The sequence below is a fragment of the Chlorocebus sabaeus genome, chromosome 23, assembly GCF_047675955.1.
Source record: "Chlorocebus sabaeus isolate Y175 chromosome 23, mChlSab1.0.hap1, whole genome shotgun sequence".
In the NCBI taxonomy this organism is placed as follows: domain Eukaryota; kingdom Metazoa; phylum Chordata; class Mammalia; order Primates; family Cercopithecidae; genus Chlorocebus; species Chlorocebus sabaeus.
The window spans coordinates 79738603-79882781 of record NC_132926.1 but is presented as its reverse complement, the minus strand read 5'-3'; the positions used below and the strand labels follow the sequence as shown (position 1 = coordinate 79882781).

At 36.1% G+C, this 144179-nt stretch overlaps 1 protein-coding gene across 1 annotated transcript; it reads right to left on the bottom strand.

Moving 5' to 3' along the window:
* Positions 1-73460: 73460 nt before the first annotated feature.
* On the bottom strand, positions 73461-137709 carry SLCO4C1 (solute carrier organic anion transporter family member 4C1). The gene is made up of 13 exons (XM_008014048.3): positions 136940-137709; positions 132495-132758; positions 110474-110656; positions 103123-103219; positions 101364-101485; positions 99728-99834; positions 97319-97463; positions 96536-96731; positions 89041-89191; positions 86662-86852; positions 80117-80181; positions 78643-78780; positions 73461-76436 (listed from the first exon to the last, which is right to left on the bottom strand). Exons 1-13 carry the CDS (start codon positions 137292-137294, stop codon positions 76276-76278), a joined length of 2175 nt encoding a protein of 724 aa, XP_008012239.3. The 5' UTR covers positions 137295-137709; the 3' UTR covers positions 73461-76275.
* Between the last annotated feature and the right edge of the window lie 6470 nt (positions 137710-144179).

Genomic DNA, 144179 nt, shown 5'->3' with positions numbered 1-144179 from the left:
ACACAAACAAATGGAAAAACCTTCCATGCTCATGGATAGGAAGAATTGATAACATTAAAACGACCACACTGCCCAAACAGTTTATCGATTTGATGCTGTTCCCATTAAACTACATTAGCATTCTTCACAATAGACAAAACTATTTGAAAATTCGTATGGAACCAAAAAAGACCTCAAATAGCCAAGGCAATCCTAAGCAAAAAGAACAAAACTGAAGACATCACACTACCCAACTTCAAACTATACTACAGAGCTACAGTAACCAAAACAGCATGATATTAGTACAAAAACAGACACATAGACCAATGGTACATAATAAAGAACCCTGAAATAAGACCGCACACCTACAACTATCTGATCTTTAACAAATCTGACCAAAACAAGCAATGGGGAAAGGATTCCCTGTTCAATAAATGGTGCTGGGATAACTAACCATCTGCAGAAGATTAAAACTGTACTTCTTCTTTGCACCATATACAAAAATTAACTCAAGATGGATTAAAGACTTAAATGCAAAACCCAAAACTATGAAAACCCTGGAAGAAAACCTAGGTAATACCATTCAGGACATAGGCATGGGCAAAGAGTTCCATGACGAAGATGCCAAAAGTAATTGCAACAAAAGCAAAAACTGACAAATGGGATCTAAACTAAAGAGCTTCTACACTGCAAAAGAAGCTATCGGTAGAGTATGAAAAAATAGTCAACATCACTAATTAGAGAAAATAAATCAAAACCACGATGAGATACCAGCTCACACTAGTTAGAACTGGATTTTTAAAAAGTCAAAAAACAACAAATGCGGCAAGATTGTGGAAAAAAATGAATGCTTATATACTGTTGGTGGGAGTGTATATTAGTTCCATCATTGTGGAAGACAGTGTGGCAATTCCTCAAAGACTCAAAGACAGAAATACCATTCAACCCAGCAATCCCATTACTAAGTATATACCCAAAGGAATATGCATCATTCTATTATAAAGACATATGTACACATATGTTCATTGCAGCACTATTAACAATAGCAAAGACATGGTATCAACCTAAATGCCCATCAAAGATAGACTGGATTTTTAAAATGTGGTACATATACACCATGAAATACTATGCAGCCATAAAAAAGAATGAGATCACATCCTGTGCAGGAACATGGATGGAACTGGAGGCCATTATCCTTAGCAACTAACACAGGAACAGAAAACCAAATACCCCATGTTCTCACTAATAAATGGGAGCTAAATGATGAGAACCTATGGACACACAGACAGAAACAACACACACTGGGGACTTTGGAGGATGGAGGGTGGAAGGAGTAGGAGGATCAGGAAAAATAACTAAAGAATATTAGCCTTCATGCCTGGGTGATGAAATAATCTGTACAACAAACCCTCAAGTCATAAATTTACCTGTATAATAAACCTGCACATGTGCCCCTGAACTTAAAATGAAACTTAAAAAATAAAGAAGTAAAAACAAAAATAAAAATCTGAGATTCCTTAACAATTAATTTAAAAAATTTAGACCACATACTGTCATTGCTATAATAATTATATTGTTTGATTTCAGTTTTCCAATTTAATATTTTCTACTTCCATTTTCCTTTGACACTTAAAAACATTTGTCCTCAGTGTATGCACTACAACATGTTTATGCTTGTTTTTAATCATTATTTTAAAAACAAACATCTTGGATATTTTTACTATTAACTATTCTAAAACTTAATTTTTAAATAGCCTTAATAAATATCCTAGAATTCTATCTTAAAACACATAATTAACAAATATCCTTTCTCCGATTCAGAAAAAAAATGACTTTTAATTTGCTTTTATTAAAGGTTACTATGAAAAATTAAACTTTATTGTCACATATTAAAACAGGGAGATATCTTAAAAATTCTATGTTGAATTCAGGGAACTGAATTTGAGACTGCATGATTTGTCTTATTATTGATCTTTATCCTTAGAAAATAATTCCATTGCAATAACAATAAAACATGAGCATTATTATTGTAAAGAACTCCACCTTGCCTTTTTTCTTGTGTTTATCATAGTTCTTGACACATAAGTTCATTTATTTTGTCATAATATTAAACATAGATCCACTGCTTCATGTTGATTCTCCATTTATATTCTATTTCTCTTTCACAATGATTGCCATGTTCCTTTTACTGTTCTATTTCTATCTTGATTAGACAGCTGTTGCTAAATTATCTTAATTCTCATATTCATCATATGTGAAGGAAATCAAAAGTGCTTTGAACTCTATTTTAAGCTGTTTATACCATTTTTAGTCTTATGGTTTAGATGCCTACCTTTTCCAGAAGTACAAATAATCTTCATCTCCCTCAGAATCTCATTCTAAAAAATATCATTGTAGGACTTCCCCTTCAGCTATGGAGAATTAAATTGTGTGACACATACTTTCCCAATGAGAAGAAAACAGAAAATATTGATAAAATATTTTCTAAATCTCTTTGGTACCATTAAGGGCTTACAAAGACAGGTTAAAGTTTTCAGATCCTTGTAGTAAACCAATTTCAAAAATGGCCTCAGGTCCCTACACTTTTTTTCAACCCACTGCCTTTGCAGTATGACTTTGTAGATCATATGATCAAAAGATAGACTCTCTTCCGATATCTCTTGTATATAGGCTGTATTTGTGACTTGGAAAGTTTTTAAGTTTTCTGATTTCTCTCTTGGTTCCTTCTACTGCTATGTGTACGTGTTCTGTAAATGAGACATACATGTAAGATGACTTACTAATAGCTAAAGTGCTCAGGCTTACAGCCAGCCAACTTTTAGAAGTGGAACTTTCTCGTTGATTGGTAGCTGATTTAAGACAATTGAGAAAATCTAGTTGAAACAAAAGTTTTCAGCAGAGCCTGCCTAAATTGCAAAACTACACAATCATAGTTCAATAAATGTTTGTTATTGTAAGTTGTTAATTTGTGAAGAGGTTTATTACATAGCATTTGCTGACAGGTATAATCCTGGAAGAAAGAAAAGTATAAAAAGTGAGTTCTAGTGAAACTATCCTTCAAGAACAGAGGATATAAAGACATTCTCAGACAAAGAAAAATTTTAAAAATCTGTCACTAGAAGACCTAATATTAAAGAATGGCTATAAGAAGTTTTACAAACAGAAAGTAAATGATAAAAGAATCTTAGAACACAAAGAGATAAATAGCAATAGAAAAAGCAGAAATATAGGTACGTACAATAGCCTTTTCTTCTCCCCACCAGTTTTCCAAACTACATGCAAAATCTGAAACAAAAATGTTTAACACTAACTGATACTCAAGACAATAGCATGGAGAGTAAAGTTCCTAAATGAAAGTAAGTTTTCCATACTTCACTTGAAATGTTAAAACATTGATGTCAGAGGACTGATGAGTCGCATATGTATATTGTAATACTTAGAGAAATCACTATAAAAACTATTCAAACAGGCCAGGCACAGTGGCTCATGCCCATAATCCCAGCACTTTGGGAGGCTGAGACAGGCGGATCAGCAGCAGTCAGGAGTTCGAGACCAGCCTGGTCAACATGGTGAAACCATATCTCTACTAAAAATACAAAAACTAGCCAGGCGTGGTGGTGGATGCCTGCAGTCCCAGCTATCTGGGAGACTGAAACAGGAGAATCTCTTGAACCTGGGAGGCAAGTGAGCCAAGATCATGCCATTGCACTCCATCCTGGCAGCCTGGGTGACAGAGTGAGACTCTGTCCCTCAAAAAATAAAAAAAATAAAAAACTATACAAACTATATACTCAAAAAAGTATTAAATTAAGATCTAATCTTTAAAAATGTTCAATTAACCAACAAGAAGTTATAAAAAGAGTAACAAAGAGTGAGAAACAGAGGGAACGAAAAGATATCGTATAATAAAATGACAAACTTAAACCCTAAGATATCAATACTTACCTTAACTAAAATAATCTAAATACACTAATTAAAAGACAGAGATTGGCAGACTGAATTTAAAAATAAAAAGAACACTGACAAATAACATTAAGGGAACGTCACAGTAATAAGACGCCTTTATCTTATACACCTTTAATATAACATGATAAAAATGACACTTCCTTTGTCATATTCCTCCCCAAAATCCACGACCATAGTCTTATCATGAGAAAAACAACAGACAAAAGTCAGCTGAGAGACATTCTTCAAAACTTCTGACCAATAATCCTCCAAACTGTCAAGGCCATCAAAAATGAAATTCTGAGACACTATCAAAATCCAGAGGATCCTGCAGAAACATAGCTAATTGATAGGACCCTGGAACAGAAAAAGGACATTATAGAAAAACTAATGATGTTGAATAAAAGGTGGATTTAAGTGAATAATAGTGTATCAGTTTTGACAAACATATAATAATATAGTTAACATAAATGCTAATAAGGAAAACTGGGTTCAGGGTATCTAAGAAAACTTATCTTGCAAAAACTTGCATGCAAAAATTCTGTAAATCAAAAACTTCTCTAATTCAAAAATTGTTTTTTAAAGATTAAATAATAAAATTATTATCCTAATCTAGTTGAAATACCTGTCTTATACCCTTCTTTCTTAAAATCCTGAATCTGGTCTCAAAAAAACAATCCTGAATCTGATTATTTTACATCAGCTCTAAACCAAGGAGTGACAATAAAACAATCCAATTTGTGCATTTGGAAAAAAAAAAAAAAAGAGGTACTACTTAATCCATCAAAATTATCAAAAATAGGCAGGGTGCAGTGGCTTACGCCTGTAGTCTCAGCACTTTGGGAGGCCAAGGTGGTTGGATCACTTGAAGTCAGGAGTTCAAGACCAGCCTGGCCAACATAGTAAAACCCCGTCTCTATGAAAAACATAAAAAGTAGCTGGGCATGATGGCATGAACCTGTAATCCCCACTACTCAGGAGGCTGAGGCAGGAGAATCTCTTGAACCTGGGAGGCGAAGGCTGCAGTGAGCCGAGATTGTCATACTGCACTCTAGCCTGGGTTACAGAGCAAGACTCCACATCAAAAACAGAAATAAATCTATTGAAACAAGAGGAACACAATATTACGCATAATAGAGTTGGCAAAGCATACATTTTAGTCCAAAATGGACGGCATATACAAAGGTAATTCCCTAAGATTATAACGGATCTGAAAAATTCCTAGTGCCTAGAGACATCTTGATAATCCTGACCCTGTGTAGGCCTAGGGTAATATGTGACTTTGTGTCTTAGTTTTAACAAAAATGTTTAAAGAGTAAAAATAAAAAATCTCTTTTAAATAGACATAAACTTATATAATAAAGATTAAAGAAAATATTTTTGTACAGATGTATAATGTGTTTGTGTTTGAAGCAAGTTTTATTACAAAAGAGTCAAAAAATTTTAAAAATCACTTGAGCTCAGGAGTTCAAGAGCAGTCTAGGCAAAAAAGTGAGATTCCCATCTCTACAAAAAATTATCTGGGTGTGGTGGCACACACTTGTAGTCCTAGCTACTCAGGAGACTGAGCTGGGATGATCCCTTGAGCCCAGGAGGTCGAGGTTTGCAGTGATCTGTGATTATACTACTGCACTCCAGCTTGGGCAACAGAGCCAGATGCTGTCTCAAAATAAATAATAAATAAATAAATATATAAGTTGAAAAATAAAAAAAATTGTAAAGTAAAAATGTTACATTAAGCTAAGGTTAATTTATTATTCAAGAAAGAAAAATTAATTTATAAATGTACTGTACACTAAATGTACAGCATTTCTAAATTCTATAGTTGCATCCCAGGGCTTTACAGTCACTCATTACTCACTTTCTGGCTCACCCAGAGCAACTTCCAGTCTTGCAAGCTTCATTCTTTGTAAGTGTCCAATATAGGTGTACCAATTTTTATCTTGTATACCATATGTTAATTGTATCTTTTCTATGTTTCTATGTTATATGTTTAGACACACAAATACTTATTAGTGTGTTACAATTGCCTCCAGCATTCAGCATAGTAACATGCTGTACAAGATTGTAGCCTAGGAGCAATACCACAAATGGTATTGCCCACTACACACCTATGCTATATGATATATCCTAAACTATATAATATATGTGGTTTGTGTAGGTATACTCTGTGGTGTTCAGACAATCAGGAGATCACCTGATTGATCTGATCTGATCTGATTGATTTCTCAGAATGCATCCCCATCATTAAGCAAAACATGACTATAATAATATGTATGTTAACATACTATGTATTATATACATAATATATATTATTGTATATTAATTGATATACACTATTATGTAGTGTATATTGCTAATAATAAGAGTATACGATATTTCTGAAAGAAATGAAGGAAGGTCTAGATAAGAATAAGTGGAGGTATATACCATATTCATGGATTAGAAGGCTCAATATTACAAAAGTATCTTCTTAATTCAGCAAACCCAATCAAAATCCCAATAGGATTTTTATAAAATTTGACAAATTGACTTCAAAACTTATAGAGATAAAAAAATTATTGAAGATGGATGAAATAAGTGAAGAACTTAATTTCTCAGACGCAGGTATTTAGTTTTAAGATTAATAATTAAAACGTGATATTGGTGCAAGAATGAACAAATAGATGAACGAACAGAATTGGCATGTTGATTTATTATTTAATTACAAAGACCATAATGTAGAACATTAAATGTTTTTCAAAATAAATATTATTGAGTTAATCATTTACCCAAAGAGAGGAAAAATGAATCTTAACTCATACCTCACATCATACACAAAATTTAATGCCAAGAAGATTGTTGACTTACATGTAAAAAATAAAAGGAATAAAGTTTCTGAAATATGAGGGTAACATTGTCACAATTTGACATAAAAAAATATTTCTCAAGTGGAGCATAAAAAGCATAAAACGAAAAAGATTATATATTGAGATTGTATTGAAAATGAATTTATGTTGTATATTTAAAACCTATTGAAACAATAAGTGAGCAATCTATATATTTAGATAATATTTGTAATACAATTGCTTAAAATGTAAATACAAAAACAATCTCTACAATTCAGCAAAATGTCAATCTAACAGAAAAATAAAAACCAGACTTAAAAAGGTATTCTACAATATAGCATATGCATTGGTATATTCTAAAGGATATACCAATGATCAGTAAGCATTTTAAAAGGTGTACAAATTCATTATTTATCAGGACAATGCAAATTAAAACAAAAGATACCATTATACTCCCACAAGTTTTGCTAAAATTTTTAAGACATTTTCAAATGTTGGCACAAATGAAATGCAACCATATTTGCACTCTCATCCACCACTGAAGGAGAGTAAATCGATAAAATTATTTTAGAAAACTGCCAATTTCTCATATTTATGAACATACTCATATTACATTCTAAGAAATTATTACCCAAAGTGTGTACTGAACAGAAATGGATAACTATATGCCTAAAAAATATGTATATGAATAATTATAGCAGCATTTTCTGTGATTTCCCCAACTTAACAAGTACAATGTCAATTTAAAAATTGTGTGATATTTATATGACAGAATATTGTATGAGCTGCAACTATATGAAATCATTGGATAAATGTGACAACTATATTGTGAAGAAATAAGATACAAAAGAATGTCATGTTTTAATTCTTGAATATTCAAAACCTTGCAAAACTAACTCAGAGTGTTCAAAGATGAGATAGGTATTATCTTTGCAGTAACTTGACATGGACGGTGATTACATGAGTATATTTATTTTGTATACTTTCTTCCTAGTATACATGCTATTTCTTAATAATAAAAAATATTACATTTAAAATAACATTTCTAACTATATGATGTTTTTCCCAGAGAATGAAAACACCAGAAAAATGTAAATATGAATGTTCATAGCAGCTTTATTTATTATGGCCCAAACTAAAAACAACCTAGATGTTCTATAATGAGGGGATATTAAACAAAGTGTTGTACATTTATACCATGAAATGCTATTTAGTAATAAATTGAATAATTCCTGACATACACAACAACTTGGATAAATGTTAAGGCAATTACACCAAATGAAAAAAGCCAATCCCAAAAGGTTACGTACCGTATGAGTCCATTTATATAAGATTCTTGAAATGACAGAAAGTATAGAGATGAAGAAAAGATTACTGATTGCAATTGCTATTGACTGGGGTGAGAATCAGGCTGTTAGAGGGAGGCGAGAAGTCAAGAACTGAGGTTTTGGAACCTCTGCCGAGACATCAAAATATGTATGGAAATGCCTGGATGTCCAGACAGAAGTTTGCTTCAGGGAGGGGAGCACTCATAGAGAACCTCTGCTAGGGCAGTGCAGAAGGGAAATGTAGAGTTGGAGCCCCCACACAGACGCCCTACTGGGGAACCACCTAGGGGAACTGTGAGTAGGGGGCCACCATCCTCCAGACCCTAGAATGGTAGATCCACCAACAGCTTGCCCCATTCACCTGGAAAAGCTACAGACACTCAATGCCAGACCATGAAAGCAGCTGGAGTGGGGAGGTTGTACCCTGCAAAGTCACAGGGGTGGAGCTGCCCAATAGCAAGGGAACCCACCTCTTGCATCAACATGACCTGAATCTGAGACCTGGAGTCAACATAGTTCATTTTGGAGGTGTAAATTTGACTCCCCCGCTGGATTTCAGACTTGGGTGGAGCCTGTAGCCCCTTTGTTTTGGCTAATTTCTCCCATTTGGAATGGTTGTATTTACCTAATGCCTGTACCCCCGTTGTATGTAGGAAGTAACTAACTTGCTTTTGATTTTATAGGCTCATAGGTGGAAGGGACTTGTCTCAGATGAAATGTTGGACTGTGGACTTTTGAGTTAATGCAGAAATGAGTTAAGTCTTTGGGGGCTGTTGGGAGGCATGATTGGTTTTGAAATGTGAGGACAGGAAATTTGGGAGAAGCTTAGAGGGAATGATGTGGTTTTGTGTGCCCCCACCCAAATCTCAACTTGAATTGTATCTTCCAGTATTCCTACATGATGTGGAAGGGACCCAGGGGAAGGTCATTGAAACATGGGGGCCAGTCTTTCCTGTGCTATTCTCATGATAGCGCATAAGTCTCACCAGATGGGTTTATCAGGGGTTTTTGTTTTCACTTCCTCCTCATTTTCTTTTGCTGCCACTACGTAGGAAGCGCCTTTTGCTTCCTGCCATGATTCTGAGGCCTCCCCAGCCGAGTGGATTTGTAAATCCAATTAAACCTCTTTTTGTTCCCAGTTTCAGGTGTGTCTTTATCAGCAGTGTGAAAATGGACTAATAAAGGTGATGGTGGATACTTAAATTTGTGCATGTGATAAACTTGCATATAATTAAATACATGCACAAATACATACTCAAATGAGGAAATTAACAAAATTGGGGAAATCTTAGTAAGATCGGTAGAGAGTATCAAGGTTAATATCCTGATTGTGATGTTATAGTATAGTTTTACTAGATGTTAGCATCTGGAAAATCAGACAAAAGATATAAAGGATCACCAAATACCTTTATATATCTTTTTACAATACCACATGAATCTACATTTACCATAAAATAAAAAATTAATTAAAATAATGCATTAGCATCTGTTAGAATTCAATGCACAATAAATATGTTTTTAGATAGAAAGAAACTGAAGGAATATTTCTCCTAAAATAAATACTGAATACTAGTCTCATTTGATCCAGCAATATCACTACTGTGTTATCTACGTCCCCCCAAAATATTATTATACCAAAAAGCTACCAGCATGCATGTTTCTTGCAGCCTATTCATAATAACAAAGATATGGAATAAACGGATGGTTGGATAAGGAAGATATGGTGTGTGTTTGTGTGTGCGTATGTTTGTGTGTGTGTAGAGAAGAGTGTGTGCGTGTGTGTGTGTGGAGAGAGAAAGAAAATTATGTGTTCGTGTGTGTTTGTATGTGTATGCACACTATGGTTACCACTCAGTCAGAAAAAAAGAATAAAATCACATCTTTTGCGGCAACATGGATAGAACTAGAGGCCATTATCTTAAGTGAAATAACTCAGAATGTCAAAATATCACATTTCACTCATAAGTGAGAGCTAAATAACGTGCACACATGGACACAAATGGTGAAGATGCAGAAATGTAGGTGGGTGGGAGATGAGGAATTACTTAATGTGTACAATGTATGCTGTTTGGAAGATGGCTACACTAAAAGCCCTGAGTAGAATTAAATAAAAACATAAAAACATAAAACATTGATGAATCATAAAACTCAATATTGTAAAGATATCATTTTTTTTCTTAATTGATTTGTAGATTTAATGTCATTCCAATCAAAACCTAAGCAGGTCTTTTTATGTACATGCTGATTCTAAAATGTCTATGAAAAGGCAAAAAAGCAGATATGCCTCAGGCTATCTTAAATAAGAACAGTAAATTTGTAGGACTACAGCAATTAAGAGAATATGGTACTGGTATAAATAGCACAATAGAACAGAATATGCTGTGAGAACCACACATCAAACCTGATTTATAGCAAAGTTGGCATGCAGTAGGAAACAGCTATATTTCTAATCACTTTTTTATGATTTATTGGCTATCTATTTAAATATGAATTCATTGCTATCTCAAAACACATACACAGGAATCAGTGTTGTATATTTTAATCTTGATAGTGATTACATGGGTGTGTTAACTTTGGGCAAAAGTCATACTTCACACTCATTTGTGCACTTTTCTTTGTGTATTATATGTCAGATTATGTTATGTAAATATGTACAATTTTACATATTTATGTAGTAAATAGTATGTATTTATGTAACTAGTTAGCATTAAATATTAGAATACACTAAGAAGTGTACTATAAAAAATATCCTTACAGATTTATTTTATACATTGATGGCACTAATGTCCTGTCTATAATATAACCATTCCTTTTCTTCTGAAATTTTATACAACCCACCTACATTCGTCTGTTAGGGCTACTATAAGAAATACTACATATTGGGTGGCTTAAGCAACAGGAATTAATTTTTCATAGTTCTGCAGATCGGAAGTTCAAGACCAAGGTGCCACCAAGTTTGATTTCTTTTGAGGTCTCTCTCATTGGCTTGCAAATGGCTATCTCATTACAGTGTTCTCATCAGGACTTTTCTCCATCTCTTACATCCCTGGTGTCTCTCTTTCTTCTGATGAGGACACCAGTCATATTGAATTAGAGCTCCATCCTTATGACATTATTTAACCTAATTTATCTTTTAAAAGACTCTACCACCAAATATAGTCACATTGGTGATTAGGGCTTCTACATGTGAATTTTAGTTTGGGAAGATGGAGGGGGTGGGCATAGTTCAGTCCTTAGCTGTACCAATTCTGATTTTAGGACCAGCCGTGTGACTTGCTTTGCCAAATTGGATATGAGAAAACATAATGCAGAGCCATGAGCCTTGAGGAAATAGCAAGCCATTAATCTATCTAAAAATATAATGAGAAGTTTCAGTAATAAAAGCAGGGGAAAAAAAGTCGCATAATATGGCCCTGTAGACTGAAAAAAAAATTAGATATAAAGAGAAAGAACATAAGGTGATTCACATATCCTTATGCCCTCCTTTGGCTTTCACCAAGATTAGGATCAAGGATAGTATATTGGATAGCTTGAAAGGAATGTCAAGGACAGAGGGGTTAGGCAATCGTATTATCTGGAAAGAAGTTACTTTGTAGGCTGACCCACACCATATTGCAGACAGTTATGTTAAGGTAAGGCCGGGCGCGGTGGCTCACGCCTGTAATCCCAGCACTTTCGGAGGCCGAGGCGGGCAGATCACGAGATCAGGAGATCGAGACCATCCTGGCTAACACGGTGAAACCCCGTCTCTAACAAAAATACAAAAAATTAGCCGGGTGTGGTGGCGGGAGCCTGTAGTCCCAGCTACTCCGGAGGCTGAGGCAGGAGAATGGCGTGAACCCGGGAGGCAGAGCTTGCAGTGAGTCAAGATCGCGCCATTGCACTCCACACTGGGCAACAGAGCCAGACTACGTCTCAAAAAAAAAAAAAAAAAAAAAAGATAAGGTAAACCACATCAAGTCAATGAAGTTGGATTAAGTATACACCACATGCTTAGATCTACACTAGACGTTTTTAAGAGCATATGCAAGATAACGTTTTCTCCCTGCATTCAATGAATGCACCATTATTTTTGAAGAAAGAAGACTACACTCATCAGACAACAGTACTGCAACAGTGGATACAGATGGTCAGATTTAAGAGTCATCTAATTAGTCATAGAGAAACAGTAACTGTTTTGCTGCAAAGTGTTGTGATGAAAACTTTAAGATTAAGTTTGATATTCAAAAAAGAATTCCTTGCCAAAAATCTCATTGCAATATGTTTTAAAGTATATTTGTACACAAATATTTCATGTCACTTTAGATCAATAAAGCCAAATGCCACCAAGATTTCCAGCCTCCCTCCTATGAGACAACATGTTTATATTTATGGAAACTGAGTTCACATTAACTACCAAATAAATGTGTGTCTACTAGCTCAAGAAAATTATTCACAAATAGAAAGGAGGCCAATTACGTGATATACTTGGGTTTTTTATTTTATTTTTATTTTATTTTATCATTGATTTGAGAGGAATAACTGGTTTAGATCTTATCATGTTTCTCCATGGCCTTAGTCAAAGAATTCAGATACGCAGACCAATTCTCCCTCTTTATGCGTGGTTTCAAAACAGAGTATAAAATGTACTCGGTGCTTTGCTCTTCATGGCTAAGAGATGTATGGAGTGTGCTGAAGGGGTTGAGTTCAGGGCACATTTTACTCACATTATAAAACACTTATAAGATAATAACAATTTTCAATTATATCCAATCAGGCAGCAACACTCAAAAGAGATTTTAGCAAAATATCCTTCCTAGTCTTCCAAATAAGCAGTGCTTTTTCATCTAGAGGCATGTTTTTCAAAGTGTAGTTGCAATTTTCCATGGACATGTAAGTTTTTCTTAAAGCACAGAGCTCTGAAGCAGGACTGTATACTCAATTTGTTGATAATTCATGTTCTTTCTTTCCCCATCTTTTTTTCTTTTCTTTTTTTCTTTTTTCTTTTTTCTTTTTTTTTTTTTTTAATGACAGAGTTGCCCTGTCATCCAGGCTAGAGTGCAATGGTGCAATCTTCTCGGCTCACTGCAACCTCTGCCTCCCGAGTTCAAGGGATTCTCCTGTCTCAGCCCAGCCTCCCGAGTAGCTGGAATTACAGGCACAGGCTACCATGTCTGGTTAATTTTTGTATTTTTAATAGAGACGGGGTTTCACCATGTTGGCCAGGCTGGTTTCAAACTCCTGACCTCAGATGATCCTCCCACTTCAGTCTCCCAAAGTGCTAGGATTATAGGCGTGAGCCACCACGCCTGACCCACTTTTTTCTTTACTACCATAATCCTTGTTCAATCATCCTCCATCCTCCACCATTGTTTTGCTTTCTCTAGTTTCTCCATCTCTCCTTCATTTACTGGTGTTGCTTTACTGTCTTTTCTCTCTCCTCCCCTTCTCGTTGTCCTTTTCTCTTCTTCCTGCTCTTCTTCACACACAGCCACAAGAACTTTTGTCTTCTGCTCTCTCTAGAGCCAGATGTTAAGAAGTGTGATCCCCCCATACAGTGTGATCTGAGAGACAAATGGAAGTAACTCATGAGCAAATAATGACACCCCTGCAGTGGCAGCAGTTCTTATTGTCCAGATGATCTGTGGACAGATGATCAAGACTGGACCAATAATAGCACTCTACTCATATTTGCTAAGTTTGAGGCAAGAGACATGAATCAGGCAAAATAGAATCTTACCCTGGTGAATTTTCTGCTGATGCTGATGAAAAAGAACTTCCCACTGGATAGAAACTAAAAGAACATGACTTCAGGGATGCTCAGGGCCAGGCTCTTTATCAAGGAAAGAAGTCTGAAGGAATGAAGGTGGCACCCTGAGAGAAAAAGTGAGGAGTTTCAAAGGAGGATCCATGTTGCATAATTTCCTAATTTTAATCTATAAACACAACAAGCTTTTTTGTTTTTAATGTCCATTTGTTCAAGTCTTCATATTTTTCGAATAAATATTTTATTTACTTTTAATTATTTTGCTAGGTTTATTAGAGTTCAAACTGTTTCAGTTATTTGCAATTGAATAAGTTCTAATTAATATAACTATTTTATACAATCCTATTGCTTGCCAAGACTTTCTGACATTACAAATTCCACTTTTAAGTTGTAAGGAAATTATAAGGAAATGTTCACACACATTCTGGTACAGATGTAATAAGACACTACATCTATGGAGAATGATTTGTTGATATTGACCAGAATATAAAATAAACCAAATCACTGGCCTCACAATTCCACTTTTAATAATTCAATCTAAAAATATACTCACTCTGTGATAGAATTTATATATGTGAGTATATATACTTCAGTATTTCTTTTTGTTTGTTTGCTTTTCTTTTTTTATTATACTTTAAGTTCTGGGGTACATGTACAGAATGGGGAGTTTTGTTACATAGGTATACATGTGCTATGGTGATTTGCTGCACCCATCAATCTGTCACCTACATTAGGTATTTCTCCTAACGTTTTCCCTCCCCTAGACCCCCACCCCCGGCAGGCCCTAGTGTGTGGTGTTTCCCACACTGTGTCCATGTGTTCTCATTGTTCGACTTCCAATTGTGAGTGAGAACTTGTCGTGTTTCGTTTCTGTTCTTGTGATAGTTTGCTGAGAATGATGGTTTCCAGCTTCATCCATGTCCCTGCAAAGGACATGAACTCATTCTTTATTATGGCTGCATAGTATTCCATGGTGTATATGTGCCACATTTTCTTTATCCAGTCTATCTTTGATGGACATTTGGGTTGGTTCCAAGTCTTTGCTATTGTAAATAGTGCTGCAATAACATACAGGTGCATGGGTCTTTATAGTAGAATGATGTATAATCCTTTGAGTATATATTCAGTAATGGGATTGATAGGTCAAATGATATTTCTAGTTCTAGATTCTTGAGGAATTGCAACACTGTCTTCCACAGTGGTTGAACTAATTTACACTCTCACCAACAGTGTAAAAGTGTTTCTATTTCTCCACACCCTCTCCAGCATCTGTTGTTTCCTGACTTTTTAATGATTGCTGTTCTAACTGGTGTGAGATGGTATCTCATTGTGGTTTTCATTTGCATTTCTCTAATGACCAGGGATGAAGAGCATTTTTTCATATATCTGTTGGCTGCATAAATGTCTTCTTTTGAGAAGTGTCTGTTCATATACTTTGCCCATTTTTTGATGGGGTTGTTTGTCTTATTCTTGTAAATTTGTTTAAGTTCTTTGTAGATTCTGGATATTAGCCCTTTGTCAGATGAACAGATCGCAAAAATTTTCTCCCATTTTGTAGGCTGCCTGTTTACTCTGATGGTAGTTTATTTTGCTGTGCAGAAACTCTTTAGTTTAATTAGATCCCATTTGTCAATTTTGGCGTTTGTTGCCATTGCTTTTGGGGTTTCAGTCATGAAGTCCTTGCCCATGCCTATGTCCTGAGTGGTACTGCCCAGGTTTTCTTCTATGATTTTTATGGTCCTAGGTCTTATATTTAAGTCTTCAATCCATCTTGAGTTGATTTTTGTATACGGTGTAAGGAAGTGGTTCAGTTTCAGATTTCTGCACATGGCTAGCCAGTTTTTCCAACACCATTTATTAAATAGGGAATCTTTTCCCCATTGCTTGTTTATGTCAGGTTTGTCAAAGGTCAGATAGTTGTAGATGTGTGGTGCTAATTCTGAGTCCTCTGTTCTATTCCATTGGTCTATATATGTTTTGGGACCAGTACCATGCTGTTTTTGTCACTGTAGCCTTGTAGTGTAGTTTGAAGTCAGGTAGCATGATGCCTCCAGATTTGTTCTTCTTGCCTGGGATTGTCTTGGCTATGTAGGCTTTTTTCTGGTTCCACATGAAGTTTAAAGTAGTTTTTCCAATTCTGTGAAGAAAGTTGGTGGTAGCTTGATGGGGATAGCACTGAATCTATAAATTACTTTGGGCAGTATGGCCATTTTCACAATTGATTCTTCCTATCTATGAGCATGGAATATTTTTCCATTTGTTTGTGTCCTCACTTATTTCCTTGAACAGTGGTTTGTAGTTCTCCTTGAAGAGGTCCTTCACATTCGTTGTAAGTTGTATCCTAGGTATTTTATTCTCTTAGTAGTAATTGTCAATGGGAATTCACTCATGATTTGGCTCTCTGTTTGTCTGTTATTAATGTATAGGAATGCTTGTGATTTTTGCACATTGATTTTTTTATCTTGAGACTTTGCTGAAGTTGCTTATGAGCTTAAGGAAATTTGGCACTTAGATGATAGGGTTTTCTAAATATACAATCATGTCATCTGCAAACAAAGAAAATTTGACTTCTTCTCTTCCTATTTGAATACATTTATTTCTTTCTCTTGCCTCATTGCCCTGGCCAGAACTTCCAATACTATGTTGAGTAGGAGTGGTGAGAGGGCATCCTTGTCTTGTGCCAGTTTTCAAAGGGAATGCTTCCAGTGTTTACCATTCAGTATAATATTGGCTGTGGATTTGTCATAAATAGTGCTTATTATTTTGAGGTACTTTCCATACATACCTAGTTTATTGAGAATTTTTAGCATGAAAGGCTATTGAATTTTGTCGAAGGCCTTTTCTGCATCTATTGAGATAATCCTGTGGTTTTTGTCATGGGTTCTGTTTACGTGATGGATTACATTTATTGATTTGTGTATGCTGAACCAGCTTTGCATCCCAGGGATGAAGCCGACTTGATCGTCATGGATAAACTTTTTGATGTGCTGTTGGATTCAGTTTGCCAGTACTTTGCTGAGGATTTTTAATTGATGTTCATCAGGGATATTGGCCTGAAATTTTTTGTTTTTTTGCTGTGTCTCTGCCAGGTTTTGGTATCAGGATGATGCTGGCCTCATAAAATGAGTGAGGGAGGATTCCCTGTTTTTCTATTGTTTACAACAGTTTCAGAAGGAATGGTGTGTCCCGAACTGGTGGGTTCTCTGTCTTGTTGACTTCAAGAATGAAGCCGCAGACCCTCGCGGTGAGTGTTGCAGTTTTTAAAGATGGTGTGGAGTTTGTTCCTTCTGCTGTTTGGACGTGTCCAGAGTTTCTTCCTACTGGTGGTTTCGTGGTCTCTCTGGCTTCAGGAGTGAAGCTGCAGACCTTCGCAGTAAGTGTTACAGCTCTTAAAGGTGGCACATCTGGAGTTGTTCATTCCTTCTGGTGGATTCCTAGTCTTACTGGCCTCAGGACTGAAGCTGCAGACCTTTGCAGTGAGTGTTACAGCTCATAACGGTGGCATGGTCCCAAACAATGAGCAGCAGCAAGATTTACTGCAAAGAGCAAAAGAACAAATTTTCCACAGTGTGGAAGGGGACCCAAGCAGGTCGGGGCTGCTGGCTTGGGTGGCCTGCTTTTATTCCTTTATCTGGCCCCTCCCACATCCTGCTGATTGGTCCATTTCACAGAGAGCTGACTGGTCCATTTTACAGAGAGCTGATTGGTTCGCTTTGACAGAGTGCTGATTGGTGCATTTACAAACCTTTAGCTAGACACAGAGTGCTGATTGGCGCATTTACAATCCTTGAGCTAGACACAAAAGTTCTCCAAGTCCCCACCAGATTAGCTAGACACAGAGTGCTGATTATTGTGTTTACAAACCTTTAGCTAGACACAGAGTGCTGACTGGTGCATTTACAAACCTTTAGCTAGACACAGAGGGCTGATTGGTGTGTTTATAATCCTTCAGCTAGACAGAAAATTTCTCCAGGTCCCCACCCAACCCAGAAGCCAAACTGGCCTCACCTCTCAATGGCACTCACCTTAGGACTTTGCGACACCTAGCCCGGTCACTCTGGCAGCCCAGAGGGAGCTCGTCCCTGGATCCAGCCCACCAGGTGCCGGCCTGCTGCACCAAGTGTGGGGCCACCAAGCCCACGCCCACCCGGAACCCAGTGCTGCAGGCAGCCCCAGCTCCCACCCGCGCCTCTCTCTCCACACTTCCCCAGAAGAAGAGGGAGCCAGCTCTGGCCACGGTCAGCCCCAGAGTGGGGCTCCCACAGAGCAGCGGTGGGCTGAAGGACTCCTCAAGCGAGCATGGCCAGAGCAGATGCCAAGGCTGAGGAGGTGCTGAGAGTGAGCAAGGGCTGCTAGCACATCATCACCTCTTGATGATACTAGCTCCTCTTTGTACCTCTGGTAGAATTCAGCTGTGAATCCATCTGGTCCTGGACTTTTTTTGGTTGGTAGGCTATTAATTACTGCCTCAAGGTAAGAACTTGTTAGTTTATTCAGGGATTCAAGTTCTTGCTGGTTTAGACTTGGGATGGTGTATGTGTCCAGGAATTTATCCATTTCTTCTTAATTTTCTAGTTGATTTGCGTAGAACTGTTTATAGTATCCTCTGATGGTAGTTTGTATTTCTGTAGGATCAGTGGTGATATCCCCTATATCATTTTTTCTTGCATCTATTTGTTTCTTCTCTCTTTTCTTCTTTATTAATCTGTCTAGCAGTCTATCAATTTTGTTGGTCTTTTCAAAATCCAGCTCCTGGACTCCTTGAGTTTTTGAAGGGATTTTTGTGTCTTTATCTCCTTCAGTTCTGCTCTGATCTTAGTTATTTCTTGTCTTCTGCTAGCTTTTGAATTTGTTTCCTGTTGCTTCTCTAGTTCTTCTAATTTTGATGTTAGGGTGTCCATTTTAGATATTTCCTGCTTTCTCTTGTGGGCATTTACTGTTATAAATTTCCATCTACCCACTGCTTTAAATGTGTCCCAGGGATTCTGGTATGTTGTGTCTTTGTTCTCATTGGTTTGAAAGAACAGCTTTATTTCTGCCTTCATTTCATTACTTACCCAGTAGTCATTCAGGAGCAGGTTGTTCAGTTTCCAAGTAGTTATGTGTTTTTGAGTGAGTTTCTTAACCCTGAGTTTTAATTTGATTGCACTGTGGTCTCAGAGATTGTTTGTTATGATTTTCCTTCTTCTGCATTTGCTGAGGAGTGTTTTACTTCCAATTATGTGGTCAATTTTAGAATAAGTGTGATGTGGTGCTGAGAAGAATGTATATTCTGTTGATTTTGGGTGAAGAGTTTTGTAGATGTCTGTCAGATCTGCTTGGTCCAGAGTTGAGTTCAAGTCCAGAATATTCATGTTAATTTTCTGTCTCATTGACCTGTCTAATACTGACAGTGGGGTAGTAAAGTCTCCCACTATTATTGTGTGTGAGTCTAAGTCTCTTTTTAGGTCTCTAAGGACTTGCTATATGAATCTGGGTGCTCCTGTATTTGGTGCATATATATTTAGGATAGTTAGCTCTTCTTGCTGCATTGATCACTTTACCATTATGTAATGCCCTTCTTTGTCTCTTTTGATCTTTGTTGATTTAAAGTCTGTTTTATCAGAGATTGGGATTGCAACCCCTGTTTTTTTGTTTTTTGTTTTTTTTGCTTTCCATTTGCTTGGTAGATCTTCCTCCATCCCTTTATTTTGGCCTATGTGTGTCTTTGCATGTGAGATGGGGTCTCCTGAATACAGCACACTGATGGGTCTTGACTCTTTATCCAATTTGCCAGTCTGTAGCCTTTAATTGGGGCATTTGATCCATTTACATTTAAAGTTAATATTGTTATGTGTGAATTTGATCCTGTCATTATGATGCTAGCTGGTTGTTTTGCCTGTTAGTTGATGCAGTTTCTTCAAAGTGTCAATGCTCTTTACAATTTGGTATGTTTCTGCAGTGGCTGATACCGGTTGTTCCTTTTCATGTTTAGTGCTTCCTTAAGGAGCTCTTGTAAGGCAGGCCTGGTGGTGACAAAATCTCTCAGCATTTACTTGTCTGTAAAGGATTTTATTTCTTTTTCTCTTATGAAGCTTAGTTTGGCTGCATATGAGATTCTGGGTTGAAAATTCTTTTATTTATGAATGTTGAATATTGGCTTCCACTCTCTTCTGGCTTGTAGGGTTTCTGCTGACAGATCCGTTGCTAGTCAGATGGGTTTCCCTTTGTGGGTAACTCAACCTTTCTCTCTGGCTGCCCTTAACATTTTTTCCTTCATTTCAACCTTGGTGAATCTGACAATTATGTGTCTTGGGGTTGCTCTTCTTGAGGAGTATTTTTGTGGTGTTCTCTGTATTTCCTGAATTTGAATGTCAGCCTGTCTTGCTAGGTTGGGGAAGTTCTCCTGGATAATATCCTGAAGAGTGTTTTCCTACTTGATTTCACACTCCTCGTCACTTTCAGGTACACCAATCAAACGTAGATTTCATTGTTTCACATAGGTCAACATTTCATGGAGGCTTTGTTTGTTCTTTTTTATTCTTTTTTCTCTAATCTTGTCTTCTTTCTTTATTTCATTAAGTTGATATTCAATCACTGATATCCTTTCTCCCACTTGATTGATTTGGCTATTGATACTTGTGTATGCTTCATGAAGTTCTCATGCTGTTTTTCTGCTCCATCCAGTCATTTATGTTCTTCTCTACACAGAAGAACATACATATTTATGTTTTACACATTTATATTCTACACATTTATGTTCTTCTCTGTTCCATCCAGTCATTTATGTTGTTCTACACATTTATGTTCTTCTCTCTAACTTATTCTAGTTAGCCATTCATCTAACATTTTTCAAGGAAGCTAACTTCCTTGTGATGGGTTAGAACATGGTCCTTTAGCTCAGAGGGGTTTGCTATTACCCACCTTCTGAAGCCTACTTCTGTCAATTCATCAAACTCATTCTCCATCCAGTTTTGTTCCCTTGCTGGTGAGGAGTTGTGATCCTTTGGAGGAGAAGAGGCTTTCTGGATTTTGGAATTTTCAGCCTTTTTACTCTGGTTTCTCCCCATCTTTGTGATATATCTACCTTTGGTCTTTGATGTTGGTGACCTTTGGATGGGGTCTTTGAGTGGACATGCTATTCCTTTCTGGTCATTAGTTTTCCTTTTAACAGTCAGGCCCCTCTGCTGTTGGTCTGCGGGAGTTTGCTGTAGGTCCACTCCTGACCCTGTTTGCCTGGGTATCACCAGCAGAGGCTGCAGAACAGCAAAGATTGCTGTCTGTTCTTTCCTCTGGAAGCTTTGTCCCAGAGGGGCACCTTCCAGATGCCAGCCAGAGCTCTCCTGTGTGAGGTATCTGTCAGCCCCTACTGGGAGATGTCTCCCAATCAGGATACACGGCGGACAGGGAACCACTTGAGGAGGCAGTCTGACCCTTAGCAGAGTTCGAACGCTGTGCTGGGAGGTCCACTTCTCTCTAGAGCTATCAGGCAGGGATGTTTAAGTCAGCTATAAGTCCCTGACTGGCGCTGCTGCCTTTTTTTCAGAGACGCCCTGGCCAGAGAGGAAAAATCTGGCAGTCTGGCCACAGCAGCCTTGCTGAGCTGCAGTGGGCTCCACCCAGTTCAAATTTCCCAGAGGCTTTGTTTACACTGTGAGCATAAAACCGCCTACTCTAGCTTTGGATATTATGGACACTCCTACCCCCACCAAACTGTTGTCCCAGGTCGATCTCAGATTGCTTCTGTGCTGTCAGTGAGAATTTCAAGCCAGTGGATTTTAGTTTCCTTGGCTCCATGGGAGTGGGACCTGCCAAGCCAGATGACTTGGCTCTCTGGCTTCAGCATCTCTTTCCAGGGGAGTGAACAGTCTGTGTTGCTGGCCTTCCAGGTGCCACTAGGGTATGGAAAAAAAAAAAAAAAGGACCCCTGCAGCCAGTTCAGTGTCTGCCCAAATGGCTACCCAGTTTTGTGCTTGAAACCCATGGCCCTGGTTGGGTAGGCACCAGAGGGAATCTCCTGGTTTGCAGGTTGCAAAGACCATGGGACCAGAGCAGTATCTGTGCTGGAGCTCCTTAGGCTCAGTCCCTCATGGCTTCCCTTGGGTAGGGGAGGAAATTCTCCAACCCCTTGTGTATCCTGGGTGAGGCAATGGCTCACCCTGCTCCAGCTCACCTTCTGTGGGCTGCACCCACTGTCCAACCAGTCCCAATGAGATGAACCAGGTACCTCAATTGGAAATGCAGAAATCACCCACCTTCTGCATCAGTCTCACTGGGAGCTGCAGACTGGTGCTGTTACTATTCAGCCATCTTGCCAGCTAGCAAAATATTAAAAATAGCTTAATCAAACTGAAATAGTGGTAAAGAGTAAACTGGTAAACTATAGTATGTCATTAGTGAAAATATAACACAATATTTAAAAAATGAAACAAACACATGTGAAGTTATGTGGAATAATATCCAATATAATAGGAATAAATCTAAGTGAGGCAGCAAATGATCTGTTCATTAAAAACCATAAAATATTAAAGAAATAAACTTAAAAAGACACAAATAAATGGAGCGATAGCTCATGTTAATTGAATGGAAGAATTAGTATTGTAAAAATGTCTATATTACTCAAAAGTGACCTACAGATTTAATGCAACACCTATCAAAATCCGATGGCAATTTTAATAGAAATAAAATAAAAATTTAAAATTCATATGAAACTATAGAAGACCGTGAATAGTTAAATCAATCTTAAATAAGAAGAAAAGAGCAAGAGGTATTACACTACCTAATTGGAAAATGTATTACAAAACTACAGTAATAAAAACAGTATAGCACTTAATTAAGAATAAGCATATTGAAAGATGAACTACAGTAGAAAGCCCAGAAATAAGCCTACACATATATGGCCCAATGATCTTTAAAATAATGCCAAGAACACAAAAGAAGAAAGGACGCAGTCTTCAATAAATGATGTTTGAAAAATTAGATATTCACATGCAAAAGAATGAAACTGAACTTTTATATCACACCATACATAAAAATCAACTCAATGTCATTAAAGACTTAAATGTTTTACCTGAAACCCAAGAAGAAAACAAAGGAAAATGCTCCTTTGACATTGTTCTTGGTATTATAAATAAAGTTTCGGTGCCACAAAAGAAATAGCACTTGTATATAAAATTTTATTTTTAATTCTCAGCAAGGCAATGCACTTCTATAGAAGGGTATGCCCTTACAGATGAAGCAATGGTGAGCACACCCCTGGACAAGAGAGGTGAAGTGGTTCTTATTCCTGATGCACGTGGCCCCTGCTGGCTAGGGTTAGACCACACAGGCTAAACTAATTCTAATGGACTAATTTAAAGAGAGTGATGGGGTGAGTGTTTTGGCAGAAAAAATTGTTATGGCAGAGCAGGAAATTGGAATGAGTCAGGATGGAGAATGAGTCAGGACAGAGCAGGTAACTGGAATGAGTCAGGGTGGAGCAGGTAATCGAAAAAGGTTGCTTTACTAGGAAGTTAAGTTTAAAAGTAGAAGGCAAAGAATTGAACATACTGACATATTGATTCTTTGAAGAAAAATTTATAACTCATATTTAACAACCTCTCCTCTTGCATTTCCTTACAGTTGTTTCTCTTCAAACTTCTTTAACATGTCTTGGCTTAGTTGTTCTGCTTGATTTTCCAAAAGAAGAAGGTTTTCTGGATAAGGTGGGGGATAGTTATGGGAACTTTTAGCAAGTGCCATTTTTATGAGCCTCTGCACCAACCCATAGATGCATGGTGTGACACAGCACCTGACAAGAATAAGTACACCCATTACAGCTGTGAGGGAATTGAGGCTATTCTTCTTTTCCATTTACCAAACCACTTTTCGAGCCATCCTGTAAAGGGGTCATTTACCCCTGAATTGTTGGCTAATTCATTGGACAAAGCAATCAGACCTTACAATGCCTTTGTTATACTTCCATCAGGGGCAATGTTGTTTGGGATGAAGGTACAACATTGAGTTTTAATTATGATGCATATTCCTCCTTTTCCTGCTAATATCATATCTAAGGCTATCTTATTTTTCCCAAGCTATCTGGCTAGTAGCCCCTAATTGCTCAGCTATTCCTTTAACAGCATCTCTAGTGTAGTTAATAGATCACTGCTGATTGTAATAGATGTAGTTTAACCGATTTACATTTTATTAATTGTCACCCACCAAAATATCGACTCAAATCCTGCAGCTATTTGATTTCCGACTTTAAATTGATCTGGTATTCCCCATGGGATGGTAATTGTGTCTAAATAGACTTGAGAGTTGAAAGACCCATAAGAAGCTTCTTTTTTCACAATGTCTCATTTTTCCTTTCTCTGGTTTCTGAAATGCAAAGGTGAAAGGGATTTCCACTTCAGTTACTCCAGTTACTCAGCAGAGTGTCCAGTAAAGGTCTACCATAATACCACTATGCATCTGCTCAGGGATGAAAAAGGGCTGACTGATTGGTAAGCTTTTGAAAATGTTTAAGCTCACTGCATCCCTTCAGGTCTCCAAGGAATGCTAAGTTTCTCTCCCTGTCATGAGAGACATGAAGCGAACTTAGTGTTGGGAGATGGAAGTTGGATGGTCCTTGAGGGCTGACACACAGGGTGTTGATCTTTGGGATATAGCAGAGAGAGAGCTTGGCATGACTTGTTACCCCAGGCTGTAGAATCCTGGAAAAGAGCTACCATAGGGCCCAGGCAGAGTCGACTGGAGGACGACGCTAGTGGAAAAGGGATAATTTGGGCCTCTGTCCTGCCGTGTGCATAAGCATAACAATTACCTTTGTTTAACATGTGGACAGAATGTTTAATCCATTTTAACCAGGCATTTACATCTTTATACCCTGTTTCAATGGCTATGGCTTGCCTTAGGTCTCCTATTTCTGCTATTGAGACCTTGCTTTGTCATTTGGCATGAGGCACATCATAGTTTGATTTCGTAGGTTTGGGAAAAAGGCAGCCATAGGAGGTGGAGGAGGGAGAATAAAGGGCACCTTAAAGAAGTCTATAGGATCCTTTCCAGTGACCTCTGCTCCTAAACCATAGAAGTGCTCCAAAGTGGGGTTAGAGTTGCTAGTGGTAGGACTAGTGGTAGGACTAGTAATGGATATAAGCACTGGGTAAACAACCAACTTTAAACAACCAAATTTATTTTAGGAAAAGAATTTATCATATAACATTCCTTTTTACATAAATTCTCCCCCCCGCCACCGCTTTTTTTTTTTTTTCCTCAAATATGATAACCATTCTTTTCAGAAGTGAACTTCCTTCATGTCTGCAGACTAGACTGTCTAAGGCCACAAGATTAGAAGTTAGGATAATACATGTTACACTGTTAACTTTTAGCAAACTTTACTTTTGTTGAAAACCTTGTTAAGTTTGGGATTTCAATTATTCTTGGCTATTAATAAGACCTCATTCAGTCCATATTAACTTAGAATTGATATAGATGGCTCCTTCCTGATTCTGTAAGTACTTTAAGGCTTGACTGAGTGCAAACAGGTCCCACATTTGAGCAGACCAATTATTATGCAATTTTCCAATCTCTGCTTCTGTAGGAGTGTCCTTATCACTTACTGAATACCCATTGTGTCTTTCTCCCTCAATCACCTGGGAGGAAACATCTATCATCCTGTCTGAAGGGAGTTCCTCCTAGGTCTGGTCAGACTTTTGTATGGTAATTAAGCTTTAGATCCCCTGTTAGGAAACCTGCTGGGTTAAGGGAATTTTCAGTGGTTAATGTTAAAGCATCTTTTTCCAACAGAATAGTCACATACTTTAAGGTTCTTGAGTCAGTAAACTACCTTTTCACTTTTTTTTGTTTTTTGAATTAGGATAGTTCTGACCTGATGAGGTGTGCTCAATGAGGTTTCCTCTAAAAGGCATTTTTCTACTTTCTTCTGTTAGCAAAGCAGTTGCCGTTACACATTCGATGCATTTAGGCCATCTCCGGGTTACTGGGTTAAGGTCTTTTTATTAGGAAGGCTATGGATTGTCAGTGACCTCAGTGCTTTCAGGCTACTCCCTTGTTTACACTGACAACAAGGTGGTATTGGAGTGTTACAGGGTCAGAGAGAAGACTTTCAATTATTAATTATAGGTTTTTAATTTACCCTGACTTTTAAAGGAATAGGGTACAATGTTTTCTCTACTACTTCTCTCTCTTTCTCTCTCTGTCTTTGACTCTCTTTCACTCTTTTTCTCTCTGACTTCCTCTCCCAGTTTCAGTTTCTCTTTCCTCTCTGCTGCTTTCCCTGCCTCTGCCACCTGCATATGCTGCTGTTCTCCCCTCTCCTTCCCCTTCCCCTAGGGGACGGACCAACAGGAGTGGAGCTGCTCTTTCTTCCCCCGAGAAGAAAGGAAAGGGGAGTTCTGAATATTTTTCTTACTACTGGAGGTTTGTGTGAGGTTCAACCCCCTGAAATTTGCAGAAGGTTCAAACCCTCAAACCAGGGACATCTCACCTTGCCTGTCCCAGAAGTCTCAACCCCTCAAACCAGGGATGTCATGCCTTGCCTGTCCTGGAGGGCTCAACCCCTCAAACCAGGGGGTATCTTGTCTTGCTGCTCTGGAAGGTTGACCTGTTTCCTCCCTTTCCCCCTCTGAAGGTCCCTTGCACATTTCCCACTTGTGTTGTCCTCTCTGGCTGCTCCCCCAAGGAAGAATTAGGCCCCTCTTAGTGTTGGTGTGCCAGTTTAAATTCCAAGGCAGGATCAACCCTAAGCCATAATGAAGTAGCTACGGAACCATGGAGAGGACCCACTCACACCGTCCAGCAGTAGGGCTTGTCCACATCAACACGAACAACACCGCAAGCAGGGTTGTTTGTGATCATTCACACACACACACACACACTTAACCTTCCAGAATTTGACCACCGAGGAAGTACTTTACTGGCTCCCATGGCTTCTCCTTCCTTGGTCTGTGCACAGAGTCGTCACTGCAGTATGTGAGGATCCTTTAAGCTAGGTTGTTTGGCAGTTTATTTTTGTGTTGCTGAGAGCTCCAGTTATTCTTCACACTGGGTGGGTCCTGATTTCTCACCCCTGAGGCCACCACAGGGGGTGGGGTGTGCCTCCTCACAAGAGAGAACCAGAGACCAGCCCCAGAGGGGAATGTAATCCCAGATGAGGCCCCAAATTGGTATAAATAAAGTTTTGGTGCTATGAAAGAAATAGCACTCAAATATAAAATTTTATGTTTAATCTCAGCAAGGCAATGTACTTCTACAGAAAGGTGTGCCCTTACAGATGGAGCAATGGTGAGCACACACCTGGACAAGGGAGGGGAAGGGGTTCTTATTCCTGATGAACGTGGCCCTGGCTGCTGTGTCATTCCTCTAGTGGCTAGGGTTAGACTGCACAGGCTAACCTAATCCCGATTGGTAAATTTAAAGAGAGTAATGGGATGAGTGGTTTGGCAGGAAAAATGCTTATGGCAGAGCAGGTAATTGGAATGAGTCAGGGTGGAGCAGATAATCAAAATGAGTCATGGTGAAGCAGGTAATTGGAATAAGTCAGGGTGGAGCAGGTAATCAAAAAAGGTTGCTTTACAAGGAATTAGGATTAAAAGCAGAAGGCAAAGAATTGAACATACTAACATATTGATTCATTGAAGAGAAATGTAGAACTTATATCTAACATTGGAAATAGTTGTTTGGGTATGACACCAAAAGCAAGGAAAAAGTAGACAAATGAGATTGCATCAAACTAAAAAGTTTCTCTACAGCAAAGGAAAGAGTCAAAAAAAAAAAAAAAAAAAAAAAAAAAAGGCAACCTAAAGAATGGAAGAAAATATTTGCAAGCCATACATCTGATAAAGGGTTAACATCCAAAACATACAAGGAACACATACAACTCAACAGCAAAAAACAACAATAACCTGATTTTAACATATACAAAGGAGTTATGAAAACACAGACATTTCTCCAAAGAAGACAGACAAAAGAATGGCCAACAGGAATATGAAAAGGCTTTTCTCAACAACACTAATCATTGTGGAAATGTACATCAAATCTTCAATGAGGTGATTACCTCATGCCTATTAGAATGGATATTATCTCTGGGATTTTCCTTCAAGGGGCTAACACTCATTCTGCAGATTTTAATAGTAGTGTTCCCTTGGTCTCCCAGAATGTATCAACAAATTTATTTTCCAAATAATCAAAATCATTCATATTCCTGTAAGTAGTTTTTATTGTTTTTGTTGCTGTTGTTGTTTGTTTGTTTTTGTGGTGCAATCTGGACTCACTGCAGCCTCTGCCTCTCAGGTTCAAACAATTACCCTGCCTCAGCCTCTGGAGTAGCTGGGATTGCAGGCATGTGTCACCATGCCTAGCTAATTTTTGTACTTTAGTAAAGATGGGGATTTCACCATGTTGGCCAGGCTGGTCTTGAACTCCTGGCCTCGAGTGATCCACCCACCTCAGCCTTCCAAAGTGCTGGGATTACATGTGTAAGCCACTGCACCCAACCTGTAAATAACCCTTAAGACTGAATTGTGAAAATATATTTCAGTTACGTTGTCCAGTTATGCCACATAAAAACAAAATCAAGCAGAAATGATAAGCATAATCATTAAAGGCAGGAAAAGTCTCCCTGATTTCAGAAATGTTAAATGTCTGGAAGTATGTATGTTTGTGTAACTATGTACACACATGTTTGATTATATATACAGAATATTCCTGGAGATATGGGAGAGAGTGGTAATAAGGGTTTTCCCTAAGGAAGGAACCAGACGTTTTGGAGACAGAAAAGTGGAAGGGAGTTTTTTGTTTTTTTTTAACTTTATATCTTATATATCAATTGAATTTTATTCTGTGAACAAGTATTATATTTTCAAACATAACTTTTAAATACTAATTAAAATTCTACTCCTATTGATTTATTCTCTTGTGTTAAGGCAATGTTTTTTAAGAGATGCTGTATTAGAGCTTTTCAAAGAAATATAACCAATAGTATATACATCAAGAAAGATTTATTTTAAGGAATTGGCTCATGTGTTTGTGATGGACTGGCAAATCTGAAATCTGTAGGCCATGCCAGCAGGCAAGAAATTCTAGCAGGGTTTCTTTGTGGCAGTCTTGAAGCTAAATTTCTTCTTCTGCAGGAAACTTCACTCTTTGTTCTTATAGCATTCAGCTGATTGGATGAAGCAGGCTATGGAGGGTAATCAGCTCAAAGTCTACTGATCATAAATGTTAACCACATATGAAAAATACCTCCACAGCAACAACCAGACTACTGTTTGACCACACATATGGGCACCGTAGCTAAGCCATGGTGACACATTATATTATCACAGATAGTATATGGACAACTAATTGTGTACAACTGGTTGGAAATGAGATATTAATAAACTTTTTGAAACAGTTATATATGATACTTCTTTCTACATGTACCTGAAAAAACATAACTAAAGTATTAAATCTAAGATATCAAGCAGATTACTGCAAATAATAATTCCAAATCTATTTAAGATAAAATAAAGGTGTTAAGTAATAGTACAAATGGTATGTGGCAAAAAGTTGGAAATGGTGCCAAAATGACTGAATTTTGAAAAACCTTGGCCTAACACCTGCACCCTTACAAATGAAACCTTTAATAATGAAACTAACAGATACTTTCCCGGGAGTGGATTTTGATGAATGAAAGCTGTATGCTAAGGATAGCATAGCAGAGTATCTTAGTTCATTCTAGCTGCTATAACAAAATGCCATAAATTGTGTGACTTATCAAGAGAAATGTGTTTGTTATAATTCTGGAGGCTGAAAACTTCAAGAGTAAGACACTAGAAGATTCAGTGTATTATGAGTGCACATTTTCTGGTTCATGGTTGGCAACTTTTCATTGTGCTCTCACACAGTGGAAGCTAGGTCTCTGAATTCTCTTTTTATAAGAGCATTAATGTAATTCATCAAGGCCCCACACTCATGATCTAATCACTCACAGTATCTCCTATACTGATACCATCAATTTTTATCACATACTTTGTTTTTAGTTTTGTTTCTTTCATAGCTGTTTCTTTTCTTTCTAATTTTAGGTCAAGGAGAAAAACATGAGAAAAAAATAGTTTTAAATAAGACATATCATTTAAGATTATAGGAGGAAATAAATGCTGATATGGTTTGGCTGTGTCCTCACCCAAATCTCATCTTGAATTCCCATGTGCTGTGGGAAGGACCTGGTGGGAGGTGATTAAATCATAGAAGTGGGTCTTTCTCATGCTATTCTCATGATAGTGAATGAGTCTCACAAGATCCACTATGGTTTTAAAAAGGGGAATTGCCCCACACAAACTCTCTCTTTGCCTGCTGCCATCCATGTAAGATGTGACTTACTCCTCCTTGCCTTCTACCATGATAGTGAGGCCTCTCCAGCCATGTGAAACTGTAAACCCATTAAATCTCTTTTTCTTCCCAGTCTCAGGTGTGTCTTTATCAGCAGTGTGAAAACGGACTAATATAGATGCTGAGAAGCAGTGGGCTAATTGCAGGAGGTTCATGATGTTCAAGTGAATGTTATCGACTGGTCACATAATGAGCAATACTTGGGTGGAAGCACAGACTATTCAACCACAGTTATAGAAGAGAAGACAGAGTAAAAACATGATGATGCAAGTCAGTGTGCAGAGTTGGAGGTGCAAAGATAACATAGTTTCTTAGGATTCCTCAGATTTTCTTTGTAAAAGTAGAGATAAAATCAGCAAAGGGTTAAGATGAGGGAGAGTTAGTCTAGATGTTTGAGGTGAGATGAAATGGGCAAATAGTTTTCTTGGAAGTAGAAGAATGAGTGGACACTCTGTCTTTACTTCTATCACTATGGTTACATAGTTCATGTTCTTACTCAAATCTTGCCCATCCTGTGACCAGTGATACCATACACTCTAACATCAAGAATTTCCTGCAGCTAGACCATTGCTCCTCAGCATGTTCAATGTCTTCTTCTCTACTGGGTAATGGTTTTGCTAGACAATCCTGAGGACCACTTAAGATTTATGATCATAAATTTAAAATGAGAGCAATAATTGCGTGTTTTTCTCTAACCACATTCAGCTAGTTGGGGGCAAGTAGCTACTGGATACAAATTTGGGTTTAAAGAAATCAATCTTTTGTTGAATGAGTACAAGTGATGGAGAGAAAAGTAAGGGAGTTAGATGGTCCTGTACTTCAGATTCTCTTAGCTAATCATCAGCAATGCCTCCTGCTTCCCTGGCAACCCACTGCTTGTATGCACGCACAGATACACACACACACACACACACACACACACACACCCATACACATCAAATAAATAAGCATTTACATAAATGAATATTCATAAGTTTGCTACATACTCAAGCGTACTATGTATAAGCTTCTTGAAGTTTTTTAACCATGTTAAGATGAACTCTCACAAAGGAGACGATACAGCGTATGCTGAAAAATCAAAATAGCTTTTGATCAGCTCAAGGAAACCTTAGACACCAGGTAACAGATACGAATTCAAGCATCCAAATATCACACCTTATGAATAATTTCTGATGCAAAAATTGTAACAAAACCCTACTACTATTAAGAATCGAAGCATTAGTTAATCCAATTTGATGTGAGGTTAAGAAATATATAAATAAGTATGTTTTGATGGAAGAATATAAACTATAAATTTTAGAAGCTGATACACCATGTGTGTTGTAAACACAATTTGAGCACTGCATATAGTTGCTAATGCTACAATATTATTCCTAAACTATCTTTCTGATTAGTTTTTCACTTACTTAAATCATTCATGATCATTATGTTTTACTTAATTTATTTGAGAAAAAAGAAAGATGTGATGTGAATATTTTAGCATTACTAAGAAAAACGAAGTAACAATTCAGTCTTTCAAGTGCCTATTTATTGGTATAAACTTACACAAGTAGGAAAATCAAAGAAAAACATACGTTGAAATATCTCCCAATTTATATTATCCTCTTTTTGAAGTTGTTTCCCTCCTCCATACTCCCTGCCTGTGATTTGGATATCAAGAAAAAGAGAGAATACAATTAAGAAAGGATATATTGACTTAAGGGAATTGCTGACACACAAGAGAATAGAGAGGTACCCCTTGAGGTCCCAAGAAAAGATGATGGTGAAAGAGGTCGACCCACAACCCCATTTTTCCTTTTTGGAAAAGTCTTAATGGGCATGGTAAGTCTTAAGAACAGGAGACAGGGAGAGAGGATAGTGACACATTTTATCCAGGATACCCTGGGAAGGCTGTAAGTCTCTAGAGCAGGAATCAGTCAATGCCTATGAAGGGTCAGATAGTAATTTTAGGCTTTCTGGCCCAGGTGGTCTCTGCCACAACTACTCAAACTTCGTCCTCCTAGCACAAAGGCAGCCATAGATAACATATAAATGAATGTGTGGCTGCGTTCAAAAGCAATACTTTTTCACATCAGGTGGCAGGCGGATTTGGCCTATAGGCTGTAGTTTGCACACCCGTGTTCTAACAGAAGACTTTTATGTGGCCGCGTTCAACATGACATGTCGGAAATCATACAGGGTTGGCAGCAGGAAATGGTTAGAGAGATAGCCTAAGGTTGCCCTCTCCTCTGGCTCCCCTCCAATTGTGGGGACCCTAAAGAGGTTTAAATAGTTTTCTTAAACCCTCCTAAAGAGTTACAGTGGACCTTCAGAAGAATATAGGATTGGCATAAAGAGAATGCTCTGAGTACCTATTTTATTATCGATGGCAAAAGGTGGTATCCATGTATTTCAATACTACATGTCAGCACAATGCCCAAGCATCCATTGCCCCACCACAGCAATCACTAGTTCAAAGAATCTAAATAACTAGTCACACCAACAGCAGAGGTCAAAGAAAATGACTGGATTCCACAGACCTTGTATCCTCACACCACTATGGGGGCACATAAACCCCATATCATATTATCAGAAGGCATGTTGGCAAACAGCTGAGGATGACAGAAAAAACATTTGAGAAATTAAGCCATCCCAAAAAGAATAAGTTTCCAAGTTAATTGGAATAAAAAGACTTACATTGCTGGATGTGAAGACTTTACTGTATTGCAAATGAACATAGTGAGGTGTGGATGGGAGGACATGGGGACTCTGTTTCACCCTACAGTGTTAAGACATTGAAAAGATCATATAATTACAGGATGTAAAGGCACCCTTTTATTTGAATAGATAAGTATCAAAAATAAATACTTAACCCTACTACACATGATTTCACATAGAATATATCTTGTTCCTAGAAAACTAATTTTGTGAACAAAAGATGTTAGTTCAATGGCTATACTGATAATTGTGTACCCTTCCTATATATCAAGAGAGAAAAAAATTCCCAATGCAATTTTCACCTTTAAGTCAAAGATTGTTACATGGCTTGAATTCTAATGGGAAGAGAAAAATCCAAGAAATAGTATGGTCCCACAGAAAAATGTTTTTGTTTTTTGTTTTTTGTTTTTGTTTTTGTTTTTTTAATTGTACTTTAAATTCTAGGGTACATGTGCACAACATGCAGATTTGCTACATAAGTATACATGTGCCAGGTTGGTTTGCTGCACCCCTCAATTCATCATTTACATTAGGTATTTCTCCGAATGCTATCCCTCCACCAGCCCTTCACCCCCGAACCAGCCCTGATGTGTGATGTTCCCTGCCTTGTGTCCATGTATTCTTATCGCTCAACTCCCATCTATGAGTGAGAGCATCCATTGTTTGGTTTTCTGTCCTAGTGATAGTTTGCTTAGAATGATGGTTTCCAGCTTCATCTATGTCCCTGCAAAGGACACGAACTCAACCTTTTTTATGGCTGCATAATATTTCATGGTGTATAAGTGCCATATTGTCTTAATCCAGTGTATCACTAGTGGACATTTGGGTTGGTTCCAAGTCTTTGCTATTGTGAACAGTGCTGCAATAAACATAGGTGTGCATGTGTCTTTATCACAGAATGCTTTCTAATCCTTTGGGTATATGCCCAGTAATGGGATTGCTGGGTCAAATGGTATTTCTAGTTCTAGATCCTTGAGGAATTGCCACATTGTCTTCCACAATGGTTGAACTAATTTACACTCCCACCAACAGTGTAAAAGTGTTCCTATTTCTCTACATCCTCTCCAGCACCTGTTGTTTCCTGACTTTTTAATGATCACCATTCCAACTGGCATGAGATGATATCTCACTGTGGTTTTGACTTGCATTTATCTGATGACAGTGATGATGGGCATTTTTGCACGTCTGTTACCTGCATAAATATCTTCCTTTGAAATGTGTCTGTTCATATTCTTTGTCCACTTTTTGATGGGGTTGTTTTTTTCTTGTAAATTTGTTAAATTCTTTGTAGATTCTGGATATATTAGCCTTTTGTCGGACTGGTAGATTGCAAAAATTTTCTCCCATTCTGTAAGTTGCCTGTTCACTCTAATGATAGTTTCTTTTGCTGTGCAGAAGCTCTTTAGTTTAATTAGATCCCATTTGTCAATGTTGGCTTTTGTTGCCATTGCGTTTGGTGTTTTACTCAGAAGTCTTTGCCCATGCCTGTGTCCTGAATGGTATTGCTTAGCTTTTCTTCTAGGGTTTTTACAGTGTTAGGTCTTACATTTAAGTCTTTAATCCATCTTGAGTTAATTTTTGCATATTGTGTAGGAAGGGATCTGGTTTCAGCTTTCTACATATGGCTAGCCAGTTCTCCCAGCACCATTTATTAAAGAGGGAATCCTTTCCCCATTTCTTGTTTTTGCCAGGTTTGTCAAAGATTAGATGGTTGTAGATATGTGGTGTTATTTCTGAGGCCTCTCTTCCATTCCATTGGTCTATATATCCTTTTTGGTACCAGTATGATGGTGTTTAAGTTACTGTAGCCTTGTAGTATAGTTGGAAGTCAGGTAGCATAATGCCTCCAGCTTTGTTCTTTTTGCTTAGGATGCTCTTGGCTATGCAGATTTTTTTTTTTCTCCATATGAACTTTAAAGTAGTTTTTTCCAATTCTGTAAAGAAATTCAGTGGTAGCTTGATGGGGATAGCATTGAATCTATAAATTACTTTGGGCAGTATGGCCATTTTCATGACAATGTTTCTTCCTATCCATGAGCATGGAAAGTTCTTCCATTTGTTTGTATCCTCTTTTATTTCATTGAGCAAGGGTTTGTAGTTCTCCTTGAAGAGGTCCTTCACATCCCTTGTAAGTTGGATACCTAGGTATTTTATTCTGTTTGCAGTAATTGTGAATGGGAGTTCACTCATGATTTGGCTCTCTGTTTGTCTCCTATTGGTGTATAGGAATGCTTGTGATTTTTGCACACTGATTTTGTATCCTGAGACTTTGCTGAAGTTGCTTATCTGCTTAAGGAGATTTTGGGCTGGGATGATGGGGTTTCTAAATATACAATCATGTCATCTGCAGAGACAATTTCATTTCCTCTCTTCCTACCTGAATACACTTTCTTTCTCTTGGCTGACTGCTGTGGCCAGAACTTCCAACACTATGTTGAATAGGAGGGGTGACAGAGGGCATCTTTGTCTTGTGCTGGTTTTCAAAGGGAATCCTTCCAGTTTTTGCCCATTCAATATGCTACTGGCTGTGGGTTTGTCATAAATAGCTCTTACTATTCTGAAATACATTCCTTCGGTACATAGTTTATTCAGAGTTTTTAGCATGAAGGGCTGTTGAATTTTGTCAAAGGCCTTTTCTACATCTATTGAGATAGTCATGTGGTTTTTTGTCATTGGTTCTATTTATGTGATGGATTATGTTTATTGATTTGCAAATGTCAAACTAGCCTTGCATCCCAGGGATGAAACCAACTTAACCGTGGTGGATAAACTTTTTGATGTGCTGCTGGATTCAGTTTGCCAGTGTTTCATTGAGGATTTTTGCATCAATGTTCATCAGGGATATTGGTCTAAAATTCTCTTTTTTTGTTGTGTCTCTACCAGGCTTTGGTATCAGGATGATGCTAACTCATAAAATGAGTTAGGGAGGATTCCCTCTTTTTCTATTGACTGAAATAGTTTCAGAAAGAATGGTACCAGCTCCTCTTTGTGCCTCTGGTAGAATTTGACTGTGAATCCGTCTTGTCCTGGACTTTTTTTGGTTGGTAGGCTATTAATTACTGTCTCAATGTAAGAACCTGTTATTGATCTACTCAGAGATTCAACTTATTCCTTGTTTAGTCTTTGGAAGGTGTATGTGTCCAGGAATTTATCCATTTCTTCTGAATTTTCAGATTGATTTGCATAGAGGTGTTTATAGTATTCTCTGATGGTAGCTTGTATTTCTGTGGGATCAATGGTGATAACCCCTTTATCATTTTTTATTGTGTCTATTTGATTCTTCTCTCTTTTCTTCTTTATTAGTCTATTAACAGTCTATTTTGTTGATCTTTTCAAAAAACCATTTCCTGGATTCACTGATTTTTTGAAGGGTTTTTTTGTGTCTCTATTTCGGTTCTGCTCTGATCTCAGTTATTTCTTCCCTTCTGCTACCTTTTGAATTTGTTTGCTCTTGCTTCCCTAGTCCTTTTAATTGTGTGATGTTAGGGTGTCAATTTTAGATCTTTCCTGCATTCTTTTGTGGGCATTTAGTGCTCTAAATTTCCCTCTACACACTGCTTTAAATGTGTCCTAGATATTCCAGTACGTTGTGTCTTTGTTCTCATTGGTTTCAAATAACATCTTTGTTTCTTATTTCATTTCATTATTTACTCTGTAGTCATTCGGGAGCAGGCTGTTCAGTTTTCATGTAGCTGTGTGGTTCTGAGAGAATTTATTAATCCTGAGTTCTAATTTGATTGCATTGTTGTCTTACAGACAATTTGTTTTGATTTCTGTTCTTTTACATTTGCAGAGGAGTGTTTTACTTCCAATTATGTGGTCAATTTTAGAATAAGTGTGACGTGGTGCTGATAAAAATGTATATTCTGTTGATTTCCAGTGGAGAGTTCTCTAGATATCTATTATGTCCACTTGGTCCAGAGCTGAGTTCAAGTCCTGGATCCCTTTACCGTTATGTAGTGGCCCTCTTTGTCTCTTTTAATCTTTGTTGGTTTAAAGTCTGTTATATCAGACTAGGATTGCAACCCCTGCTTTTTTTTTTTTTTTTTTTTCCTTCCATTTGCTCAGTAGATCTTCCTCCATCCCGTTATTTTAAGCCTATGTGTGACTTTGCACGTGACATGGGTCTCCTGAATACAGCACACTGATGGGTCTTGACTCTTTATACAATTTCCCAGTCTATGTCTTTTAATTGGGGCATTTAGCCCATTTACATTTAAGGTTAATGTTGTTATATGTGAATTTGATGCTGACATTATGATGCTAGCTGATTATTTTGCCCATTTATTGATGCAGTTTCTTCATAATGTCAATGATCTTTATGTTTTGGTAAGTTTTTGCAGTGGCTGGTACCAGTTGTTCCTTTCCATGTTTAGTGCTTCCTTCAGGAGCTCTTGTAAGGAAGGCCTGGTGGTGACAAAATCTCTCAGTATTTGCTTATCTGTAAAGGATTTTATTTCTCCTTCACTTATGAAGCTTAGTTTGGCTGGATATGAAATTCTGGGTTGAAAATTCTTTTCTTTAAGAATGTTGAATATTGGCCCCCACTCTCTTCTGGCTTGTAGGGTTTCTGCTGAGAGAGCTGCTGTTAGTCTGATGGGCTTCTCTTTGTGGATAACTCAACCTTTCTCTCCAGCTGCCCTTAACATTTTTTCCTTTATTTTAACCTTTGTGTATCTGACAATTATGTGTCTTGGGGTTGCTCTTCTTGAGGAGTATCTTTGTGGTGTTCTCTGTATTTCCTGAATTTGAATGTTGGCCTGACTTGCTAGGTTAGGGAAGTTCTCCTGGATAATATCCTGAAGGGTGTCTTCCAACTTGGTTCAATTATCCGTGTCACTTTGCGGTACACCAATCAAATGTAGATTTGGTATTTTCAGACAATTCCATATTTCTCAGAGCCTTTGTTTATTTCTTTTCACTCTTTTTTCTCTAATCTTATCTTCTGTCTTTATTTTATTAATTTGATCTTCAATCATTGATATCTTTTCTTCTACTTGATTGAATCGGCTATTGAAGCTTGTGCATGCATCTCGAAGTTCTTGTGCCATGGTTTTCAGCTCCATCAGGTGATTTAAGGTCTTCTCTACACTGTTTATTCTAGTTAGCCATTCATCTAACCTTTTTTCAAGGTTTTTGGCTTCCTTGTGATGGGTTAGAACATGCTCATTTAGCTCGGAGAAGTTTGTTATTACTGACCTTCTGAAGCCTACTTTTGTTAACTTGTCAATCTCATTCTCCATCCAGTTTTGTTCTCTTGCTGGTGAGGAGCTGCAATCCTTTGGAGGAGAAGAGGTGCTCTGTTTTTTGGAATTTTCAGCTTTTCTGCTCTGGTTTCTCCCCATCTTTGTGGTTTTATCTACCTTTGGTCTTTGATGTTGGTGACCTACAGATGGGGTTTAGGTGTGGATATCCTTTTTGTTGATGTTGATGTGATTCCTTTCTGTTTGTTAGTTTTCCTTCTAACAGACAGACCCCTCAGCTACAGGTCTGTTGGAGTTCGTTGTAGGTCCACTCCAGACCCTGTTTGCCTGGGTGTATCACCAGAGGAGTCTGCAGTACAGCAAATATTGTTTCCCAATCCTTCCTCTGGAAGCTTCATCCCAGAGGGGCACCCACCTGTTTGAGATGTCTGTCAGCCCCTACTGGGAGGTATTTCCCAGTCAGGCTACACAAGGGTCAGGCTTCCACTTGAGAAGGCAGTCTATCCATTTTTGGAGCTCAAATGCCATGCTGAGAGAACCACTGCTCTCTTCAGCACTGTCAGACAGGGACGTTTAAGTCTGCAGAAGCTATTGCTGCCTTTTGTTCTACTTGCCCTGCCCCCAGAGGTGGAATCTATAGAGGCAGTAGGCCTTGCTGAGCTGCGGTGGACTCCACTCAGTTCGTGCTTCCAGGCCTTTTTGTTTATACTGTGAGCTACTCAAGCCTCAGCAGTGGCAGATACCAATCCCCCTATCCAGCTACAGTGTCACAGGTGGATCTCAGACTGCTGCACTAGCAGTGAGCAAGTCTCTGTGAGTGTGGGACCCACCAAGCCAAGCATGAGAGGGGATCTCCTGGTCTGCTGGTTGCTAATACTGTGGAAATAGTGCAGTATTTGGTCAGGAGTGTACCATTTCTCCAGATACAGTCTGTCATCACTTCCCTTGGCTAGGAAAGGGAAAGCCCCCAACCCCTTACACTTCCTGAGTGAGGTGACAACCCGTCCTGCTTCAGCTCACCCTCTGTAGGCTGCACCCACTGTTCAATCAGTACCAATGAGATGAATCAGGTACCTCAGTTGGAAATGCAGAAATCACCCAACTTTTGCATTGATCAAGGTGGGAGCTGCAGACCGGAGCTGTTCCTATTCAGCCATCTTGGAAGTGACTAGAAAAACGTTCTAAAAATTCAAATAGTTAGTTTTACTTGTAAGGTTAGAAATTTCCTTTACCTTACCTTAATATTAGTTTGTCTACTTCCAAATTGCAAATGATGAAATGCCAACTTGTGAATACTACAAATGACTAAACAGTTTTTAAGTATATGACTTTAATCCAAACTGAGTGATAAACAGAGAGATATGTTGACTTGGTAACAGTAGCTTTTCCATCCTAGGTAGATTTATTCTTCCTTTAAATTAAGAACCCCTGAAGACTATCCTGTATCATCTTTGTATCACAGTGGTGGTAGTTGGGAACAAAACACAAAGAGTTGATCCATATTATTCTAAAGGCAACTTTCCTCTAGCTGTTTATTGAAGTCACAATATTATAACCAAAGACAGAAATTAAGTTCTATTTTGCCAGATGACTCTTCCAAAATATCAGTGACAGATAAGTACAAGAGTTTGGCATTATGGCAGGAGTTTAGAGTTAATTTTTTTTTAAATTAGTTCTAAAGCATTTCTATTAGGATACTTCTTTAAAGCCTCAGTCAATGAGGTGAAAAGCCTTTCCAGAAAACCCATGCCTATTATTTTGTTACTACAATAAAGCTTTTGCAAAGGTCTCTGCATTTTTTTTTTTACATTAATAGAAGCCTCATTCTTGAAAACAGAAATTCTCGTCCAGTTTCTCTATGCTGTTAGAATATTGTGAAAAATGGAAAGAACAGGTCCTTAAAGTTACATGTAACTAACAGTATGTGAAAAAGCAGGGTTGAATGTTCAAAACAAAGTAGTAAATCAGATATTGAGAAGTAATACCATATTTAATTATAAAAATCTATATTTTTCCTGATAATTTCTCTCTAATTGAAGGGTAAGTAAGAGGTGTACAAGCATCCGGATTCTGATCTATGGATACTTTCAACATATTCATTAAATCTTACCACTGAATGAAGAATAATGACTGTATGTAAGATTTCCTTTTAATTAAGGATATAGTTAATTAAAAATAAAAGAGCACTCTTAAGACCTCTATTTCCTAATATTTATTCCTTTTAACTATTTAATTCCACAGAGTAAAATGTATCTAATCATGAGGAAAAAGATCAATCATCAAACCTTTCTTTTTAAGGTTTGAATTTGGAATTTTCAAGCAATATTTTTTTGTGAGATAAATAAAAACAAGTCAATGTACTTATACTTGTTATAGTTTATCCTTTTCTGCTATCAAGGAGATAAGTAGATCTGTAATATTTCCCTCCTAAGAGAGTTTTTCAAGGAAGGAAAACAAAATCTTCTTGAAGTTAAGACTTTTTTTGTGATTTTTGAGAAATATTAGTATAATGAAGAGATTATTTTAAGTGTGATTAGTGGGGAGAGAAAGAACCAAATTTTTTAGAGGATTATGACCCTTGATACTGGGAAATAGGCTATTGGGAAGTAAATCGGAAGAAAAGGAGAAAAAACTAATGCAATCATTTTTTGTTTGTTTGTTTTCTGAGACAGCAATCTTGCAGAGTTTCTCTAGGGACTTTTCACAATTTCTCACCTCTTCATATTTGCCAGTGGCAATAAAAGCCAAAAGAATGGATTGAGAAGGTGAGGAAGGAGTCAATCGTAGATTAGAGGAAGGTGAAGAGATGTCTAGTAGAGAAAGTAGCATTCACATTTCTACTATGATTTCCCTGCAGGGGCAATGCTGGCCTAGATGTGTTTGATACCAATATAACCTAAGTTCTAAGTTATTTTATGAAGAAAAGTAAAAGTTACAAAATGTATTAAAGTATGAAATATTCCTATATATCCTTGCCTGCTTCATATTGTGTGAATCAATAAAGATTAGGTATATTAGGAAACTGTTTTGTGCCTGAAACCAGTTCAAGTGTCAATTGGTGTATTTCATTTTGGTGTTTCTTTTTATTTAGTTACCAGAAAAAGAAAACCAAAAATATTTTTTTAAAAATCTAGATTATTTCTATTGTTTTCTACTTATTCAGGGTTTCCATTAGTATACAGTAAATTTTATGATGTATGCTATTAACGATAAGTATTGAAAGTCACTTCCTGGACTATTTTTATTCTTTGGTCTCAGATTGACTGCAGGAGTAATGTTGTCTGTAGATGTTTTTGGGTAGTTGTCTGTGAGATGGTCACGATCCTGTTGGTTAAAAATCTTTGAAAAAGGTTAATTAGGCAGGGTGAAAACATTAGTGCTAGGCATATTATTAGGAGATGGCTCAGTAAAAGTTAAATATTTTTTGTAAAATATATTTTGTAAAAGTTACAAAATATAAAATATAGTGACTGCAATTGATGTATTTCATTTTGTTGTTTCTTTATTATTTAGTTACCAGAAAAAGAAAATCAAAAATATTTTTTAAAAAATCCAGATTATTTCTATTGTTTTCTACTTATTCAGAGTTTCCATTAGTATACAGTAAATTTTGTGACATACGCTATTAATTATAAGTATTGAAGCTCACTTCCTGGACTATCCTTAGTTATAATTGTTAAGAACAATTATTTACTAGACCCAAAATCACTCAAAGATATCTTTTCTGTGTGTTTTGTGGAAGGAAAAGGGAGTGAAATCTTGATGTTATTGTACCTATTGAGCCTTAAAGTATATTCTTTCATTCATTTTATAGTAGTAAGTTTAGATAACAAATAGCAATTTAACTTTCTCAAATTTCTATTTCTTCATCTGTTAAGACCACCCGGAATGGTTATGCAGACTAAAGAAGTTAGTATACGTGAAGACACTTGAACAACCGGTTTCAGGCACAAAACAGGTTCCTAATATACCTAATCTTTACTGATTCATTAAGTGCCCACTATGAAGTAGGCAAGGATACATAGGAATATATCATACTCCTAATTTCTGAGGCACATTCATGACTAGGTCAGTAGCAGAACCTGAAACATGACCCAGTAACCTTGTTACATACTAATATTCTGTCCCTAATGATGGTTTGTGAGAAGTCCTTTATGTACTTCCTACCTAGGCTATCAGGAGCCTTTCTACCAGAAACTCAGAACTATTACAGCACTAACTAGTCAGTGATACCAGCATCATCTGCAGCACATGAAGATTCTCGCTGGGCTAGAGGTCTGCATAAGGCACCCTGGCTCTAGTTCCACCATGTTTCTCTTCCCTGACCCATGGTGCTTTGCTATCATTCCAGTTATCACGTTGCTTTACTGCTTAGGGCAAAATTTCTAACAGGTCATAGGTAAGCCGCATAGGGAATAAGAGTCTCATAATTCATATGCCATAGAACAAAATGACTGACTGATAATATCCTGCTATAAGAACTAGGGGAATAGGTAACCCATTTGCTAGATTTGTGTGACAAGGAGTGTAATTTTTGTGATGTATTTAAGGCAAAAATGTCCATATCTTCTTTAAAAGATTAGGCAGCACAATAAAATAAATGTGTGTGTTATGTTAACATCATAAGGACATCTTGACATTTCTTTTCATTTTATGACAAGTGTTTTACAAGTTTCTCTCTAATGTTTTCATAAATCAGTAGCTAAGTATATAAAATAATGATTCTATATCTCTGGAAAAAATCACAGAAACCTTTCTTTAGGTGATTAACTTCAATATTTTCCAAGTTCATATATCTTAAATGTTAGCTTAAATGTTAAGCCATCAACCTCCTGACACTTCCAGCTTGCCCTATACATGACACAAGCATACTCCCACAATCAGAGACTTTCCTCATGGAATGAACTGAAGGGATATGGTTGGTCATTGACAGTATCTTGGTAGAGTAAAGAATGCTTGTAAGAGTTAAAGAAAGAGAAAAGAAACATGAAAAGCAGCTTAACAGTCAAAGACAGGTTTATTTTGAAGAATAAATTTGAGAGGGGCTTCTGGTTGATTTTGATCAGGAGCAATCTCTCTTACAAACTAAAGGTATTTAAGGGTTTAGAGGGTGGGGACGTATTGCAGGCTCGGAATGTTTCTGTGTGAAGGAGAGTTTGATTGAGGGGTTGGAATGTCTCTGGTCAGAGGGCAGGTTATCTCAGGATTGGCATGTTTCTGGTCAGAAGGGGGTTTATCTCAGGGTTGGAATGTTTCTGGTCATGCTGACATTAGCCATTAGGCTGTTTTGGGACTGGATTTAGGTGGTTTTTAATCAAGGGGGAACTTAAAATGGTGGTGTTTGTCCATAATGGTGATGCTCCTGCTCTATCAATCCAGATCTTATAGTTATAAAAGGACAAGGGGCAGTGTGTTCTTTCTGGCAACTTCCTGCTCAGGTGGGGACGGAGAATTCTTTGATCTCAGATTGACTGTAGGAGTAACGTTGTCTGTAGATGTTTTGGGGTAGTTGTCTGTGAGATGGTCATGATCCTGTTGGTTAAAAATCTTTGAAAAAGGTTAATTAGGCAGGGTGAAAACATTAGTGTTAGGCATATTATTAGGAGAGGGCCCAGGAATGGGATGACCCATGGTATGATTTTGTTCCAAAACCAAGAATCTATTTGGTTGTTTTGGTATGCTTTTGGCATTTTAGCCCTTTCTTTAAGTTTTTCAGCAGCGTTTCTTAATTGGCCCAACTGGATGACATAGAAGCAACATTCATGGCAATGTTCCTGCTCTGTCAATGCTAACGAGTCAAAAACATTTAAGATTGTTTGAATCTGTGTGACTGAGACGCGAGTAATGGAATAAGTACAGTCAAAAAGAACAGCAGTGTTTGGACTCTAAATCTAGTCTTGGCAGCACTGGGCAAGTGAGGCTACTGGAACAATCAGAAACATGTGTCTGAAACCTGAGAACTGATGTGGGTAATACTTACACAGCATGAACAAGACTGAGATTGGTAACAGTAGAAAAATTGACATCTAGGAAGCAAGAAGAAAAAGGACCCCCTAAAAAGTAAGCATAAGGATTGAAAGAGAGCCAGACTTTAGTGGCATTGAACTAATAGCATTATGCTAATTTTATAACATAGAATTTTTATTCAAATTAATTTTCCTTGAATATTATTAGATTGGGGCAAAGTACTTGTGACTTTTGCCATTGAAAGTAATAGCAAAAGCCATAATTACATTTGGACCAATAATAATTCAGAGATGTACCAGACTTTATGGAATATTAAGTTTTAGGATATTAAGTTGCATCTATTGCTGATTTAAGAATGGCAATAAGATAAAACATACAGATTAATATTTACAAAAGTAGACATTGTTTCCGGAGATTCAGTTTTCTAGTACTGCTCAATATTCTTCCACTTTCAGAAACATTATCCTCAGGAGAGCCATAGAACAAATGTCAAAAACTTACAACTAGATTTTAACTTGATTTTATTTTACTTAAACAAGGTTTTAACCACTTGGAATTAACTAAAATCAAACCTAATTTTAAATACCACCTTAAATGCATTATTTTAGATCACTTGAAATTAACTAAAAAGAGAGAAATTTGTAGAAATGCCTACATAAAAAAAGAAAGCCTCAAATAATCTAAATGTATAACTTAAGGCACCAGAAGAACAAACTAAGCCCAAAGTTAGCAGAGGGAAAGAAATAATAAATGTTAGAGCACAAATTAATCAAATAGAGAATTTAAAAAAAGAAAACTCAATAAAACTGAATACTTTTTTAAAAGATAAATAAAATCACCATAACTTTAGTTAGACTAAGAAAGAGGACTCAAATTCATAGAATCAGATATAAAAGAGGCAACATTACAACAGATGCCTGAGAAATACGAAGAATCATAAGAGACCATTATTAACAAACACATACCAACAAATTAGATAAACTGGAAGAAACAGGTAAATTCGTAGAAACACACAACCTACCAAAACTGAATCAAAAAGAAAAATAAAGTTGAACAGACCAATGACAAAGAAGGAGATTGAATTAGTAATTAAAAATTTTCCAAAAAAGAAAACCATAGGACCAGATGGCTTCACAGCTGAATTCTATCAAACATTCAAAGAAAAATTAGTATTAACCCTTCTTAAATTCTTTCAAAAAATAAAAAAAGGAACACTTCAAAACTTATTTATGAGCGTATCCACCACAACTAAGTCAGCTTAATCCCTGAGATACAAAGCTGATTCAGCATATACAAATCAATAAATGTAATTCATCACATAAGCAGAACTAATGACAAAAACCACACGATTGTCTCAATAAATGAAGAAAAGGCCTTTGATAAAATTAAACATCACTTCATGTTAAAAACTCTCAATAAACTAGGTATTGATGGAGCATATCTCAAAATAATAAGAGCCATTTATGACCAACCCACAGTCAATATCATACTGAATGGGCAAAAGCTGGAAGCATTCCCTTTGGAAACTGGCATAAGACAAGGATGCCCTCTCTCACCACTCCTATTCAACATAGTATTGGAAGTTCTGGCCAGGGCAGAAAGAAATAAAGGTATTCGAATAGGAAGAGAGGAAGTCAAATTGTCTCTGTTTGCAGACAACATGATCCTATATTTAGAAAATCACATCATCTGAGCCCCAAATCTCCTTAAACTGATAAGCAACTTCAGCAAAGTTTCAGGATACAAAATCAATGTGTAAAAATCAAAAACATTCCTATACACCAACAACAGAAAAGCAGAGAGCCAAATCATGAATAAACTCCCATTCACAATCGCTACAAAGAGAATAAAATACCTAGGAATACAGCTAGCAAGGGATGTAAAGGACCTCTTCAAGGAGAACTACAAACCACTGCTCAAGGAAATAAGACAGGGTATAAACATGGAAATATGCTCCATGCTTATGGATAGGAGGAGTCAATATTGTGAAAATGGCCATACTGCCCAAAGTAATTTACAGATTCAATGCTATTCCCATTAAACCACCATTGATGTTCTTCATAGAATTAGAAGTAGCTACTTTAAAATATGGAACCCAAAAGGAGCCTGAATAGCCAAGACAATCCTAAGCAAAAAGAACAAAGCTGGAGACATCATGCTACTCAACTTCAAACTATACTACATGGCTACAGTAACCAAAATAGCATGATACTGGTACCAAACAGACACATAGACCAATGAAACAGAATAGAGATCTCAGAAATAAGACCACACATCTACAACTATCTGATCTTCAACAAACCTGACCAAAACAATGAATGAGGAAAAGATTCCCTATTTAATAAATTATGCTGGAAAAATTGGCTAGCCATATGCAGAAAATTGAAACTGGACCCCTTCATTACACCTTATACAAAAATTAACTCAAGATGGATTAAAGACTTAAATGTAAAACCCTAAGCTATAAAAGCCCTAGAAGAAAATCTAGGCAATACCATTTAGGATATAGGCATGGGCAAAGATTTCATGATGAAAAAATCAAAAGCAATTGCAACAAAAGCAAAAATTGACAAATAGGACTTAACTAAAAAGCTTCTGCACAGCAAAAGAAACTATTATTAGAGTGAACAGAAAACCTATAAATGGGAGAACATTTTTATAATCTATCCATCTGAGAAAGATCTAACATCTAGAATCTGTAGAAAACGTAAAGAAATTTACAACAAAAAAAACATCAAAAAGTGGGCAAAAGGGCATGAACAGACACTTCTCAAAAGAAGACATTTATGTGGCCAATGAATATACGAAAAAAAGCTCAACATCACTGATCATTAGAAAAATGCAAATCAAAACCACAGTTAGATACCATCTCACACCAGTCAGAATGGCGATTATTAAAAAGTCAAGAAACAACAGATGCTGGCAAGGCTGTGGAGAAATAGGAACACTTTTAGACTGTTGGTAGGAATGTAAATTAGTTCATCCCTTGTGGAAGACAGTGTGGTAATTCCTCAAGGACCTAGAACCAGAAATACCATTCAAGCCAGCAATCCCATTACTGGGTATATACCCAAAGGAATATACATCATTCTATTATAAGGATGAATGGACGAGTATGTTCATTAAAGCACTATTCACAATAGCAAAGACATGGAATCAGCCCAAATGCCCATCAATGATAGACTGGATAAGAAAATGTGGTACATATACACCATGGAATACTATGCAGCCATAAAAAGGAAAAAGATTATGCCTTTTAGAGGGACATGGATACAGCTGGAAGTCATAATCCTCAGCAAACTAACACAGGAAAAGAAAACCAAACACTGCACATTCTCACTCATAAGTGGGAGCTGTACAATGAGAACACGTGGACACAGGGAAGGGAACAACACACACTGGGGCCTGAACAGAGGGTGGGAGAAGGGAGACCATCAGGATAAATAGCTAATGCATGTGGGGCTTAATAGCTAGGTGATGAGTTGATAGGTGCAGCAAACCACCATGGCACATATTTACCTATGTAACAAACCTGCCCATCCTGCACATGTATCCTGGAACTTAAAATAAAATAAATTTTTTAAAAAAACTTTTTTATGAAGCTAGCATCACCTTTATACCAAAACTAGAAAAAGACAGCACAAGTAAATAAAGCTAAAGGCCAATATCCCTGATAAACATAGATGCAAAAATTCTCAATAAAATACTCACAAATCAAATTCAACAGCACATTAAAAGGATCATACATCATGACCAAGTGGTACCTATTCCTGGGATACAAGTATGGTTCAACTACACAAATCCATCAAGTGATACATTACACTAACAAAACAAAAGGGGGAAAAACACCTCAGTAAATGAAGAAAAGGCATGTGAAAAGTTCAGTACTCATTCATGATTAAAACCCTTAACAAAATTGACATAGGAAGAACTTAACCTTAACACAACCAAGGCCTGCTAGTATAATCAATGGAGAAAAACTGAAAGCTTCTATCTAAGATTCGATACAAGACAAGTATGCCCACTCTCACCACTTCTGTTCAACATAGTACTGGAAGTCCCAAGCAGAGCAATTAGACAGAAAAAAAAAAGAAACAAAAGTTATCTAAATCAGAAAAGAACAAGTAAAATTATCTTTGTTTGCAGTTGACATAATAATATATGCAGAAAACCTTAAAAACTCAACAGAAATTTTATTAGAACTAAGAGAAATTCAGTAGAGTTCCAGGGTACAAAATCAGGATACAAAAATCAGTAGCATTTCTTTCTTTTTCTTTTTGAAACAGTCTCACTCTATCACTCAAGCTGGAGTATAGTAGTTCCATGGAACGATCACGGCTCACTGCAACCTCTGCCTCCCGGATTCAAACAATTCTCTTCCCTCAGCCTCCCAAGTAGCTAGGATTCCAAGCATGTGCCAACATGCCCAGGTAATTTTTGTAATTTTGGTAGAGATGGAGTTTCACCATGTTGGCCAGGCTGGTCTCGAACTCCTGGGTTCAAGTGATCCACCCACCTTGGCCTCCCAAAGAGCTGGGATTATAGGTGTGAGCTGCCATGCCCAGCCAATCAATGGCATTTCTATACAATAATAACAAACTACAGATATTAAGAAAATAATTCACTATAGCAACACAAATAATAAAATACTTAGGAATAAACTTAACAAAAGAAGTGAAATACTCGTACAATGAAAATTATAAATTTTATTAATGAAGGAAATTAAAGAAGACACAGATGAATAGAAAGGCATCCATTGTTCATGGATTAGAATTAGTATTGTCAAAATTTCCACACCACCCAAAATGGTCTACAGATTCAATGCACTCCCCATCAATATCGCAATACCATTTTCTATAGAAATAGAAAAAATATATATAAAATTCAGAGGAAATCTATAGAGACCTGAATAATCAAAGCAGTCCTGAGTAAAGAAAACAAACCTGGAGGCATCAAACTTTTTGACTTCAAAATATGTTACAAAGCTACAGTAAAGTAATCAAAATACTATGGTGATGGCATAAAAACAGACATATAGAATAAGAGAACAGAATAGAAAGCTTAGAAATAAATCCACTTAGTTACAATCAACTGATCTTTGACAAGGATGCCAAGAACACACAAGGAGAAAAGAATAGTCTCTTTTATAAATGGTGTTTGGAAAATTAGACAGCCACATGCAAAATAATGAAATTAGACCCTTATCCCAGAAAATATACAAAAATGTATTCAAAATGTATTAAAGGCTTAAAAGGAAGACAGGAAGCCATAAAACTATTAGAAGAAATGAGAGGAGAAAAAATTCCTGACATTGGTTTGGGCAATGATTTTTAAATTGTAACACCAAAAGTATGAGCATCTAAAGCAAAAATAGACAAATGGGATTGCATCAAACTAAAAAGCTTCTGTAGAGCAAAGGAAACAATTAACAAAATTAAAGGTAGCCTATGAATGGGAGAATATATTTGCAAGCCATACCTCTGATAAGAGTTTAATATCCAAAATACATAAAGAGGGCTATGCACAGTGGCTCATGCTTATAAACCCAGTACTTTAAGAGGCCGAGGTGGTGGATCACTTGAGGCCAGGAGACCAAGACCAGCCTGGCCAACATGGTGAAATTCCAAGTCTATTAAAAATACAAAAATTAGCTGAGTGTGCTGGTACACACCTGTAATCCCAGCTACTCGGGAGAGTGAGGCACGAGAATTGCTTGAACTCGGGAATCCGAGGTTGCAATGAGACAAGATTGCACCACTGTACTCCAGCCTGGGTAACAGAGCAAGACTCTGTCTCAAAAATACATATATGTGTGTTTTTTATTAAAATATACATATATGCACATATTTTTATTAAATATATACATATTTTTATTAAAATATATACATATTTTTATTGAACTATATACGTGTGTGTATATATATGTGTGTATATATACACATAAATAAAAGGCGTTCACACAGCTCAGTAGCAAGAAAACAAATATCTAATCTTAAAATGGGCAAAGAACTAGAACAGACATTTCTCCAAAGATATACCAATGGCCAACAGATAATGAGAAGGGGCTCATCATCACCAATCATCAGGGAAATGCACATCAAATGGAAGTGAGATACCATCTTACACCTGTTAAAGTGATTATTATCAAAAAGAAAAGAAAAGATGTGTTCCAAGGATGTAGAGAATAGGGAACCCTTGTACACTGTTGGTGGAAATGTAAATTGGTACAACCATTATTAAAAAAACAGCACAAATGTTCCACACAAAATTAAAAAGTACAACTACCTTATGACCCAGGAATCCTACTTCTGGGTATAAATATAAGGAAAATGAAATCAGCATCTTTAAGAGAGATCTCTACTCCATGTTCATTGCAGCATTATTCACAATAACCAAGATATGGAATCAACCTAAGTGTCCATCTGTGAATGAATGGATAAAGAAAGTGTAGTATATATACACAATGGAATCTTACACAGTCTTTAAAAAGGAAAAAATCTTGACATTTGTGACAATATGGATGAATCCAGAAGCCACTGTGCTAACTGAAATAAACAAGCCAGAAAAAGACAAATATTGCATGATCTCACTTATATATCGATTCTGAAACAATCAAACTCACAGAAATAGAAAGTAGAATGGTGATTTCCAGGGACTGGTAGTGGAAGGGGAAAATGAGGAAATGTGAGTGATAGGTCTGAAATTTCAGTTATGTAGGTCTCAGTTATGCAGGTTCTGGAGACCTTCCATATAGCAATGTGAATATTGTTAACAGCACTGTATTGTACACTTAAAATTTGCTAAGAGAGTAGACCTTAAATGTTCTCATTACACACACATGCGCGCACACACACACAAATCAATGATTAGGAAATTATTTAAATTAAAGACAGCATATTTTGTGAAAAGCTAGTTTATAATCCTAGCTATTGTATTCATTATTACATACCCCTAACATAGTCATTTGGTCCAAACAACTGTTGCCTTTGTTTAATAAGAAACAATTATTTTGTTTCTTTTCCATTTTTGTTTCCATTTTTTCCTAATTCAGAAAGAAATTAAAATGGCACTGCCACTGCAAAGTTAGCTATTGTTGGGATTGCAAATGTTGTTCTCCTAATTAATATCATACTTTAGGTCCAGGTGCCTAGCAGTTTTGTGACTAGAAAAAATGTAAGGTAATAAAAGCATGCCAGAAATGTGCTAGCAGGAAGAAAGAGGGAAAAGACAATGAAGTCCTTTTTGAGAGATTCTTCAGGCTTATTATCTCTCATTGTAGTATCTCAGCAGCATAAATAACTGGTTTTCTTTTTTTGTTTAATGTTAAAGCTTCTAATATCCAGATATTAAATGAACTCAGTGATAATTTTAGTAGATTAGTTCTCATTTTTTCAGCCTTTTAGTTTAAGCCTGCTTATCAGTAATGGAAAAATAATGATTACTTTTTTCAGAGTGTTTTATGGTAACTTATCCACAGATATTAGATTAACAAAGCCATGTGAAGCACATGGTTCTTAAAGGCCATATTGAGCCAAAATTTATCTCACATGTTAAAAATCACAGAACTTGCCTTTCTGACCAATTCCTGATTATTTTCATGCCACAAGCTGACAATATTTAGTTTTCAATCAAATAAATTTAAGGTCATGCTTCTGACCACAAACATAAGTATTCTGTCACCACATATTTTTATTACTTTGTTTAAAAATGTTTACTCCTATAGGGTTTTGTGTGTATGTACAAAAGCTAGAAATTACAAAATTTAGTCAATTACAAAGCAGATTTACTTTCAAAAACTTCCCTAGATGCTAGAAATGACTAAATGCATGTCTGCGAAAGACTGAAAAAAAAAATGGCAGTGAGACAAAAGACTTTTTGCATTCCCTTGATTGCCTAAATTCTTCACTTTGGAGCTGATTATCCTGGCATCATGTATACTGTAGACAGAATATTAGTATTCTGTCTATTCTAAATTTCCTGACAAATCACAGATCTCACAAATTGGCACTTGGACAATGTCTTTAAACTCCATGTTTCACTTTGAGATCCATCAATTTTGGGGCAACCTTTTCTTAAGTACACGGGAAAAGTAGAGTGAAAGAGGATATCCTACGAAAGGTATCTCAAAGTTTCAGCAATCATAACTGAAGGAACATTCTAGATATTGCACTAAAAAATTCACTAAACTCTCCTAAGTCATTTTTCCCTTTAAAATAATCACTTCTGCTCTAAGAATCAAGAGGTTATTTAACTTTAATTTAGTCTTTATCAAAAATATTCAAAGAGTTTGAAATGTCAAATAGTTCTGAAAGCTTAACAAAAACAAGTTTTCACATATCCTTACCTCTTCACCTCTCCCATACACAAACATCATCCTACTGACCATAGGCAACTATTTTCATGTTTATTGCCATTTCTTGTTATTTATTTACTTTTCCATTACTAAATAATATATTTGTTGTCAGATCTTTGTTCATCAAATCTAGCAATTATCCTTTTGCTTCCCATTATAGTAAGTGAAAATATCAGGTCCATTACAATCTATCTTGCCCTCCACTCATCTATCCACCATAATATAATTTTTGCCTAATCTCTATTTATTCATGTATTGTGTGTATTACCACATATTTCTTCACCAAATAAGCATATTACAATTATGTGTCTTTTCCTGTCAACCCTTGTGGTAGTGTTTGCCTGGCAATTTTTTTTTTCATGGTACTTATTTTTGAACAATGGGCAGTTTTTCCTGAAACAGGACCATTTTTCCATAATAAGCTAAAAGCACTTCTTGGAAAAATGTAATTAAAATAAAATCTCGTCCTCGTCCTGAAAACTTCTTCACAAAGGTAAAAGAGAAATAAAGCAATTTTATTATCTAACAAGCAATCAAACCAGAATGTGATGTACATCATAGCATGATCCACTAAAGAGATTCCAAGAGCAGAAAGGGTTATCACACTGTTATACAGCCAAATAGATATAACTCACATGCATATTCTCAGAGTAAACAATAACTAATTCCTCAGTAAACGGACCTATCAGCACCATCTGCCATACGTAGAATTAAGATTTGTAAATTTACTTAGTAACTGAATTGGTTTATCCAAAGGAAAAATAAACTTCTCCTATCTTTGTAACAGGAGGTAGCTTGAGACCAAAGACCTGACTACCTTAAGTTCCTTCCCTCCCATACAACCTGGGAGATAGGGGCTCTATCTTCCTTGATGATTACATTTCAAAGAGATGGTTCCCAGGTTTTGAAGAAAAAAAATATTCCTGGGTCATTAAGTGGGCAAGAGGCTCTTTTAGCTTTTGAAAAGATTTACATACATTTCAAAGATACAGAAATAAGTTACAATTACAGGTTTTGTAAAATAAATGCTCTAAGCAAAGGGAGGGGAGAGAAGTCTCTTTCCTTATTTTCAACAGGGAGAATTAAACCTTTTATTTTTAGTTTGCATTTGCCTTTACACACCCCATCGTGTGGTAGCAAACTCACAAAAGCCCTGCGGAATATTTTTAAAATTTTTAGAAAAGTAAAGGAATACTTCATATCTGTTGAACTTGGTACAAACTGCTAGATTGAGGAATTCAGAGTCTTAACATTTAATTGTACTGTATTCCTTAGGCGACGTCGTATCTTTGCAAAGCTGGGTCTTCAACAATCGCTATGATAAAAAGAAATTACTTGTGAAAATCAATGTGAGATATAAAAGGTGGAAGTCGCCTGTAATCCCAGCACTTTGGGAGACCGAGACCGGCGGATCACGAGGTCAGGAGATCAAGACCATCCTGGTTAACACTGTGAAAACCCGTCTCTACCAAAAATACAAAAAAATTAGCCAGGTGCGGGGGCGGGCGCCTGTAGTCCCAGCTACTTGGGAGGCTGAGGCAGGAGAATGGTGTGAACCCGGGAGGCGGAGCTTGCAGTGAGCCGAGATCGCGCCACTGCACTCCAGCCTGGGCGGCAGAGCGAGACTCCGTCTCAAAAAAAAAAAAAAAAAAAAAAAAAAGGAGGAAGTCGATATCCAAACCAATTATGAGGTTTAAGTTATGCAGTCTCCGGCAGGTACACACATTAGTAATTGTGACTATTTAATAATGAAATAAAAATATATTAATACATATACTTTATGAGTATTGTTTTCCTATAACGATCAAATTTTAGGAAATAAATATTTACTAATTTTTGGACCTATTTAGTTAATTAAAAAAAAATGTTAGCCATTTCTTAGGGTCTAGGTATTCCAGGAAAAAAAAAAAAAAAAAGATTTACGGAAACATTAAGTTTGCTGTGAACAGAGAAAATGTGGGAACCCCTGGACTAGTATCTAATGTCTGAAACACTGCTGTACTAATTTATAGGGTTACAGTAAACTCACCTCAGTGTGTACGCCTTTTCTTCATTTTTTTTTTTTTTCTTTCAGATGGAATCTCCTCTGTCACCCACGCTGGAATGCAATGGCGTGATGTCGGCTCACTGCAACCTCCGCTTCCAGGTTCAGGCAAGTCTCCTGCCTCAGCCTCCTGAGCAGCTGGGATTACAGGCACCTGCCATCATGCCCGGCTAATTTTTGTATTTTTGTAGAGATGGGGTTTCACCATGTTGGCCAGGTTGGTCTTGAACTCCTGACTTCGGCCTCCCAAAGTGCTGGGATTACAGGCGTGAACTGCCGCGCCTGGCCCTTTTCTTCATATTAATGGCAGAAAGATATTTGCTCCCTCCCATCCTCTGAGAGTTAAGGTTATATTCATTAGAATGGGAATAATTTGAAGACGATCTTTTTACCTAGCAGGAAAAAGACACAAATCCAAGATGGCGCCTAACTAATGCTTTGTTTACCCCACCCACTCCCAGCAGGGGTCCGCTGCTCTATTGTCATGGGAATAACAAGGCTTATTATTCACATTTATATGTGCATGAGAGTGAATTTATGAAAAAAATAACTTTCCACCAAAATAGAAACATCCATCCAACAGAGCGCCAGACTACCTGGGCCTAGTAACTCACTGAAAATTGGGAAAATGCTCTCAAAACACATCCCTTCATAAACCAAATAGTTATTAACGTCTAAGTACAACAGTTTTGTGACTGGTGAAGAGGGTGTGACATTGGAAAAGTCCAATCTTCAGTCCAATCTTCTAAGTATAGCCCATTGCATCTCCATTCTTGGTGATTTTATGTGTATACATTGTGTATCTGCAATGCAGCAAATTATCCAACCCATAAAGGGAAAATGATAAGGAAAGAAACAAGGAAAAGCAAAAAGGAATTAACCTGTATGCCATCAACTATTGAATGACTCTGTGCTCTTTTATAAATACTAGATTCATGAACCATTTCCAGAGAAGGTCATTCACTTTAACTGGAATAAAACACAATAGCGAAGTAATTTTCTTAATCTCCTGTATGAGTTTCCTTTCGTGCATCACATTTCCATCCCTCATTTCTTTTGTCTCATTTCATGTCTTCTATTACAGTGGTTTTAATATGCTTACTCCCCAGTCTTTTATTGGCCCACATTCAAACCATTTACTGTAGGTAATTAGCTTGAGTCTGTCTGAGCCTGTGTTATCTCAGCCTGCTCTGTTCACAGCAGTCTTTTATGAGTACCCTTCCTATATCAGAATTGAAAGCAGAAAAATAGGATCAATGTCTGTCGAGGACACTGTGGCTTAGTTTTTCAGTTTCTAGCAACTAATTGCTCTGTTATACTTATTTGATTAAAACCACAAATCCATTGACAGATATGCTGTTTAATGAAAAAACAATAGGCTAAGCCTGACTGAAATTTAAGAAGGGTTTCTATGTTAGTGAGTACCTGAATCCAAAATCAAATACCTAGCAACCACAGGATAAGCTACATAAAACTTACTTAGAGAAACTGTAAACAAATTGAAACCAAGTCAAAGAATTTGCATCCCCCTTAACTCTGACAGCTTTCACATTTCCCTCAGTTTGACTAAACTTTAGACTTGCTTTTTCCTGATTCTAGGCACCTGACATCTCTTTTCGTAGAGCACTTACTCTGAAAAACTTGTAATTCATACCTTCCCTGCCCCTCTGAGACGTAAATAATGGGAATGTCTTTCTCAAATAGCTAGGGGCCATCCCATGAAAATTCAATCATCAAGGAAGGTAGTGCCCCTATTTCCCAGTTTTTGCAGAATAGGAGCCTAACTTCAGTGGGCCCCTCACTCTAAGTTGTAAAACTACCTCCTGTCTTGAACAAAAAAAAAAAAATTTACTTTTTCTTGGACTAAAGCCAGCTGGTAAACACAGATGGCTTATGATCTTTCTCTTAACCTACCTCCTAAACACCTTACCTGCTTTTGTTTGAGCAGAGTTGAGTTCTGGTCTTCCTCTTCTATTGCGAATAACCTTGAATAAAGGCTTTCTTGTCTGTTTAACTTTGCCTGATACAGTTTTTGCTTTGACACCCCAAGGCTGGACAAAATTATAAAAATTTTTAAAACTACCAATTTTACTTTGTAGCTTTTTCTGGGACTGCTTCTGGGCTATCAGCCAGGTATTATTAAGCTGGAAAATAAGAATTCAAAAAGAACAAGCATTTCCATTTCCAATTTACATCAGAAAGTGATTCATATTGAAGATTATTAAATTGTCATGTATATTCATGAGAGAAATAATGCTTGAAAATAAAAATTAAGCCAAGAAATTAAATTAAATATTTTGTCACTCTTGATTTTTCTCTAATTATTTCTTGAGAATATATATAGGTAATATAGGAAAATGTTTAGTCTATATCTACATATGGCATTCCATTATTCTGCTTTTACATGGTGTAATTCAATATCTATTCAATGAAGAAATTTTAAATGATGTTTGTACATTATCCTTTCTGTGAAATTATAGTCACTACATGCAATATTTGATGCTAGTTTATAGTTCACTGTTGACATAGGGACTGCTGATGGGTTTAGAATGCAAAGGCAACAGGTAAGGTACTGCCATTACTCAAAAAGAAGAAAGCAAGAAAGGTAGACTCGTGGGAAGGGAAGTTAGATGTTGAGTTCAGTTGCTGACAAATTGAGTTTATGATGCTTATGATTTACCCCAAAAGAAATGTCTGCTATGAGCAAAGATATGAGAAGACAGACTAGGCTTGGAATTGGGCATTTGATAAGCATGAGGGGAGGGGGAGAATATTCTACAGAAGAGAGAACTTGGTCTTCAGATGGGAAAAAGATGAAAGAGAGAAGCAATTAGTATACTCTAGAGAGTAGAGAGAAATTAATTGAGCAAGGCCCCAAAGAAGATGATCGGAAGATTCATAATAGAATGAAAGGACTAGGTTAGTAGGTGACCCTGAAAAAGAAGGGACCTCTTTGCCATTGAGATGAGATGAAATAATAGATATATGTTAATTTGTAAATGGGAGGTAAAGTGGTGTAAATGAAAGATGAGAATGATCCTATTTAATAGTCTGTCTTTTCTCTCTGAAGTAAGAAGTAATACCATCCATGGCAAATAATATTAGGATGCAAAGCACGATAGAAGTTTCTGGATGTCTCCTCCATTATGGAGATAGCTCTAACTAAACCATTTTCAGCATAGAGCTGTGCAAGTCATTTGTGATCAGGCATTGTTTTGTAACATTATGTCAATTCATCACTTTCTAAATCACTAACACAGCTGTCATTGTCCTGCCTAACAATCTCAGAGTTGGTGAGTCACTTTCATTGTGTGTTGTGGTGACAATTTGAACACGCTATATTGTATGTCTTCGCTGCTTTATTGACTGTATGTAAGCACTGGTGGCAGGGGTGGAGTATATCTCTATAAAACTGGTGTTAAACTTGACTCTCTAAACACCTCCTCAATAAAGTACCTTGTGAAAAATTGAATTGTTTTAATAAAATTGATTAATTCCATGTCTACAGACATATCTTTTTTACTGTGCTTCACTTTATCATGCTTTGCAAGTTTTGCAGTTTTTACAGATTGAAGGTTTGTGACAAATCTGTGTTGCACACCTCTGTCAGTGCCATTTTTCCAACAGCATAGGTTCCCTTTGTGTCTCTGTGTCACATTTTGGTAATTCTCACAATATTTCAAAATTCTTAATTATTATCTGTTCTGGTGATCTGTAGTCAGTGCTCTTTGACATGACTATTAAAATTGTTTTGATGTGCCATGAACCATACAACTTTAAGATGGCTAACAATAAACAAATACTGTGTGTGTTCTGACTGCTCCATGACAGGGCGTTCCCCCATCTCTCTCCCTCTCCTTAGGTCTCTCTATTCTCTGAGACACAACAATATTGAAAATAGGCCAATTAATAACCCTACAATGGCCTCTATGTGTTTAGGTGAAAAGAAGTCACACATCTCTCACTTTAAGTCAAGAGCTAGAAATGTTTGAGCTTAATGAAAAATGCATGTCAACAAGTGAGATAAGCTAAAAGCTAAGCCTCCTGCACCTAACAGCCAAGTAATCAGTGCAAAAAGAAATAACTTTTGAAAGAAATTAAAAGTGCTACTCCAGTGAACACACAAATGATAAGAAAGCAAAACAGACTTATTAATGATATGGAGAAAGTTTGAGTGTTCTAGATAGAAGATCAAACTAGCCACAACAGTCCCTTAAGCCAAACCCTAATCCAGGGCAAGGCTCAAACCCTCTTTAATTCTGTGAAGGTTAAGAGACGTGAGGAAACTACAGAAGAAATGTTTGAAGGTAACAGATATTGTTTAATGAGGTTTAAAGAAATAAGCCATCTTCCTACATAAAAATGCAATATGAAGCAGCAAGTGTGTAGAAGCTGCAGCAAGCTACTCACATTTAGCTAAGATCATTGATGAAGGTGGCTAAACTAAACAACAGATTTTCTTTTTCTTTGTTTAACATCTAATAATTCACTTTTTATTCCAATAGGTTTTTTGGAATCAGATGGTGTTTGGTTACATGAATAACTTCCTTAGTGGTGATTTTGGCGATTTTGTACATCCATCACCCGAACAAACTACACTGTACCCAATGTGTAGTCTTTTATCCCTCACCCCTCTCCTACTCTTTCCCCCAGGTCTGCAAAGTCCGTTGTATCATTCTTATGCCTTTGCGTTCTTATGGCTTAGCTCCCACTTATGAGTAAGAACATATAATGTTTGGTTTTTCCATTCCTGAGTTACTTCAGTTAGAACAATGGTCTCCAATTCCATTCACGTTGCTGCAAATGCCATTATTTTATTCCTCGTTATGGCTAAGTATATTCCATGGTATGTATATACCACAATTTCCTTAACCACTCATTGATTTATGGGCATTTGGGCTGGTTTCTTGATTTTGCAACTGAGAACTGTGCTGCTATAAACATGTATCTACAACTATCTTTTTTGTATAATGACTTTTTTTCTTCCGGGTAGATATCCAGAAATGGGATCGCCGGATCAAGCAGTAGTTCTAATTTTAGTTCTTTAAGAAATATCTACACTGTTTTCCATAGTGGTTGTACTAGTTTACCTTCCCACCAGCCGTGTAAAAATGATCCCTTTTCACCATATCTATGCCATCATCTATTATTTTTTATTTTTTGATTATGGCCACTCTCGCCAGAGTAAGGTGAATGTTATTTGCATTTCCCTGATTATGAATGATGTCGAGCATTTTTTTCATATGCTTATTGGCCTTTTCTATATCTTCTTTTGAGAATTGTCTGTTCATGTCTTTAGCCCATTTTTTAATGGAATTGTTTATCTTGCTGATTTGTTTGAGTTCTTTGCAGATTCTGGATATTATTCATTTGTCAAAGGTATAGATCGCAAAAATTTTTCCCACTCTGTGGGTTGTCTGTTTACTCTGCTGATTGTTTCTTTTGGTGTGCAGAAGATTTTTAGTTTACTTAAATCCTATTTATTTATCTTTGTTATTGTTGCATTTTGATTTTGGGTTCTTGGTCATAAGGTCTTTGCCTAAGTCAATGTCTGGAAGGGTTTTTCCAATGTTATCTTCTAGAATTTTTATAGTTTCAGGTCTTCGATGTAAGTCCCTGATCCATTTGAGTTGATTTTTTTTAGAGAGATGAGGATCCAGTTCAGTCTTCTACATCTGGCTTGCCAATTATCTCAACACCATTTGTTGAATAGCTTGTCCTTTCCCCACTTTATGTTCCTGTTTGCTTTGTTGAAGATCAGTTGACTGTTATTTGACTTTATGGGTTCTCTATTCTGTTTCATTGGTCTATGTGTCTATTTTTATAACAGTACCATGTAGTTTTGGTGACTATGGCCTTATAGTATAATTTGAAGTCAGGTAATGGGATGCCTCCAGATTTGTTATTTTTGCTTAGTCTTGCTTTGTCTATGCAGGATCTTTTTTGGTTCCATATGAATTTTAAGATTGTGTTTTCTAGTTATGTGAAGAATAATGGTGGTATTTTAATGGAAATTGCTTTGGATTTGTAGATTGCTTTTGGCAGTGTGGTCATTTTCACAATATTGATTCTACCCATCCATGAGCATAGGATGTGTCTCCATTTGTTAGTAGCATCTGTGACTTCTTTCAGCAATGTTTTGTAGTTTTCCTTGGAGAGGTCTTTCACCTCCTTTGTTAGTTACACTCCTAAGTATTTTGGAGTTTTTTTGCAGCCATTGTAAAAGGAGTTGAGTTCTTGATTTGATTCTTAGCTTGATTGCTGTTGATATATAGCTGAGCTACGGATTTGTGAACATTTATTTTGTATCCTGAAACTTTGCTGAATTAATTTATCAGTTCCAGGAGCTTTATGGAGGAGTCTTTAGGATTTTCTATGTATACAATTCTATCATCAGCAAACAGTAACAGTTTGACCTCCTCTTTACCAATTTTTGTACCCTTTATTTCTTTCTCTTGTCTGATTGCTCTGGCTGGGATTTCCAGTACCATATTGAATAGAAGTGGTGAGAGTGGGCATCCTCATCTTGTTCCAGTTCTCAGGAGGAATGCTTTCAACTTTTCCCTATTCAAGGTAATGTTGGCTGTAGGTTTGTCATAGCTGGTTTTTATTACATTAAGATAAACAACAGATTTTCAATGTAGACAAAACAGCCTTCTATTGAAAAAGATGTCATCTAAGACTGTGCTAGCTATAAAGTAGTCAATGCCTAGCTTCAAAATTTCAAAGGGAAGGCTGACCCTCTTCTTAGAGATAGCCGGCATCTTTAAATTGAAGCCTATGCTCATTTACCTTTCTGAACATCTTAGGTTCCTAAAGAATTATGCTAAATCTACTCTGCTTGTGCTCTACAAATGGCACAACAAAGCCTGGATGACAACACATAAACAGAAAAAGTTCTTGGTTTACTGAATATTTTAAGTCCATTGTTGAAACCTACTGTTCAGAAAAAATAAATAAATAAATAAATAAAATTTCCTTTCAAAATATTACTGCTCATTGACAATGCACCAAGTTACCCAAGGGCTCTAATGGAGTCACCCCCATGAATGATGTTGAAAGCTTCAAGATTTCAGTGAAGGAAGCAACTACAGATGTGGTAGAAAGAGGAAAAGAATTAGAATTAGAAATGGAACCTGAAGATGTGACTGAATTTCTATAATCTCATGATTAAACTTGAAGGAATAGGAGTTGCTTCTTATGGACAAGCAAAGAAAGTGATTTCTTGAGATGGATCTACTCCTAGTGAAGATACCTTCAACACTTGTTGAGATGATAGCAAAGGATTTAGAATATTTCATAAATGTAGTTGGTAAAATAGCAGCAGCAGGGAGTCAGAGGATTGACTTTAATTTTGAAAGTAGTCCTACCATGTGTGAAATGCTTATCAAACAGCATCACATGCTGCAGAGAAATATTTCCTGAAACAGTCAATCAATGTAGCAAACTTGATTGTTGTCTTGTTTTATGAAAGTATCACAGCAACCCCCGCCTTTAGCAACTAACCACCACCTTAATTATTCAGCAGCCATCAACACTGAGGCAAGAACTTATCAAAAAGACTGCAACTTGCTGAGGGCTCAGATGGTTCTTACTATTATTTTAACAATAAACTATTTTTAATTAAGTTTACCAACTTTTAGAAATAATACTGCACTTTTAGTAGACTACGGTGTAGTGTAAACATTAACTTTTATAGGCACTGGGAAACCAAAAACACTTGTGTGCCTTGCTTTATCACAGTATTTGCTTTGTTGCAGTGATCTGGAACCAGACCCACAGTATCTCTGAGGTATGCCTGTATTTACAGAAATCCATGGGCCTCTGAGAATAAATATTGACAGAGTACCTCTCTTTATCTATCTCCCTTTTCTCATTTTTGGAGCTCACAATAGTTCTTTGCATTAAGTAAAGGGTCAATAAATGTTTCTGGAAGATGACTTTATTGTCTTTGACTTTTTGTTTATATCTTGTATTGCTTTACTTTTAAACTTTTCACATATTTATGCTTTATTTCCCCAATTAGATTTTAAGTTTTTGAAGAGAGTAACTCTAGTTACAACATCCCATATTAAATAAAGCCTGAATTGACTTAAAAAGAAAACTTTGGGAGAGGCATTTTGTAAGAAAGTCACATTACATAATTCATCCCATGGCTAGCCAAAAATGGTTTGAGACTTATAAGCACGATTGAAATATTTTAATAGAAATTGTATAATAAGTATAAGAACATATCAATTTTTTCAGATTTGATTTTTAAATTTTATTTTGAAGCAGTTTTACTGATATTCATGGGAGAAAATGTTAGTAGTAATAGTAGAACATGTTAATATTTTTAGTATATACAGAATTCATGCTCATCAAAGACAATCTTGTAAAAATTTTGAAGTTTTTTATTTTTTAGTATATTTTTCCAAATGTACTATGGATGACAATATAAATAGCTATTCGGTATCTTAAAATAAACTACAGAATAGTACAAAAATTTGCTTTTGGTCAATATCTGCAGTGAAACTTGTGAAATGAGAAATGTGCTATTCTACTTCCAACCTAGAAAGGAACTGAAAATAGTGAAAGCGGCATCCACAAAATAATTCTTAATCGTTACTAGTTTTTCTTTTAACTGGAAATCTTTCTAATGATCTGCAATGAGAAAAGAATTATTGCAAAATTAGTAGGAGTATGGGAACAAAGAAAATGAACAAATGCAAATGCAAATGCAGTTTTTACTCCAAGAACAGGAAAAAAGTTCAGCAAACAAAGCACCTCACGGTCTTAGTATTATAAAAAGCAACACCGCCACCTTCTGGTAAAAATAGAAATTGCAATCCCAGAAAGACTATGAAAGGACATTTAACACATTTTTTTTCTTTTTTCTTTTTTCTTTTTTTAAATTTGTTGAAGGTCCAAAACTTAGTGAAGATTTTCTTTTCTTGAAAATATCACATTTTTATGTCTAGGGCCTCAAATTTGTTCAATTGCTTAATTAAATGTGATTTTTAGGATTAAAAGAGATACTGCATGATATCCATGACTAAAAGTTGCGGGTTATGTTCCTTTTAACCTACAAAGTGAACTTCAGCATATACTAGTGAAAAGAGAAAGCCTGAACTTTGGAACCGTAGATACCTGGATTCAGGTTCTACCTCTGATTCTACCTTTGTGGCCTTGACAAATTAATTTCCCCGGGTTTCAGTTGTTTCACATGCAAAACAATAGTGGTGTCATGAGCATAAAATGTGTGATACAACTAGTACATTTTGTCATACCGAGTAGATAAGCAATAACTGATAACTACCTCATTTTCATTAGAATTACCTGATTTCTGCTATGCTTTTTTTGAAAGTGTTTTCATGGATAATGTTATTCAACATGGTTTTGCTGCTTATAATTAATTTTCAGATCTTCAAATCATCTGTCAAAGATACCTGGTAGCTGGGTGTGGTGGAGCATACCTGTAGTCCTAGCTATTGGTGAGGCATAGGCAGGTGGATTGCTTGAGCCCAGGAGTTCTAGTCTGCAGTGAACTATGAGGGTGCCACTGCACTCCAGATTGGGTGTCAAAGTGAGACCATGTCTCAATAAATAAAGACATATGGTAATTATCAATATGTTATTTACTTATATAAAAGGAAAGCCAATAATAGATTCATTTAATCTTACTAGGCCACAAACAGGATGTATATAGGACAAGGAAAAGAGAGGGAAGAAGGAAAAAATTTGAACATACCTGATATGTGATTTATGTTCCACTTCCTTGGGTAAGCTTTGCTGACAACAGTCAGAGACCAATCAAAATATTGTGTCATTGTGCAGCCAGACGGATCAGTTGTTTCCATATTATTAGAAAGATTTCAAGAATATAGCTGCAGAGCGTGTCCTAGGATGTCCTTTTTTATGTCTGAGTGTCTTTAGCACCTGTACCTCAGTTATGCCAAATCTGCCCCATTTTCCTTATCAGAATTTCTCATATTACTATCACCATATGTTGCCTGTACTCTGCCAAATTACTTCTGGATCTATTCATGAAATATCCAGTAGTGTTGTGTTCATACTATTACTGAAGTAGCTCACGAATGCAGAGAAAGAGGGAATTTACCAAGCGATATTCTCTCATTTGTTGTTGTGGTTATTTCTGAAAGGAAGAACCCTGGGCAAAATTTAAAAACAGAAATTTCTCTTCCCTGCTTCCCAATTTTCTGACACCCTTTCTTCCCCAATTAACCTCATCCATCCCAAAGAACACATGCTTCCATATTTTCAGATGAAGCCTGAGTAATGTCTCGACCTCAAATTACCCCATTATTTTTCATGTCTCTTTTACTTTCAAAACTAAATGTTTATTCTCTGAGACTAAAGTCAGAAATAAATCTTGATTAAATCACTGACAACAAAGAGTGAGTCATGTCTTCCCTCCCGTACTGCATCTTCTTCAATGCGATAGCTTATATTCAGCAGTTTCCAACCCTAACTTAACTTTAGAATCATCTGGGAAATTTTTAACAAGTTAATTTAATTTGTTCTGGATGGAGCTTGAACATTGTTAATTTTAAAAATTCCACGAGTGACTTCAATTGTAGCCATTGTTGCCAACCCTCGAACTAAACCCTAGTTAATAAATTTCACGAGGTAAGGAATAGGTTTTTTCATAGGTTTGGAAGGGAGAATTGTACTAAAATTATGTTTGTTTTCTCTGTATAAGTAAAGCAAGAATACAAAGATAGTAAAGTAACTGAAAGAGGTGGGACTGATAGGATTCAATCTATAAAGGGCCTTATTTTTATCCCATTGCTATCTTCAAGTATATTTTGTAGGATCTACCTTCCCCACTTTCTTGACAACAGTCTAAAATTTCATAGCCATATGGCTATTTTAGGCAATAGAAAAGACTCATTTCTCTTATATGCCCAAATTAGAACTCACTCGTGCAAAAGGTACCAATAAGGGAAGAGAGGGTATTTCTTCATTAGCCCATTTTGTTTTCTGTGCTCTTTGCATCAGGGAAGGGATGAAAGAAATACAGGAAGAGGGACAAAATCCTTACATGACCAGGGCCTACGCCATCTTCTCTTGGCTGGCACTGGCTGACTTCCATGCCTTCCATTACGGCATGGCTTCAAAGACTGCTTCATTTATGAAGTGCAATGTTAGGTCCATGTTTACCTCTGAACTGATCAATTCCCAGACAGATTGACGCTCCCTTGAGCTGACTTCTTACAGAACTATCCTCCTTTGTTCCTTACTTTAGTAGGAAGGACCTCACAGCAAGGAGCCCCTGAGGCAGAGTTCCATTAAGTATAGTAATGCCTCATGGCATCTTATTGCATGGGAAATTCTCATCCTCAGATGTTAGGAATGCAGCTATTCCTGTAAGACTCCCTCTCTTTGCATTGGGGGCCCTAGGCTTAAAACAGTAACCCATTTCCAAGTTCCTTTACACCTCAACATATTGAGGTTCATACTCCATTCTGGTTGGACTGCAATTCAACAAGCATCCAACTACAAATATTTTATCAGTCTCCTCTCTTACACCTTCATCACTAGGACTCTCTCATTCAACTTGGTGGAACCGATCAACAGCTGTTTGTTTTATAAATAGCTTAGTTTTTAAAAATCATTGTTTCTAATATTATGTTCTAAAATGTTCAAATCAGTGTTATTAGGGGAAAAATACATATCACAAAATGCACCATTTTTAAGTACACAGTTCAATGACTTAAAAAAAGACACTAACATTGCCATCACTGCTGTGCCCTTCTCCAATCAAGCGTTAGCCATATCGCCAGAGAGCTCTAGTTTTTTTGTTTGTTTGTTTGTTTTTATAAAAAATAGTTTTTGGAAAGCAACATCTGTCTGCTTACATGTGCTCATTACTGCTGGATTACCAGTATCTCCAAACTTTTTGACAAACAGAATCTATTCCATCTCTTCATGTGCTTATTTGCCATGTGTGTCTCTTCTTTGGATAAATGTCTATTCAGATGCTTTGCCCGTGTATTCATTGGCCCATTTATCGTTTTATTGTTGAGTTGTAACAGTTTTTTATATATTCTGGATGCAAATGAGTCCCTTATCAGATATATTATTTGAAAATATTTTCTCCCATTTTTGGGTTACCTTTTTATTTTTTATGAAATTGTTTACAGTATAAAGTGTTTAATGTTAAGTCAAATGTTTCCATTTTTAATTTTGTCACTGTGCTTTTGGTGTCATATCTAAGAAACCATTGTCTAACCCAAGATCACCAAGATTTACCTTTTTTTCCTTCTAAATATTTTAGAAGAAATATTTACAAACTTTAGCTCTTACATGTAAACTTATGTTCTATTTTGAATTTAGTTTCATATAGATATGAGGTAGGGGTCTAACTTCATTTGTGCATATGGATAAATTATCATTTAAATCAGTTAAGATAAATATGAGAAAAAATATATATATAATCTTTCATATTCACCCATGTACTTACCTTTTCTAGTGCTTTTTATTTGTTAATGTGAATTAGTTACAATCTAGCGTCATTTCTTTTCAGCCTTTTCAGCACGTCATTCTATTTCTTTCAGAACTTACTTGAGTGTTTCTTGTAAGGCAGGTTTGATAAGAGGAAATTCTTTCATTCTTAGTTTATCTAGGAATGTCATTTCACCCTCACTTTTGAAGCATATAGTTGCTAAATATATATTTTATAATGATTTTTTTTCTTTCAATACTTTGATTCTGTCATTCCCCCCTACCTTCTAGCCTCGATTATTTTTGGAGAGAAGTCAGCCATTAGTTGCATTGTTTTCCTCCTGCGCATGTTGACTGGGTTTCCATTTGCTGTTTTCAAAATGTTCTCTTTCAATAGTTTGAATAAGATATGTGTAGCTATGAATCTCTCTGTGTTCACCCTACATTGGACTTTGATGATCTTCTTGGCTATGTAATTTAAAATTTTCAGCAAATTGGGAAGCTTTTAGCCATTACTTCTTAAAATATTTTTTGTCGCTTTATTTCCCTCTATGATTCCTATTACCTTGTATATTGGTATGTGTGATGGTTTCCCATAGTTGCTGAGGCTCTTATTTTTACTTATTCTTTTTATTTTCTAGTCCTCAGATAGAATAATTGGGAGATCTTCAAGCTTGCTGATTATTTCATCTGACATTTCTAATCTGATGCTGTTTCCCCAGTGAATTTCTCATTCATTACAGTTATTATACTTTTCAATTCCAAAATTCCCTTTTCTTTTCTAAAATTATTCCTTATTAATATTTTCTTTAAGGTATTTTTATCATAATTTCATATAACTCTTTAAACATGGTTTCTTCAGTTATTTGGGCATATTTGTAATAATTGTATTGAAGTCTTGGCATGCTAAGGCTAATATCTGCTCCCTTTCAAGACAGGTTTCATTGATTATTTTCCCTGAGTACAAATTAGTTTCAGTATTTCTGCACATACACTGTAAAAACCTGAATGATGGAATGAGAGGTTCATCAAATCCTCTCCTAAAATGCAGCAATATAACAATACTATACAAAATTGTCAAAAACAACCACTTAAGGTCCTGGAAATCAAGCACAGGCATATGACAGACTGGGAAATATTTACTCACCAAAAAAACCTACTAAATCTTGTATAAGAAAAGCGGACCATGCATGGTGGCTCATATCTGTAATCCCACCAGCTTGGGTGGCCGAGACGGGTAGTGTGATGAGTATGGGTGATTATTTTCTGCTTTCGATGCTTCACAATTTTTTGTTGGAATCCAGACACTGAAGAAAATATACTGTAGCAAACTTTGAATTTGTTTTCCCCTCTGGGTGAGTCCAGAGATCCCTGTTAAATTTGTTGATACTCTGATAGCACTGCATGTTTTAACCAGCATCTCAACCTCAGACTAGCTGCAACACTGGCCACTGAGATTGTCAGTGACTGAGAAAATGCTCATGGACCTTGAATTTCACTGTATTCCACTCCAAGCCAAGACAGGCTCCTCTACCTGCAAAACTGCTGGTTTTCACAGTCTGGCACCCTTATAGTACCACCACGATGATGAAGCTGGTGAAGGAACAAGAGCATCTCCAGGCTAAAATACATCAGAGACTCCTATCTTTTATTTCTCCCTCAAGACAAGGTCTCACTCTGTCATCCAGTCTAGAGTGCAGTGGTAATCACAGCTCTCTGCAGCCTGGACTACCCAGACTCAAGTGATCCTTCTACCTCAGCCTCTCAAGTATCTGGGACCACAGACATGGGCAATATCCTCGACTAATTTTTCATATTATTTGTAGAGACAAGGTCTCCCTATGTTGCCCAGGCTGGTCTCAGACTCTTGGGCTCAAGTGATCTACCCGTCTCGGCCACCCAAGCTGGTGGGATTACAGACATGAGCCACCATGCATGGTCCGCTTTTCTTATAAAAGATTTAGTAGGTTTTTTTGGTGAATAAATATTTCCTAGTCCGTCATATGCCTGTGCTTGATTTCCAGGACCTTAAGTGGTTGTTTTTGACAATTTTGTACCGTTTTGTTGTATTGCTGCATTTTAGGAGAGGATTTGATGAACCTCTCATTCCATCATTCCAGTAGCTCAGGTTTTTACAGTGTATGTGCAGAAATACTGAAACTAATTTGTACACTTATAAGGTGTATTAGATAGAATTCTAAAGATGCTTCTTCCCCAACATTCCATACCCTGGGCTATTCAAAGAAGCTCTTAACTGGATATTGTGGTCAAGAGACTTTGTAAATGTAATTAAGATGGTGAATCTTAAAGCAGAGAGTGTATCACGAGTTGTCCAGGTTGGCCCAATCTAATTACTTGAGCTCTTAAAAGCAGATCATTTTATTCAGCTAGAGTCATAAAGCAGCAGCAAAAGAGAGCAGAAAAGATGAGACACAGGGGAAGTCAGAGAGATTCAAATCTTGAGAAGGAGTCCACACGTCATTGCTGGTTTTGAAGATGGAGGAAGTCGGGGGAGGTGCATAAACCAGGAAATGTGGATGTTCTCTAAGGCCCAAGAACAACCTCCAGACACTATTGCAAAAAAAAACAAAAAAAAAACAAAAAAACAACACAAAAAACAGGAACCTAAGTCCTACATTGTTATGTGTATTAGTCTGTTTTCACACTGCTATAAAGCACTACCTGAGACTGAGTAATTTATGAAGAAAAGTGCTTTAATTGATACACAGTTTGACAGGCTTAACAGAAACCATGACTGGGAGGTCTCAGAAAACTTACAATCATGGCAGAAGGTGAAGGGCAAGCAAGCATGTTTTACCGTGGTGGAGCAGAAGAGTGGAAGTAAGTACTAAATACTTTTAAACTACCAGATCTCGTGAGAACTCACTTATAAGACAGCACTAGGGGGATAATGGTAAGCAATTAGAAACTGCCTCCATGAGCCAATCACCTGCCACCAAGCCCCTCCTTCAACATGTGGGGATTACAATTTGACATGAGATTTCAGTGGGGACACAGCCAAACCATATCATCATGCAAATCAATTTGCCCAACAACCTGAATGAGCTTGGGATTTAATTCATCCCCAGAGCCTCCAGAAATGAATACAGCCTTGGACAACAACTTGATTTCAACTTGTGAATCCTGGAACAGAGAACTACCTGAACCACGCTCTTCATGGGCTTCTCACCTACAAAACTGTGAGATGTAAATAGGTATTATTTTATGACATAAAATTTGTAGTAATCTGTCATGTCAGCAATAGAAACTAATACTCTATCTAGTATTGGACAAATAATGTGTTGTGAATAACAAAAGTCAGTTTTCTCACTCTTTAAGAAAGTATTTACAAATGAGGAAAAGGAAGATTAACATGAACTCTATGGTGTTGGATTGCAATTGGAGGTATCCATATTCATACACACATAAATTAATATAGAAATAGATGTTATGCATGTTAACATGTACAATTTGGTTTTAAATTATTTGATCCTTAAATAATGGAAAGTATAAGAGGAGCCTGGAGTATCTTGTAGTGCTAAACAGTAAGGATGTCCTCAAATAATGATGTAAATATGTCCAAAAAAACACAGGAGCCAACATAATGGGGCTCCAATGTCTACATATAAAACAAATTGACAAAAAAAAAAAACTAGTGGATAATAACCTAGTCAATTAATTTATGTTTATTCAAATAATAAAGTAACTTTAAATAAACAGAAAGGGACGGTTCTTTCTTAGATTACAATACCAATTAATACATGTTAAAGAAGTGATGAATACAGAAAATCAGTATTAGCAAAAACCACATTAAGCATGCAAGAATCAAAAATGGATGCCAAAATTAGTGGAAAGTTTGTTGAGAAACAGGATATTTTCATGCTCTCAAAGTATCCCTTCAAGAGCTAGTTATTAATAACGCAGGAGAAAATAAAATTAGAGTGGTTATTGCTGGCAGATACATACCTTAACCAAGTTATCAAAGTTCTATCATATTTAGACAACATGTACTCTCTAATATGTGCTCTGAGAAGAATGTATCATTTTTGAAAAAAAAAATGTATAATGTTAATATAATCATGAGAAAACATCAGACTAATCCAAACTGATACTCTACAAAATAATTGGCCAATCCTTTTCAAAATTGTCAAAGTAATATATGGTAGCCAGCCCCCAATATCATCCCAATGATAATCACAATATTCATACCTCTTGGTACTTACCTTTTGTCTTTTCTTCCCACACTATACCAGGCATGGTAGGCAGAATTGTAAAGACGTCTTCTCCTCCCTGGAGTATTCAACCAAGTATATGAATCAAGGTGTTGTAGTTTACTGCAAAGTTCTTTTCAATCCTTTTAAGGACTTTGCAGCTGGAATTAAGATTACTAAGGTCACCTGTATGACCAGTAGACTGTGGTAGAAAAGATATGGCACTTCTAAAATTAAATCATATAAGACACTGTGATTTCAGTTTTGGTTGCTCTCACTCACCCTGGGGGCAGTCAGCTACCATGTCACCAGACCTGTGAAGAGGCTCACATGTTGAGGAATGAAGTTCTTTTTCAAACAAACATGTGAGCACACTTTCTTACAAGCAGATTATTCAATCCCAGAGAACCCTTCAGATAATTACAGCCCCAGCCAATATCTTTATTGAGACCTCTTGAGAAACTTCAAACCAGAGCCACTCAGCACAGCTGCTCCTGAAATCCTGACACACAGAAATGGTAGGATAAGAAATGTTTCCTGTTTAAGCCACTGAAGTTTAGAGTTATTGGACACATAGAAATAGAGAGGAAATATATCGTGAAGAAAAAAGACTGGGGAACCATTCCAGATTGGAAGAGATTAAGAAGCAGTAATAAATAAATTTAACGTGGGATCCTTGACTGGGTTCAGATCAGATAAAGACCACTGAAGCAGGAAATTACCCTGATCCCTTTGCAGGCAGGAACTGGAGTGGGGGCACTGGAGCTAGCTGGTTGCTTTGGTGCCAGCAGGTGTAAACTCCACTCAGTAGAACCTGTTGTGCTCAACCCCTTGTGGAAGAGAGCACATAAGTGAGTGGATGCAGGAGCCAGGGTGAGTGCTTCTGGGCACCAAAGGGAAACTCCATGCAGGCCCCATGAAAGCATCTAATGGGGAGTACCTGCGACCCCTGAAGCCCCAGTTGCATGCTTACAGTGTTCTTTTAGCTTTGCTGTCTGCTGACGGCTTAAGTGTGAAATAGCTCAGTAGGCCCTCTGTCTTTTAGCGTGAGGCAGTTACTCTCCACCAGTGAGAGGGTCAGAGTGATAGCCTTTAGCATTCACACCTGGGGCACTTGAGCTGTTATTCAACATCCAGGAAAAATCAGGTTGCATGAAAAAATTGAAGGGTGGTGAATGTGAAGGACTTCATTGCCTGTGAAAGTGGCTCTCAGCCAGAAGGGGAGCTAGAAAAGGGATGGAGCAGGAAGGTGATCTTTTCCTGAAGTCCAGCGGCCTGGACTTCTCTCCAAACCCAAACCATAGTTTCCAATGTCCAGCTGCTTTTCATCTTCTCCTCTCCTGCTCTGCTGACAGAGCCTGGGATGGCACAGGATGGGGGGTGGAGTGGGCCATGGGTGGTTTTAGAAAAGGCAACATTTGAGTAGGAAAACAGGAATGCATGTTCTCACTTTGGGCTGTGGTTCCAGACTTGAGGGTGGGGCCTTTACCAGGACCCTCTCTCTTCTGCCCAGAATTTCTCAACCTCCTGTCCTTGTCACCACTAGTGTCATAATTGGCAAAATTATAATAAAATCTGTAGATTAGTTAATAGCATCATGACAATGCTAGTTTATTTGTAATTGTTTCTAGTTTTAGGTAATTGTTCTATGGATTTTTAAAATATTAACACTAGGGAAAGCTTATAGAGGAATTTTATGTGTACTATTTTACAAAGTCACAAAATAAATTTTTAAATGGAAAGTCAGACACACTACATTTGAAAAGAAAAAAATGATCAACTCTTGATAATTTTTAAAAGCTAAATTAATTTTAGCTGAAGCACTAAAATGTTATAATACAATTTACCCACTGAGTTTTTCAAAGTGGATTGTCTTTCACCTATTTTCGATTACTCATATGTGCTGTAAAAGTTAGTGTTTATTGGACTTTACTGAAAAAAAAGCTGAAGGAGCCTAGGGAGAAAAGAACATCATATTTCAAATTAATATCTAATAGTATTTCCTTAAAATATTTTACTATTATAATAAACTGAGATAAATATATCCCACACTCTTTTATCAGACATTTTAAAAATCATCTGTAAAATGTATCCTACTCATATAAATCTTATATATTAATCTGTCATATATAGAAACTTGTGTAAGAGAATTTTCCTAATATATATTTCATAATAAATGTGGTTTGTATTGAATTAAAAACATGTGTTGAGATACAAGAAATCTCTGGATCAAATTATTAATACATTCACCAAGTTCAAAAGTAATACTAATTTCCCTTTCCCATCCATAAAATATGCTTATGTTCACAGAGATAAGCCAAGTTTCAAATCTGTGTCATTTAATAAGCTCAAACATGACAATTTTGTAATAAACATTCTGATTTAATAAATGGTAGGAATATATATTTTGCATACTTTACAATAAAGACAATTTTGAAAGAAAATGGATCTAAAACTTTGTTTCCTTCCAATTTACATAGTAAAGTCAACTGCATACAGTTCTTTCCACATATATTTTCTACAATTAAAGAAATCTAAATGTTAAATTTTAACACATATATCCAATTATGTACAAAATTACAATGTCAATTTATAAGTCAATCTTACTTAAAAATCATAAATTACAAAAAACACATTTTGAATAATTTTGTTCTAGAAGTATCATAACAACTCATATGATCTAGGTGAACCCAAAAGTAAAAAACAATGATCATAAATTATGGTAGTGTCTGTAAAACCCTGTTATAAAGGAGGTATTCTTTTAAAATATGTACATTACATATAAAAGCTCTGAAGTCCTTTTAAGAACCAAAATTATGTTCAGTTTAACCATTTTCATAAAAAGCTTATTTAAAAAGTATCACCTTATAAAACTGAATATATAAAATACGATGCAGCCCTTGATAACTAAGAATCTTTATAAATGCCAATTATTTAGTCACCTGTTTATCAAACTATTTCTATGGATGGGGTGATTTTTTTTCTTCCTCTAAATTAAGTGGCCCTAGACTAACATATTTGTATAGTTATTCTATTTTCTTCCCTACTGTCATTTCACATCTCTATCAGTGAGTTCCTCAGGATTTGCCTTTATTTTACAACTATGAAAGTCTTCAATCCAATTTCCTGCTTCCACACATGGGATACAGAAAGCCTAAACTTTCCTTTTTTCTGGGCTCCAACAGGAAGCAGCATTTACAATGTGTTTAGCTTGGTGGGCGGGAGATTGTCAACTGAAGTATCATGTGTGTTCACCTGCCTATCTTGCCCTGTCTCTTTGGCTGCTATAAATTTCCTGCTTCTCAAGTATCTGAATTTTTGGCTACCTATTTGGCTTCTGTCTTTGGTGTTTATATCTGTCTGGTTTTAGCAGGTCTCTCTGATTCCTGACCCACAGCTCCTCTCCTTCTCTAATATTCAAGTGTGCTTGCTTGACTAACTTCTCATTTCTTCTCCTTGAATTTCACTTTACAATTGCACTACATTCTATCATCCTTGGCCACGGATTACCACAAAACATAATTTCTTAAATTCTGCAAATTTCTAATGTTTCTAATCTTGGTTTCCTACAAGATCTAACACTAGGCTTGTGTTATCCTTATTACAGTGTATATAAAACAATGCTTGTGGAAAACTAACCTAGGAGAAAGCTTATAGGGGAAACCTGATAAGGAATTTTATTAAATTAATAACTCTTATAAAAATTTCAAATGTAATAATATCTGGATTTGAACTTCAATACTTTTCTTAAGTAAAATTCTTAACCATGGTATAAGTTATGTTTGTTGATGTTCACTCATCTATACCCTCCATATTCTCAGCAAAGTTGGCATAAATAGCACCTGTATAAATAAGGTTATAACATTATCAGTCTTGTAAAATACTTTATTAAATCAATGCATCAGTTAAAGCAGGGGTCCCCAACTCTGCGCTGTGTGTGGCCTGTTAGGAATCAGGCCACACAGTAGGTGAGCTGAGAGGCAGGTGAGTGAGCATTACTGCCTGAGCTCCGCCTCCTGTCAGATCAGTAGTAGCATTAGATTCTCATAGGAGTGCAAACCCCACTGGGAACTGCACATGCAAGGGATCTAGGTTGCACTTTCCTTACGAGAATCTAACTAATGCCTGATGGTCTGAGGTGGAGCAGTTTCATCTCAAAACCATACCCTCTTCCCCCATGGGAAAATTGTCTTCCACAAAATTGGTCCCTGATGCAAAAAAGGTTGGGGACTGCTGAGTTAAAGGGTAGGGTTTAATGTTTTAATGAAACAACAATAATAGATGACTACACTATGCAAGGCACTGTTTTAGACACTATGAGTAATGTGTTAAGTGATTGGCTTTTCAAGTAAGAAAACTTAAAGTTATATAAGTGTTGATCAATAGTTTCATGTTTATTTGGCATTTTTCTTTACTGACTGGTACTTTCCTCTGAAATATATGTAACTGAATAATACTATCACAGAATCATAGATGTGTTAAACATTGTAATATCAACAAATTACCTCTTGGAATTCTTGAGTTAAAGTGAAAATATGTGTATACAATGCTGATGTTTCTGTATTCACTATATACCAAGACACAAGGATGATAACTAACATATTCTAATAGTTCAATAATTTGATTTGAGAAAGGCCAGACTAGTATACATAAATTTAAAAACATATTATGTGACAAACCTGGTTTTAAGTTCATAGGCTTTCAACAATAATTCCTGGAAATCATCACACAACTTTGATTAGTTTAAATTTTTATACCATAAATGTTCTAAGCTCAAAATATTGGCAATGAAAATTAAAATTAAACAAGTTGTAATGGGGATAGAAACATCATTGTTTTTTAAATGTAAACTTTTCTAATTGTGGGCCTTTTTTCTTGTTATTGCTTGAGGATTTCATATCTAGACAATGGGAATGGGAAATAAGTGTGTGTGTGTGTGTGTGTTCGTGTGTGTGTGTGTGCTGTGTTTTGAGGCTTTTGGAGGGCTTTGAAGGCACAGGTCTGTTTCTTGCATAAAACAAAAACTACATATGTAAAAAAATACATTTGATTATGAAAACATCAATTTTGTAAATATGATTGTCCATATTGGATAGATAACGTTGTCACGGCAACGTGTGTTCTTAAAAATCGAGGTAAATTTTCCAGGTGTAACACAGTCTTCTCTTTTCTCATTTCACCCTTCTTTTACTACTTTGTTGAGATCCTGTTCTGCTAAAACATTAGTCACAACTGAATTCTCATTATGAAATGACACATCAGTGGCTGGTGGAGGTGGTCTATACAAAAAGATTGCAAATCCATTGAAGAACATGGTGATAACTTTACAAGTAACACCTAAGTAAAAAAAAAAATTAGACATGGTTTTTGTTTTTAATTATGATAAAAATTATCACTGAGAAAAATCTTCATGAATAGAACATTTTCAAAGAGAATAATTACATAACCATTAGAGTTCTATGTTTAAAATTTTTGAAACATTAAGGGGAAAGAAAAAATATTTGTATACAATTCAAGGCAGTAGTATTTATTTTCTTTCTAAGCAGTAATAGAGTACAATAATTAACTTATTCTTGGTTATGCTTGTGCATTCTGGTAAAATAAGTGTTGTATAGAACTAAATAGGAATTGGGCCACAATCTAGATTTGTTAACACAAGCCCATAATCCCAGTACTTTGGGAAGCTGAGAGAGGTGGATGTCTTGAGTCAAAGAATTTGAGACCAGGCTGGGCACCATAGGAAACCCTGTCTCTACCAAAAAAAAAGTACAAAATATATCCAGGTATGATGGTATGAGCCTGTAGTCAAAGCTACTTGGGAGGCTGATGTGAGAGGATAACTTGACCCCTAGAGGCAGAGGTTGCAGTGAGCTGAGATCACACCACTGCACTCCAGCCTGGGTGACAGAGAGAAACCTTATCTCAAAAATAAATAAATAAATTTGTTAACACAATATCATATCTATAAAAAACTGCAAGCAACCAAAAGTCAATAATGAGGGAAAGTAGTTTGTAACATTCTTGAACCTGAATAAATTGCAGAACATTCCGGTCCAGGATAGAAAATAATTCTAAAAATTAAAAAGGTTTTGGAGTTCTTAAGAGAAAGCCTCTGTGGGAGAATAGCACACCCAATACTTAACCAATCTACTCTTCTTATCAGCTAAAAATATGAAACATTAAGATTCACTTCACAAACTTTGATTTATTTTCAAGTAAATCTGATTTTAATATGAAGTTATATGAAGTTAAACTAGTTCCAACCACAGTATAAGCATTTAATAATTGCCAGCCTAATAAATTCAATGTGGTCTCACCGCATAGTTCTTGCAGTAGCTGTTTTCTTTTTGTTGATTATTAATATTTTGTTTAAAAACAGGAATGCTCATTCATCTAGACATTACTAGATTTATAGAATGATTAGTTACGTAGGTACAACTTACAATATTTTTTTATTTGTTTCATTCTGAAAATTTTAAGATTTTTATGTATTTTGTGGGGGAATTCCCACATTCATCACTGAATAGGAAAATGAACAATTTGTTATCTATCCATATCTCTGACCAAAAAGTACAAACAAAACGAATTAAATAAATTTTAAACATAAAAACATTGTATGTAGTCATGATTGTAGTAAAAATATATAGTTTAAAAAATTGAATAAAAAATGGTTTTTAAAAACAGGTAAAGTAATAGGATGATTCATTTTGCCTATACTTGTCAATACTTACTCCCCAAGTGCTATATGAATTTATACATTATTTCTTCAGCAAATTTCTATTACTCTATCTCTATCAACTCAGAAAGTATACTCTGGATTTACATGCACGTAAAGAGTAATCATAAGCCTATCTTGATACTTGTGTCAAAATAATCACAATGAAAATCACACATTATATTAGATACATATGTATACATACGTTCAGGATTTCTCTAAGATATTTTAGTTTCTTAGGTTATTTTTCAAATTTTAAATTTCAACTTTTATTTTACTAGTATAAACTAGATACATTGTTCTACTTCCTTAATCTTGTCTTAAATTTCATTCATTGTTTAACCAAGACATTACAAACTGCAAAAGGCAAAAAGAATTAAACATCACAGCTAACCTTCTAAGCTATAAAAACCTTCCTCACAATGTGCCTTAGAGACAAAAGATACTTCCCTGCCTGAGCTGTACGTGTTTGCAACACCTAGATACCTAGATGACAATCATTCCAGGGAGTTTCTCAGAATTCTCTTTTACCTTTCAAGTATACTTTTCAAAAATGTTTGAGATAAGTTATTAAAAATATATACTGTATGATATAATGACAGCAAGAATTTTATTTTCTTGTATTTAATACTGAGCGTTGCAGACTCCATCCATTCAAAGCCTCTCATAACATGCTGTGATAAGTGTTGTCTGCTTCAGGAAGACTACTGGATGGCTCAACAATGTGGACTGAACAATTGAAAATAACTGTGACCTAAGTAACCAACAATGAGATTTTTTTTTTAAGTTCTTAGTTTACTCTAAAATTATCAAGAAGTCACCACTTACTTATGGCTACTAGCATATGGGCCATCTTGATGTTATTGTAAATCCAGCAAGCTCCTTTAATTCCACAATCATTTATATCCCAAAGAATACATGTGCTGTCTATTGTGAAACCAAATATAATTGGTCCAGGTATTGTTCCTAAAAGAATTATGGGTGAAATACACAAGGGTAAAGATTATAGTTTAGAATTACAGATCTTTTTATACATGATCATACATATATTTTATAGAAATAAAAATAGATATTCATCTGTCCACATGCAAATTAATTCATGTATGAGTCAAAGGAATATAAAGCACAGATATAATATTCTAAAATAATTATATGTAATTACTATGTGTTTCTAATCAATTCAAAAAAGTATTTTAATAGAAATATCCAATCTATATCGGGCTAACAGTTAATATTTCATTTCACCACTTTTCTAATATAATGAATAAATGTGCCTTTGAAATTAGCTATTATACTTTTTAAAAATCAAAATAAATTATTCATGATGCACAAATAAATCTGCTGACCTACAGTATATGTTATATCTATGTGGGTGTGCATGTGTATATAAATTAACATGGACCTCTGTATGTATTAGTGTATGTATATACAGATATATAGTCTTATAATACCATATCTAGGAATATCACTATCTTATATACCCACCACCATCTCCAAGAAGCCATGAGATACTCAACTTCCATATAGCTAAGGAATTTCCAATTATGTGAGGCAGTAATTTTTAGACAAAGATTTCAGTTGCATCCAATCAGTTCTTTCATGACCTGTAGCATGATACGGTCAGAATACTAGACTCACAGTTAGGAATCGTTTTCCTAGTTTCATTTATATCATTAGTTGTGTAGCTATGGGCAAAACCCTGCACTTTTCAGGACCTTAATTTACTCATCTGAAAAAATCGGTAAGTTGGACTAGGTGATCTCTAACACACTCACTTTTTGTTTTTGTTTTAATACATAATCTTAATATTACGTTTACTATGTCTGCCTTTCTTGTAATTTGTCCTGTATCTGGAACTTTATAAAATTCTCTGGTATAAATTCTTTCTTCCAATAATTCTTAACTAGTCACAATATCCATACCACAGTTGCTATTGAAACATTTTAACATCATTTTTAATTGCTAATGTAACACAATAGTGTCACAAATAGAGACAAAAGCAGAGAGAAAACGAATTACGTGTTGATGGTCATATTTTATATTTGAAACAGACATGACACACCTTTTAAGGTTTTATTTGCAATAGAGTTAGAACAGGTAACCAGGCAGGTAGGTTAAAAGTATGCAATATGTAAATAATCCTATATCTGAAACATTGGAAAATGGCTTCCTTCAACAAGAATGATATAGCCTAGTCTTCCACTATAATTTTTTTTTGTCACAGGCCATAAATTAAAAAATCAATAACACTATTGAACCACAATAGCCAACACTTAGCAATGAATAAAGAGAAATGGCATACCTAATAATCGAAGGAACATAAATTGTATTCCCAAGGCTAGGGACCGTTGCCTGTGATTAACACACCTGGAAATATTAAATACATATGAGACCAAAAAACGCGGAATAGTATATTCACTCTTTGAGCAAGTTCAAATTTATAAGAGGTTAGCATTCCTATATTAAAAGTAAATGTTGTAAACACAATATAAACAATGTATCTGTAAGAGCTTATAAATGGTTTAATCTTCCTGGAATTATAAAAGAAGAAAAATGTTATCTGACCTAAAATATTGCAAATAACACTAAAGAGTCACTAGTCTTTATTAATTTTAATAAATGTAAAGGAGAAAGGGTATTCATTCACAAGACATATTTTCCATGAAAGTCATCAATACATTATGTATAAGAGTGTGCCTCAATATAACAGAGCCCAGATATAACAAATCCACAGCTAACATCATACTCAATGGGGAATACCTGAAAGCTTTTCCTCTAAGATGAACAGGACAAGGATGCCCACTCTCACGAATTCTATTCAGCATTGTACTACAAGTCCTATCCAGAGCAAGTGGGCAAGAAAAATAAAAGGTATCCAAATTGGAAAGTAAAAGTAAGATTATCTCTGTGAAGATGACATGGTCATGTATGTAGAAAACACTAAAGATCCTGCCAAAAAAGCACTACAACTAGCACATGTATTTAGTAAAGTTTCAGTATAAAAATCATAATACAAAAATCAGTTGCACTTCTATACACCAACAATGAACAAAAGAAATCAAGTAAACAACAAAATTTACAATAGCATTGAAAAATAAAATACTTAGGAATAAAGTTAACCAAAGAGGTAAAATACTTGTACACTGAAAGCTATAAAACAATGATGAAAGAAATTGAAGAAGCCACAAATAAATGGAAAGATATCCCTTGTTTATGAATTGGAGGAATAAATATTTTAAAATATTTATCCTACATCAAGTGGTCTACAGAATTCAGTGTAATTTCCATCAAAATTCCAATAGCATCTTTCACAGAAATTGAAAAAGCAATCCTAAAATTCATATGCAACAACAAAAAAATTCAGAATAGCTAAAACAGCCAGAGGGTGGCACAAGATGAGGGACTGAAAAGCTCCAAGTTAATAATTATCTACACAGAAAGAAAAAAGAAAAACACTTTAACAAGAATCAAAAGTCAGGTGAGCACTTATAAAACGTGGTTTGACCTTTATATTTCTGAAAGAGGCACTGAAGAGATTGAACAAAACAGTCCTGAATCTCAGACACCACCCCTCCCCAACTCAGGCAGTGGCAGTGTAGTAGAGAGAACTCTCAGGGGTGGGGAGGGAGAATATAGCAATTGTGAGGCAATAAAATCAGTGCTGTCCTGTTAGAGCAGAAAGGAAAGGACCAACTCACCTGACACCTGCCCACAGAGGGAGCATTTAAACCAGCCCTAGCCAGAGGGTAATCTCCTAGGCAGCAGTCCAAACTTGAGTGCTTACAAAACAACTCACCACCAAGGGCTACAGCACTGTGTCTCCAAGTTAACTTGAAAGGCAGTCTAGACTATAGGGACTGCAACTCTTGGGCAAGTCTTAGTGCTGAATTAGGCTCAAAGACAGTGGACTGGAGGCACACATGACATACTGAGACACCAGATGGGACAGACAATGGAGTCCTGGTATTACTCCTCCACTAATCCCAGGCTGCACAGCTGCAGGTTCCAAAAGAAACCCTTTCCTGCCACTTTGAGGAGAAGAGAGGGAAGAGTGGGGAGGATTTTTGTCTTGCATCTAGAATGCCAACTCAGCTACAGGAAGACAGAGCACCAGTCAGAGTCGTGAGTCCCTCCCATTTGAGGCCTTAGGTCCCAGACATTATTTCTAGACACACTTTGGGCCAGAATGGAGCTCACTGCCTTGAAGGAAAGACACCAGTTCTGACCGCATTCATCTCCTTTTAAGTGAAGAGTCCTTGGGCCTGAACAGCCAGCACCAGTACCCAGGTACTACATCGAGGGCCTTGGGCGAGAACTCTTGAGACTTGCTGGCTTCCGATAAGACTCAGCACATTACCAGCTTGGTGGCTACGGTGAAAAACTCGTTCTGCTTCAGAAAAGCAGAGGGAAAAGTAAAGGGGACTTTGTCTTACACTTTAGGTACCATCACTGCCACAGGCGGGTAGAGCACCAAACAGGTTATTGGAGTTCCCAATTCCAGAACTTGACTCTTTGACTCCAGAACTTGATTTCTGGACCTGTCCTGGGCCAGTGGGGAGCCCTCTGCCCTGAAGGGTGAGTCCCAGGCCAGGCAGCATTCACAACAAGCTGACTTAAAGAGGCAGTGGGCCATAAGGGAACATTAGTCTGGCAGTGCTCCTCATGGCCTGGGTTGGAGGTGCCTATAGGGTGATGCTTGTCTGCCTTTGCAAAGGGGAAAGAAGAGTGCAAAGGACTACATTGTGTGGTTTTCATGCTAGCTTAGCCGTAATACAACAGACTAGGTACACTTCTAAGGTTTTTGACTCTAGTCCCTGACTTCTGGGTGGCACTTCTAGACCCACCAGTGTGTGTAGGACCTCCCCACCCTGAAGGGAAGGACACAGGCGTGGCTGGCTCTCCCACTTGCTGATTGTAGAGCCCCAGGCCCTTAAGCAAGCAGAGCCAGTAACCAGGGAGTGGTTACAGAAGGTCTTGGGAAAGAGCCAACACTGTGTTGGTTTCAGGTTTGACCTAGTGCAATCATAGTGGCGGTGGCCACAGAGGTGTTTGCATCACTCCACCTTCAGCTTTAGGTGGCTCAGAACAGAGAGAGAGAGACTCTGCAAAAACCACAGCATTACTGACCTTAGGGTGCCCCTTAAAGCAGATACAAGTAAAATCACAACACCCAAGTCCTTTCAAATATATGGAAAGCCATCCCAAGAAGGACGGCTACAAATAAACCCAGACAATGAAGACTACAGTAAATACTTAACTCTTAAATACCTAGATGCTGAAGAACATCTACTAGAATCAACACCATCTAGGAAAACATGAACTCACCAAATGAGCTCATGCCATCAGAGACCAATCTGAAAAACAGAAATATATGACCTTTCAGACAGAGAATTTAAAATAGCTGTGCTGAGGAAACTCAAATAAATTCAAAAAACACAGAGAAGGAATTCAGAATTCTGTTAGATATATTTTACAAAAAGACGAAATGATATTGGCCGGGCATGGTGGTTCACACCTGCAATCCCAGCACTTTGAGAGGCTGAGGCAGATGTATCACTTGAGGTCAGGAGTTTGAGACCTAGCCTGGCCAACATGGTGAAACCCTGTCTCTACTAAAAATACAAAAATTAGTTGGGCATGGTGGTGCAAGCCTGTCGTCCCAGCTACTCGGGAGGCTGAGGCAGGAGAATCACTTGAATTTGGGAGGCAGAGGTTGCAGTGAACCAAGATCATGGCCACTGCTCTCCAGCCTGGGCAACAGAGCAAGACTCCATCTCAAACAAACAAACAAAAAAGAATCAAGTGGAAATTCTGGAGCTGAAAAATGCAATTGGCATATTGAATAATGCATCAGAGTCCTTTAGTAGCAGAACCGATAAAACAGAATAAAGAATTAGTGAGACTGAAAACAAGCTTTTTGAAAATATATAGTCATAGAAGATAAAAGAAAAAAGAATAAAAAACAATGAAGCATGCCTACAGCATCTAGAAAATAGCCTCGAAAGGGAAAATCTAAGAGTTATTGGTCATAAAGAAGAGGCAGAGAAAAAGATGGGTAAGAAAGTCTATTCGAAAGGATAACAACAGAGAACTTTCCAAATCTAGAAAAAGATGTCAATATCCAAGTACAAGAAGGTTGTAGAACACTAAGCAGATTTAAACCAAAGAAGACTACCTCAAGGCACTTAATAATCAAACTCTCCAACATCAAGGATAAAGAAAGGATCATAAAAGCAGCAAGAGAAAAGAAACAAATAACATACAGTGGAGCCTCAATACATCTGGCAGCAGACATTTCAGTGGAAACCTTACAGGCCAGAAGAGAGTGGCAAGACATATTTAAAGAGCTGAAGGAACCAAACTCTTACCTTAGAATAGTATATCTGGTTAAAATATTCTTCAAACATGAAGGAGAAGTAAAAACTTTCCCAGACAAAAGTCAAAGGATTTCATCAATGCCAGGCCTGTCCTATAAGCAATGCTAAAGGGTGTACTTCCATCAGAAAATGAACATTAATGAGCAGTAAGTAATCACCTGAAGGCACAAAACTCACTGGTAATGATAAGTACAAAGAAAAACACAGACTATTATAACACTAACTGTGGTGTGTAAACCACCCTTATCCTAAGTAGAAAGGCTAAATGATGAAGCAATAAAAAATAATAATTACAACAACTTTTCAAGACATAGTACAATAAGATATACATAGAAACAACAAAAGGATAAAAAGCCAGGGGACAAAGTTAAGGTGTAGAGTTTTTATAGTTTTCTTTTTACTTGTTTGTTTTATCAATAACACTGAATCTAAAAGGACTAAACTCTCCAGTGAAAAAACACAGCCTGGCTTAATGGATGAATAAACAAGACCCATTGACCTGTTGCCGACAAGCAAGACACTTCACCTATAAAGATACACACAGACTGAAAATAAAGAAATGGAAAAACATATTCCATGCCAATGGAAATTGAAAGAGAATAGGAGTCACTATACCTAGAAAAAAATAGATTTCAAAACAAAAGCTATAAGAAGAGACAAAGAAGGTCACTATATAACGATAAAGGGGTGAATTCAGCAAGAGGATATAACAATTTTAAATATATATGTAGCCAACACTGGAGCACCCAGATATACAAAGCAAGTATTAGTAGAGCTAAAGAGAGAGATAGACCCTGATACAATAATAGCTGGAGACTTCAACACCCCATGTTTTGCACTGAACAGATCTTCCAGATAGAATATCAAGAAAGAAACATCAGACTTAATCTGTACTATAGATGAAATGGATCTAATAGAGATTTATAAAACATTGCATCCAATAGCTGCAGAATACATACTCTTTTTGTCAGCACATGGATCATTCTCAAAGATTGACCATATGTTAGGTTACAAAACAAGTCTTAAAACATTCAAACAAACTGAAATAATATCAGTCATCTTCCCTGACCACAATGGAATAAAACAAGAAATTAATAACAAGAGGAATTTTGGAAACTATGCAAACACATAGAAATTAAACAATATACTCCTGAATGACCAGTGGGTCAATAAAGAAATTAAGAAGAAAATAGAACAATTTATTGAAACAAATGATAATGAAAACAACATGCCAAAACCTATGGGATATAGCAAAAGAAGTACTAATAGGGAAGTTTATAGCTATACATCAAAAAGGAGGAAAAATTTCAAACAAATAATTTAATGATACATCTTAAAGAATTAGAAAAACAAGAGGAAACCAAACCTAAAATTAGTAGAAGAAAGGAAATAATGATCTGAGGAGAAATAAATGAAATTGAAATGAAGAAAATAATACAAAAGATAAATGAAAAATTAAACAAAATTGACAAACCCTTAGCCTGACTAAGAATAAAAGAAGAAGATGCAAAGTAATAAAATCAGAAATAAAAAAGGACACATTACAAGTGATACTGTGGAAATTCAAAGGATCATGAGTGGCCACTATCAGCAACAATATGCCAATAACTGGAAAATCTAGAAGAAATGGACAAATTCCTAGATACATACAACCTATTAAGACGGAATCAAGAAAAATCCAAAGCCTGAACAGACCAATAACAAGTAGCAAGATTGAAGCTGTAATGAAATGTCTGCCAGTAAAGAAAAGCCCAGGACCCAATGGCTTCAGTGCAGAAAAGCCAAAGCTATCCTAAGCAAAAAGAACAAAACTGCACATGTGCCCATGAGCTTAAAATAAAAATCAAACAGTAAAAAAAAAGAAAAGGTAATGAGTAAATATTAAGGAACAAAAAAAGAAAAAAGCTAGAATTCATTAGGAAAGATATACAAAGACTGATGACTCTATGGAAGGACAGGTATGAAATGTACAGGTATGAAATGTGTTTGTACAGTGGGATAGAAGGAAGAAGAGCAACTGGAAACACAAAACACAGGTGAACAACACAGGTAACAGCCAGTTTCTTATTGATGAGCACTGCTTAAGGAAGATTTAATGACACAGTGCCTAATGCATAAGGTAGAATGCCTGCCACTCTGATTCTGGCATATTGGAATGCATTTTATTTCTGTGATACTCAAAATTGAACATTTCTCCAGCTCACAGCTGAAGTTTCATGAAAGAAGCAGAGAAAACACCAAGCACAAGCCAGGCAGGCAATGTGAAGACACTTTCACGTGCATATCACTTAAATCTCCTACATCTGGGGTTCTATGGAGGCGCTTATCCAATGCCACAGAACTAATGATCTTGAACGGGTAGATTGGTATTGAACCAATGGTCAATATGAACCCCAAATGAACCCCAAGTCCATTTGCTTTCCATCAACATGTTGTCTTGGGAATGAAACTTTCTCAACATACTACATACCTTAGGATAGACACAGTTATAGGAGTACCGGCCATAAAGGTAAAAATAATTATAATAAAGAAAACGCAAAGGAATATGGGCAGGTTCGCACAATGAGTTTCACATTTTCCAGCTTTAGCTTCAAAACCCAAAGTTTCTGCAGTGGATGTTATTTCTGTTTTCCTTTCAATACAAGAACAGTTGTAATATACCTAAAAATATTAGACATAAAAACAATGAAAGTGATTATTTAGAAAACAAATTATTGTAAATTAGGTATTCTCTAGACATGGCAAACACTCTCATACTGTCTTTATCCATATACAACAAATTATGCTGAGAGAATATTTAACTCTTAAGAAATTAAACAAGTGGAAACAAACCATATTTATGATGTGGAATTACTTGTATTTGACTTTTGTGGCCATTACTTCAGCTTGTACCCTGTTATAGTAATTACTGACTTACAGAACAATTTAATGGGAATATAAGTCATGTGATCTTGCACATTCTAGGCTTCTTACAACAGTAATTATTTCTTAAGGCATTTTACATCTCAACTCCATCATTCCACATCCTTTATCCTTACTGTAAATCTTTTTTAGACATTAAGGCCTTAACGAAATCAGAGCACAGCCAGAGATATCAAAGACACCGTGCTTTCATTGTTCAAAAGGCCAGAAACTTTTTTTTTTTTTTTTTTTTTTGGTGCTAAAGCCATTCTAAGACCTCTGGTACCAATTCAGGAAAACCAAATATGCAGATGATACCTCCAAAATTGACTATTACATATTCAGCAATCAAATATATCAAATAATGAGGTAATACAGCCTTTAAAATTTTAAGGAGAGAAACTGAGAACAGTATTTTCTATCCTAATGAAACTTTACAACTCTCATTCACCTGCAATATAGCAGTTAGTCAAGGTCAGATTTTGTAGTTTGGGTCACTGGTGTGAAATATAAGATTAAAACTGTATTGCTGTGAACAAATGTATATGGGTGTTTATTAAAAGTATTATAAACGTATATTGCCTATCTGAAATATTTTATAAGAAAAAAATATTGTGAATCAATTGATTATTTCACAGACTGATTGGACATAAAAAAGTCAGGACAAATAGAAAATTTTCAAGTCAAAATCATTTGCTCTTCCCAAAAAATTCTAGAAGACAACTTGCTGTGTAAGACAGTAATTATCTTAGCATTTAGTGAAAAATATAAATATTAAATTAACCATATCAAAATAACCAAAACTATTTTAAGTATGCTCTGGGTATTAGATTTTCTGTGTTTTTCCCCTGTGCAGGATGGTATTTGTGTCTATATATATTTAGTTACGTAACTAAAACCCTTCCTAATAACTCCTTGTCATAATCCGCTTCTAATCAAAGTTAGCCAATAGCGTTTATTGGTTATATATACAGAAAAAAATTCAAATATTCAAAGTTGTCATATAACTCTTACACATCTTATTGTTTTTGTTTATACCACAGTATATATTTCCCTCAGATCCTTTTAAAGTTATCACATTATCTACTAATGTATAATATACTGTGTACTACTCATAATCTGAATATTATTTATTTCCAAGGCTCTTAAGTTTAGCTAAGTTTAGAAATATTTAGATTCTAAGATATAGTACAATAAAATTGCATTGAGTTCTTTTAAACTATTTAACCATACAAAAAAGAAATAACATCCAGGCACATTGATTAGTATTCAGATCCAGAATTAAATATGAATTTGTATTTAAAAATAAATTGATTTGAATATTTTAAATGCATTCATGGTACATCAAATAAATACTAAGTTTCTATTATATAAACTGTACCTAGTGTAAATAGGAAAACTCTCTTGCCTTCAAAGATCTTAAAGTATATTTAAGGAAAAATAAAATTGACCCTTGAACAACACAGGTTTGAACTGCACTGGTCCACTTATATGCGGATTCTTTTTCAGTCGAACATGGATCAAAAATACGTATTTGCAGGATGCAAAACCCATATATACTGAGGCACTGACTTAAAACAAGTTCTTCAAGGCCATCGGCGGGACTTAAGTATGGCATATTTGGGTATATGCAGGACTCCTGGAACCCATCCCCCATGTATTCTGAGGGACGACCATAAAACAATTTGAAAAGGTAAAAGATATTTCACAACTGCAACAAAGTGATGTTGCTAAAATGTTTGTAACTTCCAAATTGATTTTTCAACAATAACTGCAAGAGGCATGAAGGAAAAAGAATCCATTTCAGTTGGAGACATCATGGGCTGCTTAATGTAGGCAGTGGAGCAGGAAGGCAAGAATAGGCATTGCATAACCTCATTAGCGAAGTCAAGATAGAAACCCACAAACATATTGCCTCACTAAGGGAAAAGTAGGAGACATAAGTTACCTTTGGTTTCCTGTGTGAGACTGGGTTTGAACAGCCTGCAAAGCAGGGAGAAAAATATTGGACTCCATCTCCACAGACAGGATAATAATATGATCGCAAACAGTTACAATTGGCATTACAAGGGGCTATCAAGCTTCCCAATTCTCCAGTCCTGTAAATAAGAAATGAAAGAAGGGTAAATGATCTATGTCATAACTCTTAACTAACAGTTTCGAAGCACTATTATATCTTACCATTAGAACATTTATTCACTCACTCAACACATAATTACTAAACAAATAAAAAGTCTTCCTTTGCACATAAAGTTTAACTTCTTGTCAGAGAGAGGCAATAAAAACAATAGTCATATAGTATAGCATCTGTCAGTAATTAAAAATATAAGGCAGAATAAGTGAAGAAAACAAGAATTTCTCATCTGGCACCAGATAATTCTCTTGTGGGGTTGGTTCTGTGCACTGTAGAATGTTTAGCAGCATCCCTGACCTCCACCAGATACCAGTAGCACTCTCCTTCATTACAGCAACCAAAATATCTCCATACAGTGCCAAATACCTCCAGGATGCAGACAATATTTTAAACTTGGAAGGATGAACAAAATCATGCTGTTGAACATAATCATCTCATCAGTGGGAAAACTGAGGTCCAGGGAGATTAAGTTACTTTTCTTCCCTTACCAAATATAACTTTCCCAGTCCCCAGGATCAGTGTCATTTCAAGCTGCCTCTTACAGAAAATATCTTCCCTAATATAAAGGGTTACACTAATCAAAAATGCATCCCTCATACCTCATTTGTTTATTTATTCTTTCAAACAACATATATTGAGCAACTGCTAGGCCCTATGCTAGGTAACAGGAATACAAAGTAGAATAAGACAGTCTCTGTCCTCAAGGATTTCACAGTTTAGAGGTAGAGAGGGACATAGATAATTATTTACTAATATGCTAAGTGTGGTTACAGATATCTGCAAAGTGCATTTTAGAAGCATCAAGGAAGGACATCTATCACAAGCCCAAGTTTGGAGAAAAGGGGCTGGAGGAGCTACTGCCTGAGATGCAATTTAAAGAATGAGTAAGAGGTTGGTGCAGTGGCTCACACCTGTAATCCCAGCACTTTGGGATTCCAAAGCGCGTGGATCACTTGAGGTCAGGAATTCCAGACCAGCCTGGGCAACATGGTGAAACCCTGTCTCTACTAAAAATACAAAAATTAGCTGGGCATGGTGGCAGGCACCTGTAGTCCCAGTTCTCAGAAGGCTGAGGCAGGAGAATCTCTTGAACCCACGAGGCAGAGGTTTCAGTAAGCCAAGATCATGCCACTGCACTCCAGCCTGGGCAACAGAGTGAGACTCCAAAAAAATAAAAAATATATAAAGAATGAGTACGAGTAAGCCAGTCAAATGGGGAAAGTGAAACGTATTTCAGAAAAAGCTGATACAAAGGCATAGAGTAGAGAAACAGCATCCTCTGTGGAGAAATATGAATGGTGGCTGAGGCACAGAGAGATAGGAAATGTAGCTGGAGAGGAGTAAAGGACCAGTTTAATTGAGAACCACATGGGCCTGACAAAAGGTAATCATTAAGGTAGTTTTAGACTGGAAAGTGACACTGTCAAAAGTTCATTTTAAAGAAATAATTCTAGGAGTTGTACAGAGTATGAATTTGAAGAAAGGGGACCGGTTACAATACCCTAGACAGTAGGTGATGACAATATAAAGGAGAACTAAGATAGAACATATGATGATAGGAAGCAGATTAAAGAAAACTTTTGGATGTAGAATCAGTAAGATTAGGTGATGGATTGGTTGAAGATGACTCTTCCTGTTAAAAATGGAGGAGGCTACTCAAGAGGGTTAGGCAGAAAGATCACTTGAGCCCAGGAGTTTGAGACTGCAATGAGTTATGACTGTGCTGCACTCTAGCCTGGGCAACAGAGTGAGGTCCCATCTCTAGATAAAAAAAGAATGCAAGAGTCAAAGGTGACTCATAATATCTAACTTGATGTTGATGTTTAGGTATAGGAGAACAAGTTTTGGAGAAAAGATGATGAGTATGGTATTGTACCTATTGAGATTAAAAGTATCTCAAATTTAGTGAAGAAATCTTGAATGGAGCTAAATTTCTTAATAACTATTTGGACATAGATGTAGCTGAAACCACGAGCATTTATAAGATCAGTCATATAGTGTGTGGACTGAGGAGAGTACTGAGGTCTTGGGAGTCCACTTATTTAATAAACACACAATGAACACCAATTATGTGCTAGACTACTCAAAGTGGTAGAATTATATTTAAAAGAAAGAAGGAGCTAGAGCTAGAACTAAAAATGACAGACAGAGGGAGAGAGAGAAATGGATGGAAGGAAGGGAATGAGGGAGTGAAGAAGAAAAGGAGACAGAGGGAGGGAGAGGGAAGAAGGAAGCGAGAAAACAGAGAAGGAAGGGAGACAGGGGGAAAGAAGGAAGGGAAGAAGGGAGGAAGGGAAGGGAAAGAGAAAAGGAAAGGGAAAGAAGGAAAGGGGAAGGGAAGAAGTGAGGGAGGAAAAGAAGGAAACCCCTGCCACCATGAAGCTAACTTTCTTGCATCAGGGGTCAAACACAGTAAATGAGTGATTTCTGGAAATATTAGAAGATAATCGACACTATGTTGGAAAATGATGACATACAAAGTAGGTGGAGAACAAGAAAGTCATGAAGAAAACAGATTAAAGAGAAAAAAAATGACTAAATCAGTAGAAAGTCTGAAGGAAAGAGTGATCAAGATAGTAATCGCCACTCTGCCTGCAGTCTCATCTTACTCAAATCTATTCCACAGGATGCTGCCAGATTTATCTTTATCAAGTATGATGATATCAAGGGTTGGTCACGTTCTCAAAAACAATCACAAGTGTCTGCTCACAGAGCTCATAACACAGATGCAGAAATAAGATAATCAGAGAAAAACCATTGCTGCAACTTTAGAAATAGTCTTTACACAGCAATTTTTAAAGTTCCCAATAGATAATTCTTGTATTATTGATAAATAATTACTGAGATCATACAAAGTATAAGACAGCATGATGCAAATTATAGTAGAAACAAAGAAGTCTAGCTTATATTCCTTAATATCAAGGGTTGGTCACATTTGTCTACATATTTTACAAAGGTTTAGTTCTTGAGGTAACTAGAAAACTATTAGTAGAAAAACAGCAGATGCTTGTGAAGTTTATTAAATTTTCTTAGTGTATACATATTATTTTTAAAAACATAAAAATCTTATTTTGAAATGTTTACTAGTTTTTAAGATATAATAAAATAAACGTGCATATATACGTTTGTCACAAGTAGAATTCAAACATTAGCTTCTTAAATATAAAGTATTATTCTATAATTATGCTTCTATAACAGGCTAAAATTTCCCTAAAACCATTGCAAAATATTAATATGCCTCTTTAAGACGCTATTTCATATAATCAGTAAAATTCTAGCTAAAGGCCAGATACAGAAAAAAATACTATGTGTATACACTACGGTATTTCTATATTCTATGAGGTTTTTAAGTATTAAGTAAAACACAAATCATCATTACCACCCCTGATCACCAAAATAAGACTCAAAGTTCCTATAGATTATCAAGGCTACAAAACAGCAGTGGCGAACAGTGGGAAAATAAACAGTATTCATGCAATCGAATTTAGTATTGTGCCCAATTAAAGATTTAATAATAAATTACTTTAAAATATTATTGAAAAATATCCTGACCATTCTCTCAAGCAAATTAACACAGGCACAGAAAACCAAATACCACGTGCTCTCACTTAAAAGTGGGAGCTAATCACTGAGTACTTACGGAATAAAGATGGCAACAATAGACACTGCAGACTACAAGAGGGAGAAGAGAAGAAGTGGGGCAAGGGTTGAAAAACTATTAGCCAGGAGCAGTGGCTCACACCTGTAATCCCAGCACTTTGGGAGGCCGAGACGGGTGGATCACCTGAGGTCAGGAGTTCAAGATCAGCCTGGTGAATATGGTGAAACCCTTTCTCTACTAAAAATACAAAATTTAGCTGGGCGTGATGGCACACCTGTAATCCCAGCTACTCGGGAGGCTGAGGCAGGAGAATCGCTTGAACCCAGGAGGCAGAGGTTGCAGCGAGCTGAGATCGTGCCACTATACTCTAGCCTAGGTGACCAAGGGAGACTCTATCTCAAAAAAAAAAAAAAAAAAAAAAGAAAGAAAGAAAGAAAAAAAAATTAACTATTGAGTACTATGCTTGGTACCTGGGTAACAGAATCAATTGTACCCCAAACCTCAGCATCATATAATATATGCAGGTAACAAATCTGCACATGTACCCCCTGAATCTAAAAGTTGAAATTATATATATATCCCCTGATCTTACATTTTTTGGATATGCTGTTATATTAAAGAGGAACTTTCAAAGAATATATCAATGAACCTAATTCATTAATTCACAGATGCAAAACCTATTTTTACCCATCTGTGCTTACCATGGTAAAGGTCAAAGATTCTTTGCATCCCTCTACTAGAAACCCTACATCCTCAGAACCCCTTCTGTCTCTCACTCCCTGACTTCTTGAGCTTCTTAGTCTGTTCTTTCCATAGACAGGCTTACCTAGCTTTACTTCACTTTGTTTTATTGCACTTGGCAAATCTTGTGTTTTTTACAAATTGAAGGTTAGTGGCAATGTAATGATAGTGATAGTATTCAGTAAGTCTATCAAGTGCAATTTTTCCCAGAGCGCACGATCATTTTATGTCTATTTCATATTTTGGTAACCTTGCAAAATTTCATATTTTTTCATTATCATTTCTGTTATAGTGATGTGATTTCTGATGTTACTAAAATAATTGTTTCGGGACACCATGAACCATGCCCCTTTAAGAAGTAAAATTTAATCAATAAATGATGTGTATGTTCTGACTGCTCATTATTGTCTTATTTTAAGAAGTTGCCACAACTACCCCAACCTTTGGCAACCACCACCCTGGTCAGTCAGCAGCCATCAACACTGAGGCAAGACTCTCTACCAGCAAAAAAAATTACAACTTGGTGAAGGCTCAGATGATTGTCAGCACATTTCAGCAATAAATAATTTTTTAATTGAGGTATGTACACTGGACATTTCTTTTTTAGACATAAAGTTATTGCATATGTAATAGACTCAGTATAGAGTAAATATAACCTTTATAAGCACTGGAAAACCAAAATATCCATTTGAGTTGTTTATTGCAATATATGCTTTATTTTAGGTCTGAAACCAAACCCACATATCCTCAACATATGCCTGTACCTTTTCTTCTATACATGTTTCTTAGATGAGACTAGTTTGACTGACTAGTTTGTAATATACACATTTTAATACTCAGGGTACAGAAGCTAAAACTAAGAATTTGGGGCCATGAGAAAAAAAAGATCTGAAAATGTCACACCTACTTGGTGACATTAAATTATGTCCCTATTTCTATCTATATACATACACATACATAAATGTGAGTAAAAATGCATACATTTAGTGACGTGTGTGTGTGTGTGTATACTTACTTTCAGTTTTTCTCATCACTAAGAAATGTGTATGTGTATTAAACACTATGTCCCAGATCTTAATATATCTTAATGGCCAACTCCTACACGAACTTCAGAATTACCCCATCACACATGCCTTCCTTTCTGATTACACAAAGGACAGCACACCTGGTAGTAACTATCATTTAAGGTAGACAATATTAAATGGATTCACATGTACTTTGTTACTCAAGGTGATAAAACTATGTGTTAAACTATCCAGAACTTCCTTTATTCTTTTTTTTTTTTTCTAAAAAGAACATACAGAAAAAGTTTACTGGGATAAGTTTGGGTGAAGTTTACAGGGGTGAAAGTCAGGTCTCCGCAACTTAACCTCTACCTACCTTTCAACATTCCAAAACATATTTATACTATCTCTAGACACATAATCTAAGTTCCATTCAACCTGGTCTCTGAAACTAGCCTTCACACTTAATAGCATTTATAACTTTGGTTTAGCATATTCCCTCTCCCTTTCTCTCTTCTCAAATCTTTATTTCTCAAAACTCTTTGTATCCTTGAAGGATTTTTAAACCCCATTTCACTATTATGCTATGAAGCCCTTCCAGATTCTAATCAAATAAAATTGAAAAGCTCACCTTCTTTTCAATTCCATAGCAATTTGTTTATCCCCCATTATCTAATTGACTATTCGTTCACTGTTTTCTTTCGCAATCTCTCCTTTAGAACAGGGATTTTGCCATGAAGGTCTGCCAGGGGAAGCATTCAACAAACATTGAATAAATGTAATGGAGCTTGGCCAGGTGTGGTGGCTCACACCTGTAATCCCAGTACTTTGGGTGGCCGAGCCGGGCAGATCACTTGAGGTCAGAAGTTTGACACCAACCTGGCCAACAGGGTGAAACCCTGTTTCTACTAAAAATACAAAAATTAGCTGGTCATGGTGGCATACGCCTGTAGTCCCAGCTACTCCAGAGGCTGAGACGAGAATTGTTTGAATCCGGGAGGCGGATGTTGCAGGGAACTAAGATTGTGCCACTACACTCCAGCCTGGGTGACACAGCAAGACTGTCTCAAAAAAAAAAAAAAAAAAAAAAAAAAAAAAAATGTAATGGAGCTTAACTAAATATTGCTTTAGAATGTTCAGCATTAATGTAAAAGAATCACAGATATATTAGCAGCAACTACAAATCATGGTAATTGTCATTGGTAAACTTTTCTGAAGTAGATTATATTTATATCATCTGTAGGTCATATTATACAAAATTATGGAGTCCTTGACCTAACGTACCACCTTCCTTGACAGCCTCAAACACATGCAATGAAACAAAGCAGCACTGTGAGGTATAAAATGTACTGCTGTGCAATATCCTCTTGCCTGACCACCTACTTAGGGCTTAAAATTTCGAAGGAAAACAAAGAAATATAAATGGTCAAATCAGTTATAGCTAGAAACATGTCTACAGGTGAGAATAAGTTATTTATTTATCTACAATAAACAAACTTTTAAGTAGATATAATAATGATTAGTATTAGCTAGGACTAGCTTTATTCTAATTTCTCTTCTTGTCTATTTGCAACCAACCTAATAAGGTAATTTTTATCATAGGGAGTTATTTCTATTTTTAAAAATTTAAATCAATAAAAACATATAATGTGAAATTCTCCTTAGGATATGAATCGTTTAGAGGCAAAAATCCTACTGTATTAATCTTTGTATCCCTGAGGAAGCATAGTGCCCAGTATATGAAAGTTGGTCCTTAAATGTTCTTTGTATAAATATCCCCAACTTTTAAGAATAAATCAATTATCTAAACTAAAAACAAAACCACATGTTCTTACATAGGAAAAAAGGCCTTCCAAATTTTTAAAAAGCCAATTTCTCACCATTTTATTTAAGAAAACATATGCTTGGAAATGCTTAGTCTATTATTCTGGTTTAATATCAAAAAGCACTGAGATGTATTTACCCATTATACGATTCGGATACACCAGCAAACGGCTCATTTTCACAATTGGCATAAATAAATACAAAACTCAGCGTAAATGCAACTCCAGATGCAAACAATGCAAACTTCATTGTGTTTTTACATGTCATTTTGAATTTTGAAACAAGGAAGCCACCTAAAATTTGACCGAGAGCAGCTCCAGGAATTAAAACAGCCCCTAATAAGAAAGAAGAATGTGGATTGTGAGAAATCATACACATATACTCACTCATACTGACAACTGAAAAACATCAAAAACAAGTGCCAATATGGTTTTAACTTATATTTTTTCACCTGATATAGAAATACGTGTACAAATGACTTAAGTAGGCAATTAGTCAAATTAATGTATTGAACATTAAGAATTAAGATTAATACATATTCTCTTTAGCCATTTTAGCTTTTGTCTTTCTCTAGTTCATACAATAGACTGCCTAATGTCTTTTTTTTTTTTAGACAGGGTCTCATTCTGTCACCCAGGCTGGAGGACAACAGTGCAATCTCGGCTCACTGCAGCCTCCACTTCCCAGATTGAAGTGAGTCTCCCACTTCAGTCTCCAAAGGAGCTGGGACTATAGGCACATGCCACTACACTCGGCTAATTTTTATGTTTTTTGGTGGAGACAGGGTTTCACCATGTTGGCCAGGCTGGTTTCAGTTTAAATTTCAAGGAGGGGCTATCTCAAATTATACATTATCCTAATAAAAATTTAATATGGTAAAGTGAAGTTTTTAGATTAAGTTAAAATAAAGAAAATGTTTTACCTCCAAGAGTAGCTGCAAAGCTGGATGTCAATCCGAATTGATTTTCTATAAATTTAGGTAAAAATGTAGCAAATCCAGTAGTAATTAAGGCTTCTGAAGAAGTTGATAGAACTAAACACATAAAGACAGCATTCTTCATCAAATTCTAAAGAAAAAAATACAGTTCCTCAAATGAATAGCTATGATTATACTGCAAAGTATAGGGTTGAAGGTTAGCATGATGAAATAACAAAATTTTACAATCGTCTGTAAAATTTCAGCATTTCCTCCAAAACAAGAATGTAACTAGGGATAATTAATAGATTTACATATACATGATGAGAAAATTTATATGTAGAATACCTAGAATATTGATAGATGATTCCTCAATATGGTGGTTATGCTTTTACTGCATTCCAAGGGCCACAGAAAGAAAGTAAAAGCCTTCTTGGAAAAGTTCTCTTCCCAAGTGTTACTGTAAATCTACACACTACAAATCTACCACCTATTTGGTATTTTATTGTGTTCTGAATTCCTATGTCCAGTAAAGAAAGAGTTTGAGCCTATGAGCACAGATGAGAATGGTCTGTAAGTATCAAATTCATAGTATTGTTCCATGATTAGACTCAGCAATTAAAAACTTTAGAAACACAGTTAAGCAACTTTAGATAGGTAGCTATATGGCTAGACCTCTCAGAATCTTATTTATTGACAGAGGGGACTATGGAGGTTAATTGTGTTAATATATTTAACCACAAAATGAAAACCAAATTATAGTTCTCAAATATTAAATGTCAAAAAATTTTTCATAAAACGAAGCAAAACACAAACACACACACATACGAAATCACAAAGCAAGATGGGAGCTTTAGAAGTCAGAGCCACATAGACTGACAAAGGAAGGAAAATGTACCTAAAAACATGCAATAATTTAAAATAATTCATAATAATAATAAATAGCAGTATTTTTCAAAATTGTCTTCAGATTGAAAACAATCGATTCTTGAGAAGAATTAATGAGAAAAGACATACACTTCAGAATAACTAAGTAAATTTCCTGTAATCAAAGATAAATGAAAAAACTTACCAACATACAGATGAAAAGAATAAGCCAGAATCACACTAACATAAAACTTCTCAAATACAACACAATTAAGTAGAGAACAGCAAGCAATATTCACAGGCTACAGAGATTAAAGACGAGTAATCTAAAAGTATTCAACTAGTAAAATATATTATTCAAACATTCAAGGATATTTAGGTGGTATCCTAAGGAAAACCAACAAGAAAATGTTGAATTCATAGAGATCGAAATCAGAATAGAGATCACTAAGCAGGAGGACACAAGGATTAAAAAAAGTAATGGTCAGTAATGACACTAGATGGTAATGTAAATTAAAATGTATAAGATAAATTAAACAAGGATAATGAAATAGAACTACTGTAAGAGAAAATATTAGTAGTTGCAATTAAAGCATGAACAATATCAGCAAAACACAAGAATGTGCATGTATGGTGTGCAGAGTTGAAAGATGGGCTGAGTGGAGAAGTAAAAACATTCTAAGGCTTTTATTTGACAAGAAACAAAAAACAATGAAAAGCAAACAATTTCACATCTTGAAAAGGTAAAATTATAAAGTCCTTTATGAATAAAACTTTAATAACACTAAATAGAATACTTTTCTGCTGAGTACAACTGAATGGACCATAACATTTTTGTTCTTTCTCCTCAAATTCAAACCAAGTTACTACTAACCACCTCTTTCACAAAAGAAAAATATTGGTTCAGAATTCTCAAATACATTTACAATTCAGTGACAAGTGACTAATCAATTTCATAAGGAAAATGTCATGGAATAATGGGCTGCTAGTGTTTAACAACGAACCACTGAATGTGATATTGCCAATAAGACAACTCATGCTCTTTCAACCATTCTACCCTAGAATAGTTTTCATTTACTCAAAGGACAATAAAACTGAATCCAAAGAGTTCTTTATAAGAGCTCCAATTGTAGTAAACAAGCAAACAAAACTGTCCTCTGAAAAGATGGCGTGTGTGTGTGTACCTGTGGGTATGTGTTGGTGTGTGTGCGTTTATGCGCATGTTTATATGTATTTTTATATATAATATAAATATAAATTATATTTATATAATTTAATATATATTATATTTATATGTAACTATATATAATTTATATATAATTATATAATATAATATATATATAAATTATATTTATATAATATAATATATATTATATTTATATGTAACTATATATAATTATATATAAAATATATAATATATATTATACACATATTATACATACTATATATAATATACACACACATCTATACATATGTACATGTGAGTTGTGTGTGTGTATACGTATGTGGGTATGAGACTGAGAGAGACAGAGAAGAGTTTTATTTTACCTTTAGAGCAGCTGGAAAATCTTTAATACTTTTCCCAAATTTCGCATCTGCATTACCATTACTCTGATGAGCCTGGGAAGTTTTTCCAGCTTGAATTTCTGCTGTACCTAAAAAGAAAAAAAAAAGTAGTAAGTAAACTTGCTCTATCACTTTATTCTTCATGTAAAAATGTGCTTACTTTCTAATTGACACATACTTCTGCTAGTATATAAATTCTATAAGAGGCTAGTTGTTCTGTCAAGAAAATTGTTCAAATATCTACGTCTGTAATCAGGATGCCCCAAGAACTAGTATTCATTAGTACTAGCTAAGGAAGTTCCAACTAGTCTAAACATTCAAATGAGACAATTTTGCTCCAATCACATATCTATGTTTTTCATTTAAAATCTCTTAACATTTTTTCTTCCTTTCAAATGGTTCTCTTTTTGATCCTTTATATATTAAAGTACTTTTGTGGCTTTTTTCCTCTGCTCTCTTAATCCTAACATGCTTGACAAATGAAATATTTACCATCTTAATACCATGTCCTTTTGATTTTTAATAATGGTACTGCCAACAAATTTGAGAAAACGGTTAACATATGGAACTATAAATGAATGCCTCAGGGTAGAAAGAAATTAATGAGTCTATCTACTCCCAGTCTGTCAGATTTTCTCTTGCCCATTTCCAAAAGTTAATCATCTATCCTGCTGAAAATAGCAATGTAAACTACTAAATACCTCCAATCTAAAGAAAAATACTTCTACAGATATGTTTTTTAACTACATGATTATACAGAAGCAAGAGCTCACAGAGAAAAATGAATATTACTTCTAATTAAACTTTTCTTTTTGTATAGAATGTTTAATATTCAAGCCAGGAGTGGTGGCTCACGCCTGTAATCCCAGCACTTTGAGAGGCTGAGGCAGACAGATCACCTGAGGTCAGGAGTTCGAGACCAGCCTGGCCAACATGGCAAAACCCCATCTCTAATAAAAATACAAAAATTAGCCGAGTGTGGTGGCACATGCCTGTAGTGCCAGCTACTTGGGAGGCTAAGTTAGGAGAATTGCTTGAATTCGTTAGGCAGAGGCTGCAGTGAGCGGAGATCGCACCACTGCACTCCAGTCTGGGCAACAGAGGGAGACTCTGTCTCAAAAAACAAAAAAAGAAAGAAAAGAATGTTTAATATTCACATACAGTAAAAAAATAAAAAAGTACACTACAGAATGACTTCAGTGATAATTAAAAAAAATAAGTAGTTGCACTTTTAACTACAAATAATTGATATGAATGATTTAAGACAGACTGAAATTAATGACTAACTGAATACAAACTAATAGTTTAAAAGATACTGTACCTTGTATACACATAAAGCAGAATTCCAGATAAAACATAAGAAACAAATTTATTAAGTACTAAAGAAGTAAATATTCATAGTTCTATCATTAATTGGAAATTGAAAGAAAAACCATGAATATTAAGATTGTTACCTAATAATTTCTAGAATGAAGAATATTCAAAATTTACATAGGCAGACAGTTGAGATTCTATAAAACAAACAGGGTGAATCTATAGTTCTTATTAATCATATAGAAAATAACAACTGGCCTACAATTAAAATAAACCTCTCTGGTTTTAAAGAAAGCATGCTTACCTGGTAAATGTTTCGGAAAGCAAGAAAAAGGTATTATTAAAGACCAAGCAAAGATCCATGATAGAAGAAATCCAATCCACCAAGCTCCCAACCATCGTGGATCATCCTCAGTGACATCAGTGCTATATGATAGAAAAACAAGAGGTAAAAGTCAACTCTACCTTATTAATTAAAACTCAGTTAAGATAACTATGTACTTTATACCTCAGTGCATATAGTAGAATACGATTATAATATCCAACAGTTTAATGGTGCCATTGCAAAGAATCAGAAAACAGGTAGCAGACATAATTGAGAGTTATGAGAATAATGGTTTATAAAATGTTTAACAATGGCAAATATGACATGAAAGTTTAAGATATCTAATAGTAAATATGACAAATATTTGAAAAGATACATAGAATTTCTCAACATTCTTTTAACTTTGGCTAAATTTTCTTCTCTACTGTATTAAATATATATCACAGCAAATCACTGATCTGTGTTAAAAGCCCATAGAGTGTGCTTCAATTAGAGCATTTCTTTAATGTAAAATTATTCTTAAAGTGACTATTTGTCTATTTTTTTCCTTGAAACAGGGTCTCAGTCTATCACCCAGGCTGGAGTGCAATTGCATGATCATAGTTCACTGCAGCCTTGAACTCCTGGGCTCAAACGATTCTCCCATCTTAGCTTCCCAAGTAGCTGGGACTACAGGCACAAGTCACTCCCGGCCTCAAGTGATCTTTATACTTTGACCTCCCAAAGTGCTAGGATTACAGATATAAGTCACCGTGCCCAGCCAGGGGTCTCATATTTTAATACACTTTGACCCTTTCCAAAAATACACTACTCCTACAACTCATGTAATTTTCCACTGAAATTAAAGTGTCTTTTCTTAAATCTCTGGGTCACTACTTCAATAGTTCTTCTGCATGCCTTTTTACAGTCTGTGAAAGAGTAACCTAGGACTAACAGTTTACAGAACAAATCACATACCTATGACCCTATTTTTGTATTCACTGCTCATGGTCATGTAGAGGATTGTGCAGTTATAATTCCCAGTGGCAAAATGAAAAAACATATGACCTCAGCAAAGGCACAAATTTCTCTAATCAGGAAATAGAGAAGGTAACTAACTCAGTGTTGAATTTTGGTCAGAGATCTATTTTAATTCATGTCTTAGACACTTACCAACCTGTGTGTATCAACTACTTTGTTGAATACTTGAGATTATTAAATAAGATAGCATGTAAAATAAGTTAACACACAAAACATATGGTGTCTGGCTGGTATACAGTACAGGACAAATAAATATTATCTATTACTATCCTTCATTGTCATCATTGTTAAAATGGCATAATTGTGATCTCTGACATTATCAGAGTTACTCTGAAACATTTTCTAGACTCTTGAGACTCTTCAGACTATCTAGTCCAAACTAAATCCACGGAAAATATTGCTAATTTTTATTGAATTCTTGTTTTTGAACAATGCATGGGGTCCTATATATGTATTTTTTAAAATTTCACCAGATGACTTTATTAAATGTCATTATTTATGAAAATATGTTGTTATAATAAAAGATAGTATAGCATTAACCCAAAAGGTAATGCAGCCAAATTAGATATTATATAAGAATCTTTTGTATTCAATTGTTTTTTCCTGAATAATTCTTCATGCTATACTGAGGGAAGTACTGTGAAAATGTTCTGTCTATGATATTGGCATAATTAAAATAAAATGACTTTAAATAAAAGAAAACTAGATACTGCCTTGCCTTTCTCCCACAGCAACATCAATGTACATGGTGAGCAGTTGTCCTCCCAATACATAGCCAATAGCAGGGCCTAAGATTGACATAGCATACCCAGTTCCTAGAAGAAGAACAGAGACATTGAATACAGTCATATGTACAACTTCACTTTGCCTATGTAACAGTGAAAACAAATGTCTTACTATAGAAAAATCTAAACAATTAAACATACCAAAATCACACATATTTTCATTAAAACAATAACATTTGAATAGAGAGTCAAGGAGTCTAAAACATGTAATTCAATGTAAAAGCTATTTGTAGAAATAATTAGAACAAAACCAAAAATTATAAATCCATGGAAAGTGTTGTTAACTGGCAGTAGAGGTAGTATATCTACTATTTATCCTTTACTGATAGTGATCATAGTTACTGTTTACAATATCACGGAAGAAAATAACGCGAGCAATGTGAAACAAGAAGCCTTTTCTACTCTGTGCAACTCAGAAAGAATTTTGTATTTTGCACTACAGCAAGCAGCTGACTTCACATCTGGATCTGCTGAGAAGTCTAATTCTTAAAAGTCAGTCATTAAACTTCTTCCTCTTAGGGACTCTCTCTATTTTTACTTGCAGTGGAATTAAATTGAGCTTATTTCTATCTGTGAGATATTTAAAATGTTGCCATATATAACTGAATTTCATAAAACAAAACTTATTTGACCACTCATGTCTTTTTATTGTTGTTGTGGCTGTTTATTTAAGCTCGCAAGTATTTTGGGGAGTCAGTTGAATATAGTTTCATTTTTTTTTCCATTTTTTAGTTGACACATAACCATTGTACACATTTAGAGGATACATGGTTATGTGTCAATACATCTATACAATGTGTAATGATGAAATCAGATTAATTAGCACACCCATCACCTCATACATTTAAGATTTGTTTGTGTAGGGAACATTTAACATCCCCTCTTCTAGCTTTTTGAACATATACAATGAGTAATGGTTAGCTATATTCAATCTACAGTGCTATATAGAACACCAGAATTTCTTTCTCCTAACTGTAGTTTTCTATCCATTAACAAATCTCTCCATATCCTCCCGTTCCCATATCTTCCCCAGTCTTTAATAACAATAATTCTGTTCTTGAATTCTAGGAGCTGGTATTTTTTCTTTTTAGCTCTCACACATCAGCGAGAACACGTAGTATTTACTTTTTGTGCCTGACTTGTTTCATTTAACAGGATGTCCTCTAGGCTCACCCATGTTACTATGAACGACAGGAATCTTTTTTTTTTTTTTTTTTTTTTTTTTAATGGCTGAATAGTATCCTGTTGTATCCTTGTTTCATTTAACAGGATGTCCTCTAGGCTCACCCACGTTACTATGAAGGACAGGATTTTTTTTTTTTTTTTTTCATGGCTGAATAGTATCCTGTTGTATGTACATTTCACGTTTTCTTTATCTGTGCATCTGTTGATGAATGTTTAGCTTGATTCCATCTCTTAGCTATTGTGAGAAGTGCTACAATAAGCATGAGGACACAACTCTCTCTTCAATACACTGATTTCCTTTCCCTTGGATAAATACCCAATAGTAGCATTACTGGATCATATGGTAATTATACTTTCCATTTTTGAGAAATGTCTATACTATTTTCCATAATGGCTGTACTAATTTACATTCCCACCAACATTCTATTAAAAAGTTCTCTTTTCTCTGCATCTTCACCAGCATTTGACATTTTGTCTTTGTGATAATAGCCATTCTAATTAAAGTGAGATAATATATCATTGTGGCTTTGATTTGCATTTCCCTGATAATTGATGTTGAGCAGTTTTTCATATACTTGGTGGTCATCTGTATATCTTATTTTGAAAAATGGCTATATAGATTCTTTGCTTATTTTTAATTAGACTATTTAGACTTTTTGCTGTTGAGTTGTTAAAGCTCTTTATATATTCTAGACATTAGTCCTCTGTTGGATGAACAGTCTGCAAATAATTCCTCCTGTTTTATAGGTTGTCTCTACAATCTGATGATTGTTTCGTGTGCTGTGCAGCAACTTTTTAGCTTGATATAGTCCCATTTGTCTAATTTTGTTTTTGTTGCCTATGCTTTTGCAGTCTTGGCCATATAATCTTTCCCAGGACCAAGGTAATAAAGTGTTTCCCCTGTGTTTTCCGCTAGCAATTTTATAGTTTTGAGTCTTACATTTAAGTGTCTAATCCATTTTGAGTTGATTTTTGTATATGGTGTGAGATAGGGGTCTAGTTGTATTCTTCTGCATATCAATATCCAGTTATTACAGCACCATTTATTAAAGAGTCCCCAGTGTATATCCTTGGTATCTTTAGCAAAAATCAGTTGGTCATTTCTGAGTTCTCTATTGTGTTCCATTGGTCAATGTGTCTGGTTTGATATCAACACCATTCTTTTTTGATTACTAAAGCTTTGTTGTATAATTTGAAATCAGATAGTGTGATGTTTTCAGCTTTGTTCTTTGTGCTCAGGATTGTTTTGGCTATTTGGCATCTTTTCCAGTTCCATATGAATTTGAGGACTGCTTTTCCATGTCTGAAAAGTGACATTGGGATTTTGATAAGGATTGCATTGAATCTGTAAATTGCTGTGGGTAGTATAGTCAGTCATTTTAACATATTAACTCTTTGAATCCATGAGCATGGGATGCCTTTCCATTTTTATTCTGTCTTCAGTTTCTGTCATTAGCGTTTTGTAGTTTTCCTTTAAAGATTCTCACCTCCTGGGTTAAATTTATTCCTATGTATTTCTTTGTAACCATTATACATGATATTACTTTCTTGATATCTTTTTCAGCTAGTTCATCAAAGGTGTAAAGAAACATTACTGATTTTTTAATATGACTTTGTACCCTGAAACATCACTGAATTTATTTAGTAGTTCTAAGAGTTTTATGGTGAAGTCTTTAGATGTTTTTATATAAGATTATGTCATCTGTGGAGACAGACAATTTGGCTTCCTCTTCTCCAATTTGGAAGTCCCTTATTTCTTTCTCTGGCCTAAGTGCTCTGAATAGGACTTCCAGTACCATGTTGAATAAGAATGATGAAAGTGGGCCTTCAGCCAGGCCTGGTGTCTCACACCTGTAATCCCAGCACTTTGGGAGGCCAAAGCAGGTGGATTACCTGAGGTCAAGAATTTGAGACCAGTCTGGCCAACATGGTGAAACCCTGGACTCTACTAAAAATACAAAAAATAGTGGGGCATGATGTGGGCACCTGTAATCCCAGCTACTTGGGAGGCTGAAGCAGGAGAATTGCTTAAACCCGGGAGGCAGAGGTTGCAGTGAGCAGAGATCGCACCACTGCACTTCAGCCTGGGCGACAAGAACGAGACTCTATCTCAAAAAGAAAAGAAAAGAAAAAAAAAAAGAAAGTGGGCTTTCTTGTGTTTCAGTTCTAAGAAAGGCTTTCAGCTTTTTCTCATTCAGTATAATGTTAGCTGTGGGTTTGCCATACATGGCCTTTATCGTGTTGATGTATGTTCCTTTTATACCTAATTTCTTAGGAGTTTTTATCATGAAGGGATGTTGAGTTTTATGAAATACATTTCTACATCTATTGAGAATATCATGTGGTATTTGTCCTTCTATATGTTTATGTGATGTATCACATTTATTGATTTCCATATGATGAACTAATTCTTGCATCACTGAGATCAATTCCATTTGATCATGGTATATCATTTTTTGATGTGCTATTAAATTCAGCCAACTATAATTTTGTTGAGGATTTTTGTATCTATGTTCATTAGGGATATTGGCTTGTAGCTCCTCTTTACATTCTGTTTTTCTCTGGTTTTGGCATCAGGGTAATACTGGTCTCAGAATAAGTTAGGAAGAATTCTCTCCTCTTCAACTATTTGGAATAGTTTGAAAAGAACTGGTACTAAGTTCTTCTTTACAAGTTTTATAGAATTCAGCAGTGAAGCCATCCAGCCCTGGGCTTTTGTTTCATGAGAGACTTTTTATTATTGATTCAATCTCATTACATGTTATTTGTCTGACCGAGTTTTCTATTTCCTCGTGGTTCAATCTTGGTAGGTTTTATGTGCCTGGGAATGTATCCATTTTCTCTAGGTTTTTCAACTTGTTGGATATATTTTTCGTAAGACTAATAATCCTTTGTTTTTCTGTGGTATCAGCTGTGATGTCTTCTATTTTGTTTCTGATTTCACTTAGGCCTTCTCTCTTTTTTTTAGTCTAGCAAATGGCTTTATTTTATCTTTTCCAAAAACCAATTTTCATTTCATTGATCTTCTGTAGTTTTTTTCTTTTTTTTCTTTTTTTTTTTTTTTTAACTCTTGTTTAGTTCTGAGATAGTCTTTATTACTTCTTTCCTTCTACTAATTTTGGGTTTGTTTGTTCATGCTTTTCCATTTTCTTAAGGTACATCATTAGGCGGTTTATTTGAAATCTATTTTTATGATGTAGGTGTTTCTTGGTATAAAATTCCCTGTTAGCATTGCTTTTGCGGTACCTCATAAGATTTGGTTTATTGTATTTCTATTTTCATGTAATTCCTTCTTAATTTCTTCATTGGCATATTGGTTGCTCAGGAGCATGATGTTTAATTTTCATGTATTTGTACAGTTCCAAAAGTTTCTCATTATTAATTTCTAGTTTTATTTCACTCTAGCCTGAGAATATACCTAATATATTATTAATATTTTAAAGTTTATTGAGACTTATTTTGTGGTTTCATATGGTCTATCCTAGAGAATGTTCCATGTGCTGAAGAGAAGAACATGTATCCTGTAGCTGCTGGATAAAATGTTCTGTAAATACCTGTTATGTCAATTTGGTCTATACTGAAGTTTAAGTCCAGTACTATTTGCTGATTTTCTGCCTAGATAATCTTTCCAGTGCTGGAAGTGGAGCATTAAAGTTTCCAGCTGTTATTATATTGGGGTCCATTTCTTTAACTCTAATAATATTTGATTTATATACATGTATGCTCTAGTGTTGGGTGTGTATTCGATTATAACTGCTGTATCTCCTTGGTGAATTTGTTTTTGTATTCTTGGTGTATTCATAAGAGTAAAACGATATTCTTTGCCCCTTGTACTTTTTGACTTACACTATTTTGTCTAATTTAAGTATAGCTACTTCTACACACTTTTGGTTTACAATTGCACTAAATATATTGTTTATCCCTTCACTTGCAGTCTAAGTGTATCTTTACAGTTGAAATGAGTTTCTTCTAGGCAGCACATGGTTAGATATACTTTCTTAATCCATTCAGCCTATCTATATTTTTAATCAGGGAATTTAAACTATTTACATTCAAGGTTGTTATCATTGATAGGTGAGGACTTCCATCACTTTGTTAATTGTTTTCTGATAGTTTTATATATCCTTTGTTCATTTCTTCCTCTCTTGTTCATCTTAGTATTTTGGCAGTTTTCTGTAGTGATAACATTTGATTCCTTTCTTTTTCTTGAGTATCTGCTTTGCACTGAGTTTTATACTTTCACTTGTGTTCAGGGTGGTAATTATTGTCCCTTTGCTTCCAGATGTAGGACTCCCTTAAGCATTTTTTATAGGGCTGGTCTAGTGATGATGCACTCCGTCAGTTTTTGCTTGCCTGGGAAAGACTTTATTTCACCTTTATTTCTGAAGAATAGCTTTGCTGGATGTAGTATTCCTGACTGACAGCTGTGTTCCCCCTCTGACCCCTAGACCCCTGCCTTTGAGTATTCTTAAATATATCATCCAATTCTTTCCTGACCTGTAAGGTTTTTGCTGAGAAATCTTTCTGATGGGAATTACTCCATAGGTGATTTGATGCTCTTCTCTTATTATTTTTAGAATTATCTTTGATTTTTGCTGGTTTGAATATAATATACCTTGAAGAGGACCCTTTTGGGTTGAATCTATTTGGGAATCACTGGGCTTCCTATATCTGGATGTCTAATTTCTCACCCACAACTTGGAATGTTTTCAGTATTATATCATTATATGGATTTTCTATACCTTTTCCCATTTCTTCTCCTTCTGAAATTCCTAAAATTCAAATATTTGTTTACTTAATAGTGCCCATATGTCATATAATCTATCTTTATTTTTTTTCATATTGTTTGCTGTTTTGTTTGACTGGGTTATTTCAAAAGACCTCTCTTCGAGGTCAGAAATTCTTTCTGTTTGATCTAGTCTGTTGTTAAACCTCTCAAATATAATTTTTCATTCAACTACACTTGTAATGTCATTCATTTAACTCATCAGTTGCATGATTTATATTTGGTTATTTTTAATGATATCTATCTCTCTTGAATTTCTCATTCAGATCATAAGTTGTTTCCTTGATTTCCTTGTGTTGTTTATCTGAGTTCCCTTGATATCATACTGAGTTTCTTTAAGACCATTAGCTCAAATTCCTTTTTAGGCATTTCATAGATTTTTATTTTCTTTTGGTTCTGTTACTGTATAATTATTGTATTTCTTTCAAGGTGCCATGTTTCCTTGATTTTTCATGTTTTTGTTTTTTGCTTGTTACTATATTGATGTCTGCACAGCTGGAGCAACAGTAACTCTTCCAATTTTAATGAGTAGTTTTCATAGGATAAGACATATTCCTATAGATATATCTATGGTGTTGGTTGGGTAGGTACCCTTTGGGTTTGATTCTGGGTGGGTGTGGCAGTGTTGTCTCCATTTGAATCCTGTGGCTGTAATCAGGCCAATGGTATCTGTGAGTTCCTCAGTAGCTTAGGCTGCACTGAACATACTATCTTACTAACGCTATGGCAATGAATCTCCTATGTTAGATTAACAGACTGGTAAAGAGAAAACTCATATGCAAATAAAGTATTCAATAATTAGATGTAGGGCTGTGCATTGTCTAATTAGTTTTATCTTTCAGGAACATAAGAGAAGGAATTTAAGAGAAACTTATGCTACCAGGAATTAGATCACAAAGGAGAAACAATGGTTTGTTTTGTGGACTGTAAGTCAATATAGGATGTAATAAATCACACAGAATGGCAGAGCTCAATCTCAACACCTTGCAGAGATCTGCCTCTATGTCACTTGTGTAAGTTACCCTGAGATTCAAGCAATCTAGAGAGAATGCTGCTTAAATGGCTCTTCCTATCCTGCAAAGCTGGCCTGCCAATACCAAGAAATACAGCAGAGGATCAACAAAAATGATGACAATTTATATTCACTGGCATTATATGGCAGGAAATAAAACAAAAGTAATACTGCATGTATTTATTGGGAATACCTGTGGCATTACAACTAACTTTTTAATAAGCCTATGTTATACTTTACTTCTAAAGTAAACATATAATAAGATAAAGTGATACTGAGACAGTTTAGAGAGTAAACTTACCTATATAGAGAGAAGATTTGTGTGTGGGCACAGAATCATCAAGAAAGGCTGTTCCCAGAGTATAAAGAGGAGTTCCTCCTGCCCCCAGCAATAGTTGTCCCAAGATGAAGACATACAAGTAGTTAGAAAGTGAAGAAGTTGAAGAGGTACAACTGGTGCTATTGCTTGCTGTTACACAAGTGTCTTGGGGAAAAAAAAAAAACAAAATTGTGAATTTACAGAAATTTAACTAATAATTTAAATTTATATCATATAAATTATATTTGCCTAATATGATATAACCTTATTTATTTCTTCCAATCATTTTACTTTGATTTAAACTATTTAAAAATAAATCAAGAGAAAAATATACTTTCTTACCCCAGCCTGCCCTCACTTTATGAAGGTAACCCCTATTCACCTATGTCACTTAGATGAGGGTAACCACTGTTAACAGTTCTTTTCAATTTTCAGACATTTACTCATACAGTTACATGTTGTATACCCATTTAATTTTTTTACACAATTATAGGCATAATAAAACATACTATCTTTATATTCAACAATGTCCAGTTTTCACTTATTATGTCCTGGACATCTCTGATATGGGCACTTAAAGCTATAAATTTATTTATTGGCACTGTCATAATATTCTACAGCATAAATGTCCTGTAATTTTATTGCCTAGTCCAGTACATGTATTTAATGATAAATATTGTTAATATTATATAGTATTATACGTAGGTTTAGACCATTTTGTTATTTCCATTAGAATGTTATGATGTACATTTTTTTTTTAAGTTTACCCTGGCACATTTTGGGCAATCCTATCTATAGGACAGGTTACAATGAGTGAAACTGCTAGGTCAAAGTGAATAAATATTTATATTTTGATACTGCCAAACCACTTTATCAAACAGTCATACAAATACGCAGTCCCACCAACAATTCATTAACACTTTACATAATAAGACTTAAATGACTACCAAGCTCATTGGTTAAAAAAATATATATAATTTTTTAATTTCATTTTAAAAATTCTCAGTGACATTTAAGCATTTTTCCATATATTTATTGTCACTTATATTTTTTCTAATTTTTCAATTAGTTCAATTTTCCTAAGTTCAGGGTTTGATACATGACTGTTCCTCGTTCCATAATTACACAAACAATGGCTTTATCCTAGCATTTTTACTATTTTATTTAGACATAAGATAGGTGGATAAACATACACACAGAATGGATCACATGGCTATGTCTATGTAATGTGTGTGTATATGTTGCCAAAAAAAGCCTCAGAAGAAAAGTAGGTCAGAGGTCATCTTCTGCAACTAGCGTAAATACCTTAAGCCAATTAGCTCAGCCCAGGTGATTGCAATAAGCCAATTAGATCAGCACTGGTGAATACAATCAGTCAATTAGCTAACTTGAGAAAGCAGAGGCATCCAAGCAGGCCCCCAGTAGAAAATGTGAATAATACAGGCCTACATTGAGAAAGGAAGCAGGGCTGTGATGTGCTAATTCATATGTAATATCTTTAAGTGGGAGAAGACAGAGAGCCAGCATTCTATTGCATTAACCAAAAGGACATCTTTTACTAACTTGACTATTTGTGAGTTTATTTATGGCCGCTTGATCTTGTGTCACTAATCTTTGCAATCCCACTCCAGCACAAATCTCTTGTTATTACTGCAGCTTTCTAAGGTTTAAAGACATCAATATGTCAACCCAGCTATAACTCATTTTACAGTGCTTCATGAAAACTTCTATTTAATTGATCCATTTTCATAATATAGGCAGTCCTGTATTATGAAGTCTAATACAAACACCTCACAAAAAGCTGACAAGGAATAATTCACCTCATTAAAAGTTGAATAATAACCAAAAAAGAAAAACAAATGACTAGTAAGGGAGAACAGTCTCCAGAAAAATGCTGTCATTAACGTAGATTTTAAAACTACTATATTGCCATACTTAAAAAAGGAATTGAAACAATTGCCTCTTAAAATCCAGAGCTCAAAATAGGGATTTAATAAGCTCATAGAAATATGTTGAGGCAGGGCATAGTGGCTTACACCTGTAATTCTACTACTTTGGAAGGACAAGGTGGGCGGATCACTTGAGGTCAGGAGTTTGAGACTAGCATGGCCAACATGGTGAAACCCCGTCTCTACTAAAAATACAAAAATTAGCCAAGTCTGGTGGCACACCCCTGTAGTCCCAGCTACTTGGGAGGCTAAGGGCAGGAGAATTGCTGTAACCCAGGAGGAGGAGGTTTCAGTGAGCCACTGCACTCCTGCCTAGGCAGAAAAGCAAGGCTCCATCACAAGAAAAGAAAGGAAAGGGAGGGAGGAAGGAAGGAAGGAAGGAAGGAAGGAAGGAAGGAAGGAAGGAAGGAAGGAAGGAAGGAAGGAGGGAGGGAGGGAGGGAGGGAGGGAGGGGAAAAAAAGAAAAAAAACTCAAACATGGGCTAAAATAACTCAGTATCAAATTTTGTTCTATAAAACATAAAAGAACAAAACTATCAGAAGTGGAGGTCACCCTGGAATGGTCAAAACAGAATAGAGACTGTGAGAATTATGACGGAGATTATAGACTTGAGAAATATGAACAAAATTAAATAAAGGAAAAATAAGACACCAAGATTTAAAAGGTTACAGAGAAAATTACAGATATGGAATTCAGACAAAGGCAATCAAACATATGTCTAATCAACCAAAATAGAAAAATCAAAATGTTTGAAGGTAAAATTATGGAAAATTTTCTGAAATATTGATCTATAATTTAAAAAGATATAGAGCATCCCAGGAAAATTTGCTGCAGGACTTTCAACACCAAAATATTCCCTGGTAAAGTCTGTGAATTTTAAAGATGAAAAGACTTTTTTGAACAGCTAAACAAGAAGGTAAAACCACTTAGGCAGAAGGAAATAAAAAACATAAGCTTACATACAGACTTCTCTAAAGCAACATTAATACCACAGAGGCAGTAAAGGAATGCCAAAAAAGTACCCAGTGCAAGATAATATGACCCTCATATTTTATGCTTAGTCAAACTGTCATGTCAAAAGACAAAGAAAAATATTTAAAACTATATTATTTAAACCTATTAAATATCATAAAATGAACTTGCCCTGATAAACACTACTAAAGGGTACATTTTAGCCTATAGAGAAATACTTCATTCAGAGATGCCATGTGTACCTCAAGATAATCAGAAGCAAATTTATAGTTTATAAAATAGCTAGATTTACCTATTCAAGTAATTTTGTGAGATTATTAGTTGAGGAAACCATTTGAACCCAGAATTTCAACTTCTAATGAAAAATCAAACAATTTCTGACCAAATACAGTTAGCCCTTCATATCCACAGGTTCCATATCTGTGGATTCAACCATCCACAGATCAAAAATATTCAGGGAAGAAAAATAACAATACATCAATAAAATATAATATAAATAATATAAATATATATTTATAAAATATAAAAAATATATAAATTTTATAAAAAATAAAATTTTATAAAAATATACAAATAAAATTTATTTAAAAATATAAATAAAAATATACTATAATTATTTACATAGCATTTACACTGCTTAGCTATTATTTGTAATCTAGAGATGATTTAAAGTTTATAGGACAATGTAGGTAGGTTGTATACAAATAACACACCATTTTATAGAAGGAACATGAGCATGCACAGATTTTGTTATCCATGGGGGTCCTGGAACCAATCCCCCATGGATATTGTACTTTCAACATTAATTAAAAAGCATGTGATTTGACAATGCACCACAAGAGGAAGGTCCTATGTTGTTTATAAATTTGGAGGAACATTGCCAATAAAATTAAGAATTAGAACTTTACCTAATGAACAAAGAAGTGTCCAGTCTTACCCATTAACATTGGCAGGGCTGTGACAAAAGGACAAAAGGAAATCCATATACCATATGTCAAAACATTTAGAAGATAAATATCAAGCTCAGCCAAATGCTCAAAGACCCATGGCCTGCTGCTCCCCAGGCATTTGCCCTAAAGACCTAGAGGCTAAAGGTACCTCTTTTCTTCTGGGCCTATCCTGCTGCCAGGGATAGAGCAGAATGGACTCCGCTGTGATGTGATTCCTCTTCCCCAGCCACATATTTGATAAGATTCCCAGGAGATGCCTATCTATGCATCCTGGAGAGGGGAGTAAAGAAGCATAGTTTTTAGGGAACTAAGTCTCCCCAGTTACCTGCATCAGGTGCTTTGAGGTGACTAACTTTAAACAAATAGTCTCTTTTTCTCCTTTCCCAGGGGGTAGCTGTACTTTTCTTCCCTCAGTCTCACTCCTTATCTCCTAACCTCCTAACCACTGCCCTGAGGAAGGAGAAAGAGCTGCTGCTTTTGTTTATAGTTGACCACCTCCTAGTCTAAACAGCATCTTCTGGCCTGGAGAATTTAGCCCAATCCTACATTCCTCTCCTATCATCTCTGTTCACTTATCCTGTTACCAATCTTTCAAAACCTCCCTTATAAAACTCGAGAAAGAAAAGTAAAGTATCTTCAGGTTTCAATGTTTGTGATAATGTGGGTCCCGCTAAGCACAGGGGTCAGGGCAGGACCCTTCTTATCCAGGCCTCATGTCAGCTGCTGGCAGAAGATCCAAGAAGGCAGCAAGAAAAATACTCTTCCTAAAGGTGACAAGAAACACTCTAAAGTCCAAATTTGTATCTCTTGCCTGTAATAGGTGTCAGTAGGGACCTTCTGGGCTGCTATGACTCATAAAAACAGAGGGTAGGGTGAGAAGAGGTTGCACAAAGAATCTCACAGACAATGCAGCCCTCTCTGTGGGAACTGAAAAGCCAAGAGCCTTTATCCGGCAACCAACCGCCTGGGATGCCAAATAAGTCGCTCCTACCCTATGGGAGCCCAGCGGAGTCAATAAAGTGATTTTCAAACAGAGCTACCACAGCATTTACAGAAAGATGTCATAAGAAAAAAAAAAAGCAGCATAATTTTATTACAGTTAAGATGAGGGCACTGACCACAAAAATATTTTCAGGGAGCAAATTAGAAATGTGAACACACAGTTCATCATGAGATGAGGCAATTATTTATACAAAGAAATGAAGTAACAGAAAAGAAATGATGAAGGAAGGAAAGAGGAGATCAAATGTTGGCAGAAAAGAGTAAAAGGAAAAAACTAAAACCTCATAGAAAAGAAGATACAATGGAAAGGGACACATGGGTAAACTGACTGAGAAAACATAGTTATGGGCATATAGAATACAAATGAGAAAAGTGAGCAAAATTAATGATAAAAAAGGAAGAAATGTTAATATAAGGAGGCCAAATATCATATATACACATAGTTGAAGTAGTTGATGTACCTAAGAAAACTAAAATCATAGAACAAAATACTTAAATATATAATTTAAAGAAATATCACTATACTTTAAAAGTGTGTATGTAAATCTCTATAGGTCAACCTGCATAATTGGAGGCCAGGAAACTATGACATGAACGATCATCACCAGGACATAGCTCAGAGTAGACTTTGAAGAGAGACTCCAAGTTGCAGACACACTTGAACTATTGAGAATTTTCTTTGTAGAGAACACCAGCAGTATACTGTATATTACGTGTCACAAGCACTTCTGAATAATTTCACAATGCACAGGCAAACAAAGGCTTTGTGTGCTTTCTATCTTTCCTTCTTGGAGAATAATAAGTGGAATAATCACTTATTTATATTTAACATGATAAAGAATGTTAACTTTAAAAACATCTATCGTATATTCAAGCTAGTTTTTTCTTCATTAATGTCTAACATCTCCCAGAACTAGTGCTCTATAAATCACTTTGGTAAAAGACTGTTTAGAAGCATGACAAAAGTGTCAAAAGAAACAAAACAATCCTAGGTCATTAAAAATATTTAAATTTAGCCCTTATACAAACAGACTTAAATCCTAGAGGGTTACAGTGGCACACAGCCACTCCAAACCACACCAGTGGGGAGGACACCAGGAAAATGCACACTTAGGACCTCTTTCTTCCCAACATGCACACTCCTGTTAGCTAACCCAACTATAATCCAGGGCAGAGAAAAGTGCCAGATTGACAGAGTCTGTTGGGTTTTTCTACTAAAACACAAAGCAAAAGTGATAAATCGTGAATATTGGCTCCGGAAGGACACAGAATATCCAACATAGCTCCCCCTCCTTCTTTAGCATCCGCTTTTATCTGTCTGAATTTAAACATCTATACTTTTAAATATTTTAAATATTAAAATACATATTTAAATATTAACTTATTTGTCTGAATTAAAAAATCTGTATGTCTCCCACATTAAAAAACCCACAAAAAGCTATCAGCAAAATATCATTGTGAGGTAACATCCATTCAGTTATTCTCCCACCTGAAAGCAACACTGAAGTGTTAGCCCCAGCTGTGGTCTGCATCAAAGGTGGCAGAGGAAAACAAGAGCAAGGCGACAATTAACCAGCTCCATAGTTCTCTTTCTATAGTTGATCAGAGGGCCTGACTAATAAGCATAGCTTCCTTCTATCATGCAGTTCTTGTTCCCTTTACCACTGCCCATACCTTAACTGATCAGGTATTTTACAGTCTTTTACAAGTCTCCAGCTGTTCTTTCCCTATTGAGTTACTGAAGTTTTCTCTCAACAAGTACTGTTGGGTATGGGAGTGTTAAGAGGCACCTAAGTGAATCTTGCAGTCCAAAAACATGCTGTTCCTTGCAACTGGAAAGGAACAACTCAATTTTCCCTCGGTAACTAGGATCCATTAGCTCTGTCAATTTAGTGAACTTCTCTCCCTGTTGAGTATTTACTATGAAGAGATCAAAAAGGATTAGCGAACAGTTATAGTTAAGCTTTGGACTTAAGGGAATAATGACTGTGTGCCTTGATGGAAACTTGCATCCCTTGGGTACTAGAATTCAACAAGGCAGGGTGTAAGAATTTCACTAAGTGGATTATTAGCTACAGTAGTGAGAGGCACCAATTCATTGCCACTCCTTAGTTCCCTAGACAGTACCCAACGAACATAGTGGTGAGTTTTTCCTGGGTTTTATTTTTGCTTAATCTATCCCAGATTTGCAGATGAATAAGTCAGCAATCCACAAATGCCAAAGGCTGCATACAAAAAAAAAAAAAAGCCACAAGAAAATTATCATCATTCTAGCCAAAAGATCACAAAAGCAGCAGCTTGGCAAGGCAGAAATACTATACAGTAACCATGCTACTCTAGTCAAACACCACAGAGAAAAACTGCAATCTCACCCACACTCACTCCTGCAATATATAGTGTAACAAGGTTGCCCATCCCCCTTCCAGTGTGGTGTCAGAGAAGGCTGAGAAGGGACCCGGCACTTCTACCCCCATCAAGAGGTAATGATCCCCACCCCTGGTGCCAGTGAAATCTACATTGGTAGCCTGGGTTTCCAGCTCTATGTAGCAACAGAAGCACCCCTCCTCCCTCTCTGCCATACAAGAGGAAGCCTAGTGAAGAGTCCAAACTTACACTGTAGTCTAGTTGGAATTAGGCCATACTTCTCCTCTGTGGTGTCAGTAGAAGAGTAGTAAGTCACTCCTACCCTTCCCAGAGAGAGTGATATCAGTGGATTTCTAGTGGAGATCTAGGATTGCCACTGCCACCCAACAATAACAAGGAGCCTGTCTTCCTAGTAGTTGTCAATTGAGGCCAAGAGGTAAACTTGGATTTCGATGCCACTCGGCAAATAAGATAACACCCACCCCCACTTCAAAGCCATCAGAGCAGTGTCAAGTAGTTAAGACAGAAGATTTAAATAAGAAACAGAGTCTAATAATATAATACCAAGAATATACTTATATACATTTAATATAATATCTGGGAAAAAAACACTCAAAAAGCTATACAAAGAAATACACTCAAAACACTCTAGATAAATCAAAATGGAATTCTAAAAATGTTCAACCAACCCACATTCAGGAAAGCAGGAAGCAGGTAATAGAGAAACAAAAAACAAAGAACAAACATAAAACAAAATATTAAAAGTATGGGTTTAAACTTTAACGTACTAGTATTTACATTACATGTAAATGGTCTGAATATTACAATTAAAGGATATTGACATAGTGAAAAAAAAAAAACAACCCAACTGTGCCATCTACAAGAAATTCACTTCAAATGCAGTAATGTGGGCAGGCTGAAATTTAAAGATTGGGGGAAAAAAATATCATGCAAGCATTAATCAAAATAATGTAGGAGTAGCCATATTAATATCAGTTGAAACTGACTTTAGAGCAAAAAAATTTACTTGACTCAGAGAGACATTACATATTGAAAAAATAGTCAATTTACCAAGAAGATTAACATGTATTCACCATCATAGAGCTGTAAAACATAAAGCGAAATTTATAGAATGAAAGGAGGAACAGACAAACCCACAATTACAATCAAAGATTTCAAAACCCCTCTCTGAGCAACTGATAGAACAAAAAATCAGCAAGGATATAAACTAACTTATTGACTACATCTACCAACAGGATCTAACCAACATTTTTTAAACATTTTGTCAAACAACAGCAAAATACATTTTCTTTTCAAATGCCCACAGAACATATGCCAAGACAGACCACACCCTGCGCCACAGAGCCAACCTTAATAAATTTTTAAAAATTCAAATCCTACATAGCACATTTTCTGACTACAATGGAATCTAAACATCATTAACAAAATGATAACAAGAATATCTCCGATCATTGGAAACTAAACAACATGCTTTCACACTTTCAAATAATCTATGGGTCAAAATAGAAGTCTCTAAGGAAATAAAAACATTCACTGAATTAAGTAAAAATGAAAACACAATATATAACAATTGTGAAATACAACCCAAGCAATACTGAAAGAAAATTTTATAGCACTAAAATGCATACATTAGAAAAAATAAAAATAAAATCAATAATCTAAGCTTCCGTGTCAGCCACCTAGAGAAAAATAATAATAAAATAAATTTAAAACAAGCAGAGGGAAGAAAATAAAGAGCAGAAATCAATAAATTGGAAAATAGAAAACTATAGAGAAAAATCAATGAAACTAAAAGTTCATTTTTTGAAAAGATGAATTTAATTTGCTACATCTAGCAAGACTGACAAAGAATAAGTAGGCAAATACTATCAATACTAGAAATCAAGCAAAGGATTTCACAACAGATCCAGCAGACAAAGAAAATATAATAAATACCAGGAACAGTTAGCTCTATATACATAAATTTGACAACTCAGATGAAATGGGCCAATTCCATTAAAAGCATAAATTACATCTACTCACCCAAAATGAAGTATAAGGTTGATGCAAAAGTAACTGCAGTTTTTGCCATTAAAAGTAATGACAAAAATCACAACTGCTTTTGCACCAACCTAATAGATTTGAATTACTATTAAATATAACTATTAAGAATATTAACTTTTTAATTGAGAAACTCCCCAAAAAGAACTCTATAGACTGAAATAGTTTCAGTTGCAGAATTCTAACAAACATATAAAGAAAAATTAAAATCAATTTCAGAAAATAGTAGAGGAGGAACATTTCTCAATTTATTGTATGAAGTTTATAATCCCCTAAAATCCACAAAAACTACAAAGCCAAATAGAGATATTACATAAAAGAAAATTAAAACTAAAATCCCTTATGAATATAGACACAAAAATGCTTAACAAAATAGTACCAAACAGAATTCACAAATATATTGAAAGAATTGTACACCATTGGCCAGACGTGGTGGCTCACGCCTGTAATCCTAGCACTTTGGGCCGTAGCAGGCGGATCACGAGGTCAGGAGATTGAGACCATCCTGGCTAATACGGTGAAATCGCATCTCTACTAAAAATACAAAATAATTAGTCGGGCGTTGTGGCGGAGCCTGCAGTCCCAGCTACTCGGGAAGCTGAGGCAGGAGAATGGGAGGAGCCCTGGAGGCGGAGTTTGCAGTAAGACGAGATCGTGCCACTGCACTCCAGCCTGGGCGGCAGAGTGAGACTCCGTCTCAAAAAAAAAAAAAAAAAAAAAAAAAAAAAAGAACTGTACACCATTGCCAAGTGAGATTTATTCTGGGATGCAAGGCTGGCATCAAAAAAATCAAAAAATTAAAAAATGTTAGCGACTGTATTAACAGATTGAAGAAGAAAAAAATCACATGATCATGATCACATGATCAGAAATCACATGAACAATTGATGCAGAACAAGTATTTGACAATATTCAACAATGATTCCTGATAACAATTCTCAGAAAAAGAGGAATAGAGTAGAACTTTCCCAACTTGATAAAGAGTATTTCTAAAAACATGAAACAGTGGTGAAAGACTGAAAGCTTTTTTCCCGAATGTAGGGAAGAGGTATGAACAATCACTCTCACCATTCTTACTTAAAATAGTATTGGAAGTTCTAACCAGTGCAATAAGGCAAAAAAAAAAAAAAAAAAAGAAAAAGAAAAAAAGAAAATTAATGCCATACAGAAGGTAAAGGAAGTAATAAAACTGTTCCTATTTGCAGAAGACATGACTGTCTACATAGAAAACACCAAGGAATCCACAAAATAATATCAAGAACCAATTAGTTCAGTAAGGTTACAGAACACACAATAAAACATACAAAAATCTATTGTATTTCCATATACCGGCAATGAACATATAGAAACCAAAATTTAAAATACAGTACTATTTACAATCATTCAAAAAAAAGCAAAAATAAATACTTGGATGTTAATCTAGCAAAACATATACATAACTTGCATGCTAAAAATACAAAATACTGATGAAAAAAATTAAAGAAAATCTAAATAAATGGAGTATACATCCATATATATTCATGGATTGGGAGACCCAACATAGTAACTACATCAATGTAATCCCAATTAATATGCAGGTTGTATTAGTTCATTTTCACACTGCTGTAAAGATACTACCTGAAACTGAGTAAATGTAAATAAAGAAAAAAATTTAATTGACTCACAGTTCCACATGGCTGGGAAGACCTCAGGAAGCTTACAATCATGGCTGAAGGGGAAGCAGGTACATCTTATAAGGTGGCAGGCAAGAGACCATGTGAAGGAAGAACTGTCAAACACTTATAAAACCATCAGCTCTCACGAAAACTCACTCACTATCAAGAGAATAGCATGGGGGAAATCACCCCCATGATCAAATAACCTCCCACCAGGTCCCTCCCTTGACATGTGGGCATTATGGGGATTACAATTTGAGATGAGATTTGAGTGGGGACACAAAACCAAACCATATCAAGGTTTAATACAATTCCTCTCAAAATCCTATTAAGATGTTTTGTAGATATAGAAAAGATTATTCTAAAATTTATATGGAAATGAGAAGGAATGAGGCAAACCAATATGGAAAAATAACAATGAAGTGAGAGGAATATCTATAGGATTTCAAGACTTACATAAGTATAATAGTCAAGAATGTGATATTGGTGGAGAGATACATAAATCAGTGGAGCAGAGCAGAGATCCCAGAAATATGGCTATACAAATATGCCCGACTGATTTTTGAAAAGCTGCAAAAGTAATTCAATGGTCAAAGGACAGCTTTTTCAAATGGAGCTAGAGCAATTGGACACTTATAGACAAAAAATAAAACTTGATCTAAATTTCATATCTTTTATACAAATTAACTCAAAATATATCACAGACTTAAATGTAAAATAGAAAATTATAAAACTTTTTTTAAAAATAGAAGAAAATCTTAGAGATCAGAGCTAGGCAAAGGGTTTGTAGTCTTGACAATAAAAGCATAATCTATAAAAGGAAAAAATTGATAAATTCAACTTTATTTAAATTGAAAACTTTCACTCTGCGAAAAGCCCTGTTAAGAGGATGAAAAGACATGCTACAGACTGGAAGAAAATATTTGCAAACTAGCTTGTGACAAGACCTAGTACTTAACATAAATAGCTCTCAAAACTCAACGGTAAAGAAACAAATATCCAAAGACATGAAAAGACATTTCACCAAGGATGACATGCAGATAGCAAATTCGCACAAGCAAAGATGCTCAATGTTATCAGCCATTAAAGAAATACAAATTACAACACAATGAGATTTCACTGTACACCTATCAGAATGGCTACAGCAAATGCTGGCAAAGATTCAAATAAACTGAGTCACTCATACATTGCTGATGGGAATATAAGGTGCTACAGTGAATCTGGAAAAAGGTTTGTCAGTTTCTCAAAAAACTAAACATAGAATTTTCATATGACCCAGCAGTTTTACTCCTGGGCATCTACTCCAGAAAAAGGAAAACTATGTTCACATTAAAATCTGCACACTAATGTTTGTAGCTTTATTTGTAAAGCAGTTTCACTCCTGGGCATCTATTCCAGAAAAATGAAAACTATGTTCACATGAAAATCTGCACACTAATGTTTGTAGCTTTATTTGTAATAACCAAAATCTGGGAACAAACCAGATGTTCTTTAACAGGCAAATGGTTAAACAAACTATGGTACATCCATATCATGGATTACTAATCAGCAGTAGAAATAACAGAACAACTGATATATACAACAACCTGATGAGTATTCAGAAAATCACTCAGACTAAAAAAAGTCAATTCCAAAATATTATATACTGTATAATTACTGAAATATAGTAAAACCTTTAAACATAAAAATGTTCATCATGAGTTAATTTATAATAAAAAACTTTTTATATGTAAAAACTGAGCTCTATGAGAATGTTTAAAATGTAAAACAGAATGCTATGCAAGAATAAAAATGCTCACAGGTTGCAACATATTTTATTAACTGTATTAAAAATAGGCACAGAAAAAAAGTAAGACAATTCTGAAGTTGATTTCCTTGAGAAAAGAAAAACAGTGAATTGGGTTTTTCTCTCTTTCTACTTCTTAGTATTACCCACATTGTCTGCATGACCCATAGAACCTCTCTAACCAGAAAAATTAAATGTATTAATAAAAAATATAACGAAGGAGGGTTGATTAAATAAGTTATTTATAAAATGAAATAATAGAAAAGCAAAAAGATTCTGCAGTCCCATCTTTACTAATATAAAATGTGTCCAATACATCTTCCAAGTAAAAAGAAGTCAACATCCATTGATTAAAAATCTTGTTTCCTTCAAACAAGGATTTTGAATGTGTTTGTGCAAATGTGAGGTAAAGATGTGTGAATGTTAATAAAATTATGTGTGAATGTGTGCATGAACGTGTGTTAATGACTATGTAGTGTAGTTTATGTGTGATAATATATGTATGAATGTGTATATACATTTTAAGAAGACTGAAGAGTGTTAACAGTGAATAATCGAGGTGTATTATCATGAAAACTCTTTCTTTATTCCATTTTTGTTTATATGTTCCTATTTTCTGAACATTTTACAAAGTATATATCATGTTCAAAGTCAAAAAATTCAAGACATTTTCAAAAGGCAACTTGGCTATTTAAAAGGCAATATTTCAATGTGTTATTCTAAGTGGACCCAATTAAACTGAGCTACACCAAATGAATTATTTTCTTATCTCATAGCAATATGATCTTAGAAATATATCTAATTAAAACCCTTTCTAATGTACTAGTTCAAAAGTGTTTGGTCAGACTTTGGGGATATGTCAACACCAAATGACATCCACCAAAAAAAGGGCTTTATTGTTCATTGCTACTATTTAATGAGCACTTATCACACACCAGGCACTACCTTATCCCCACATATGTATACTCTTCCATGTGGCAATGATTATTATCAACATAATTTATAGTCAAAGAAACTTATCTCCAGGATCACTATAGTTCTATCACAGTGTGTGAGCAAAAACTTAAACTCACTTATTTCTGACTCTTACATTTCTGCTAAAGTGCTGAATACTTTCATTAAACAGGATGAGCTAACAGCTTTAAAATGAAACACAAAAAAATACATTAAAACACACACTAGCAAATTTGTGCATTTTTAAGAACAGTGACTAAGAAACTAGAATTTCCTCATTTATTTCCTGCCACAAACCTCCAACCTTTCTAAAGAAGCTACAAAAAAAAAAAAAAAAAAAAAAAAAGACATTGCTGAAAGACCTTCCACACAATATATCTGGTTAGGCACAACTATGTCTATGGCCACTTCAATGTCCTATCAGAGCATTTCATTTTATATATGAAGATTTTTTTTAAAAAAGTCCATGAAAAGAGAATTGCTAACATTTTAACATTAAGATCCTAATGTCTTGTCCTTCCACAAAAGACGGTAAGAGTAGGTAATGGCAGATAAAGGCAATTTGGGATTAACTGCTCACATTTTCCATGAACTTGGGCTAAAAAACAATGCAACATTAAAAGAGAATTTTCTTAGAAGCACTGAAGTGAAATCAACATCTCAGCAAGTCATTAAGACAAAAACCAAAAGTAGAATATCGAAGCGTTCTGCTACTATTTCTGAATATGCTTCTCATTTTAGCTTACTTTTTCACACTGCAAATTTTTCAGATCCCAAATCTTACTCAAAAAGATTATGGAAAATAATTTTTACCTGTAACAATGTAATTTGTCCCAATTCGGTCACCAGAAAAAAAAACAAAAATGAATAAGAGAGAGAAAGAGAAAATTCTCTTTAAATGTTCTGTTATTTTTTAGCCCAAGTTTATGGAAAATGTGGACAGAGAATCCCAAATTGCCTTTATCTGCCATTACCTACTCTTACTGTCTTCTGTAGAAGGACAAGGCATTGGGCTTTTAATATACCTCATCAAAGGACTCCATTAATTAATATATGTGACAACTCAACAAATAGTTCTTAAGCACCTAGTCTATATCACATGCTGTTCTAGGTGCTGATCATAATAAAGTTTCTAAACTCAACAAGGGCTTTCAAATACACATAGTTAAACCTAAAGCAAGATAGAGCAGATTTTACCAGTGTGTTCACTGCCTCCTTTACCTAGAGGAAGACAAAATAAAGGGTGAAAGCCGGATGAAGGGGACAAGTGTAACAATGGAGCCTCTTCATCAACTCTACATATCATACCCCTAACTAAAGATTCACAAAATGCATTTGCTTTATAGTGCTGCAATAAAGACACCTGCTTAGCTTTCTTCTTTTTTGTTTTTCTCCCAAACTCATTCAACCATTGAACACATTTTTAACATATTCCTAATACCTCTAGAAACTGTTCTCTGTAGATCATGCTTTCAGAAATGTTTGGACATGTTTTTCTCTTTCAGAAGGCCATGGATGTTTTAAACCTCTACCTATCAGCAAACTATAGCTTGCAAGGAGAATTGAGCTTGTGCTAAAATTTCATTGACATATTTTTTCCTACTTATTTTTCTCTGTAAGTTTCCTCTATTTCAGAAGTTTGGTCATTTGCATTTTAACAAAACTGGCTGCATTAGAGCACCTAGCATTTCATGATGATTGTGAAACTCCTATTTTAAAAGAAGACATAAAGCAAGAATCCAGAAAGGAAAAGAAACCTTTCTCTGTATATCCACAGTTAAAAGCTTTACAAAGTAATCAGACACTAAAATGGACATGTAGGTCCTAAGTTAGACTAAGATAACCTGGATAATATTTTAAAATATTGATTGCTGAGTCCTACTCCAAACTTACTGAATCAGGATCTCCAATTTTACATATATATATATATATATATATATATTTTTTTTTTTTTTTGAGATGGAGTCTTGCTTTGTCGCCTAGGCTGGAGTGCGGTGGCCCAATCTCAGCTCACTGCAACCTCCGCCTCCTGGGGTTCAAGTGATTCTCCTGCCGCAGCCTCCCAAGTAGCTGGGATTACAGGTGCCTGCCACCACCCCCAGCTAATTTTTGTATTTTTAGTAGGGACGGGGTTTCCCATGTTGGCCAGGCTGGTCTCAAACTCCTGGCCTCAAGTGATCCACCCACCTCAGCCTCCCAAAGTGTTGGGATTACAGGTGTGAGCCATTGAGCCTGGCTCAGGGTAATCCACATTATCTAGGAAATATGAGAAAGACCGAAAAGCCTGTGATATAAAAAAATTGTGATAGTTTTATCTAGAGCATTGACTATTGCTAAAAGGTAGCTCTAGGCCTTTTATTGTACGTATTATATTTAAATCTGAATCATTTGTTTTATTACACCATTGGTGCTTCTAATCTAAGAAAAATCACCTCTCCTCATTATTCCTTTATTCATTTCAGTTACAAAGAAGTAAAATGTAAGAAAAATAAGTGATTTCTGTAAAGGAAAAAATAATATCAAAAAAGGAAAAACACTCAGAGGCCAAGCAACATTAAAGCTTCCTGTATTGAATTTGTGCTTGAAAAGCTCTAAGATTCTTTGCCCTAGGTCTTCTCAAATCTAGGCAAGCATTCCATTAAAGAAAAAAAACAAGAACAAAAGATAAAGTAGTAAGTAGAAATAAAGTCCACTTCGAGTCCTATTCTAATCATTGTCCTAGCACAGCTTTTGTGAGTAGTTACCAAGTATAACCAAAGTCCTTTGATGAAGCATTCTCTCTGAAATGCCAATCAAAAAAAAAAAAAAAATTAGAAATTTAGTGCTACAGCTAATGTGAATTTTTATCATTTAAGGTTCTTTTGAGGGAAAGGGGATGGAAAAGAGAAACAAAGATATAGTGCAATGTAGGAAAAATTATCCAATTATTGGTCAATAAATAAAAAGAACTTTACTAGGTTAAGTAACTACTTTTCTACAATTCTTCAGTATTTAATAATGCCTCTCTCCCAAAGTCTCAAGGAGATATAAAGATTATTTTGCATAGGAACATTAAAATAACACTCATTTAAAGAAATTAAAATTGCTTACATGAAAACATATTACGTAGTAAAGATGTATTTATTGCATTTTAAATATTTTAAAGTCATATTGCAATATGTTGTGTCATATTAATATTAAGTTGAAGTAAGTCAAAAATGAATGTCAAATATGACTTATTTGAAAGCGTTTTGACACTATTCTATGTTTGGGTTAACTTGTACAAAAATTAGCCCTTAATAGTATGTATTTGCTCTGCTTAATTTTAATACTTCCTCTTTTTTTAATCCAATAACAACCACAACTTCCCTTTGATCATCTCCATTCAAAGTTAATCAACTCTAATACTTATGTCTTTCTAAAAGCTTCCCTTAAAGAAAAACTTTCTCTCCAACCTACTTAAATTTATTGTTTACAGCACAATAGAAAGTCCAAGCTGTTTCCAAATATATCTTCTTAACTTTTGTTCTTAACATCCTTTTGTGTTACTCTCACACCTGTAGAAATTATACATCCTTATCATATTTTCTTTTCTTTCTTACTACTTACTAGCTACATTATATTACTTCAGTCTCCTCTTACAGAGATTATCCCAACCAAAGTGAGCCCTAACTTTGATTTCCCACAAGAACAACAGAAAAAGCACACAAGGGTATGTTACTTTCCTCACTGTCCATTTTAAATTAAATTATATGTATAATTTCAATTAATAAAATCATTTATTAACATTATGCTCTATGTTATGTTAAGTTACTTAAGAAAATTACACACCCCTTTGCCTCTAATTAATTTACAGGAAGCTTTCAACTAATCTGTTTCCCTTTTGCAGTTTCCTTTCCCTAAGTTTTCTTCTCTACTCTCCCTAAAGTTTGACAAATAATTCAGATTTTTCATTACAGATTCCCATACTTGCAAAAGTAGATTAATACACACCACTGTACTGGACTACTAGAAATTGGAGAATAAATGGTTGACATTCATAAAAAATACTAAAATCATTCAATATCATTAATAACTTAGTATGAGTAATAAGCATACACATTTGAAAAACAATAAACAAACCATAAAAATTAGGATTAGCTTTAGTTGTTGTTAACCATCTATTCACCTCTTGCCCTAAGGCTTACACTGTAAAAAGAAGAGGTTTTTCATTTCTTTTTTTTTTTTTTTGAGATAGAATCTCTGCTCTGTCACTCAGGCTGGAGCACAATGGCACGATTTCAGCTCACTGCAACCTTCACCTTCCTGGTTCAAGCAATTCTCCTTCCTCAGCCTCCCGAGTAGCTGGGACTACAGGTGCATGCTACCACATCTGGCTAATTTTTTGTTTTTTGTTTTTAGTAGAGATGGGGTTTCACTGTGTTGGCCAGGCTGGTCTCGAACTCCTGACCTCATGATCCGCCCACCTTGGCCTCCAAAAGTGCAGGAATTACAGGCATGAGCCACCGCGCCCGGCCGGGATTTATTATTTCTAACATCCCTTCCATTTCTAAATGCCTGTACTCCTTTAAATGTGTAATGCAATTTCAATCCTGAATTTTGTGTCTGTCATATTATAAACACCTACACACACCACAATGACACTTCTGTTAAGAAAAATCACAGGTCAAAAAAATGCAAAAATTCAACACAACAGTGATGCATTTTCATTCACCGACAATGGGGGAGTAACTAACATACCCCTTCCTGAAAGTCAGTGAGACATTATCTATGAAAAACTAGAATGAGGAAGCCCTTCAAATCCAGTATTTGCACTTCTAGGAATCAAATCAAATGAATGACTTGCACATTTATTTAAACACATATGTTTGACGATACATACTGCAACACTGGACATATAATATGTAGTTCATACTAAAACTTCAGGCCGGGCGCGGTGGCTCAAGTCTGTAATCCCAGCACTTTGGGAGGTCGAGACGGACGGATCACAAGGTCAGGAGATCGAGACCATCCTGGCTAACATGGTGAAATCCCATCTCTACTAAAAAACATACAAAAAACTAGCCGGGTGAGGTGGCAGGCACCTGTAGTCCCAGCTACTCGGGAGGCTGAGGCAGGAGAAAAATGGCGTAAACCCGGGAGGCGGAGCTTGCAGTGAGCTGGGATCCGGCCACTGCACTCCAGCCTGGTCAACAGACCGAGACTCCGTCTCAAAAAAAAAAAAAAAAAAAAAAAAAATTCAAACCCGAATTCTTAATTTCATTCCAATTCTGTTCTACCTCATATTCCATCTTCTAGTAAAAATGGCCCCAGCTGATCAAGCCAAATACCAAGGAGCTCTTCATTCCTCCTTCACAATAAATCCAACAGAGTCCTATTTCATTTTCCTCTAAAACACACTGAGAATCAGTCTTCTTCTGGATCTCTACTGCTACCACCCCAGTCTCAGCGGCATTTATCTCTCACCTGGACTACAATAAAAATTTCTAGAGCGACTGGCTCCCATTTACTCTTGTCTTTTGAACTCCAGTAAGATCATGCAATTCCCTGTGTAAAACTCTTCCACAACTTTGCATTGCACTTCAAGCACAATCTAAATGCCTCCCTAGTGTCTACCTGCCTCCCCAAAACAGTCTCTCTTGTTTCGATGATGCTGGCCAAAACTGACAATTCCTAAAACCTACCAAGCCTTCCTCTGCTCCAGAGCCCTTAACCATGTTTTTCTCCAGCCTGGAAAGTATCTTTCAAGGTTAGCTCTTCATTATCCAGATATTATCATTGTAGCCTTTCCTGGCAAACACACTTAGCCTTTAACACAGTATTACTTCATTCTATTTGTCTCTTTACCCACTCACCTCAAGTTTCAATTATCTTGTTCGTTTGTTTATTAATTGCATATTTCTTCCCACCAGTACATAAAATCCAGATGGCATGGAACTGTTTTACTGGTGTTATGTCAACACCATGTGTAGTCCATATCAATAAATGTATGTTGTGTGAATGGCAGAATAACAGGAGGGCAAGGTGAGTTTTTGCTTTCATTTGCCATATCTAAGCTATTATTTAAATTATGAGTCAATTTACAGTAAAAATCTTAGATCAGCCAATTCTTCTATCTAACCTATTTCAATAATCTACCAAAATAATGAAAAATGTAAATTAGATCAACAAGAACTTGGTGAAAACCTCCACAGTACACTACTAAAAGTTTATGATCTGGCTTCAGCAATCTTAGCTTCATCTCTGGTCACACACAAACACCTTAATTTGTGGCAATTTTCCTTTAGGAAAATAAGTTCTTCAGAATGGCCATAACTCGAGGTATAAATGGCCAGGGATGAAGCTGAGAAGATCGTGGAAGAGAGATCAGGCTTTGTACTGGAAGAGGTATTTATGTTTCAGTTTAGAGAGTCATAGATTTTTGAGCCAGGTTTGTTTAAGAACAAGAAAGGCATCTGAGCAACTGAAAGGGTAAGGGCCTAGAAATAGCACAAAGATTACCATCTAAACGCTATGAACAAATAGCTATCATAGAATCAGTATCATGTTTTCTTGTGTGGCAGATTAAAATTTAGATATTCCCTTATGATTTAGATTTTAATAGTGTTATGCTAAAGCCTACGCTGAAATATGTGGCTTGTTCCTAAAACTACTACCAGTGAAATTATGTCAGTTGCCTTGTGCAGTCTTGTCCAATCTTGGATAATGTGCTAGAATCTATGTACGTGCTCTTTCTGCTGATAACATATTCTCCTTATCTTATTCATTCCAAACTCTACCACATTTTAAAAATACTCTCCATTCATCCGCTTACATATTCTATTTTTACTTCTAAAATGGTGCACTTCTAAAACCATGCTTTGTTACTGAGAATATTTTTCTGTTTGTTATCATTCTAGAATTGGAAAATTCATCTTGGGAAAGATTAATACTTTAATACTGTCTTAGTCCATTTGTGTTGCCAAAAAGGAACACCTGAGGCATTCATATGGAAAAGAAATTGATTTGGCTCACAGTTCTACTGTACAAGAACACAGTGCCAGCACTTGTTTCTATATGAGGGCCTCTAGCTGCTTCCACTCAGGGCAGAAGGCAGAGGGCAACTAGCCAGAGATCACAGAGATCACATGGGGAGAGACGAAGCAAGAGAGCTAGAGGGGAGGGGCCAGAATCTTTTTTTGTTTGTAGAAAGTCTGACTATATTGCCCAGGCTGGTCTCTTAACTCCTCAGCTCGAGGGATTCTTCTGCCTCAGCCTTCCAAAGTGCTGTGGTTTTAGGCGTCAGCCCCCATGCCTAGCTCAAACTCTCTTTAACAAACGGTTTTTGGGGGAACAAACAGAGAACTCACTGACCCTCATCCCCAGGGCACTAATGTAGTCATGAATGATCCACCCCCATGACCCACCCCCATGACCCAAACACCTCCCTCCAACACTAGGATCAATATAAGGTTTAGGGGGACAAACATCCACACTACAGCAAATATTAATTTTCAGTATTAACACACAAATCTAACAATCTTAACTTTTTAAAAATAATGTCTATAGCATAACAGGCTCCAATTATCCTTTGCCTTTTATTTTCAGGGGCTAAGTAAGTGATAAAGCCTCTGAATTTATAACCATCTGATTTTATTCCTAATTATTTCAATATCTGCTATTAGAAGTCCCAGGAAGGACATTAAAATGTTAAGGTCTACTTTCATTTGTCCACCCTTCTGGCTCGACTACATAGTTTTTTAATTAAAAATGTCATTTGGAAAAAATACGTATATAATTAAATTTCCTTTCTGAGCCTTTGAATAACACATTTATCCATCTAACCAGAGCAACCTATGATGTAGGTTGCTCTAAAGTTCTGTGTTTCTTATTTAGGTACAAAGGTAGAGCTAGTTTCATTTCTTAGGAAAAGTTCCACTTTTCTAAATGTCACCTCTCTTTGTCTCAAATCAGGAATCAACACGTCCAGGGTGCAGAGCTGTAAACACAGCAAATAAAAGTACAAAGGGAAAAGCTAACAATCTCAGAACTCCAATGAGGTCACAACCTGCAAAGGAAAACAAGTCATCTCTTTTTGAGGAGGACCGTGTATATAATATGGGGAATAAGAATCAGAGGCTTAAAAATTGGGAGAACCACTGAAACGATGAATAATGTACAGTCTCTCTAATCTCCTATCTCATAGAGTTCACACAATGAACAAACCAGTGAGCCGTGGAAGAGATGTAAACCCTTACCATACTGTAGAAGTGACTTGCAATATAAAGTTAATGACCTAGTTTTATCCACTTCTGTAAATTAAAACAAACATAAACACAACAGAAACTTACCTTTAAAAAGAGACCCCAATTTATATTTTCCACTGAAAAATTGTGGCAGTGAGAATACAAGTGCTCCCAGTCCAATCATAAAGGCTGCGAATGCAAGCCACCTCGGCTTATGTCCTCTTTCACCGAAGAATGATACAAATAAAGACAACAAACAGAAGGAAATATCGTAGCTTGATGAAATCAGGCCAGTCAGGGAACTCTTCATTTCATAACGCTTCTCAATAGTGGAAATGCTAATATTTACTAGGCCATTAACTACAATACCTAAAAAAGAGAAAAATTGATGTGCATCATTAAAATGTTACCATATGATTAAGATTATTAACACAATGCAGTAGAGTTTGATTATTCGTTTCTTTTGTTTTTTTAAATGTACCAGTTTTCAAAGTCTCAAAGTTTCAAAGTTAGGCAACCAAAATATATTTCCTTGAAAATCAGTTTGCTTTTTATTTTTATTTATTTTTTATTTCTATTTTATTATTATTATTATTATTATTATTTTGAGACAGAGTTTCACTCTTGTTGCCCAGGATGGAGTGCAAAGGCGCGATCTCGGCTCACGGCAACCTCCGCCTCCCAGGTTCAAGTGATTCTCCTGCCTCAGGCTCCAGAGTAGCTGGGATTACAGGCATACGCCACTACACCCAGCTAATTTTTGGTATCTTGTTAGTAGAGATGGGTTTTCACCATGTTGGCCAGGCTGGTCTTGAAATCCTGACCTTGGGTGATCCACTCGCCTTGACCTACCAAAGTGCTGGGATTACAGGTGTGAGCCAATGTGCCCGGCCCAGTGTGCTTTTCAAATTGTACACTTGTGAATTTTCAGGTGTCCAGCAAACCTGACGCTTGCTACACACTAAATTATAGTTAACTTGCCTTAATTCATTTTTCTTTAAATGACAAAGTCAAACTGGTAAAGTCCCGTGAAGTCAGTTTGCTAGAGTTTCCAAGTATTAATATATCATACTCCCATGGCCCTCACTTGTACTACAAAAGGTACAAGAGACCCCTTAGGCCATTACAGTTAGGCTCAATTGCTTCCCAAATTATTCAATCCTTAAACATATTTATCTATAACAAAAGATAACTTTGACTATTACTTTGTCTCTTCCCTCCTCTCCCCAACTCCAAAAACAGAGATAACCTTGATTTAGTCTTAGGAAGAAGAAATTGAGCTCTCAAACCCTTATTTTTTTCCAACATTCTTACAGATATTAAAGTTACCATGTAAAGAATTCTAGAGCAAAAGTAAACGTAAGTCTTTCAATCGCTTGCGTTCTAAATTGTATGCAAAGTAAAAGAAAAAAAACATACATTTATTCTAACTATAGTGAAGGAATAATAGAAAGTAAACAAAGTAAGACTGAAAATCTGAAAATTTTGACTTACTTAAAAATGTCCTGTCCAGATAATAGATTAAACTTACAGGAGTTTTAAACATAACTATAAATTGAAAACTTGAAAAATCTGATTGAATTAACTAGAGATTCCTTTTTACCTAGGTTTGATAAATTGTTTTCATTAACAGTCCAGATATAGATTAAACTTACAGGAGTTTAAACATTACTACAAATTGAAAATAAAAAACATCTGATTGAATTAACTAGATACTTTTATTATTTAGGTATGATAAATTGTTTTCATTCAATAACAGAATGAGTATATACATACAAGTCATGATCTCCACAAATGTCTTTAAATTTTGATTTATCAAGACCATAGCTGAAAATATATTTCAAAAAATAAATAAATAAATTCAACAAATTTAATAAGTTTCAAAACTCATAACATTTTTTACTTTTATATCAGTTTCATAAGACTATAAGCCAATTTACAATTCTTGGGATTTCAAGATAAAGTACCTAAAGTAGCTTAGGATGACATTTTTATGCATTATCTAATAATACAAAATTTTCCCCATCCAATAAAATCAACTTCCCTATTACCTGCCATACTGACTAAAAATTAGTTAATAGAAAGCGTTGTCTTTATGGTAAAACTTCTCTTTGAAAAAAAAATTCGTAAACTCCTCAGGAAGGATAGCACATTAATCCAATGACTCTTAAAGTGAATTATATACTACACAAGTTCCAGGAACACTACTTAAAAAGACAAAAACAATCTGGAAACACTCCATACTACATCTCTCTATTGTAAATGAATGACAGTAGGAAGCACATTAGAAAATTAAGTACTTAGAGAACCCCTGTTTATCTTTGAGAAATGCTGGGTTAAATAAACTCATTTGACAAATTTTGTTTTTCTTTCCAATTAAATGTATATTTAAATATACCATGGAAATAATCTTAAAGATCATGTTTGAGAAACATGGCAATAAAGTTTTCAGGCATTCAAACTTAAACTGAAAAGTAAACTAATAATTTATTGGGTCACACTTTTTATTATCATAATTTTTTTTTTTTTTTATGTTCTTGCCTCGCTCTGTCACCAGGCTGGCGTGCAGTGGCGCCATCTCGGCTCACTGCAACCTCCACCTCCTGGGTTCAAGCGATTCTCCTGCCTCTCAGCCACCTGAGTAGCTGGGACTACAGGCGTGTGCCACCGCACCCGGCTAATTTTTGTGGTGTTTTGTTTTGTTTTGTTTTGTTTTGAGACAGAGTTTTACTCTGTTGCCTGGGCTAGAGTGCAATGATAGGATCTCGGCACACTTCAAACTTCGCTTCCCGGGTTCAAGTGATTTTCCTACCTCAGCCCTCCACGTAGCTGGGATTGCAGGCATGCGTCACCATGCCCAACTAGTTTTTGTATGTTTGGTAGAGACGGGGTTTCACCATGTTGGCCAGGTTGGTCTCGAACTCCTTAACTCAGGTGATTTGCCTACCTCAGCCTCACAAAGTGCTGGGATTACAGGCGTGAACCACCACGCCCGGCCTACTGGGTCATTTTAATCTCAGATTAAGCTTCTTAAATTGGGGACCTATAGGTAGATGCTGCTCCAGACTAAACCTGACACAATTTTCTAGGAGTGACAATTATATTTGATAACAATTTTAGGCAATATTTTATGTTAAATGTAAAATGACATATTCTGGAATAATATAGAAATTTCAGAGGACTTTTAAGATAACACACAAGACATTTTTTTACTTGTGTCCAACTTTTTTACCTTCACATTCCTTTGACACTGAGATGCTTCACAATTACCAGTTTTGTAAAACTATTATCAAGACATTAATGGAGGGGAACTTTGGTAGGGACAAGAAAAGTGTACAGGGAAATAATTCTTCAACACAAATCTACCTTCAGTAGAAAAGCTGCAGCTGACTTGCAATCAATAAATAGTACTTAGCATCTAATGCGCAAAGCAAGGGGCCCTGGGTTACTTGAAGAGGGAGAATAAGAACAAAAAGTATGCTTTGACTTAGTTTTTTATTAACTTAAAAAAAAATGAGTTGTTTCCAACCCTCTAAAAAATATATTTCTAAGGTTGTATTTCTTCCAATTAATCCTTGACTGGTTATACAGAAAATATTATCAGACTATGACTCAAGTGACCAAAATATATCTAGGGGCCAATTCAACTAAGCTTCGGCATGTCCTTCGTGACTCTCCACCTCATCTCCACCCTTCCTCAAAGTCACCTCAGAGTAACTTCCTATTTTCTTTCAACCTCTACATTAAACACACCATAGCAGCTTTAACCTTCTCCATGCTTTCTTTCAAGGGAGCTGTTCTCCCTTCAGGATATCACTCCTCCAAACTGAGTTTAGATTGCAAACCCCTGAGGGTATAAATCTGAACTGAATCTGTAACTCCCAGGAGAACCTAAAAGAGATCCCAGAACAAAACAGATACTGGATAACTAATGTAACACAATGAAGATTAAGGCTCACCCTTCAACAACGTCGGGAGGCTTTGCTAATTTACTCACTGGGCTCCTCTGGTGCCCACATACTCTCAAACTAAATACACTCACAAAACATGAATGTCTGTATCGAATTTATAGGATAGATTTTACACAGCTTTCTTCTTTGCAAGGCATCCCACTTTGACCTGCAAATGTATTACTCCTTCCCCTGAGGCAATGAAACAAACGTAAAATACCTTTAAGGAGGGACTCGGTAAATTTTTGTCTTTATAATGTAAAATAAACTCCCCCAGGGTATACCTTTCCCAAAGGAAGGTTCTTGTAATCTTCCCTGGAAGTCTTGAATCCGCTAAACTGAGGTAAAACACAAAAGAGAAAAAGGCTTGTATGGCAAGTTTGAACTGTAGCGATAAAGGAGAAGCTGAACTTTGGAAGGCTGGCTGGAGCCAGTAGGTTGACATTGGTGAGTGCGCACGCAAGTTCCAAACCCGGGGACACCTTGCAGGGCGCGTCCAGCGCCCCGCGGACCCGGCGCACCTGCCCTCTTCCTCGGCTGACTCGCCGTGCCCACCTCGCTCTCCACTGGCCCGATCCTCGAGCGGGCACTGGACTTTACCTTGTGTGACGGCCAAGAGGCAGTAGTGAAGCAGAAAGCCTCGAGGTGTGTTGAAGCGCTGGAGACATTGAGGATGGAAGTTCCTCCACCCGCAAGGCCCCTCCTCAAACTCGGACAGCGACAGTGACCGGAGCTGCTCTTCCGAGACATTGGGAGGAGCTGAAGGCAGAGATAGCTCCGGTGACTTCTGGGGCTCCTGGGGCTTCTGAAGCTCCTGTGGCTGCGAATTCTCTTTCTGGGGATCAGAGGAAAAGGCAGAGATCTCGATCTCGGAGGGCGACGCAGACAAGCGGCGCAGGATGTCTGGGCTGGAGGGTACGAAAGCCAAGTTCTCAATACCTTTGGCGCTCTTCATATCTGGATGGGTTCTCCCGACTCCGGTGCTTCAGAGCTGCAGAGCCAGGTCCCTCTCTGGCTCCTCCCACGGGCAGGTGACAGCGCCCCCGTGCGGGAAGCTTCCCGCCTCCTAGCCCTCCAGCCTCCAGCGCGGTCTCTGCCACCGCCCAGACCTTCCTACTCCAGCTCGCGGCTGCTTGGAGCGCAGAGAACTGAGCGCGGAGCGGGGGCGTTAGTACCCCAGCCTATGGCTTTGGCCCTCAGCTGTGCCTCACCCGCGCCGCAGGGGCCAACCGGAAGGCGCGGCGTGGGCGTGCCACCCGGCGGCAGCCGAGTGGAGGGAGCCAGAGTTCTCACCCCACAGCCTTCGACCGGAGTCCGCCTCCACCCGAGTCCCTGCGGTTCTGACCTGAGTCTCCAGCCCGCAGCGCGCCTCCCTTGAGCCCAAGCACTGGGAACACACAGAGACTGTGGGAGTCACTGGCCAAAAGCTCCCCCTGGGTGCTGACGTGAAACCTGTGAACACAGTTGCATCAGGAGATCGTTCAAGAAAATATCTTGCGTTTTTCTTCCTTTGCTGCTTACCAAACCAGGCTAGGCTTAGACTCCAAGAATCAAGACGTCAGAGGTATACTTTGGTTCATGAGCATCTTGATAAGACTTTTGCCTGTCATCCTGTTACTGGTAGAAGGTGTCCAGGTTCTTGGCATCTTGAACAAAGAATTGAAGAAAACACACAAACAAAGCAAGGAAGGAATGAAGGGATTTATTGAAAATGAAAGTACACTCCACAGTGTGGGAGCAGGCGAGCATAGGGGCTCAAGGGCCCGGTTACAGAATTTTGGGGAGTTTAAATACCCCCTAGGGGATTCCATTGGTTACTTTGGGTATGCCCTATGTAAATGGAGAAGATGAAGTAAAGTTACAAAGTCATTTATGGCCTACGCCCTATGGAGAGGATATTTCCTGTTATAGCTGAAGTGTGAATAGGCCTTATGTTTCCTGCCTGCAGACCCTATTTTCCTGCCTCAGTCCTCCTTAGAAAAAGAAATCCACCCCACCCCCATCACCACCAGGATGAACATCACAGTATAACCACCGCTTTGCTTTTACTTCTCCGAAACTGAAGGACCAGAAATCGTCTCTCTGCTGTGTATTGCATATCTAAGATACACAGTGATGACAATTATGTAAATAATTTCTACCGGGCCAGGCGCAGTGACTCACGCCTGTAATCCTAGCACTTTGGGAAGCTGAGGCGGGTGGATCACCTGAGGTCAGGAGTTCAAGATCAGCCTGGCCAACGTGGTGAAACGCTGTCTCTACTAAAAATACAGAAATTAGCCAGGTGTGGTGGTGCGTGCCTGTAATACCATCTACTTGGGAGGATGAGGCAGGAGAATCACTTGAACCTGGGAGGCAGAGGTTATAGTGAGCCGAGATCGTGCCACTGCACTCCAGTCTGGGCGAAAGAGTGAAACTCCGTCTAATAATAATAATAATAATAATAATAAAATAATACATTTCCACCTGTGGAATAAGAAAAACACTTTGAAGAGCTTAACACCATTGTGTCATGGTAGTTACAATTTAGTCATTCATTCTTTCACTTAACACAGACACAAAAAATTCTTGTGTCCTGGGTGCCAAACATTGTTCTAGGTTCTAGGGGTACACAAGTGAACAAAAACTGGCAAATAGCCCTACCCTTATGGTGCTTATGTTTTAATAGGAAACAGACAGTAATAATACATAGTACATGGCACATAATATGATAAATACTATTTTGTGAAACTTTAGTTTCAATTATATATGCTGTGTTTACTGGGTCGAGAGATGGATATAAAATATGTATCTTACTTTGGACAGAGGTACATTCTGTTGCCTGTTCCCTCACAATCAAAAAAACTCTAGACTGGCCAGCCGGGCACGGAGGTGCAGGCCTGTAATCCCAGCACTTTGGGAGGCCAGGGCAGGTGCCTTGAGTCCAGAAGTTTGAGACCAGCCTGGGCAACACAAAACCCTGTCTCTACCAAAAATACAAAGATTAGCCTGGCCTGGTGGTGCATCCCTGTAGTCCCAAATGGGAGGGAGGCTGAAGTGGGAGGGTCACTTACAACTGGGGAGACTGAGGTTGCAATGAGCACTCTAGCTGCGCCATAGAGCCAGACCTTTTCTCAAAAAAACAAGAATAAAAAATAAAAATAAAAATAAATTCTATATTGGCCTAAAACATGGGGAAAGAGTAGAAGTAGGAGCTAACATTTTAAATGTCTGCTATATGCCCCATTATTAAAATCTTTACAAAAGCAGCTGCACTGTTATGTATAGTTTGCATGTTGAGGAAACCACATCCCACAAAGATTAGTAACTGTCCCAAAGTCACATAGCTAATAAGTGAACTGCCATTTAAGGATCTGAACTTGGCTCTCTTAGCCAGAAGTCTTCCCTGAACTTTGCATTTTCTGTCTTTTAATAACTACAGTGTATCTCCATCAGGTTAAGCTATTGCATAGCAATTTTAAGAGATCAAAATTCAAAATTCTCTGACATTTGTGAAGTTTAGAAGATTAATGCTGCTCTGAAAACCTCAGATTTTGGAGGTATTCAAATTAAGCATGGTAGGTAATCCTCCTGGGCTTTCTTTAGATAAAGATGGACTCAAAGTAGGTAACTCTTTTGATCACCATTCTATCTATGTAATATGAAGTAATTTACACAACCAGCAAATTTTGTTTGATGAGATGTGGATACATACATACATGGCTTAAGACTATTTTGCAGCTGTGACTTAATAAATCCATGCTATACTATCAAAATCAGAGTAGCATAATCGTCGTGCACTTAAATTCATACTAAGGAGAAATCTCCACTGTCACAGTGTTAGAGAGAGAATTTTGGTTAAAGATTAGCGAAATTACTATTGCTTCATCTTAAATACATCTTGCTCTTACTGAAAGTTTCAATTTCCTGTTCCCTTACATTCTCTACACTGCGGTGATGAAAGGAAGGGACTCAGGTTTGCAACAAAAATCAAAACACAAAAACTTGGTAGTTTTCATCTCTGAATAATTCTATGGAAAAATGTCCATTTTAAAATTAATTATCAATCTAGGTTAAATCTGCCTCTAATGAACACAGTCAAAATATACCATGTTAAATTTCAGAAGGTAATTGATAGTTTACTCTTCTTATTTGCTATGTTTTTTATGTTTATGTTTGCATTTTATTTGCTATGTTTTTCATGGGTGGAGAATGGGAGAAAGAACAATGTCCAAAAATTATTGTAAGGCTTCAACACTGTAAACAGAAGCAGTCCCTGCCTCTGGATATCATTCTCTGGGATGTACAGTAGGTCTTTCCTTTCAGGAACTGGATGAAACAAGGTGAAGTGGCTTAATGACAGAAGTCATCAAGATTGTCCTACTAACTCCCCTTGCTCTGATTCCATGCTTAAGAGCGATCTTATGATTTGGGCCTGCCATGTAGATACGTACACTGGATGAAAATGTATTGATATGCCTATCTTGAATACTTTATCATTTTCCCCTCTGTGTTGTTAATGCTTTATTAGTTCCCTTCCGGGTTGAGACTAAATATGAACCCTTTAGCAGTATAACACTATGAGCTCATAGAAAATTAAAATTAGAGGGATCTTGACAGTGGCTGATTACAAGCATGGTCAAATGTGAATATTGTTGAGGTTAATTACAAATCCTAGTATTAAAGGTTTATTAATATCACAGCATCTTATATTAACTAAATAAAAGCAACCAGACAATCTAAGTGACCATCTTAGTATTATTGATTTATCTTTTCAATTTTAAATGTTTCACAAAACATATAGTTAAAAATAAGTTAAATCTAAGAAAAATTAACACTGAACTGTGTTATTCTTAACACTGTTTTAAATTGCAATTACACATAAATACCCAATCATATTGAGAAGAAATGCAACTATACTTTTTCTTTTCATCTTATTAATCATAAATCATTAAGAAATACATACATAAGCCATGCACGCCTGCAATCCCAGCACTTTGGGAAGCCAAGGCAGGAAGATTGCCTGAGCTCAGGAGTTCGAGACCAGCCTGGGCAACACGGTGAAAACCCGTCTCTACTGAAATATAAGAAATTAGTGGTGGTGTGTGCCTGTAGTCCCAGCTACTCAGGAGGCTAAGGCAGGAGAATTGCTAGAACCCGGGAGATGGAGGTTGCAGTGAGCCAAGATCACATCACTGCACTCCAGCCTGGGTGACAGAGTGAGACACCATCTCTAAAAGAAAAAAAAAGAAAAGAGAAGAAAGAAAGAAAAAGAAATACATACATAAACATGGCTGATAATAATTATTTGAAACAAAAACATGTCCACATTTAATACAGTACTCCTATAAGAAAGCAAACAAAGTAGATGGTAAAACACTAATGTAAAAATTACAGAAGGCCCAGAAGACTCTCTGAGTTGAGGAGACAAAGCTGAAAGTCCAACAAGACTGAGACAACTGGAATTTGCAGAGTAGAATACCAAAAAGGAGAAAGCTGTATAGAGGTGATGTGCAGAGTGTCCCCTCTTGTATTCAGCAGATATGCATAGCATATGGGTGTGAAGAAACTGTTCTAGTCCAAGGAAAGAATCATCTGAAGGGATTAGAGGAATAGTAGCTAGTGCTCGCTCACACAGGGCCTAAGAAAGGTGGAATAAAGAAGTTTTCAGACATTGAAAAAAAATGAAATAACCAAAAGCACCTACAACCAAGAAATGTTAAAAGAAGTCCTTCAGGCAGAAGGAAAATGATACCAGGTAGAAATTTTTTTCTATATGAAGGAATGAAGAGCACCAGAAATGAGGAGATAGAGCTTAAGATGCATAGATAAATACGTAAGTTTTTTTCTTGTTATTTCCATCTCTTTAAAAAGGTAATTCACTATTTAAAAATAATAATAAAGTAGTACAGGGTTTATAAGATATGTAAAAGTAAAACGTGTGACAACAATAGTGCAAAGGCCAGGAAAAGGAAAAGAGAAATAGAAGTATGCTATTGTAAATGTCTTTTACAGAAAGTGATATATGTGTCTCATAAGTGAAGTGATGTAATGTCAAAGGTAGAATATGATAATGATTTATACTATAAGCCTTAGAGCAACCTCTAAAATGGCTATGATAAAAAACAGCCAGAAAAGGAGATAAAGTGGAGTCTTGAAAGATATTCAGGTAATCCAAAAAGAAGGACAAAGGGAAAAAAACTGTATGGGATAAACAGAAAATGGTTGGGCCTAACCATTTTAATAATCACACTAAATGTAAACAGTGTAAACATTTTGTTTAAAAGGAAAGGATTATCAGATCTGATATAAAATGCAAGAACCAGTCAAATACTACCATAAGAAACACATTTTAATCCAGGCACAGTGGCTCACACCTGCAATTCCAGCACTTTGGGAGGCTGAGGCCGGTGGATTGCTTGAGGTCAGGAGTTTGAGACCAGCCTGGCCAACATGGTGAAACCTTGTCTCTACTAAAAATACAAAAGTTAGCCAGGGTGTTGGCACATGCCCGTAATCCCAGGTACTCAGGAGTCTGAGACAGGAAAATTGCATGAACCCGGGAGGCCGAGGTTGCAGTGAGCCGAAATGGCACCACTGCATTCCAGCCTGGATGACAGAGCAAGACTCCATCACAAAAATAAATAAATAAATAAATAAATATTTATTATATATAAAGGCTAATACACTAAAAGTAAAAAAAAAGTGGGAAATCATGCTTACACTAAAAATGGCCTAGAAATTTGATAGTTAGATGAAATGGTCAAATTTCTTATAAGACAAGACACAGAGATCTCTGGAGGTAATAGAGAATCTAAAGAAGACTTTATCTACTAAAGAAATTGAACTTTTGGTTTAAAACCTTCCCATAAAGAAAGTCTTAGGCTAGATGACTTTAGTGGTGAATTCTACCAAGCATTTAACAAAGAACTAATACCAATTCTAACAAATTCTTTCAGAAAATCAGAAGTAATTCCAACTCATTCTATGGTGCCAGAATTACTCATCATTTGTCTAGACTTCATCATAGTATCCACCCAAAATTACCTTTTATCCTTGTGGTTATGATAAATAAACGTGTGCTAAATGACAGTAACTGTTAGTACAGTTGAGACAGAAAATTCTTTTTGATTTCATGACTATAACAAAACAATGACTGAATAATAGATTAGTGTCAACACAGAGAAAGAACTTTAATAAACGCTTATTAAATAAGCGTTTAGGATATTAAATAAAAGTTTAGGATAAACTCTCAAGAATGTGAGGGCCATCTGGCTGCAACATCTTTCAACCCATTCATCACCAGGGTTGATTTGGCTGATGTGACTGGCTACGGGGGGTGTCCCCTTCCTCCCTCACCACTCCATGTGCGTTGCTCTGGAAGCTGTGCCCTGGGTCTAAGAAGACAACCATCTCCATTAGAGGAGGACGGATCTTCCCTCAAGAGTATACGAGTAGCTGTACTTCCCTGCTAGAACCTCCAAACAAGCTCTCAAGGACAGACTATCAAACAATCCCATGAGGTAAAAACAATAAATAATGACTCTCCTGAAAAGTTTTCCTGCAAATTATGAATTCACAGATCCATGTTCCTCCCATTTTCTGATTCTCTCATTTCATGGTTATTTTCTTCCTGCAAGTAAAGTGAGGACAGGGTGAAGATCTTCATGCCAGATGTTTCTGCCCAGCATTGAAATATATCATATGGTATTTTTGCCCATATGCCACTGACCAAAACTTAGTCCCTTGCCCTGCCAACATATGAGAGGGTTTGGTTATGTAGTTGTCCTGTATGCCAGGAGGAAAGTAAAATAACTTGGTAAACACATAGCAATGTATCTGCCATAAATATTATGAATAC

Coding starts and splice junctions, on each gene's coding strand:
- SLCO4C1 (XM_008014048.3), bottom strand. CDS start 137,294: ATGAAGAGCGCCAAAGGTATTGAGAACTTGGCTTTCGTACCCTCCAGC. Junction 103,220..110,473: donor CAAATCTTCTCTCTATATAG/GTAAGTTTACTC, acceptor TTCTTCTTCTAG/GAACTGGGTATGCTATGTCA. Junction 101,486..103,122: donor GATGTTGCTGTGGGAGAAAG/GCAAGGCAGTAT, acceptor TCTATCATATAG/CACTGATGTCACTGAGGATG.